At 51.7% G+C, this 144,179-nt stretch overlaps 3 protein-coding genes across 5 annotated transcripts in view; 1 reads left to right on the top strand and 2 right to left on the bottom strand.

Annotated features, from left to right (window-relative positions):
* Positions 1–14,913, bottom strand: part of DNAAF5 (dynein axonemal assembly factor 5) — a 15,163-nt gene extending 250 nt beyond the window's left edge. The window contains exons 1-13 of the mRNA XM_078857125.1: positions 14,244–14,913; positions 12,613–12,797; positions 11,693–11,817; positions 11,111–11,229; positions 9,166–9,398; positions 7,845–8,057; positions 7,461–7,604; positions 6,564–6,732; positions 6,123–6,270; positions 5,144–5,294; positions 4,537–4,696; positions 3,917–4,108; positions 1–1,089 (exon numbers count right to left, since the gene is read on the bottom strand). The exon at positions 1–1,089 is cut by the window's left edge and continues 250 nt beyond it. Coding sequence (XP_078713251.1) covers positions 956–1,089; positions 3,917–4,108; positions 4,537–4,696; positions 5,144–5,294; positions 6,123–6,270; positions 6,564–6,732; positions 7,461–7,604; positions 7,845–8,057; positions 9,166–9,398; positions 11,111–11,229; positions 11,693–11,817; positions 12,613–12,797; positions 14,244–14,895 — 2,625 coding nt within the window. The 5' untranslated portion in view covers positions 14,896–14,913 and the 3' untranslated portion in view covers positions 1–955. The remainder of the gene's footprint in view (positions 1,090–3,916; positions 4,109–4,536; positions 4,697–5,143; positions 5,295–6,122; positions 6,271–6,563; positions 6,733–7,460; positions 7,605–7,844; positions 8,058–9,165; positions 9,399–11,110; positions 11,230–11,692; positions 11,818–12,612; positions 12,798–14,243) is intronic.
* Positions 14,914–17,965: 3,052 nt separating this feature from the next.
* Positions 17,966–33,512, bottom strand: LENG8 (leukocyte receptor cluster member 8). Of its 3 annotated transcripts, XM_078857124.1 has the most exons (15): positions 33,382–33,512; positions 29,754–29,916; positions 28,585–28,746; positions 27,363–27,455; positions 26,242–26,632; positions 25,696–25,843; positions 25,014–25,196; positions 24,050–24,418; positions 23,505–23,633; positions 22,594–22,924; positions 21,893–21,994; positions 21,594–21,662; positions 20,756–20,885; positions 19,967–20,174; positions 17,966–19,398 (listed from the first exon to the last, which is right to left on the bottom strand). In XM_078857124.1, exons 1-15 carry the CDS (start codon positions 33,444–33,446, stop codon positions 19,236–19,238), a joined length of 2,706 nt encoding a protein of 901 aa, XP_078713250.1. In that variant the 5' UTR covers positions 33,447–33,512; the 3' UTR covers positions 17,966–19,235. The 3 variants fall into 3 exon arrangements, with proteins under 3 accessions (XP_078713250.1, XP_078713248.1, XP_078713249.1); XM_078857122.1 differs by having other exon boundaries at positions 17,966–20,174; XM_078857123.1 differs by having other exon boundaries at positions 17,966–20,174; positions 23,505–23,627.
* An 8,188-nt stretch (positions 33,513–41,700) lies between these two features.
* Positions 41,701–136,384, top strand: LOC144932731 (cAMP-dependent protein kinase type I-beta regulatory subunit-like). Its single transcript, XM_078857119.1, has 11 exons — positions 41,701–42,845; positions 52,338–52,496; positions 57,208–57,299; positions 75,199–75,260; positions 81,643–81,689; positions 94,748–94,906; positions 102,331–102,391; positions 109,789–109,910; positions 118,517–118,598; positions 124,280–124,479; positions 136,248–136,384. Exons 1-10 carry the CDS (start codon positions 42,675–42,677, stop codon positions 124,450–124,452), a joined length of 1,128 nt encoding a protein of 375 aa, XP_078713245.1. The 5' UTR covers positions 41,701–42,674; the 3' UTR covers positions 124,453–124,479; positions 136,248–136,384.
* The last annotated feature ends 7,795 nt before the right edge of the window (positions 136,385–144,179 follow it).

The following is a 144,179-nucleotide window of genomic DNA, read 5'->3' as shown; positions in this document are numbered from 1 at the left end:
AAAACGGAAAATAAGAGGCACGTATTTCTTTTTCATTCTTTAAAAATAATTTAGGATGGATTGGAGTGTTCACTACTGAACCAGGCTCTACACAGTTTAATTTCCATCTCAGGTGCACAGTACTATGTGGTTCCAATGCCAAAACTGTGAATAGGACATGAAGCAATTTGCGATGCCAATCACATGGGCATGTAATAGAATGAAATCACTACCAATTTATAAATTCACACACAAAACAACACTCTCAATATAACAATAAGAGTAAGTCCTCTTTATAAAATAAGCATATTAACGGACTCCAAACTGCTAAATTACAGGAAGTAGAATTGTTGACAACTGTTCTCATTCACTTGATATTCAAACGTATTGCATAAGGGGACATGGGCACAACAGAGCGATCAGCCACCAACGAGCAACCAACCTATGGAACTGATGCCAATGTGCGTACAAGTGTTTGGGGGTGAGGACCAGGTGTATGGGTGTGTTGGAAGGTGTTTGGGCAGCGGTAGTGCAGCGGTTAGCGCTCGGCGCTACGAACCCAATGTCTCGAGTTCAATTCCCGCTAGCGGCCACCACCAGTAACAATATGAACCGGTCCTGGGCCTCCTCCCCTAGGTAAACTCAGCCTCAAATGAGTACCTGGTACAGCGTGTAAACATCGCCACTGGGGAGACAAAGGCGGTCGGGCGTGGTGTTGGCCACCCACCGCCTCATGTACCGTGCCGGCCTTCATAGGTGCTCGCTAACAGCACTTTTCACAACAGTCTAAGGATATACCGGGGATCTGTCTATTTTGTGGGAAAGTGTGGATACGTAGGCGTATGAATATGCACGCATGCATACTGCTGTGCGATCAGATGTGTGTCGGCGTTTGGCTGTGCATGCAGGTGTAAAAGCAGTTGTGGGTCTGTGCAGAAACAAAGCAAGGTGTGCGAGTGAGGGGCGAACGGCGCCGTCACGTGGAAGTGAGGTGCTGCAGGTGTTGCACGAGGGCGTCACAGTGCAGCGGCGAGCGGTGCTTGTGCTTCACGGCCTCCACCTCCTGCTGCAGCAGCTCCGGGCTCACGCGGCCACCCTGCTTCAGCACGTCTGTGATCCACAAGCATGGCGGTCGTGAGAGGTCCACGGCCCAGCGTGGCGATGAGAAAGGCCCAACTCCGGACCACATACAGCATCATTATTGAGGGACTGTGTGTGGTTGTCTTACTGTGGTTTGGGACAGTTGTTGTTGTTTTGCTGCCTTGCCCAGGCTCGCATTTATTGTTGAAAAAACGGCAGGAATGAATATTCTGGCGAATTGCCCGATGATGCTGGATGCAATTACCAGCGAAACGTCGTACTCAAAAATTGTTAATGTTGTGGTTTCACGCTTCAACACACCGGTGGGCTAAAGCAGTGAACTATTTGTCTTTTGTCAACGTGACACTTTTTTGCTGATTGGCCGTGTCGGGTGGTGGAGGGTTACGAAACATTTATATACAATGCGATCTAACCCAAAGACGTTGATTATGAGGAATGAATATATTTTTTGCAATTTGTACTCATATATATATAGTACTCGACTTATTAACACAATTCATTCCTGAGACCCGTTCATAAGTCGAATGGTTCCGTAAGTCGGAACACAATAATGTACTGTTATTTAAATTCCACTTGCACACACTCACTCCAAGCATGAGGCCGACTCATTACATTTCGCGGAGGATTGCTCAGCTGAACAAAACAGTTCCGCGGTTCAATTTGCAAGCGAGAGTTCGCGTTTTAAGACAATATTTAAAATATATATTTCATGGAAGCTGGGTTGTATGGAGTGTTCGTAAGTCGGGTGCTCGTAAGTAAAGGACAACCCGAACTTTATTTATTCTTAGTGACCTGTTTACCTTCCCTATCGTGTTTTGTATTATTGTAGTAACTTTCTGACCCGCCCCGACTGGACATCTGTGAAAAAGAGCTTCATAGCTCATCGGATTCCTCCAGTCTAAATAAAGATCGGTCTCGCGCTACAACAATCCATCTAACTCCTGCACAGGAGCTCCATCTCGGCGGTGGATGATCTTTCAAGCGTTTACTCCTTTAGATGGCCATAATCCGTGTCCTGCCTAAGCTCACTTTTCTTTAGTCAATATTACTTCCAACATGTTCTCTAACTCAAGTGTTTCGCTAATGTCAGTGTGCATTGCATGTCAAGAGATGGAATTCTTGTCGGACATATTTTAAATATTGACTGATGTGTCATTTAAACCTACGAATCTTATTTAATTATGCCCTGAATGTGGCCGACTTATCTGCCGTGAAGCCTTATGTTCATGCATTACAGTGGATATGATCGAGTAACATAATTCATAGCTGTATTTTTTCACCTGAAGACGATTGCTTGTGTTGCGATCGAAACGTCGTGATATTTGTATTATTTTTCTATCTACGTGGCTTTACCGAAAGACCCATAGAATAAATGTTCAAAGTTCAGTTTACAATGAAGGCATCTGCATTTCTGACAGACTTATTCGAGTGATATTGAGGTTAATTTAGACAAAGCAGATTTTTCCACTCCATAGGACAATACTTAGTGTAATAATGAACAAAGAGTTAATGGTTATATCCACAATTATTGAAAAATATTAAATTCAAATTGCTCAACGTTCCTCTTAACGAGACACTGATGCTATAATGGCCAGCTGCCTGCTGTTGTAAAGCGAAGATTCATCTGTTGCAGACCTCTGTTCTGCGTGGTTGGCATCAATGGTTTTGCTGTGTTTATACTTACTCCCATATTGTGATTGTTGTTTTTTGCCAAAAATTCTGCGCATAAATTGCTAAATGGCAACACCAGCGTGAATGAATGTGTGCTTTGTTTTTCGGTGTTGAAAGCAGCTCATAATCTTTAGCGGCATTCCACGTTAAACCGCAGGACAGGCCAAAGCCTTAGACTAAACGCATATCGCAGTAATTCATGGTGAATGAATGAAGCTCCCTGTGCCAAGGCACAGATGAAAGTTGACAATCAATGGGAGGCTTTGTCGGGTCCCGACAAAAATCAAAACAGCCTGTTGTGTTTATGACTTTTCACTACCTCTTTACAAAAAGTGCAACACCAGCGACACAAAATCTTTCGCCATGAAACTTACCATGGGTTTGCACGACCTCTAAATGCAAGGATATGAACAAAAGTGTGTTTGGTGGGAAACTATTGGTCGCCAGCAGACGGCAGGACAGAAAATGTGTTTTGTCCAAGTACTCCAGAGGGAGTGGGAGAGTGGGAAAGTGAATAAATGAGTAAACGTGCAGATAATACGTGGGTGGGTTAGGGAATGAGTGAGTGCATGAGAAAGCTAGTGAGTGAAGCGAGCATTATTGAGCAAGGAAGTGAGAGAATGAGTAGGCAAGCGAGCATGTGAGGGAGCGAGCATGAGTACCAGTGAGCGAGTAAGGACATTAGTGAATGTGTGTGCATAATTGATTGAGCGAGGCGAGTACATGAGAGTGAGTGAACACCTGTGTGAGTGAGCAAGCGAGTGAGAAAACACATGAGAGTGAGTGATTAAGCGCCTGCGCAAGCGAGTGAGCACGTGAGAGTGAGCACAAGGGAGTGAGCAAGCAAATACGCGAGAGTGAGTGATTAACCCTTTCCCATTCGAATGGCGGAAGTTTACCGAAAGAAAAAATAAAATAACTTTATCGATACTGAGGTATATTTGGTGCCAGCTATAGTACAGTTGCGGAAATGTCACTATAGTTATCTGCGGTGGGTACAATGTCTTAAAAAAACGGCACACCTCTCTAAATAACATTAACGCTAAACGCGTGCACGTCCCGAGATTCAGAGGTGAACGGGACACCCATCCTGCAACTTGCACAAGTCTCGAAATGGGAAAGGGTTTCGTGCATGAGCAAGGGAGCGAGTAAACGAGTGTCTCACCGAGCACGGCGGCCTGGATGCCGGCATCGGGGTCGTCGAGGTGCACGAGGAGTCCACGGTAGAGGAACTCGAGGTGGGCGCGGTAGAGGCCCCGGTCGTAGTCGCCGCCCACGCAACCAAACCACGCCGAGAAGCAGCGCGCGGCTGCAATTCGCACCTCGTCCGAAGCGTCATCCAGGCGCTTCAGCACCTCTAAGTTGACAACACAGACGCAAAGATAACCCCCTCCCCTGTATAGTCTTGAATAGACAGTTGGGGCAGGTGCTGCGAAGCAAATCCAGGTCGCTGGGCATAGTGCGCAGTGTGCTAACCATTACACCACCACTATCCACGTAAACATATATTTACATGCTCACAAAACCTGGAGGGGAAAGTCAACCGTGGGGAAATGTGCCACATGTCTATTGGGAAGCATGCCACATGTAATTGTCATTCCCGTATCATGCAAGCAGCACCCCTTATTAATTTCCAACCCCAAGCTGTGGATTACAGGTGTGCACCTACAAAACACTGACCCACTTGATAGTAAACACATTTAGCGTCCCGCCCGAGCGGGGCTAGTTGGTTGGCGATCGCGCCAACCCATCCTTACTCCTCCGGCCAATCGTGGCCACGCCGACCTGGGTATATTTTGTTGAGGGCGTCAGCGTCGCAGCCCTTTTCGCTCAGCAGTTGCAGCACGATGCGCAGCGCGCGGCAAGCGAGCAGCCGCGACGTCTTGGAGTCCTCATCCAGCACCGCCACCGCCTGGGGCAGCAGCTCGCCACTAACGGCGCTCGCCTGCACGCGCACGGCAGACGAGGGGCGCACCTTCGTCGGCACCGTGCGGAAGTGCGTGCATGGAAGTGGGGGCATGGGGAAGTGGGTGGGCGGGGGAGTGGTTCGGTGAGTGACTGGGTAGGTGGGTGAGTGGATGAGCGAGTGGAGGTATCGGTTAGGATGACCTGGGTCCGGCGAGCCTGCTGGGCTGATATGACGGGACACAGTGAGCACTGCGCCAACACGGAGTCAATGTCATCTTGTCATAATCGATCATTCTCAACATCATCTTTCATCGCTTCATCCACCATCATCATTCATCAATAGTAGTAATAGCAGCAGCATCAGCTTCATCAGCAGCTGCTCCCTGCTTTGCCACTCACTCGCCTGCTTTGCCACCCACTCGGCCTGCCCTGCCACCCACTCGCCTGCCCTGCCACCCACACGCCTGCCCTGCCACCCACTCACCTGCTCTGGGGTGACCATGCCTCCATGCAGCAGGGCCCACAGGCAAGACACGGCCGTGGTGCGGATGGCCGCGGCCGTGCGGCCTGCGTGCCACACCAGGTTTGGAACTATCATCGCCTTGATGAGCTCCTGCAGGAACCCAGCGAACTGCCTGCAGCACATGAAGGAACTTGCATTAACAAATGGCATTAAAAACGCTTTCCAGCGAAGGGGCATGGCAGCTGCAATTGGAGGCTTCGTCATTAGTGATGCATAGTACCACAACAAAAAACACACACAATGATTGACTCATTGATTAAAATTACGTTTTCATATTCACGATACATGCATCAAATCACGCATGAAAATAACATGTGATTTTCAATTGGTACATGCTGTGAAGCTTGGAGTCACAAGAGGTGCTCCATTCGCTACAACAGAAAAATATGACAAATTCTTGAATCAAATCGTGATAATTAATCCAACTGAGGGGAGGGTGAATTGCTACATACCTGCCTGCTACCATACATGTCAACTGTTTACTGGCTTCACCCTTTTTTAAAACACTGCTTGATGAGGCTGCATCATACAGGCGCCAATTCAACAGCAGTTAGCACATTCCTGCGGAGGGAGCTGGTAGGAACGTTGGGTTGCTCGGTCAATGGCCAGGGTCAACGGCGGCGTGGTGTATTCCGCAAATATGGCCGACTGAGGGCGGGCACAATCCGGCGTGAGTAGGTTAAACGTTGAGTTTAATAAGCGCACCACGGGGTGACCAGCCCCTCCCCACCCCTCCCACCCCCTACCCAGCCCCACCCTCCCCTCCCCGCCCAGCCCCTCCCCACCCTCCCCTCTCCACCCAGCCCCACCCCTCCCATTTTTGGATGCACGACGGACGGACACAATAATCCCCTGTGGGCTGGTAGAAGCAGGTGGTTCCTACCAGTATTAAACCCTCTGCATATAGACTGTGTGCATAAGGAATTTTGTGCAAACTCACCCCTGTGAGTTCACAGTCTCCTGTGCATTCAGCAGCAGTTTCGAGAGGACAGCAAACACCTTCAGTCTCAGCTCTGGCTCCTTGTTGGGCTGCAGGAGGTCACGGAATATCGGCATTACCTCTGGCAGGAATTCACCGACCATAGGACCTGTTCAAAAAGACAGATGGCAAGTGGTAAAACTATTGGCAGGTCTTTGGGCTCTCACACCCTAAATTCTGTCTGATCTTAATATTTCTTCATAATTTGCTCGTGTGGCCCCCACTCCAAGTTGTCAATCCTCTTGTTCTCTTTCCAAATAACATCAAGAGGGTCATTTGGCCGACATGGCATGGCGAGGTCCTCATCCAGCAGGCGGATCGACAAAAGATCTGTAAGTCCACAATCATCACGATAATTTTAATTTCCGTCATCATCATCATCATCAGTCGTTTTCATCTCACCAGCTTGGAAGAGCAAGGTGTCAAAGATGAGCCGCTCCACAGCATGGCTCGTCCACTGCTGGCTCGAGCCACTGAGCCACGCGAGCAGCGGCCGCATGTGCGCACGTAGGAGCGCGGCAGGGCCCTCGAAGCCTGCAGCGGTCGTGAGGCCACGTGTCGCTTCCTGCACCTGCAGCGGGCAAGGAGGACCCGCCTCACCTGTGAACCACCACTCCCCCCCCCCCCCAACGTCTCGACGTCCATTCACTCCTTTGTTCACTCGTCCATTCATCCCACACCCTTATCTGGGGTGCCACGGTGGCGAGATGTTAACTACCTTGCCTGATGTACAGGAGGTCGCGGGTTCGATTCCGATCCTGACGCCTGCATATTTGTGGAGTTTGCGTGTCTCTCTCCCTGTGGTTGTGTGTATTTTTCTCCAGGTCCCCCAGGTTTTACCTCCGCATTTAAAAACATGCATCTCGAGTATTTCACTGTTATAAATGTACATGTGATAAGCCACTTCGTTGAGCTATCATTTGTGGCCAGGACGCTTCTGAAAAATATCTATACAGCTCAGTGGGCCTTACCTGGTAAAATAAAAATAGTTTAGTTGAAATAGTTTTAGTTTAATTTCTATGTTAGGGAAGACGTTACCAAAAACATAAATGGCTGTTAGATTATAGACGCATGCCTAGAGCGGTGTGGAGTGAATTTGATTTCCACCCATGGCTGACATTAGTGGCAAATGATATCTCAACTCGTCCTGGGTGCCCAACTACACCAACCTGCAATAACGAGCATAGTGACATTTTGTCAAATAGCCCCCATAGCCCCCATGATCTGGATGACATGGGGGGGGGGGGCTCTTATCCAGCAGTGTATTTTTGACCAAGGGATGTATACGAGAGTACACACCTGTGCTTGGAGGCTGGACTCCCCGCACAGAGCGGAGCTGCTGAGCAGTAGCTGCAGAAGCTGGAAGGTGACGTTGCGACACTGCTCCCCGCATGTGGACACCAGCGCCTGTACACACGTCACCAGCTCCTGGTGGTACACGACCTGTGGTGCAGTCAAGACAAAGACACAGATCCCTTGTGTAGCCTTGACAGACCGCACTCGATCCCACCCTTTCACAAACCAGCGTACGGTCAAACAACTCCCACGACCGACATGGTGACAGGAGACCTTCATCCAGCAGAGGGCCATAAATCATCACACTTATAAGTGTAATAATATAATTATTACGCATGACGAAAACCCAGCTGACGGCATGCGTCGGGGGGGGGGGGGCGAGCTCACCTTTTCGGATGCCTGCGCCACGTCAGGGTGCGCCAGGGCGTCTGCGATGGAGGCCACGTGTGGTGCCAGCAGCTCGGCAGAGGAGCCACGTATGAAGGCGGAGATCGGCGCAAGGTGGCTTGGCGAAGGCGAGCGGTGCAGCGCCGGTAGGGCGAGCTTGCAGAACACATCCGGGTTCACGAAAGCGCCCAGCAGCTCCGCCGAACGCACGGCCTGCATGCCCGCACCCAGCTCCCTTGCTTTATACGCTGAGCGTTTTTAAATCTGTACGAAGGGTTTTCATTTATATAAAAATTGTTATAAATAAGATTTATCCCTACATGTGATTATGGATATACATTTTTTTAAAGTGGTGTATTATTCTGCTGATGTAGTTTTCCTTTATTGGACTGATTAATGGCTGCAAATACTTGTTAATACAGTATTCCCTCGTTGTTCACGAACTTGCTATCCGCGATTTTGGCTCTCTGTGATTTGCATCTGGAATTCTACACGACTGCATCGAGAGAGAAACTCATGAGATAAATGTGATGCGAGAGAATGTGATGACAAAAAGTCATGAGGTAAAGATATAAGAAAAAGTGACGAGAGAGAAAGCTTAAACTTGATTTGGAGCTTTCGTGACTGCAGGAATTACTCTTTGGTTCTTTCAGCAAAGTCACGTCGACGTTTCGATTGTAACACAATCATCATTAGGTACAAATGAAAGAGAAAACACACCTAGTAAACTTAGAAATATTATGCAATACAACACAGAGAGTCGGCTAACATAACAGTCAACACCCTACCTGGTTGATTACGTTCTTCCAAAGATTGCTAAATTTGAGAGAGACAAAACACAGACACGGAGACACATAAGCAGAGAGAGATAACACAAATTTAGCAATCTTTGGAAGAACGTGATGATGCTTGTGTTGCAATAAAAATGTCGTATGCTATTATTTAATTTATTATTTTCTCTTTCTACGTGACTTTACCGAAAGAACCAAAGAGAGAAAGCTTAATTTTGTATTCAAGGTAATTCATTAGCTCCGGAACGTATCCCTCGCAAATAACGAGGGAATACTCTATTATATCAATATCAACGGTATGCACGTTGAACTTCTTTCGTACCATACGAAGACAACAGTGCTAATCGGAGGTGCGGCGGAAGAACAACAAACTAAATACAAAAAGGAATTGTAAAGAAATGAGTTTTAAATCTAGATGATTTAAAAGTGCCCAGCTCCAGTGGCTTCCTAATATTGAAAGAAAGAGCGTTCCAGATGGCCGCAGATGCGCATCTTGAAAGCACGTAACGCGGCGACCATCTTCGCCTTACGTTATTCACTACTTGCGGCTCGTCGTCGGCGCAGGCTCGGTGCAGCGTGGCGACCAGTAGCTCAGCGTGCTGAGTCGCGTGATCCTCGGCGTGCACCATCAGCCACACGAGGAGCTGCGACGCCTTGGTACGCGTGCCCACCACCCAGTCGCCGGCGTCGCGTGCCACCGCCGGCAGCACCCGCGACAGGTTGCGCTGCACCAGCTCTCGGCAGCCCAGGCACGGCCGCTCCACTTCAGAATCAGAATGGGAACGTTTATTTATCCTGGAGGAATCCGATGAGCTACAAAGCTCTTTTTCACAGATATTCAGTAGGGGCAGGTAACAACGTTACAACAACAACAAACCATGCAAAAAAACACAATAATAGTGATTTAAAGCTTTCGTGACTGCAGGGATTCATCTTCTTGGTTCTTTCGGTAAAGTCACGTAGAAGGGAAATAATAAAAATAAAACATAATAAAATAAAATTCTCACGACGTTTCGGCCACAATGCAAGCAGCCGTCCTCAGGTGAAGAATAGGGCTGTCGGAAAGACAGCGTCCGAATGAACACCACCAAGCTTGGCAGCGTATATTTAAGCTGGGTTAGAGGAGGAAGGTTCCTTGACAAAGGAATTTGCATATCAACAGAGGAATTTAGCATATTTATGGAAAATGCAGATATGGGATTAGTCACTACTTGTGGAATGTGTAGGTAATATGACTTTGAGACCCCCCCACTACCGAAAGAACCAAGAAGACAATAATAGTGCTAAGGACAGGAAAGGCAAACAAATCACCGAAAAACATACAAATAAAACGAAACCATACCCATCCTACCAGGCAAAGGCCACTGAAGTATTAACTTATTTTTCAAAAGCAACCTGGCCACAAATGACAGCTCGACCAAAAGACACGTTTGGTTGAGCGGAGTGAGGATATGATACAAAATGAACGAACTGCCCATTCTGTTAGTCTCTCTTTGCTGCTAGTCAACCTACATTCGATGGGGCGCTGGGTGGGGGTTGCTTTTTTTTGGGAGGAAATGATTGGTGGATTACACACCCCGCACCTTTGAATAGCACGGTTGGCTATGTACGGTGCGAAAGAAGTTCAACATATATACTCGTGACAGCCCCAAGCCCACCCAGACGATGAGGTGACCAGGAGAGAAAATACAGTCAGTCAGTGTATGACTCTTTATGTATTGACAATTGAGTGTTTTCCTTTTGCAGGTTTTTTTTCTTCCAAGGACACAAGTGCATCACAATATGCAATAGACTCCTTAAAAGTCTTCATATGAACTCAGGCTTTGTTTCCCAGGCTGTCCACCATGAGGCTGATGCTTTGTTTAAACTAAGTCAGGAGCATAAAAGCACCCAAGTCATGCCACTGTAGTGACATTCAATTTAAATGCACATAGAGGTATCAAAGTGACATGACTAGAGTGCTATAATCTAATCTTAAGGAAGCCTAACAAATGCTATTGAAGCTTTAAACTCGTGAACATACAGCATAGGCATGTCTCTGGAATTTCCTTCCCCCAGTCATTCGTGCTGTCAACTCCCTGTCCCTGTTCAAGTCCAGGCTTAAATCCTCTATCTCCCACTGCCTATGACTGACTGCATCTTTCTCTAAATAATTCCGTCCTTCTCCCACACCTCCGATTAGCACTGTTGGCAATGTACGGTGGGAAAGAAGTTCAAAATACATACATATACATAGAAATTTAACTATTCATTTTAATTATTTGTGTAATCTTTTCAAGGGCGATACAATTATGAGACCCTAACATGCTGAGAATAATTTGCCACTGTCATCAACAACTGGGTTAAGTGACTACCGGTATCCTTAAACCCAGAATCTCCGCCATTTCTCCTGGAATGGCACAAGCTATGAACTCTGCTTAACACTTAAGGCGTGTTGGATCACAACTCCTGTCAAAGACTGTGAGGAGCTCTAACCTCCTGCTGGGTAGAGGGATGATGGAGGTAGCTCAAAATCCATCTTGTCTTTGAGGTCCTCCTCATTCTCGTGCTCCCACTGCTGCCCGACTCTCTTCCAGTATTCGGTCGCAGAGTTTCTGTAAATATAACCGCAAGCAAACATGCAGGCGTGTCCAAAAAGCACACACGCGTATACACAAAAATCACTTTAAAGCCATGCAAACTGTTGTGGCAAAAGCTATTAGCAGGCACCTACGAAAGCCGGCACGGCAGCGGCCAAAACTACACCATTTGTCCCCCTAGTCTTGATGTGTACACGCTGCAACACGGACTCATTTAAGGCTGAGTTATCCTAGGGGAGGCCTAGTTCTGATATCAAGTCGCCGGGTTCATGCCGCAGCGTGCACTGCTCCTGCTGCTACTCATGATGGTGATTATGACAATGCTGATGATGATAATAATAATGATGATTAGCACAGTTCACATGAAATAATTCCAACATGCCCAACTGGTAAACCAAGGTTTTCCAATGGTTGTATTTTTGCAAGAAAAAAGCGGAACTGAACAAGGAAATCGAGAATTCGAATGAGCAGCACTAACCGTACATCAGGCATCTCGTCACTCAGGCTGCTCAGCAGCAGCGGGATTAGCTTGTGGAAGAATGAGTAGCGGTCAGGCAGCTCCAGCAACCAGGTCCCCACCACATCCGTCACCGCCTGGCGTACCTGTATGATTTGTCACAAGTATGTATGGCTAATGCAGACTTGATGCCTTGCAAAAGGTATCTATTTGGTGTTTAAACATCTTAACACCTGTTTTATTGGCAGAAAGGGTAAAACCTATTCTTATTTTTCTTCATCTTGAATACTGGCAAAAGGTCCCATAGATAAAACTAAACAAAACAAGCAGTTTTAAAGAAATGCGTTTTCAACCTAGATTTAAAAGTGCATAGCTTCGGTGGATTCCTAATATTGGAAGGAAGAGCGTTCCAGACGGCCGCAGAAGCGCATCTGAAAGCGTGTGATGCGGTGACCGTCTTTGTTCGATGGTTATCCAAAAGCCGCTTCGAGGATTACCAGAATTAACGTGATGGTTTATGCTTCTTGATGAGATCCGAAAGCTATTGTGATTAATTTGTGGCAAGCACTTTGTGTCCAATGAGTGCGACCTTATAATGTGTTCGTTCGGCAACCTATGACTGCAACACCATCCCCAAATCCTTGAGTGACAATCCTCTGACTTCACATCATTATCTGTCCTGAAGAACTGCCACTGCCCAAAACAATTCGGCTGCTTTACATTCCAGTCAATGTGTCCCCATGCCCAAACAATGAAGCGGCTGTGATCAAATGCGCTTGTGTTTTTTGCACCAGTCGTGGAAATTCCACAATCCTATAGCAGGATTAAATACAGGTAAATCCATACGGAAACCACCGTGTTATCTTGCCACACAGGCCGCCAAAGCTCAACACGTGTCCCGGTTGAGCCTCCCTAGAAACCGGTGGTAGCCATACACCTACCGTGGAGGCGTCGTCGAAGAGGCGCTGCGCGAGGTGGGGCAGTGCGTCGTTCACGGACTTGTTATTGCCGTAGCGCACAACGGCGCCCGTCGTGAGCACGGCGGCAACGCGCACGCGCGAGTGCTGGTGCGTCAGCGTCTGCATCAGCGGCTTGATCAGCTGCTCCGAGTACATGTGGAAGTGCTCTGCGTTGGGGAAGGCGGCAGCGAGGGAGGTTGGAGGAGGAGAGTGAGGAGGAGGCACAGGCATAGCAACTTAAGTGGTGAACATGACCCGTTTATCTTGATGCCGTGTATTAAGGTGGGCTAGATTCGGGCCGGAATGTAAGTGAGCTCATTGTTGAGCCAGTTAGTAAGTACTGCATAGATAGGGTTGACAGTTCGACTCGCATAACAATTCAATGTCTGTAGTTGAGTGACGTGCTTTGCAAAATTCTGCAAGCCACTGTACTCGCGTCACGCCACCAGACACAAATGTACATACAGCCCTTTTGCCAACCCAGAGCGAGAGATGGAGGTTGTGGTTAATGCAGGCTTGATTCCTTGCAAAAAGGTTTCTATATGGTGTTTGGACATCTTAACACCTGTTTTATTGACAGAAAGGGTAAAACCTATTCTTGTTTTTTCATACTTTGATACTGACAAAAAGGTCCCATTTTGCCTTCTTCACCAGTTGGTAGGTGCTGGTTGGTGAAGTCTGGCGGTTTAGACAGTACAGTACAATGGATTTTGTTGCACCGCCCTCTGCTGCCCATAACGTAGCTCTGCAGCATTTCACTTTTATGAACTGTATTGTGGTAACCGATTATAACACTATCCAGGCCTAAACCTGCTTAGCTGTCGAGATCTGACGAGATCGTGCGCATTCTGGGTGATTTTGTTAGAGGCCAAACTAAGAACCCTAAATTCCCTGTCATTATATGTCAGTGTCTCAGCCCCTCTCTCCGTGTCCGTCTCCCTGTATGTATCCTTGTGTGTCTCTATAGGCATGCCTCTCTTTCTCGCCGTCTGTCATTCTCGACCGCGTCAATGTTTCTGGCGTCGCCTCTTTCGCCACACTCACACCTGACCCACACCCCTACGATCCAAGTGTCGATACCATACCGAGTATGATGTACTGACAATCAATCCACCGCTCTCCACTCGTCACCTACCCAGGCCCGTGTCCCATGTCGGCGCTAGACGGCAGGGACACGAAGCCCCAAGCGACTAAAGGAGCCCCGAATTCATATAATCCTGACGAGCAATCCAATAAAAAGGTCTCAAAAGCGCCAATCAACTTTAAAACAAATGAATCTCCCATATTTAACTCGTCCGCAGCTCTCCTCTCACACCTCTGTCTCTAGTCTACATCTCTCCCTTTCCACGATATTTGTCTCACCGATTAGCACGACCGGCCCTCGTACGGTGCGCAAGAAGTTCAACAAACATACATCCGCATCTCATTTAAATGCACGCCGTCTATATCTTGTGTCCACATTTCTCTCATCACCACACTTCCGTCATAACCCCGATATCTTGCCAATATCTCTTCTGTCATCTCACGAGGGACTTTATAGAAAGGGAGGAGGAGGTAGATGGAGGAGGGGGTGGGGGGGGTGCCCAAATAGGCCGTTTCCCATCGCTCCATACCGGGCAGGCTCGCAGCGAGCTGGGAGGCGAAGCGGCAACTTTCCTTCTTGACTTCTGGGAAAGGGTCCACGATGCAGCTCCTCAGCGCCCGCACCAACTCCTCCCCGTGCGGCGTCACCGCCGCGGGATCGCAGCGGCTCACGGCGAGCGACAGCAGCCGTACCAGGGCCAGGCGCAGCTCCTCGGAGGGCTCCCCACCACCACCGCCATCACCACCGGCAGCCAATCGCCCAACCACCGCCGCGACCACGTAAGGCAGCGCTTCCTCGGGCCGCGAAGTGGCGCCCAGGCATCCGGCGAGGAGGCGCGCCGCCACCTCGCGACAGGACTCGGCCTGGTCCCGCACGAGGCAGCGGAGCGCGGGGCGCAGGAGCGAAGCGTCCAACGCCGCCCGCACGGCGCCGCCCGACAGCGGCCGCTCGCGTCCCAGGGTCTCACGCACGAGGGCATCGAGTGCGCGCCGCCTCGCCGGGCGGCTCTCGTCGCCGAGCGCGTTCAGGTGGCGAGCGAGGCTCCGCGAGAGGCTGGCGGCCACCGCCTCGTCGTCCTCCTCCGCTTCATCGTTGTTGTTGTGTTTGCTCTTGTTGTCGTTGTTGCTGTTGCTGATGTTGTTGATGTCCTCATGGCGTTGGGGTTCCACGGGCGCCGCCATTACTCGAGTGTGGCTGGGTGGGTGGGGGGGGTGTTGGTGGGGGGGGTCGTTGCCGTGGCGACCGAGGCACCAGGCCACGTGACCGCAACGTGAGCGCGCGCGCGATGAATGAGACGCGGGCGGGAGAAAAAAAGCGCCCCCCCCGCCCCTCATCTTGCGACACCCAGAGTCTGTTGCCCAACCACAGGGCGCCGTTGCGGTCACGTGGATGGTAGGCAGCCAACGGGACGAGTTTGGTGCGGGGGGGGGGCGTGGTAGTAAGATGGCGAGTTTATAACTCCCCCACCACCCCCAACAACAACAACCGCCATTCGCCACTAAGTGGCGGTGACGTCACCACGACGCTTGTGCCAGGCTAGGTGTACCTTGAGGCCACGTGAAGTGTCGAACGACCGCTGCTGTCAGGTCACGGGGCAGAACCAGGTGCCATTGGTTGCGGCTGACTGAGATGCAGAGGCGTAGCTAGGGGGGGGGCAGGGGGGTACATATGTCCCCGGGCGCCAAGGTAAAGGGGCGCCAAAATGAGGCTTACAACGTTACGGCAGCCTGAAACTACTTCACAAATCTACACCTCAACCTAAAAGTTATATATCCCGCCACGCACAGCCTACATGTCATGTAATTACATTTTGGTACGCGCGCCTATTAAGAACTTACATGGAAGAACGTCCCAAACAACAGACAGGCGCAGTCTTTCAGCCTTAGTCACTGGCCTGTTTTTTGGTGGCGGAAACTACGACGGCCTGAAACACGCTGGAGTGCACGATCAGAAGCTGTTAAAGCTATCTTTGAAGGACTGGATGAACTAGTAGGGCTGCTAGACAAATTATCGGAGGACGTAACTATGACGCCTGAAACCAGAAGTGATGCAGAACAGTTACAGGCATGCGTATTACATTTTTACTTCATAGTTTTATTACATTTCTGGAATGTCATTCTTGGAAAAATCTATCGTGTTCAGAAGCGCTTACTATGAATTTCAAGGAAGCAAGAACTGATCTTGAATTTTTGGGGCATGAATTTGTCAAGCTTCGTGATGATTTGAGCCAAGTTGCTGTAGAAAACGCCAAAACAAGATGCACAGCCTGGGGGATCGATGTGGACAGAAGAATTAGGCGACGTCGGAAGATGCCAGGAGAACTGGCAAGAGATGCAGGACTTTCAGCAGAAGAAATTGTGCGCGTTATGAAGAGCGTATTTTATCGACTTCAACAGGAGATGTCAACACGGTTTTTACGACTAAAAGACCTGAACACAAAATTTGGATTTCTGCTGGACGTCAAAACGCTTCTATCCGACACAGATGTCGATGCAATTCGTCGAAATTGCACAGATTTTAGAAATTTCTATGACACCGGCATCAATGGCCACAAACGTTTCACAGAAATTGGAGATTGCAAAATGCTGCTCAGTAACCGGAATGAAGTTCTACCAGAAACTCCTTTGGATCTTCTTGGTTTTATTGTTTTATGGAGACGACATATTTCCGAATTTGCGAATTTCACTGCAAATTTTATTAATAGCAGTTTCAATTGCAAGCTGTGAGCGGTCGTTCAGCAAATTGAAACTTATTTTGTCGTATTTGCGTGCTTCAATGGGACAAGATCGTCTCAGCGATCTTGCTCTTCTTAGCGTTGAAAGAGACACATTGGAAAACACAGATTTTGATTACGTGATTGACCAGTTTGTGAGAGTGAAATCAAGATAAATTAATCTTTTGTAGACTATGTCAAACAGTCTACGACAGTGACTGAGTGAGCCATGTAATATAATTTCTATAAATTTGCTTCTGTAAATACAATGTTTCATTAAAATTCTAATTGTTGTTCCTTATTCGATGTAATAGGAAAATGTGATTAAACGGGGGGGGGGGGGGGGGGCGCCAATTTTATAGTTCGTCCCCGGGCGCAAAATATCCTAGCTACGCCTCTGCTGAGATGAGTGGCTGATGCGCCACCTGTGCCCCCCCCCTACTGTGCCCCCCCATACCAGCCCTCATCATCCCCCCCCTCACTGCATGGAGCGGTGTTGCCATGGAGACTGGGCGCACCCCCACCAACCCCCCTCCCTCTCCACAAACGTGCGCTCGGGTGCCAATGAAGTTAGGGGTCGTCCATAAATGACGTCACGTGATTTGGACAATTTTTTACCCCCCCCCTTCGTCACAACAAGTCAGACCCCCCCCTCAAATACGCCCCCACCCCCCCAAAATAAAACATGCTTCAAATCGCTTTAAACTATTGTCATTGTAGTGCGTATTTAATGTGGCGCTGCACTGTTGTAGCAGAAAACATTTATTAAAGTATATTTAATTGAGCAGAACGTGTTGTCTATATTGATTTAAAGTTGCGCATTTTGATGTGACGTCACATTTCTCAAACCCCCCCCCCCCCTCGTCACAAATGTCTGACCCCCCCCCCCCAGGTGCATGTCATTTATGGACGGCTGGTCACCCCGTGGTGCCCTTATAAAGCTCAACGTTTAATCTACTCACGCCGGCTTGTGCCCGCCCCTCAGTTGGCTATTTTTGCGGAATACACCACGCCGCCGTTGACCCTGGCCATTGACCGAGCAACCCAACGACGTTCCTACCAGCTCCCTCCGCAGGAATGTGTTCCATCTCAAGATTTCTTAAGAGGGGGTTTTCTACCATTTTACTACAAGCATTGCGTCAGATACTGAACTGTCAAAACACTGGACCACCATACCTGCCTCATGAAAAGGCATTCGAGTCAATGAAGACCAATGCGGTAATACAAAACTAAAGCTTCATATAAATCAATTTCATTCTTGCGTACGAGAGCTAGATGCTAAAGTCGAGGTCTGATTGCCACGAGTGGGCTTGAGGAAGAATTCACAAATATGTAAAAGGCCATCACATGCATGCAACATTACACATGATTTTACGTGAAATGACTATGTATAGTTGACATCACTTATGGGAAATGAACACTGGGTTTCCTATGGAGGGACTCACCCCGCTACCACGGAAATGGGGAATGTCAATCGCTCAAAGGACTTAAGATAAACAGCCACATTAAGCACTTTTACGAAAAAAACTTGGACAATACACTGTTTAATGGTTTATTCACTACAACTAAAAAGTACAGTACATACATATATACATTCAGCACCCTGTAAAAACAAAAGTATTGAAGATAGCAAAGTTTTTTTGAAAGCAGAATTTGACTTTTACCTGGTCTTGACGGAACTTCATAACTTAACCGGAGACATCAAATAAGACAAAACTAATAAAATTTAAACAAAAATAATACAAACACGTGACTCCCATACCCTTGTCACCCACTTAAAAAATATCACCGATATCTATAATTATACAAAGTTAGAATCTATGTACATTCCTTAAGTTACAATTGGTGCAATAACCAGAAACTGTGCAATGAAGACTGGGACACCAAGCTCAAGTGCCCCTCAATTCTTCAAGAACCCCCCTCCTCCAACCACCACAGCAGACCTGGACTCTGGACCCAACACCTCTGCACCACCTCAGCCCAGAGCAAGCCCCAGGCAACACCTCAAGCAATGAGGCAACTTTACTGGATCCGCGGCAGGGCAGCTGGGCAGGCGACAGCCAAGACGACGTGTAGGAGGGAAACATTTCGGCACCGGCAGCAACTACGAAAGTTCTTAGGAGAAAGTCCATTGGGGTTGATGAAGCAGCTTGGTATTTGGGTTTGGTCGATGGCTTTACATCTCATTACATTTGCTGCAGGTGCTAGGCAGAGGCTGCAGGCCCAACAAACCCTGCTTCGGACAAGCTCACAACGCACAGACAGGTCAATAGCAGTGTTTACAAGCAGCATTAAAGAAGCGGGAAGAGCTGTACTTGATTTACTCATGAACTGCATTCTGGTTTCAAAAACACACCCACACACCAAATGCCTTTCCGGTAAGTCGACTCCAATTTACTAATGCTTGTTTTTGGCACAGCGAAGAGGCAAATATCTTGTCAAGAGATTCTGCCACCTTGCATTTGATTTAAATGGCTTTTGGGTACAGCCAATTACTAATTTTATAAAATGCTACTTTTTACAGTATTTGCAGATTATTTCATCATTGACCAGGAAGTAATTTTTCAATCACAACCATCAATTGCTCGGCCCTTGCACGGCAATAGCAGCCGACAATCCAGCCAGCACGCCAGCCACGGAAGGCTGACTGACGCAGTGCAGCAGAGCGGGAGATCCCCAAGACCGATGCGTTTTTCTAACATCAGCCTTTTCTTAATGCTCCCCTTGCTCGCAAACATTTGGAGGGTGGCATGACGGCATGCCACGGGGACAGGGGCGAGGTTAGGACAGCGTGCGGCTCGACGCTTGTCACGTGCTCTGCAAGACAGACATGCTCTGCTTGCAGTCGACCTTGCTCAGATCGTTGGCCAGGTAGCTCACTTCTAGGGAATCTAAGAAAGCGCGACAATCCTCTTCGCTATCGAATGCCAGCTCTGACTGCACAAACTGCACGGGGACTGTGGGGCGGAAACTATGGTGGGAAGAGAAACCAGGGAGAAAAGGCACAAAAACATGTTAGAAAACACAACAATTACAACTTCAAGCAACAAAGAAAATGCTGAACCCCTTCTACTGCATTTACACTCGACATCAGAAAACATTTACACCACGCAACACTCTTACCTTATTAAATTGTTCGCATCAACAAGAATGTGTGTGCAGAAAAATGTAAGGTGCGTGTGTGTGTGAATACTCACCTGGTGCAACAGCTACTTACCTGTGCAAAACCATTGCTACGAGAGGAAAAGTGCGTTATATTTAAAAGCTGACAAAGTCGTCGAAATGGAGAAATGAAAGATGCGAGGGCTGTTTGAAACTGGCATGCCAACGATATTGGGGGAAGTATGCGAAACGTTAGATTAATAATTAAGAGAAAACAATCTGATTGCCTGAAACTGTAGACACCTACCAGTTTCAAAACACACAAAGTGATAGAGGTGATGCGAGAGAAAAGAGAAATTAAATAAACGGAGAGACGAAAACAGCAGCAGAGCAATACTACTTGACGACAGGAAACATGAAGGCAGTGAAAGACATACGTTTTTATAATGGACTTGAGGGCTGCCTTGCGCTCCCTCTCCAGAAAGAGGTCCATGAGGTAGCTGGACATTAGCGGGGCAGTCCTGTACAGTCTGAAAAACCTGTGGTAGTTGTTCAGGGCCCAGGCGGCACGCAGAGATAGCGCATGCTCCACGCACGTATCGTCCCTCAGCTCTTTAGGCAGCTGCGCCAGCGCGGTGGTGAGATCTGAGCACACGCGTGATCCACGGCATTTGATTAGATTTCACGATGGCCAAAATCAAACATCTCCCCCAACACCAACAGCCCAAGGTCACAGCTGTGCTGCTGTTGGGAGCTTCCCTCTGGAGTAGCAAGGTGCTCTCTGCTGTTTACAATGGCCATGTTTACGTAACCCAACCAACCCGGGGGTCAGCTCTGCTGTGCCCTCTGGCTGATCCTCTGGGTATTGCATGCGGCACCGCGTCAAGCCAGGGCATCTCCAGTCCAACTCGCTCGCGCTATCCGCAGTTATTTAAGCTTGAAGCTTAATCTAGTGATTGTCTACTCGCACTGAGCAACGGTGATTCAACGCAGAGTTATCATGGCCATTACATTAAATCCTAATTTGCGCGCTATACCAAGATATGCAAGATGACACATTCAACCTGTGCAATAAAAATATAACTTTTTAAATTTTCACAAGTGAGACCCACCGTACTGTAACAACTGCTCATCGAATCCTATGGCACTTCTAAAATAAACGAGCGCGCTTAAAAAAAAAACACACCATGCAATGAAGATGAGCCCTCATGAGCCAGCCACCTTACCCCCAGAGTTCTTGGTGTAGATGTAGTAGAGGATGCGGTAGGCGGTGAACTCGCCCAGGTTTCCAGGCAGATTCTCGCTGTACAGGGACTTGAGCTGCGCTTGACACTGGTTGAACTCCTCGCGGTCTCCCTGCACAGGCAAGCAACAACCAAACGTGGTCCCCTCCATTCAGCCTCCTCTGTTTAACCCTTCAAAAAACGATGCCACACCTCACTTTCCAAAAATGCAATTTCGTTTATACAGTATTCCCTTGCTAGTCACGAACTTGCTATCTGAGATTTTTGGCTAACTGCGAATCGCATCACAAAGTCTACACAACTGCATCGAAAGTGATGAGATAAAGCGACGAAAGATGTGATGCAAGAAAGTGATTATATAAAGTGATAAGATCAAACTTGATTTGAAGCTTTCGTGACTGCAAGAATTACTCTTTGGTTCTTTCGGTAAAGTCACGTAGAGGCATTGGGTCTCTGTGTCTTATGTTGTGTGTCTGTGTGTCTGCGTTGTCTCTGCTTGTGTGTCTCCATGTCTGTTTTGTCTCTCAAATTGAGTTCTACCTGAGGACTGCGTGTGTTGCAATCGAAACGTCGTATTCTATTATTACATTTATTTATTTTCTACGTGACTTTTCCTGAAAGAACCAAAGAGTGATAAGATAATTTTCATGTATTCAACAGCTTATTTTTGTATTTATTTAATGTAATTCATTAAAGAGATAACTACGTGCGAAATTTGATGTTCACGAGCATCTCCGGAACGTATTCCTCGCGAATGAGGGAATATTGTACTAAACTCGTGTGTACCCAGAGGTGATGCCGCATGCATCGTGACGCTCACCTTCTCGAGCGCGATACGGGCGTGTGTCTCGTACACCTCCACCGTGAACTCCGTCCGCACCCCCTGGACCTGTTTAAAAAAAGAAAACGACACATTAGCATCCAGGGTCTCTCGTGTCCAATGCATATAACAGTACGCTTTGGTGCGGTGCAGGAGTCCACTATGTATGCAGAACTTATTTCGCACCGTACGTAGTGAACCGTGTCTAATCAGAGGTGTGTAACGTGGCCAAGGGGATCAAGCTTGACGAGGACATTTTTTATTTGTTCACGCGTAAGACAAAGTTTGATTTCACTGACCGTTAGGTCTTGCCGAATGGACTTCATCTGTTCACAGGCAAAGTGGTAATCCTGGTTCGCCTTCCAGTGTGCTTTCACCATCGTCAGAGATTTTCTCAGCACCTGCACCAATTAAAGTTCAAGATTACTAACATGCAAAATTCCACACCTACACATCGACAGACACCAACATCACCACACAAACTCACAAGACGAATAATGATAATGCCCTGTTTTTGCAATGGTAAGTCTCGCCGAGATAAGACTTTTTTCAAGAAGGTCCTACATTGAGATGTTTGGCATGTGGAAGTAAACTGGCGTATCCGGAGAAAACTCGCACGTATGGGAGGGAGGGGGTCACACTCAACTATGCGGATACACTGCAGTACTGCCATCTCATAACCAGCTTGCAACCATGTGTTTACACATAACCAGGTACTCGTATCAGGCTGAATCTTACGAGGAGAGACGCAGAAATCGTTCAGGTTGCCTCGCCACTGACGGAAGCCATGGCCAGGAATCAAACTGAGGTCACTGGGTTAATAGCGCATTGCGTTAACCAATGCACCATAACTCCAAACAATTTTGCGCAGAAAACGCATGCAATACGATGGGGCGGTCACACAAAATCACGCACGCATACATACACACAATCACACAATCAGGCACGCACACCATGACGAGGTGGTTACGCCCACGCATACACAACCACACGTACGTACCACGATGGGGCGCACTACAGAGGGGTCAGGCGCACAGGTGAGGCGCAGGTAGGGCTTGGTGATGTCGGAGCAGGTGCCCACGATCTTGAGCTCGTCCCAGTCAAGGGATTCGGGCACGCCGCTCTCCAGGCTGTTGATCTGCAGCACGAGCGGCTCAGAGCGCAGCCGCCTGGGAGTGGGGCCGCCCTGCCACTGGAAGCGCGCGGCACGGCGCTGGCGCTTGCCATCGCGGTCCGGGTCGTCCACCACAAACCGCATGCCGCTCAGGTCACCCTTGCGGTTGCGTTTCTTGCCGAACACGCCACCAAACTCCGCCGCTGCGGCCTTCTCCCTGCGAGGCGGCGCGGTGACAAAACGTTCAGTGTCGCGTGGTGATGCGCGTGGGCCGCGCGGCCGACATCGGCTCCATCCTCATTTTGCTCTATCGTCGTAGGTCACCGTTTTGGATTTAAAATACATCAAAGATTGCTATTCAGCTTGCACGTGCCGAGCAATTAAGCTTGGGTGTACAAATGCCTACGCGAACCATAGCTCACTGGGGTATAGTATGAATGTTGAACTTTTTCATACCGTACATAGCCAAGTGCTAAATTGGAGGTGGGGGAAAGGCAAACTAAAAACAAAAAGCGATTCTCAAGAAATGAGTTTATGCATTAAGGTTATTAAGTTAGGTTGGGGTCAGATTTAGGGTTTGGATTACGTGTTAGGGTTACCATACGTGTCCAGGTTATGACTCCTGTTAAGGCGAGCATGACGGTAAGCGCTAGCGTTACACGCAGCTTTTAAGGTGACGTTACAATTAGTGCCCGGCCTAACGTTAGATCAAGCAGTGGAAATAGGGCTTAACATTTTATAACAGGGTTAGTGCTTTAGGGCCAGCATGAGGTGGGGTGTTAGGGTTGTAGCATTACCTCCGCGCATTGCGCTGCATGCGCCCTCTGCCGCGGCTCCTGCCTCGGTTCATCTGTAGTTGCCGCTGCGGCAGGCGGCACTTCTCAGAGTGGCTGCTGCTGTTGGAGCGCGAGCTGCTCGAGCTGTCACTGCACAGGAGGCCGGGGGAGTGGTGGGGGGGGGGAAGAGGCAAAGAAGTATAAATGGATGCCATTAACAGATATGCTTGCAATGCAAACTGTGCACCAAATTAATGAAAATCGGAGATCCTAACATAACAAAACCACGATAGGCTGGGAACCTGCAGACAGAAACCTGGTTTAGTATCAGGTTACTGAAACAATAATCTTCAACGCAATTGTATGTATATCTATGAGACGTTGATTCCTTGTACAAGATATCCATTTGGTATTTGAACATCCTAACACTTGTTTTATTGCCAGAAAGGGTATGAATGCATGTTCAACTTCTTCCGCACCGTACATAGCCAACCATTGTCATCCGATGTGCGGGAAATGACACGGCCATTATGAGCCCGCTCGCGCGACTACCGCGCGCCCTTCACCTGCGCCGACGCCGGCGTTGCGGTGTGCGTGACCGTGAGCGTGACTTGGAGCCCGAGCTCGAAGAGGAGCTGCAGCGCGAGCGGAACACGTTGCGGTAGCCGAATTTGTTGCGGTATCCGTTGGCCGCCGCCGCAGCCGCCGCCATCGCCGGGGAGGAGCTGGTGGTGGATGCCATCACCGTGCGGCTACGGCTGTTGGCGCCTGGCGTGGATGGGCTAGCGGTTGGCACGGTCTGAGAGGAGGTTGATGGCGTCGGAACCCGTGGCGTCATCGCCGCCATCAACGACGGCGTGCCCGAGGACGCTGGCACGGAGTCCATCCAGCGCGATGCCTTGCGTGGCGACCGCTCGCTCGCCTCTCTGTTGTGGCTGTAGTCGGTAAGGTCAGGTGTATATAATTAGCAGTGCTGCAACTTTCGCCCGTTGAAATGGTTGCCTAATCTATTAATTATTGCTTTGATTAAATCAAATCGATAAAAAATATTACCGTACAACATGCATTGTCATATGCATGCGTAAATAATATTTTCACCGCGATGCTTAAAATTACTATGGTACACAAATACGATCGAAGTATAAATCCTAACACTATACTATTGGTGCTGAACCACAAATTGGAAAAAACAGGGTTAGTTGCCAGCACTAAGATAACTTACAGTATCACGAGTTAATGACCAAGCTCTAGAACAGGCTATGGCAAGAAGTCAAATTAAAACAATTCATAAAAGAAGAACGATGTGGCTTTTAGCACATTCTCAGGAGGTGAAACATGAAGTTATAGAAGTATATTAGGAAAGACTAAGAGGTGGCAAGAGAAAGCTACTACTTGAAGGGGGACTTGGTGAACGGATGGAAAGCTCAAGATCGGACAGGATTTGGAGGGAGGCCGAGTCAAGGACCTGTCATTGGCCAGGGGAGTAAAAAGTAGAGGAGTTAAGTGTTCAGTATAAGGAGGCATCGTTACTTGGGCAGCGCCTCCTTGGTCCAGTCGATGGTGTACGCCGAGCCATCGTTGAGCCGCGCCGTGAGCAGCTCCTTCAGCAGCCGCTCTGTGCCATCTTTGTCCTCCTCGGTCTCGCACGTGGCAAAGCAGCGCTCCACGTAGGCCTTCATGGCCTTGGGCCAGTCGCCCGGCCTCGGCAGGGCCCTGCGAGCACACGGCCAAACAATTATCACCTCGGTGGTTTCTCTAACATATTTGGAATGGCAGCCCCCACAAATCAAGATGACCGTCTCAATCACTCACTCTGGTGATGTCACTCTGGAATCACTTTGTTTTAAAGTGTCAATGGCGTGATAGCATTACATCGTTACGATGGGAGTGCCTGATCATAAGTTGTTAATTCTCGCAAAGTTCTCAACTTGTTGGTAAGCCTGGGACATACATTCTATTCGTGTATATATAAATATTAAAAAGGCCAGGATCAAGGTTTTCCACTTTGCCAAGGAATGAACATTGCCATTTATACAAATGTTTAATTAGAAGGCCAACTTTGTTCCTAATTTCCCACTTCACAAGGAATCCATTTCTCCTCTTCCCCACCATCTCATACTGTGTACGTCTTCAATTTGGTTGTACGCAATGTAGTTCATTTAGATGCTTTATAAAGTCAAACTGTTGTCGTGTTATCATTTTCCCAACTCACTTGGGAGTCTCGGTCGGCATCGGTTGTTGTGCAGGACTTGGTTTTGGTGGCTCTGCAGTCGGCTGGGGCCCCGGGTTGAACTGACTGTTGCTGGTGACGAGCGGTCGCTTGGGGATGTTAAACTTGAGATTCCCTGCGCCAGGAGCCTCTGAGATTCACAATACAAAATTCGCCAAGAAATGATTCACTACCCACAAGATGATAAAAAAGTGCCGCAATTCAGGGTCATGAATTCACAAAAATAAAATGCTTCATGCTGATATTGTCTCACGAATATCTCCACTATATGGTTTGTCGTTAATGGTCTCATTTGTACAGTTATGTTCCATAAATTTGCCCGAGTGCAACATCAGCATATACGGTGAATAATATATTTGTGCAAGGATGACCCCTATGCATATCGTCAAGGTGCATCCACTCTGCTTTTTGGATGATGAAAATCATTAGCAGTGGTATACCGAGATCCATTGTTTAAGGGCACCTTATAAATCTATGTTATAACTAATTGCAAATACTCATGATTCACCCAAACAAAGCTCCACTCACGTTTTTTCTGCCACAGTTGCGGCCCCTTGCTTTTAATAACTTCTGTATAGGGCATCCTTGGCTGCTGATGTTGCTGTTGTTGCTGCTGATGCTGTTGTTGCATGCTCTGCTGCTGCCGTTGCTGCATGCTCTGCTGTTGTTGATGCTGCATGCTCTGCTGTTGTTGATGCTGCATGTTCTGCTGTTGATGTATGTTCTGCTGTTGTTGATGCTGCATGGCCTGCTGCTGCATTAGCTGCTGGTGCGACTGTATTGCCGGATGCGTCTGCACATGCGGCTGCACATGCGGCTGCATGGGCTTGGGAGGCTGGGGAGGGGGCGGTAGCGGTGGAGGCTGTGGCTGGTGGGGTTGGCCCAGGATGGTGCCACTCGCCGGCTCCTGACCGGGCGCCTGTCGGGAACGCCGACGCCCGGTGCACATCGCAATCGTCACAAACAATCCGTGACAACGGCCTCCCAAGTAACCACGCAAAGCACACTCCAGAGGATTCTCAGCCTTCTTCATTATTGTCTTCCCACTCGTAAGTGGGGGGAAATATGCAATGTTCAGAATAAAAATCCAGAATTATACGTTTTAATAACTCAATTTCTGATGACCAAATCACTAGAGCTTGTCAGACCTCAAAAGCTATGCAGGACTCAGCCAGGATAGCATTTTAATGGGCCAACACCATAAGTTTTTACTACGCCGAGTCTCATAACTCTTTTTCGGAGCGTCCTGCTAAATTTGTGGTTGCTGTCGGCTACTGCACGGCGATGCTGTCAGCACTAATCAGTGTAGAGAACTACGGTCAAATAACTACCAGGATCCGCACCGTGTGCAGAGGCTCCCATCGAGCTTGCACAACATTTTATCTGTCCATCGAGTGTACCGATTAAAAGGCTTGTACATATACAAAATGCCATCAAACTATGTTAACTCCAGATGTGGTTCGGACAAGATTCTCCAGGGCTATTCTCAAACTATGTTTTGCCACATGACTCACTCCAGTATCCAAATGGAAACGTCTTTATCTCATGAAACGGCAATGATTGGCAGCACAGATGAAACGTACACAAGGGGTAAAAAGCAAAACCAAACGCCTTTAAATCTCTGCCGGCCAAAAGCGTATCGTCATTACCTGAATCTGATCCTCCGTCTGTAGAGGCTGCTGATGGTAGCCTGGTTGCATCATGTACTGCCCAGATGACTGGGGGTACATCCCGTACATGCCCTGCAGGAAAAGTAAGGCGCCATAACTGCTACTACTGCGTAGGTTCTCGTGGTAGTGCTGTATGTAGAACTTCTTTCGCACCATACATAGTGAACCGATGTGTTTCCAGGTTGTATCATGGTGATGCACATACCAGAAGCAGCTCCCCATCGCAAGAGAAAAAGTTGGACATGGTGCTAAACACGTAACCCAAATATTTTAAAAATAGTCACTTTCACTTTAGCCCATACCAGTGGCACAGGCAGCTAAAAATGACAGTGGGCAATTTTTTTCCACTGCTATAGATTCACTAATTCCAAGAAGTAAACTTTAGTGAGTAAAGAAATGCAGTTTTTATAATACTCTTATAAGTGCACAACTTTATCTCTGATGAGCGCTGCACTTTCCGTCGTTTTCATGCAGGGGGTGCTGTAAACCTACGTGCCCCTCTACATGAACGACGGAGGCGCAGGGACAGACGTTCGATTACGTTTGAATCGATTTGCAGACGGCGGTCTTCTCGTACGGCTAGCTCTATGTCGCCTTATCGCAATCCCGCAATCCCAAACAGGTGAAAGTCTGCATCGAACCCCCAGCAAGGCATCTACTTAACGACGAGAGAAAATTCATACGAAATGTCGTTTTCAATTAAGTCTTCCAGATGTAAAATGATAAGCTTTTAATGAGGAAATAAAATTAACTAATTCAAAACATAATACAAAGCAAAGACGTATCATTTTAAAACATCAAAACGGAGCATCGAGTGCTTGCGTGAATGTGACGTTCGTGTGCAATTTTTGAGACTTTCTTCGTTCTTGGCCGAAGGCCGTAAATGGTTGAGGCGCCCCTATGGCGCCCCCGAACAACCCCTAGTATCTATTAATTTCGTAAAAATTTATGTACATTATTAACAATTAATTACACATTTTCCCCATGTGTACAGGCACCATGCCTGGATGTGTGTGCATTATTGGACAGCCCTTTGTCAATCCAGTGCTGGATGAAGGCCTCGCCAGAACATATCAGTTGTTTGACCATACTTAACAAAGCTGGTCAGTGTAGGCTAGAGTGAGAGGGTGGCCCACAAGCCAATACAAATATTACTTTTCATTCACATAGCAGGCTTACAATAATTTAGTAGTCACCTTACCATTTGGTATTGGTTGTAGTAGTTGTACGCAGGTGGTACACCGTATCCATAGCCGTACGAATACCACGGATACATCTGCTGGTTGTTGGCTGCAGCAGCTGCTGTTGGGTCATCGTGTTGTTGCTGCTGCTGCGGTTGCTGCTGCGGAGTGGAAATATTTTTCTGAAGAGGAGCACAAGGACAGCATCCGGTTTTAATTGAAACTCACACTTCACAAGGCATCACAAATGCCATCACTATCATAAACCATGATCAATCCAATGTTAGATAAATGTCCTTCCCTGAACCATACATCTCTCACTCCTGCAATGTAACAATCCATTTCGCATCTGCACACATTATTGTATTGCTACTACAAGTGTTACACCTCAAGGGTTTTGAGAGCAACTGCCATGCAGTACATACATTATGGTAGCAGTTGTAGGCTAATCAGTATGAAAAAGTCAATGGTTCATTAGTGCATGCACTAGTTTGGGATGTTTTAGCATTTCATATTTGAACAGACAGGGATGCTGTATTGGATCAGTCTCTGTTACTCCAGGGAAAAGAAGACTATTTAATTGTATTTGATTTGCTTGTAATTTTGGAGACACAGGTCCCTCTTGCAAATCATACTACGGTATTCTCTTTCATTATACTAAACTTAAAACTTCACTGCCAATGAACATTTTTACCGCAAATGTTTATCTTGGTGTCAATAATCTAAACTGGCCGGCCTACCCTGGTGAAATAAAAAGTGGTCGTTTATTTCGGCCAACTTAAACATTACTCCCGTTTCCCATGGACAGGTAACTTAGTCTGCCCGATTTCTCCTGGAGCACAATTTGGACAACTAGAGTTGGTTCAAAAAGTTGTATTTCCACGACTAGCCGATTTTACTCCAGTAATAATGTGAATTGGACCTTTACAAAATTAATACTTCAACTCGGCCCTAATTCTGACAGAGAATTCAGCCCAGCCGCAGAACCCAACTAATCTGAGAGAATTTGGACTCGTGTTCAAACTAGCAGCCAACTCAAGTCATCTACAACGTGAAAGAGGGACGTGGGGCCCATCTTTAAGTTGCCGTTAATAGAATCAGTGTACGCGAGGCTAATAATCAAAACATAGAAAATGTTGACTCGCACCACTGTACAGTAGCAAAAACAAAAACACCAAAGCAATCGAACCTGCTGGCTCTTCTTGCCAGATGACACCGGAGAGGAGATCTCCTTCTGGATGCTCGCCAACGCCTGTCTCGCCTTCTCCCACTCTGGTGTCTCCTTGGGAGGCTGTGGGCCCTGTGAGCCCATGCCCTCCACGTGGGATCCTGCTGCGTTGTATTGCTGCGCCCTACGACACACAACCGTCACCACCGCCACCCCTCGTTAAGCCTTGGTGGCAACGGTGCAAGTTAAGGCTCTAAAGCACCAATGCCCGGTCTAATTATACATCGCAGGCAGCAGTGGCAAAGGTCAACGGATGCCAGACAATCCACTTAGGGGCTATCCATTAAGTACGCACGCAAAAATCTTGAGCCCTCCCCGCCCTCCCTGTACGCACGCATACTTTTTACCCCCCCCGCCCACCTGCGTACGTACGCTTGACGTACCCCCACCCAGAATCCTATAGAACGGCCGATATTTAATCCACACAGAAACAATCAAGGATTAATAATATTAACGAGGCCCCCCCCCCCACCCCGTTTCCTATGCGTAGGTACATTGTCAGTAGACCCCCCCATACCCCCCATCGATGCGTACGTACTAAATGGATGACCCCTTATGGGTAGACTGGTTTAGGAGGCAATGCCTTCCAGTCTCGGCGCTCTGTGCGGACTTTTTAAGGCTATGGTTCCATTTCTGTAATTAAAGCTCCCAATTTGTGTATGAAACAGTTCACGGTTGTGTTCAGTGTTACAAAGTATATAGATAAATATTAAGAAACCATTGAAAATATGTATTATAGGAGGTAGAGTTTGGAACAAAAAGAAACGAGCACTGCAGTTTCATAAGCAGCTGCACTTAGCATTCCCATGAATCCAAACCGCACTGAATTTATTGTATTAATCTTGATTATTGTATTAGATCCAGTTATTAGGATCCGAAACCAAATAAGTCATTTTACAAACTTGTATGCCCTGTATGTGGGAAATACCCGACGTGTTTTTTTTTATTTACGGCACTCTAGAGTGAACTGAAAACTGGATGAGAATTTGTTATCAGCAAGGTGTAAATATTTGTGCAATGTGTTTACGTTAAAAATATTGTATGTCAGCTAAGAAGCAGCAAAGGGGATTCACAGACGTCACAATAACAAGCTACATCCTTCTCTAAAACAAACCAATTAACAACATATTAACACCAACATTATCACAATATAATACTAAATTGTAAATCGAACTTCAGTAACAAAAAAACGAACCATGACCCTACACACTAATCACTATCCCAACAGGCAGTAACAATCATGTACAAAACACTATCGACAAAGTGTACTTCGTATACAAAATGTTGTTACGGTTACAAGCTGTGACCAGAAGGCTTAAAAAGATTATCTCAAGACATTTTCATATAAACAAACATAAATAGCACCCTATTTGGTTGAAGTGAAGATTAGCATTCGCCTAAAAGAGTATTCAGAATGTGAACCGTGTTTGGTGGAACGGCCGCATTAAATTGCATTTATAGCAGCCCGTAATTGGTTGGTTATGTTTTACATTTCAGAAATATGAACGTCAACGTGTATTCTTTAAGCAGATTGCACGAAACCAGTTTGTTTTCCTTCACGTAAAAGGGCTGAGTTTTATGACCACGGATTAGAATACAATCCAGTCGGTGAAACGCAAATTTTATTTTTAATGAAAAAAAACGAAGTTTGATTTAAAGCTTTCGTGACTGCAGGGATTCATATTCTTGGTTCATCGGTAAAGTCACGTAGAAGGGAAATAATAAAATACTAATATAAAACAATAATTATTTCACGACGTTTCTTCACGACGTTGCTACACAAGCAATCATCATCAGGTGTGAAATCCACAGCAATACTTTTTTTCATATACAAAACAGACATTTTTTTCAAATTTTCTTGCTGTGGATTTCACACCTGATGATGATTGCTTGTGTTGCAGTCGAAACGTCGTGAGAAATTGTATTGTTTTATATTTGTATTATTTCCCTTCTACGTGATGACTTTACCGAAAGAACCAAGAATATAAAACCGAAGTTTGTCAACTGGACTGACTCCTGCCTGGAATCAGTTGCCTGGCACGTGGCCCCAGCGTGCCCTGCGATGACATCACGACGCACGTCTGCGTAATGACGTCACGCGCATTCCGCAACGTGCGAAGTACGAGGCCGTGTTCGTGCGTGATGACGTCACAAATCCCCCTAACCTTGCCCATGACGTTCCTGTACTGTACACAGATTCTAGATTTGAAGCTTTCGTGACTGCAAGGAATCATATTCTTAGGTTTTTTCGGTAAAGTCACGTAGGTAAAACATCAAAATTAATGAAAATAAAATAAAAATCATGAAATAAAAATCATGATTTTTGTTTTATTTTCATTAATTTTGATGTTTTACCTACGTGACTTTACCGGAAAAAAACCTAAGAATATGTACACAGATTATAATTTTTTTTACACAGACGTTGACAAAACGTTATCCCGGGAGACACTCGCAAGTTATTGATTACTATCGCCACCTTGAAACAAGTCCAAATCCGCCTGCGTGCGTTCTTCATAAAAAGGAACTGTATTAATTCTCACGACACGTTAAAGTTTATCATCTTCGAGGCTATGGGGGGGGGGGGGTTGACAAGCGTTCTTAGGCGTGGCGCTATGGCTGATGACAGCGTTGTTGGGAATTATTTAACGTGCTGAATTGTCACTCACTCCTCGTTTGGGTGCCACGGTGGCAAAGATGTTAACTCCCTCGCCAGATATACAGGAGGTCGTTGCTTCGATCCAGACTCTGACGCCTGCTGTATTTTCGAAGTTTGCATGCATCGCTCTCCCCGTGATGTGGATTTTCTCCTGATTTCCACTCTACGTTTACAGTATTTGGTTGCTGTACATTTCCACAAGTCAATTCGTTGAGTTATCATTTTTGTGGCCAGGTAGCTTCTGAAAAAAAACATATCTGTGGGCCCTACCTGGTAAAATAAAGTTTATGTGGCGAGTTTTCTCCAGATATTCCCAATTTCCTTCCACGCCAAGCCATTTACCGTAGTAATTGAGAGTTGGGGGGCAAACATGACAAAGCCGGACCCTCCTGAAACTCAGGGAAGGCTCCTGGGTTAAGGGAATCATTGTTTATTAGCCGTCACCGAAACGATTAACTTAAACCGCAGGGTCCAATGTGGTTTTTATATCTTGGGCACGACGATGAATATAACTAAACTATGATTATATGTGTGTAGACGTCCTCACAGTTTGTTGATTTGAGAATACTAAAAACGGGGGGGGGGGGGGGGCCTGTCCATCCACAGGCCTCAACGCATCCAATAATATTAGCATTAGCGAGCATTTAACTGGCGAGAGCGAGGGTTAAAAACACCGTCTAACACACTCAATAAGCGATCCCACCCATGGAAAGACACACGGTTTGAAAATAAACTTAAAATTAACCAAAACGACAACGCCGATTTCGATGATGACGACGAAGACGACGCCTCCATTTGCCGCGGCCGCCATTACGGCCGCTCCTATCCGGCCCATTGCCGTCATCCTCTGCAGCCTTTCAAAGTTGATCTTATCGTTCGCGAGCGGAATATACAAAAGAGAGTGGTGGTGGTGGGGACGCCGAGGGGAATTACCACTGCGCTGCTTGCGCCGCTTGGTTGCCGACGTTCCAGTGCTGTGGTTGCTGCATGGCCGCCATCGCGTCGCTTCTGTAACGACGAACGCCGTTGGGTTCAGTGAAGGAGGAGTGGACGAGTCCACTCTGACACGGAGAGAGGGGGGTAATGAATAACTGGGCGAAACCAACTGTCTCGAAGTGGCGGGGAGGAGTGGGGCGGGTGTTGATATGTTTCTAGATATTCTTGGTTCTTTCGGTAAAGTAACGTAGAAAGGAAAAAATAATGTAAATATGAAACAATAAAAATTCTCACGACGTTTCGACTGCAACATAAGCAATCATCATCAGGTGTGAAATCCACAGCAATACATTTTTCTTGCTGTGGAATTCACAGCAAGAAAATCCACAGCAAGAAAATGTTCTAGCTGTGAATTTCACACCTGATGATGATTGCTTGTGTTGCAGTCGAAACGTCGTGAAAATTTTTATTGTTTTATATTTTTATTATTTTATTATTTCCCTTCCACGTGACTTTACCGAAAGAACCAAGAATATGAATCCCTGCAGTCACGAAAACTTCAAATCTCGATTGTGATTTTCTCGTAAACGAATTGGCATGTTCTGTTTACGTGGCACGACTTTTATACTTTAAAAACAGACTATACTTTAGTGCTCAGATTGTACAACGTTGTGGATTTACTCTCCAACACACCGGTGAGCTGTACTATGAACACATTGATTGACATGTTCTGTTTACGTAACACAATCTTACTAATTGGCTGTGTCGTGTGGTGGCGGGTTTAACGACGCATTTCTATTTACGCAATATAACCTAAAATAACCCCTCTATTATGGATAATATTTGTCGCGAAGCCAACTTGTTAAACCCGACACAGCCAATTAGTAAGGTTTGTCACGTAAACAAAACGTGCCAATTAGTTGCTACCTTCAGCACACCGGTGTGTTGGGGAGTAAACCCACATCATTTACAATTCGAGTAGTGTACGACGTTTCGTTGGTGATTACAATCAGCTTCATCAGGCAAACAAACAGAATTGTGAAGAGGTCCTGTTACGGTCTTAATGAGAGGAGTAAAGGTGATGTCATCATTGTGAGCCATTTAGGTGACGTTTCAAAATCAGAATATTTATTCATACAGGAGGAATCCGATGATCTATAAAGCTCTTTTTCACAGACGTCCAGTCGGGGAAAGTCAGAACATTACAACATAAACAATCCAAAAACACGATAGGAGTGCAAAGTATAGGAAAGGTAAACAAATCACTTTCAAAAATATACAAATAAACCTAAACGATATTCTTAGGTTGTTTCGGTACGTGACTTTACCGAAAAAACCTAAGAATATGAATCCTTGCAGTCACGAAAGCTTCAAATCTAAAACCTAAACGAGTTTTTTTTTAATCTCATCGGGTAGAACCCACTGAGCCAATAATCACTTATTTTTCAGAAACGACCTGGCCACAAATGATAGCTCAACGAAGTGGCTTATCAAGTGGAAATATAAAGCCACAAAATTATCTAAATGACCTAGACGAAAAAATAATCCACGCAACCACGGGGAGAGAACATGCCAACTCCAAATATTCAACAGGCGTCAGGGTTGGAATCGAACCACAAACCTCCGACCTCCTGCATACAAGGCGAGGTAGTTAACATCAACACCACCGTGGCACGCCCCTTAAATAAATATGGACGAGACCAACAGACGTGAAGTCCCCCTTGAAGGGGATGTTTACAAGAGAAACAGATGAGGTCAGCGAAGAAGGATGACGTTTGGCTACAGATTGGGTGATCCCAAAACGTAGGGGGGGGGTAGTTTGCACAGCATGGACGCAACCAAAAGAGACGGCCCCGTGGATGATCGTAACGGTGTTGATGGGGAAGTGGGGGGTGGGGCTTGGGGAAGTGGGGGGCGGGCGGAGGTGGGATGCAAGACGACCGGTGGGCGACACGAAGAGGTCTCGCGGGGGGGGGGGGAGAAAACAATGCCGTCAATTCCCTCGATGCAATAGTAACAAAAGATTACTGTTGTGTTAAATAATTAATATTTGTTTCTGTTTGTAGCCCGTCTCATTCGTTGCAACCGTTAGTTTGAAATAGGAATGAGTAGACATTTCACATATTCTTAGGTTTTTTCGGTAAAGTCACGTAGGTAAAACATTAAAATTAATGAAAGTAAAATAAAACAAAACAAAAAAATAAAATTCACGACGTTTCGGAGGCTGCATCGATGCAGCTGCATCGATGCAGCTAATTCGGCTGTGACGGTCCCACCTGATGACGGAGACTTGTGTTGCCTCCGAAACGTCGTGAATTTTATTTTTTTGTTTTGTTTTATTTTACTTTCATTAATTTTAATGTTTTACCTACGTGACTTTACCGAAAAAACCTAAGAATATGAATCATTGCAGTCACGAAAGCTTCAAATCTAGAAATACATTTCACATAATTCTAAAACACAAGAATGTATTTTGATCTATAAATCCACGTTCGTGGCTGATTGTCAATCACGTAGGTAATTTAGATTTTTTTTTACCTACGTGACTTTACCGAAAAACGTAAGAATATGAATCCTTGCAGTCACGAAAGCTTCAAATCTAGAATGATTGTCAATCCTTCACATTCATAACATATAACGGACGAGACCAAGAGGTCTGGCTGCGGGGGGGAGGGAGTTACGACATCGGATGAGACCAAGAGGGACGTTTTTGCGGCAGGAATCACAATAGAAGGACGAGACCAAGACGCTTGACATCGAGGGGGTAACAGCTTTACCAACCATACAAAACAAATCCCAGTCAAATAATCCTCATGGAACAGATGCGGGGTACGAATATAGATTTTAGTCACTACGGATATCGTCATCTTTTGCCACGGCATTAGAAATAGGGAATTTGAGCAGGGAGACCCTTTGGTATTTATTCATGTTTAACAATAATAATGTAAAGTCATCTCTGGACCCAAATGCTATCGTAAACATTTAAAATGAACAAACTACGCACGTCAAATTACATTGAATACAACGTCTAAATGCAACCCGCATCTCGGGACACTTTACAAAAAACGAAGACTTACGACATTCGGGTAGAAGGGGTGGTGAATGGCACGGAGGAGAGGAGAGAACGACACAGCCATTAAAAAGTTGTAGATGGCGTGAGCTGAGATACATAATAAGATAAATGTGAGGTCAACGTAGACACAAATGAGATCATGTACAGTGCTGTGGTGAGATAAGAGCAGAGAGTTGTACACAGCATTGAGATGAGATTAAGGCATGTCATTGGCTTTCGTGAGAATTAGCTTAAGTTTAAGAGTTGAATTGTCCAGATATCTTTGATACATTGCTATTCTTTGAGTTTCTTAGGGCCCTTAAGCTTTTTCTTAGTTTGCTTATGCCTTAGGGTTCCCACGGAGACACCCACGTAAAAATTACCAGTTTAAAAAGTCCATTAATCCAGTTGAACCCACGACCCTAAAACCGTCATCCACTGCCCTCAGATACCGGAAGGGTCAATTTATTAATTTGCGATCTTCACGCGATCGTTAAACATTGTTTGTTTGTACGTGGATGTGCTGGTGGCTATTACCGTATTCCTCAGATTATTGGCCGCACCGGAAAGTGAGACGCACCCCTGCCAGCTTGTGTTTTAAAATACTGAACGTACAGGGGAAAATGATACATCTTATATTCCAGAAAAGACGGTAACAGTGTTGCGATGAATGGACTTATTGATTATTTTCCGTTTTTAAACTCAGGTTACAGGCATCGAGTCGCTTGTATGCGAAGTTTAGATTGTTCGATTCTTGTATATGTCGCATATAATTATGTTTCAGATGTGCCCGACAGACACTAGAGGGCGCTACATTTACCTAAATGTCAATACGGTAAACGATTGTGGAATTTAATCGCGACATTGTGGCTATAACACATTCCTGCGGAGGGAGCTGGTAGAAACGTTGGGTTGCTCGGCCAATGGCCAGGGTCAACGGCGGCGTGGTGTATTCCGCAAATATGCCCGACTGTGAGGGCGGTCACAAGCCGGCGTGAGTAGGTTAAACCTTGAGTTTTATAAGGGCACCACGGGGTGACCAGCCCCTCCCCACCCAGCCCCACCTCTCCCACCGCCCACCCAGCCCCAACCTCCACATCTAGCACCCCCCCACCCTCCGCACCCAGCCCCTCCCCACCCTCCCCACCCAGCCCCTCCCCACCCTCCTCACCCAGCCCCTCCCCACCCTCCCCTCTCCACCCAGCCCCTCCCCATCCTCCCCTCCCCACCCAGCCCCTCCCTCCCTCCCCAACCAGCCCCTCCCTGCACGACGGACGGACAGAATAATCCCCTATGGGCTGGTGTAACCAGGAGGTTCCTACCAGTAAGAACGCTAATATATACCAACAATAAAATCCGCCTGCATCAATACGACCTGTCAAAGCAAAGCAAAACTCAGCCTAGCTAGTGCTTGGATGGGTGACCACCTCGGCTTACCAGGTTGTTGTAGGCGTGGGGCCATTAAGGTGGCCCAGATATGGTAGTACTGATGGAGCTGTACTATTGAATCCACCTGTGCGGAGCCTTGAGCGTCACCCTCCCTTCGGATGCGTGGTGGGGTTTTCTCCCAGGCACCCCGGTTTCGTCTCGAGCCGAACTAGACTCTCGGCAATGGAATTGGTTAAATTTCCCAAGGTGACAAACCCTCTTGAACATCAGCCATGAGACTCCGTGATATTTTTTTTTTCGGGGGGGGGGGTAAATGTTGGAATTTCTTGTGAAACTCCCCACCAGCATATATCAAATACAGGTATATCTCTTGCTAACACGACTGCTGATGTATGTACTGTATGTTCAACTTCTTTTGCACCGTACATAAGGCAACCGTGCTAATCGGGGAGCGGGAGAAGGACAACAAACTAAACACAAAAATAAGTTCTAAAGAAATTAGTTTTTGATAGTAGGCCGTCCACTTCAGGGAGCTCTAGAGAGCCCATCTGGATGATACTTTGACCTACTCACCCACGATGGCCAGGCGTCTTGGAAGATCGGGGAGTCCCCACACTTTACTCCATTTATACTGCTTGCTAGACCGGGGCATAAACGTGCCCACTATTTAATCTGCCGCGCCGGGAGGTCGAAACCGGTGTACTTTGGATTGCAAGTCCAGTTTGATCGCCACTACACATCGGTGGCATCATAGCTGAGAGAACACGCACGAAATATTATCGTCTAATAAGCCCGTGGTGTCACGGTAGGGTTATGTACTTTTATCAAGTGGCCCCTTGAAAACGTGGCTCAAGTAACCAATGGCTGGTGAAAATACATCCTCGTGAGCATATTATCATACTGTACGCTTGTGTGACATTTCTTACTCTCGAACTAAGCTGTTAACTAAGCTGTTGCTTTTTGTGTTGAGTTTGTTGACCTTCCCCGCATCTCCGATGAGCACGTTTGGCTACGTAAGGTGCGAAAGAAGTTCAACATAACAACTAATTTCAAATTATGTTTTATTTGACCATTTGAGGCCCACTGCACAACATACATACACAGAGCAGAGGTAGAAGAGAATACACAAGAAACAATACAGACGAGACGAGACAAAGACGACAAATCTACTGCATTAGATTATTGAATCGAATCGAAATCCCGAATCTTCACGTTTCCGTCACATCGCCGGTAAGTAGAGGACTCCACGCAGGCTGAACAAACAATGTTCGGTAAACAAAAAAACACTTTGAAAATAAACACCGTGATGATCAACTAACGGAGACTGGAGCCTTGAGCATGTGTGTGTGAGGAGGGCGTTCTCATTGAAGTTCAAGGTTCGTGATTGAGCCCTCTCATCTCTGCTGATCACGGGGGGGCTGGCTCATCGATAACACCAACTGTGCTTTGGAACTCCCAATCAGTATTTCTCCCGTTTCCTTTTAGACGTGATACAATTTACTGCATGTGTACATTTTTGTATTTTCAAGGGTTGTCCGTTGCTTAATATCTCATTTTTGGGCAGATATGCCAATTCAAACATTCACTTGTTCTGGTAGGAACCTCCTGGTTACACCAGCCCACAGGGGATTATTGTGTCCGTCGTGCAGGGAGGGGCTGGGTGGGGAGGAAGGGGCTGGGTGGGGAGGGGAGGGTGGGAAGGGGCTGGGTGGGGAGGGTGGGGCTGGGTGGGGAGGGGAGGGTGCGGAGGGGCTGGGTGGGGCTGGGTGGGGAGGGTGACGCTGGGTGGGGGGTGGGAGGGGTGGGGCTGGGTGGGGAGGGGCTGGTCACCCCATGGTGCCCTTATAAAACTCAACGTTTAACCTACTCACGCCGGCTTGTGCCCGCCCTCACAGTCGGGCATATTTGCGGAATACACCACGCCGCCGTTGATCCTGGCCATTGGCCGAGCAACCCAACGTTCCTACCAGCTCCCTCCGCAGGAGGAATGTGTTTTTTTTTATATCAGGTAGTGAATGCAGTCTCTCAAATGTTATCCACTCGAACTTCCTGGCCTCTCTTTCTCTGCTATGACGAAGAGTCGTTGCCCAAAACGTCGCCTATTATATTTGTTCCCGTTTGACGAATGTGTTGAGTTTTTCTGTGTGTCTGTGCGTGTGTACTATGTATATGTACGTGTTATATGTACGGTACTGTTTATAATTGCATGTGTGTGTGTGCACTGGGTATACGGGGATATCTTTACTGTGTACGTGTATGTGTGTTTATTACCATGGGGAGCGGTAGTGTAGCTGTTAACGAGCTACACTACGAACCTGGCCACCCGAGTTTGATGCCCGCTCACAGCCAACACCAGTGACGATTATATGAACCGGTCCCGGGCCTCTGCTAGGTCGAGTCAGCCTCATATAAGTATCTGGTGTGGTGTGTAAACATCGCCACGAGGGAGACAAAGGCGACCGGGCGCGGTGTTGGCCACCGACCCCCTCGTGTGTCGTGCCGGCCTTCATAGGTGCTCGCTAACAGCACTTGCCCCAACAATCTGTTAAGGCTATAGGGGGCCATTTGCCTTTGCTTTGTGTATACGGGGGATATCTTTACTGTGTACGTGTATGCGTGTGAATTACCTTGCGCACGTGTACATCATTGTGCGTGTACTATGTATACTAGCTAACATTTACCCATGGAGCACCACGGGAAGAGGAGCAGAGTCAAGGTTATAGTGCATGGAGAGAAAGAGAAAAGAGTGGGGGAAACAATAACATGATGGAAAAGGGAACGGAGGACACGGGAGCAAAGGTCAGGAGAGATGAGGATGCGGAGGAAGAGGCTGCATTAAGAGCATCATCGCTGCTCCACGGGGGGGGGAAGGCAGCAGCGTCTGTTTTCGTAGGGGGCGGAGGGAGTGGTTCAGAGTGGGCGTGGCCACACAAGTCACGTGATGTACGGGAGGCTTGCTCTGACTTCGATATACCGCACTGAATTGGAGTGTGTGTGTTTACTATTGCGTGTATGTACTTGTGGTCGTTTATACAATATATAATTAATTGTCTTCGGATGTAAATTTTGTTTGTGTGTGTGTATAAATGTGGCGTAACTGCGGTTGTGTGTGTGATTGTGTTTGTGTGCGCATGATTATGTGTGAACAGTATTTAACTGAGTGTGTATGTGATTGCGTATGTATCCGAGGTGTGTGTAATTGTGTATGTGATTTTGTGTAATTGCGTGCGTGCATGTAACGGTGTGTGTATGTTATCGTGTACAATTGTGTGCTGCGTGTATGTAAATTAGTGTGGATGCGAGTGTGTGTAATTGTGTGTATGTAACTGAGTGTGTATGTGATTGTGTATGTATCCGAGTGTGTGTGTAATTGTGTATGTAACGGTGTATGGGATTGTGTGTATGTAGTTGAGTGTGTATGCCATTGCGTATAATTGTGTGTGTATAACTGCGTGTGTGATTGTGTATGTAACCGAGTGCGTATGTGTGTATATGAGTGTGTGTGTATGTGCGTAGTGGAGAGCGGTGCTGTAGCGGTTAGCGCGCTGCGCTACGAACCCGGCGACACGGATTCGATTCCCGCTCACGGCCAACACCAGTGACGTTTATCTGAACCGGTCCCGGGCCTCCCCTAGGTCGACTCAGCCTCAAATGAGTACCTTGTGCGCTGTGTAAACATCGCCACTAGGGAGACAAAGGCGGTCGGGCGTGGCGCTGGTCACCCACCACCCACCCCATCGTGCACCGTTCCGACCTTCATAGGTGCTCGCTAACAGCACTTGCCCCTCCACTCTGTGAAGGCTACACGGGGGATCTTTGTCTTTGTGCGTGCGTGCGTCACCCTCCCCATCATCACGAGCTCCCTCGCATCATTATTCCGACTTACAGTTCCAGCTACAGTGCGCGTGTGTGCAGAGAGTGCGTCACGGGCGGAGCGAGGGAGCGACACGCGGACGAAGGGAGAGGAAGAGAGCGGAGAGAGATCGGGGAGAGAGTGGAGAGAGAGCGGAGAGAGAGAGAGAGACGGAGACACACAGCGGCGGAACGAGGGAGCGACACGCGGACGAAGGGAGAGGAGTGGGGAAGAGATCGGGAAGAGATCGGGAAGAGAGAGAGGAGGGAGCAGGAGAGAGAGAGAGACGGAGACACACAGCGTGACGGAGCGAGAGAGACACACAAATACGGACAGACACACACCGGCGTGCACGTGGGTCGAGACGGGAGTGATTTATAGAACACAGCAGAGAGAATACGCGGAGGAGGAGATCGAGACGAGGGGGAGAAACAGACCACAGGGACAATACCTGCATGTGTGTATACACGCACAGAGATATATTGTACACTGACAGTATACAGGAGCGATACAAAGGCGGCTCGGGATCGGGGGAGATCGAGATACGTGAGTGGACGCTGTCAATCAAGAGACGCACGGATACATAGCGAGCGGATGACCATCACGCACACAAGACTGACATAGACATAGCATACATCCACGTCGACATACAACAGACGAGCACACTGACAAAGAACAATACACTAAATATCCTTAGAGACTGTATGCATAATAGGCGCTCGCTAACGGCGCACTGATATACACACACACCCATCCATACAATAGAAACAGACATCCTGACACACGTAAGACAGACACGTAGGTGACATACACATCGACATACGCACATCGACACAAAGCTTACACAAGGAGGCGAGGGGGGTGGGGAGTGAACGAGAGAGCCGAGAAGGAGCTAGAGTAGGGGATAGAGTTAGCGAGTGTTTGTGGTGGTGGTGGTGAGTGTGAGTGAGTGATAGAGAGAGAGAGGGGAGATAGAGAGAGGAGCTGATCACACAAATGGCCTCCTCCATCCTCTCTGCGGAGGAGCAAGCCCTGCGCGAGTGCGAGGCGTACGTGCAGAAGCATCGCGTGCAGCAGATGCTGAAGGACTGCATCGTGACGATGTGCATCGCCAAACCTGAACGGCCGCTCCGCTTCCTCAAGGAGTACTTCGAGAAACTCGATAAGGTGCGTGTGTGTGTGTATGTGTGTATGTATGTGTGTGTATGTATGTGTGTGCGTGTGTATGTGTGCGTGTGTATGTGTGTGCGTGTACGTGTGTGTACGTGTGTGTATGTGTGTGTACGTGTGTGTACGTGTGTGTGTGTATGTGTGTGTGTATGTGTGTATGTATGTGTGTGTGTATGTGTGTGTGCATGTGTGTATGCGCTGACACACATGTGCTGACATGCTGACATGGAACCCACACTACATGATGTATGTATGTATATTGTGGGGGGCGGTATTGTAGCGGTTCGCTGCGCTGCGCTACGAACCTGGCACCCGGGTTCGATTCCCGCTCACGGCTAACACCAGTGACGATTATCTGAACCGGTCCGGGGCCTCCCCTAGGTCGACTCAGCCTCAAATGAGTACCTGGTGCGATGTGTAAACATCGCCACTAGGGAGACAAAGGCGTCCGGGCGTGGTGTTGGCCACCCACCCCCTCGTGTGCCGTGCCGGCCTTTATAGGTGCTAGCTAACAGCACTTGCCCCAATAAATCTGCTCAGGCTATCTAAACCGGTCCCGGTCCTGGGCCTCCCCTAGGTCGACTCGGCCTCAAATGAGTACCTGGTGCGGTGTGCAGTAAACGTCGCCACTGGGGGAGACAAAGGCGGCCGGGCGTGGTGCTGGCCACCCCCTCGCGTGCCGTTCCGGCCTTCGTAGGTGCTGCTCGCTAACGCGGGGAGATGTTTGTCTTTGTGTGCGAGATGACTGGTGAGTGATTGGTGGTGGGTAGCGGTGGCGCAAGTGGTTAGCGCACGCACTCGCGCTGACATCGAACCCTTGGCCACACAACATCGGTTACCAATATTGTGTCTGAACCGGTCCCCGGGCCTCCGCTAGGTCGACTCAGCCTCAGATGAGTCCGGTGTGTAAGCGTCAGCACTGGGGAGACAAAGGCGGCCGGGCGTGGTTATGGCCACCCGCCCCCCCCGTATTGGCTTTCATTAGGTGTTCGCTAACAGCGCTTGCCTTAACAATCTATTAAATCTATATGGGCTTTGAGATGAGTGATGACGGTTGCTGGGTGATACAGTAGGTGAGTGATAGGTGTGTAACGAGATGGGCGATGGGGGTTATATCATGATGGGTGTGTGTTGTAGTGGGTGCCATAGGTGAGTGATGTTGATGGGTGACAGGTGTGGTTGGTGTTGTGATGGTCAATTGGATTGGGTGTGTGATGGGTGTGTGATGGGTACGTTGTGTGATGTGTTGGGTGCCATAGGACAGTGATGGGTGTGTGATATGTGGTTGGTTTTGTGATCTGATGAACGATGGGGGGTGTGATAGATGTGTGATATGATGGGCGTGTGGTGTGTGTTGATGTATGTGGGTGATGGGTGTCATAGGTGAGTGGGGAGGTTACGAACCCGGCCACCTGAGTTCGATTCCCGCTCACGAACCGATCCCGGACCTCTGCTAGGTCGACTCAGCCTCAATGAGTACCTGGTGCGGTGTGTAGCAATCATCGCCACTAGGAAGACAAAGGCGGCCGGGCGTGGTTCTGACCACCCACCCCCTCGTGCGCCGTGCCGGCCTTCATAGGTGCTCGCTAAAAGCACTTGCCCCAATAAATTTGTTAAAGCTACACGGGGGATCTTTGTCTTTGTCATAGGTGAGTGTGACCGATGTGTGATGGGTGATATCAGTGTGTCCATGAGAGGGGTGTGGGTGGGCAGTGTGCGATGTGATGGGTGTCATAGGTGAGTGATGTGTTTGTGATGAGTGCGATTGGATTGATGGGTGTGTGGTGTGGTGTGTGTGGTGTGTGTGTGCGGATGGGGTTGTGTTTAGTGTCTGCGTTTGGGGTGGGTAACGAGGGGCGGATGACGCATGTTTGTGGGATGGGTGTGTTGTTCGTGATGGGTATGTGTGATATAATTTTGTTTAGTGCTATGGGTCAAACGATTTAATGGGTTGTGTTTGGGGTGTATTTTATTGCTGATGGGTGTGTGATGTGTGTGTGAAGTGTTATGTGTGTTATGGGTATGTCGCGTGATATTTATCAGTGTGTGTGATGAGAAATTCACATATCCATCAACACATGCATGCATACACATGCACCACCATCGACTCAGCCTCAAATGAGCACTTGGTGTATGGTGTCTAAACACCGCCACTAGGGAGACAAAGGCGGCCGGGCGTGGTGCTGGCCACCCACCCCCTCGTGTGCCACAGTGCCGGCCTTCACAGGTGCTCGCTAACAGCACTTGCCCCAAGAGTCTGTTGAGGCTATACGGGGGATCTTTGTCTTTGTTTTGGGTATGTCATGTGATATTTATCAGTGTGTGTGTGATGAGTAATTAACACATCCATCAACACATGCATGCATACACATGCACCACCATCATCCATCATTTTAGTCAGCCACAGATGCATGTACAGTACACATGTCTACATATAATTCTATACATAAATATACCTACACAAACATACGGACATATTTTACACACAGGAATGCATCTACGAATCCGGTCTCATGAGTAGGGATATTAATAACATCATCATCGTCGTAAGCAGCAGCAGCACAAAAACATCAGCAGCATCATCAGCGTCGTAATAATCATTAGCAGCAGCACAATCATCGCGCATCATCGCGCATCATCATCATAATTAATATAATCAGCAAATGTGTCCATACAACCCTGTGTGTCCTAAACCATCATGGTCATTTTTAACAACAGCAACCTTTACCCCCGTCATCATCATCGTCATCACTACCAGCAGCATCATTATGGCAAACAGAACATGCGTCTTTCCACGGCATTACTACTATTTATCTACGTAACTTTACCGAAAGAGAGAGTATCACTACTATAATGAGCCAAGAATGTCTGTTTGTGTGTAACGCGCGTGACGTCACTCCACATGCCGCACCTCTCTCATTAATATACATGAGCAGGTAGATTTTTACACTCACGCAGAAGGTGGAGCAGAAATATTTTTTTTCGCAAATTCGCTTTAAGTTTCACGTTTCTTTATTGAAAGTTATTTAAATAAATAATTCTACGCAGCAACAAAGTGGATTTAGTGTCTTGATTTATTTCTTCAGCACTTGAGACAAAAGGTAAGTCTAATTTATGCTTCTACATTATGCTAAAATAGACATTCCTCGGTGATTTTCCAGGTATTGTATCGATTTCCAATTTATTTCAACCCCAGTGACCGAAAGCAGAACAGAATAAAGTATCAGAGCAGTGAATTTAAACAAATTAAAGGTCAGTTATATACAGTGCTACAGTGACATGAAGTTAGGTGTTTGATGACATCGTTTGGTGCCAGATTCACTGTCATTAATACAGCGCTACAGTGAAATGCCGTGAAGTGTTTGACATACTTTCGTGCAAGATTCACTGCCATTAAATTTACACAAGATACAATTATACTCTGCTCAAAATTTTCGTAAATATTACAGCTTGCGTCCTAGGACGGGCAAATAATCTAGTAGTATATAACATTATAACAAAGTATGCAATCGTGAAGTCTATGACTTAAGCATTGTATGTACATGCGTGTGCATATGAGTGGCAGAGCGTCATCATATGTTGAATGTTATTGGTGTATGTGGAGTGGCGAGTGTGCATGTGCGTAGTCCATACACGGGGGTGGGTGTTTGCCATCATTGGTGTTTGTGTGCAGAGTAAGGAAGGCTTGGTGTGTATGTGTTAATGGGTGTGTTAATGGGTGTGATGCGTCTAGTATTTACGTGGTGTGAGTGGTGTGGTGTGAGTGGTGTGTGAAGTGAATGGTGTGCTGTCTACGTGTGCGGTGTGTGTGTATTTATGTGTGGTGTATTTATGAGTGTTAATAGTTAAGTGTACGGATGGTGTGCCGTGTACGTGTGTGGTGTGTTTGGCATTATGCCTATGAAGGAGTATACAGTATTTATGTGGGGTGTGTATCGTCATAGATAATATAATCTTAATAGCTAAGGTATCAATGGTGTGCGCGGAGTGTACAGTCTGGTGTGTGTACCGCCTGTGTAGTGTACAGCACATGACAGCATACAACAGATACGTACACGTATGTATACATGTCAGTAGGTGAATGTATGGGCACGACTAATCGCGCATGTTGGCGATAACAAAGTGGCTGATTTACAGCCCCATGTGAACCCACTGCTGGATGAATGCCTCAACATGCCGTGTGAGCCGTGGGAATCGTATTGACCATACTTCACAGCGTGGGTTGGTGGAGTGGGTGGTTGTTGAAAGGGAGCGGTGGCGTAGCGGTTAGCGCACTGCGCTAAGAACCCGGCCACCCGAGTTCGATTCCCAGGTGAAGGGCCAACCAACAACCGGTGACGACTATCTGAACCGGTCTTGGGCCTCCCCTAGGTCGACTCAGCCTCAAATGAGTATCTGGTGCGGTGTGTGTAAACATCGCCACTAGGTAGACAAAGGCGGGTCCGGCGTGGTGCTGGCCACCTACCCCCTCGTGTGTCGTTCTGGCCTTCATAGGTGCTGCTCGCTAACAGCACTTGGCCTAACAGTTTGTTAAGACTATGCGGGAGATCTTTTTATTTTTTTGTCAATCGGATCGTTTCAGACATCAGTCGTCGCTCGCGTTATTTTGTGACCGAAGGTTTCTCTAGAGCTCACTCTGAAGTGTAGGCCCTTCCATCAGCAAGTAATTGCAGGGCTGCACCTGTACCTTGTATCTGAATCAGAATCTTTATTTATACTGGAGGAATCCGATGAGCTATAGTGAGGGAAAAAAGTATTTGATGCCCTGCTGATTTTGTACGTTTGCCCACTGACAAAGAAATGATCAGTCTATAATTTTAATGGTAGGTTTATTTGAACAGTGAGAGACAGAATAGCAACAAAAAAATCCAGAAAAACGCATTTCCCTCATTAAAATGCAAATCAATTTATAACATTTTTGACATGCGTTTTTCTGGATTTTTGTTGTTGTTATTCTGTCTCTCACTGTTCAAATAAATATACCATTACAATTATAGACTGATCATTTGTTTGTCAGTGGGCAAACGTACAAAATCAGCAGGGCATCAAATACTTTTTTCCCTCACTGTATAAAGCTCCTTTTCACGGATGTCCATTACAGCGTACGGTATATTTGACGTGAGCCACGAAACTTCACAGTTCAGACCCCCCTCACTTCCATGCAGTGCATTGTATTGCAGCACAGTATAGTGCATGGGAGTGTGGAGCGGTGGCGCAACGGTTAGCACGGTGCAGCATTGAGCCAGCGACCAGAAGTAGTTTAATTCCCGGCCACGGCAAAACATCATTGGCGAGCGATACCTGAACTGGTTCTGCATTGATAATTGGTTCTTTACCCTTCTATCTGGCAACAAAACTGACACCTTGTTGCCAGATAGAAGGGTAAAGAACCAATTATCATATTTTTACTGGCAAATGAGGTTCCCATAGTGGTTCTGCATTGTGTCACTTCATGAATCCCGCGATGGCCAGAGTGGTGAAGTATAGCGACTCACGCAGAGTTGGTAGGACATCATCCAGCAGTAGATTGACAAATTACTTTTAAATGGTTACGCAATTACTTATGCAGAATCAGAATCTTTATTTAGACTGGAGGACTACTTTATGGAACTCCTCATTCCAAAACAGTCATGCACTTATATGGCTGCTTCAGGTCTGCACATTTAAGCGTGACTTTTTGGTTAGGAATGTCAGATGGAAGGGTGGGCTTAGGGAGCAGGGATCTAAGGTATTGCATCTCTTCTCGTACCTAACCTCGGTTCACGCGTGGGATTACATTGAGACAGCAAGAGGAACATATGGATTAGGGAATAGTTTAACAGGGTAATCTAGCTCATTCTGTTTAACCAGAGGTGAGAACTCAAGAGAGACCAGGATGTGCTGATTTTCAAGATATGTGACCCGGGCAAATAATTCAAACGCGTCCAAGGAGTAAGAGAGAGAGAGTAAACTAGGAGATGGAGCAGTGACATCAATTTCACGTGCAGGTGCTGGTCACATTGTTAACATTGCAGAATCGTGAGAGGTGGCAACCAGGTGAGACAAACCACCCAACAGTTGATCGACCACGGCTCATGATGATGATGATGATAACGATCACATTGGTTGACATTTGTTTTATGGTGAGCACTTACACTTAGCGAGGTGGCAGTGGCGTGGATATGGAGTGGACAGGCGGTGAAACGGCACCCGGGCCCTCTGGCGAGAAGAGGCGCTCGAGGTTCAGATCTGCACGAATAGGGGAGGACATTTGGAACGGGCTGGCTCGCATGTCACTCCTCGCACCACAGCCCGCGCCAACCACGCGAGGACCACTGGCGATGCGAGGATGTTTTGCAGGCTGCGTAATATCCCGATGTCCTTTCTCGACGATATCTCTGCGCACACTGTGTTGCGTATTTGCGAGTGCGTCGTCTTTACATTGTTAAGGTGCCTTCCAGATCTCTCTTGCACGAGAGAGGAGCCGCTGGTGTGCGAGTGTTCGTCTGCAAGACGCCCATGGCTGTTCCTTAGCCACGATCATGCGCTGAGACGTGACAGTAATGTGTGTGCATGTCAGTGTGTGTGCGTTCGGCTTAAACGAGTGCCTGTTGCGGTGTGTAGAAATCGCCACTGGCATACAAAGGCGACCGGGCCTGATGCTGGACACCCACCCCCCCTCGTGTGTGTTGTTGTCGGCCTTCATAGGTGCTACTCGCTAACAGGACTTGGTCCAACATTCTGTGGAGGCTGTAAGGGGGATATTTGTCTGTGTTGGTGTGCACGTGGCTATGATTGCGTGTACGTTTGTCTTTGTGCCTGCGATTGTTGTCTGTCTGCCCGACGCGTGCCACCTGCGTGTGTGCCTCCGTGTGCCAGTGCGAGTGAATGCCACTGGGTGAGCGTACTCGGCGAGGCATTGGGCGCAGTGTGTTGGCTCACAAAGCTCCAAACACGACCGCCACCTGGGTTTGATTCCCGATCCTTCGTACGTGCCTTTATAGACGCGTTCACTCCGAATGATTTATTCAATGGCTGTCGTAAAAAAAATATAAGATGGCAATGGCTCGGGGAAGCCTTCATCCAGCAGTGGGTAGATACTAGTTGATATGAACACCGAATAAGTGTGTATGTGTATATATATACATGCTGTGTATATATGTGTGTACGTGTGTGTCCCAGTGTATAAATGTGTGTATTTGCATCACTGTGTATATATACATGCATCAAAGGCAAAGATCCCCCGATAGCCTTAATAGACTGCAGGGGCAAGTGCTGTTAGCGAGCACCTATGAAGGCCAGCACGGCACACGAGGGGGTGGGTGGCCAGCACCACGCCCGGCCGCCTTTGTCTCCCGAGTGACGATGTTTACTGCACACCGCACCAGATGTGTGTACGTCTCTGCATATGGTTTGTATGTGTCTGTCTATCGTTGATTTAGTTTTATTTGCTTTTATATTACAGATACACGTATGTGTGTGTATTTGTATACAGGATATGTCTTACATATGCCTGTCCCTGCATACGTACGCATACGAGTCATTGTGTGTGTGTGTATCGTGGGGAGCGGTAGCGTATCGGTTAGCGCGCTGCGCTACGAACCCAGCAATCCGGCTTTGATTCCCGCAATCTCGGCCACCAAAACCGGTGACGATTATCTGCACCGGTGCTGGGCCTCCCCTAGGTCGACTCAGCCTCAATTGAGTACCTCGTGTGGTGTAAAAAAAAAACATTGTCAATGGGGAGACAAAGGCGGCCGGGCGTGGTGCCGGCCGCCTATCACCACCTCGAGTGCCGTGCCGGCCTTCATCGGTGCTACTCGCTTACAGCACTTGCCCCCAACAGTCTGTGCAGGCTATACGGGAGATGGAGTTTTGTCTTTGTATTTTTCTCTCCCCTCTCATTACGCGCCACCCTGCAGTGTTGCCATGGCTCCGAAAGGCGTCATTTGACGCTCAAGCGCACGTCACAGGCCACCGAGGGGGGGGTCTCTCTCTCTCTCCCACACAGATTGTCCACATTGGTGGGGGGGGGGGGTTAGGAAGAGGGGGGGGGGTGTAGGGAGGAGGGGGGGGGATCCCCTTCAGTTCATCACACAGAGCCCCCTTTATTGAACCTAACTCGGGGTTAGCCCACTGAGAAATCCAGTTTCCTTTCCACATCCAACTCAACCAGGTCAAAGCCAAAAACCGCTCCCTCTTCCCGAGCTCAATCGTGCCATTGGGGGCCGTTAGTCGTGCCTGTCGCAAGCCCTGAGAATTAAACCGGCAGTGGAAATTCCACATTCGTTGTGTGGGAGGAGGATGGGGGGGGGACGGCCCCTTGATAGCGGTAACTTCCATTGACTCAAGGTGGCGTCTGTTTTGATTGCTTGTTGACAATTTTCCACGATTTTAGCTTCCCATTGTGCTGGTGTTCAAAGTTCAAAGTTCATTTATTAGGTATAGCCCTGTGAGCCATTCGGCTCTTGAATCGGGTGCAACCGCAACAAACAAAAAGCAAAAACATGAACAATGAAACATCTTAAAGTGAATATGTGCAAACAGAAAATCTAAGAAAAGACAGCAAAATATTGCAGAAAAATCACCGTACACCAACCCTGTGCAAATATCCCAATGGGATGCAAGTGTAAACAACAGCAACCACAAGACAACTTAAGGCCATCAGTCTAACTCTGTACTACAACAAACAAACATGGCCAAACCAAAAAACTTTTCGAAAATCACCAAAATAATGCCATAAAAGCAATGAAACAGTGGTCATATGAACTGTGACAGAATTTTGGTGTAGCGTCGTGAGACGGCTCCATTTGGAACTCTCTCTCGCAGCATCGTAACATCCCGTGAGAAGAAAGTATCAAAAGCATACTTCCCGAGTAGTTAAGTGGGTTCATTTTATCCACACGCTCCTGAAGAGAAATGTTTTGTTTTGAAAGGCAGTCAAACCCGCTTTTGTTATTATTCTCAGAGTTGGGATTTTTTCCCGTTTGAGTGCTGATCCAAATTTAATGCGGCGTTTTAATTTTTGGCATGGCCATTGGTGACCGGACTGAGACCATCACACCGCTATGCCCTGTTGTGTGTCCCTTAGCTGTGATTCTTAAATATGTTATTATTTAACGGTACGTCAGAAACACTTAATCCATGATCTGCAGTTGCCTGGGTGATAAGTGGGCTAAGTTTTGGCCAATCCTGGCCAGCTAGATCAAATACTTATTCAACATACAACACACTTCAGCTTTAATCACGGCTGCTGAAATCCGGATTCAAAGTCCAGCAACTCGACCGTTCTGGCTCGGCCTCTCTTACTCCGCATGCCACTCTAGCACCTTGTGGTACTCAGTTCACCATCCCCAAGCAGAACGATCGATTGGCTGACTCAGCCGATGCCCTACAGCCAGGATTGGAAGCTACGTTTAAAAAAAATTGCGATTGAAATGTTACCGAGCTAACGTAACTCGGTCATTTGTCGTCGTCGTCGTCGGTGGTGGTGGCGTTGACCTTTGGCAGGAGGAGGCACGGCAGAGAGGCGGCTCGTCGCAGTGGGACTCGCGCGAGGACGAGATCTCTCCTCCGCCGCCCAACCCCGTGGTGCAGAGGCTGATGCGACGCGGAGCGGTGAGCGCCGAGGTCTACACCGAGGAGGACGCCGCCTCGTATGTGCGCAAGGTGAGCGTAACTCTCCATGGTAGGGTGAGTGAGCAGGTGCTGCTACCACCCCCCCCCCCCGACTGTGTCCACCAGCGAGGTCACTGCACGCAGGAGGAGGTACGTGGGTAAAGTGAGTATGACTCTCCGTGGCAGCGTGGGCAGGTGCTGCCCTCTGTGTGCAAGGTGAGCGTTAGTCTGAGTTGCGGGGCACGTGGGCAGGTGCTGCCCTCTGTGTGCAAGGTGAGCGTTAGTCTGAGTTGCGTGACGCGTGGGCAGGTGCTGCCCTCTGTGTGCAAGGTGAGCGTTAGTCTGAGTTGCGGGGCACGTGGGCAGGTGATACCCTCTCTGCGCAAGGTGAGCGTTAGTCTGAGTTGAGGGGCACGTGGGCAGGTGCTGCCCTCTCTGTGCAAGGTGAGCGTTAGTCTGAGTTGTGGGGCACGTGGGCAGGTGATACCCTCTCTGCGCAAGGTGAGCGTTAGTCTGAGTTGAGGGGCACGTGGGCAGGTGCTGCCCTCTCTGTGCAAGGTGAGCGTTAGTCTGAGTTGTGGGGCACGTGGGCAGGTGATACCCTCTCTGCGCAAGGTGAGCGTTAGTCTGAGTTGAGTGGCACGTGGGCAGGTGCTGCCCTCTCTGTGCAAGGTGAGCGTTAGTCTGAGTTGTGGGGCACGTGGGCAGGTGATACCCTCTCTGCGCAAGGTGAGCGTTAGTCTGAGTTGAGGGGCACGTGGGCAGGTGCTGCCCTCTCTGTGCAAGGTGAGCGTTAGTCTGAGTTGTGGGGCACGTGGGCAGGTGATACCCTCTCTGCGCAAGGTGAGCGTTAGTCTGAGTTGAGTGGCACGTGGGCAGGTGCTGCCCTCTCTGTGCAAGGTGAGCGTTAGTCTGAGTTGCGGGGCACGTGGGCAGGTGATACCCTCTCTGTGCAAGGTGAGCGTTAGTCTGAGTTGTGTGACAGCGTGGGCAGGCGCTGCCCTCTGTGCGCAAGGTGAGCGTTAGTCTGAGTTGTGGGGCGTGTGGGCAGGTGATACCCTCTGTGTGCAAGGTGAGCGTTAGTCTGAGTTGTGGGGCGCGTGGGCAGGTGCTGCCCTCTGTGTGCAAGGTAAGCGTTAGTCTGAGTTGTGGGGCACGTGGGCAGGTGCTGCCCTCTGTGTGCAAGGTGAGCGTTAGTCTGAGTTGTGGGGCACGTGGGCAGGTGCTGCCCTCTGTGTGCAAGGTGAGCGTTAGTCTGAGTTGAGGGGCACGTGGGCAGGTGCTGCCCTCTGTGTGCAAGGTGAGCGTTAGTCTGAGTTGTGGGGCGCGTGGGCAGGTGATACCCTCTCTGCGCAAGGTGAGCGTTAGTCTGAGTTGTGGGGCACGTGGGCAGGTGCTGCCCTCTGTGTGCAAGGTGAGCGTTAGTCTGAGTTGTGGGGCACGTGGGCAGTCGCTGCTCTCTGTGTGCAAGGTGAGCGTTAGTCTGAGTTGTGGGGCACGTGGGCAGGTGCTGCCCTCTGTGTGCAAGGTGAGCGTTAGTCTGAGTTGTGGGGCACGTGGGCAGTCGCTGCTCTCTGTGTGCAAGGTGAGCGTTAGTCTGAGTTGTGGGGCACGTGGGCAGGTGCTGCCCTCTGTGTGCAAGGTGAGCGTTAGTCTGAGTTAAGGGGCACGTGGGCAGGTGTTGCCCTCTGTGTGCAAGGTGAGCATTAGTCTGAGTTGTGAGGCACGTGGGCAGGTGCTGCCCTCTGTGTGCAAGGTGAGCGTTAGTCTGAGTTGTGGGGCACGTGGGCAGGTGCTGCCCTCTGTGTGCAAGGTGAGCGTTAGTCTGAGTTGTGGGGCGCGTGGGCAGGTGCTGCCCTCTGTGTGCAAGGTGAGCGTTAGTCTGAGTTGAGGAGCGCGTGGGCAGGTGCTGCCCTCTGTGTGCAAGGTGAGTGTTAGTCTGAGTTGTGGGGCGCGTGGGCAGGTGCTGCCCTCTGTGGGCAAGGTGAGCGTTAGTCTGAGTTGTGGGGCGCGTGGGCAGGTGCTGCCCTCTGTGTGCAAGGTGAGCGTTAGTCTGAGTTGTGGGGCGCGTGGGCAGGGTCTGCCCTCTGTGCGCAAGGTGAGCGTTAGTCTGAGTTGTGTGACAGCGTGGGCAGGTGCTGCCCTCTGTGTGCAAAGTGAGCGTTAGTCTGAGTTGTGGGACGCGTGGGCAGGTGATACCCTCTCTGCGCAAGGTGAGCGTTAGTCTGAGTTGTGGGGCACGTGGGCAGTCGCTGCTCTCTGTGTGCAGGGTGAGCGTTAGTCTGCGTTGTGGGGCACGTGGGTAGGTGCTGCCCTCTGTGTGCAAGGTGAGCGTTAGTCTGAGTTAAGGGGCACGCGGGCAGGTGTTGCCCTCTGTGTGCAAGGTGAGCGTTAGTCTGAGTTGTGGGGCGCGTGGGCAGGTGCTGCCCTCTGTGTGCAAGGTGAGCGTTAGTCTGAGTTGTAGGGCGCGTGGGCAGGTGCTGCCCTCTGTGTGCAAGGTGAGCGTTAGTCTGAGTTAAGGGGCACGTGGGCAGGTGTTGCCCTCTGTGTGCAAGGTGAGCGTTAGTCTGAGTTGTGGGGCGCGTGGGCAGGTGCTGCCCTCTGTGTGCAAGGTGAGCATTAGTCTTAGTTGTGGGGCACATGGGCAGGTGCTGCCCTCTGTGGGCAAGGTGAGCGTTAGTCTGAGTTGAGGAGCGCATGGGCAGGTGCTGCCCTCTGTGTGGAAGGTGAGCGTTAGTCTGAGTTGCGGGGTGCCAGTGGTAGGTGCTGCCCTCTGCTGTGTGAACGCGGGGCTAACCGCGCACAGAGGAGGAGGCGGCGAGTGTCTCGTACGTCAGAATCAGAATCTTGTATTATTCATACCGGGGGAATCCGATGAGCTGTGCAGCTGTTTTACACAGATGTCCAGTCGGGGCACGGGGGTGAGCAAGTTACAACGGCAAACAAGACCAAAACACGATAGCGGCGCAAAGTAGAGAAGATGTGTGGTCTGGGCAAGTGGCGTCGCTGTGGAGTGCGCACCGGGGGCCAAGGACTGGGGGGGGGGGGGGGGCGGGGGCTAGGTGACGGGGCTACAGTGGCAAAAAACAACCACCCCCTCCCCCACCATCAACAACAACAAAAACACGTGTTGTTATGTCTAACTGCCTCGGTAATATTTGTATGAGTTCACTAAAGCGGCAACTTTCTCTCAAGGTATCCGATGAGGCTCATCATCCCAGCCTCGTTGAGCTATCATCTGTGATGGCCAGGTGGCTTCTGAAAAAGAAGCTAACTAGCTCAGTGGGCTCTACCTGGTAAAATAAAAGAAAGTTTAATGATTTCATTTGAGTGATTTGTCCACCTTTTAGACACTTTACACTCCTATCGTGTTTTTGTATTGTTTGACGTTGTAACTTTATGACCCGCCCCTACTGGTCATCTGTGAAAAAGGAGTTTTATATCTCATTGTATTCCTCCCACTATAAATAAAGATTCTAATTCCAGTTCCAGGTAGTCAGTCGGTCACAAACGAAGAGGGGGGTGGGGGGGGGCAATGTTGGCCTTGAGCAGGACTTTTAATCAGGGGACACAGCGACACGGATAACACGAGGGGGAGAATTTCCAAACAACAGGAGCGGCAGAGAAGAATGAGCAACCCTCCTCCCCCCCGCCCCTACTTCACGGAGGAGGAGAGGTCGAATGCAGGTGCGATAAGAAGGTCGAGGTTAGTGGAATGCTCGGCATGCTGGGTACAAGGACGAAAGGCGAGGAGAGATAAGCGGAGGGGAGGGGGAGATGTGGGTGAGACCACGAAGGATTGATGACCACGTCAACGTGATAACATCTTTATGCTCATCACCACCATCATCATCGTTGTCGTCCGTGATATATCCACTGCGGGATGTAGGCCACCCCAGGCTGTCATCATCTCCCGCGGTCCTGCGATGTGGCAATCCATCTCGCTCATGCAACACGAGCTCAGCTCGTCGCTTCGTTCCCAATGTGACCTCACTCTTGGGCATGCTCCTTCATTATTTTGGCTGCCATTCCATCTTTAGTCTCGACCAGCGGTCATCCCTCCGAGTGACATGTCCTGCACAGCCCTCTTACCCGACTTAAAGGTTATGATGATTTCTCTCACGATCCATGACATCTTGAACTTGCGGATGCTCTCTTACCCGTGCCGCTCCTCTCCCCGTCTGTCAGCGTGAATTGCAGAATGTGCCTCTCCGAAGCTTCTTTGCACACTTTTCAGCTTTTGTTCCATTTTCTCCACTCATGTCTGTCCCTCGTGCAGTTATTGAAGGTGGACCGGGATCTAAACGATGAAATCACGAGGCGGAAGATAGCGGCTTTGAGCGTTTGTTGTTGTAAAACTGAAGTCCGTTATTCAGAATATTTTTTTTAATGCCACCTATTAATCTGCGCAAGCGTGTGTGAGTGTGTCGTTTAAGGCACTCGGCCACCCGGCACAGCTAAACAAAGTAAAACAGTCACGTGTAAGAAGGAAGCGTTCAACACGCCCAATCATCGTTTCGGTTGAAAAAGAAATGTTACGAATCGTAAAATTGCCCGTGAGAATCCATGCGTTGAGTGAACTTTAAATTCAGAAATCAACGTCCCCCCCCGGCCCCTGCCCCCCCTCCCCCGACGTTCCTGCAGAGGGCAAGGTTTCAGTGGTTCATTTCCGACGGCGAGCGTTCACTTAGGGGTGTTCGCCCTCTTATTTTGTCTGCCGTGCTCTCTCCCCCGGCGCCCCCCCCCCCTCCCCGGCCACCAGGTGATCCCCAAGGACTACAAGACAATGCAGGCCCTGTCCAAGGCCATCGCCAAGAACGTGCTTTTCTCACACCTCGACGACAACGAGCGCAGGTGAACGGCGGCGGCTGTGTCATCTGTGTGTATGTCTTTGTGCTTGAACCCGTCCTGGAGCCCTGGCCCTACGTCGACTCAGCCTCAAATGAGCACCTGACATGGGGTGTAGTAAACACCGCCACTGGGGAGACAAAGGCGGTCGGGCTTGCTGCTGCCTGCCCACCCCCTAGTGCATAGTTCCGCCCTGCATAGCTTTTCGCTAACAGCACTTACCCTAAGAGTCTGTGAATGGTTTATGGGGAATCTTTGTCTTTGTGTCTTCTGTGAGTGTGTGTTTCTGCTCATGGTGGGGAGCGGTAGAACTCGGAAACCCGAGTTCGATTCCCGCTCACGGGCAACATCAGTGATGATTATCTGAACCGGTCCTGGGCCTCCCCTAGGTCGACTCAGCCTCAAATGAGTACCTGGTGCGGTGTGTAAACATCACCACTGGGGAGACAAAGGCGGCCAGGCGTGGTGTTGGCCACCCCCCCCCCCCCCTCGTGTGCTGTGCTGGCCTTCATAGGTGCTCGCCAACAGCACTTGCCCCGACAGTCTGGTTAGGCAATACGGGCGATCTTTATCTTTCTTGTAGCCGTTGTGCAGTGGTGTGAAGCACCGCGTGACGAACCAGTACTGGCCATGGCCAACGCCACTGGACGGCAGGGATGTATTCCCCGCTCGCTCGGTACTCTTCCGAAACGCGCGACGTCGCATACGCCCCGTTAGTTTGACGTCACGGCCATTCGTGTGTAACCATTACGGTCGGCTTGCCTTAAGGACGAGGAAGTGAAATGTACGTCCTGTCCTTGTGGACATCTGGTGACGGTAAGCACACAAAATATGGCCCGTGCCAAAACAATCCCCAGGAGAGTGGTCCGGGCGATTTGCGGAGCCGGTACTAAAACACCGTAGGCCTTGGACACCCACAACCCCTTCACCAATCCGCATTGACCAGCATGGCGAAGTAAGGGTCGGATAATTATCTACGTGACCGACGTGCCGTGAGGAGGCCTGCATCCAGCTGTGGATAGACCATTGCTGCTGCTGCTTCTGCTGATGCACATGGCGATGCGTCGTGGGCCGGCGCCAGCATCCTCTCATTGTTCGGGAGGCGGCGTGCGGTTTTAACGGCCGAGCGGAGTAGCGGTGGCGTCTGCGATGCCGATGGAGCGGTGGCGATGGAGGGCGATGGAGGGCGATGGGCAGCGGAGCGCGTGGGGTCGCGCCGGTGGGCGCCACCTCGAGCTCCGTCTGGAATTTTTAGTGCTTGCGCGCAGCCCCCCGTCACATTTTGGCACGGGCTCAAGGAAACGGCACGGGCTTCAAAGAGGGCGCGGCTCTTTTTTCTCGGCCGTGCGCAACGCTCTTATTTCATTTCAAAAGCAACCGATAATGGAGGGAGGCGGCAGGGTTGTTCGCGCGAAAGTAAAAAAAACATCTAAATCAAATCGAGTTTAAAAAGAGAAGGAAAGAATGATACATCGCCTCCCCCCCATCACCTCTCGCTTCCCGCCTTGTCATCAATTTGTTGACGAGTCGTCGCAATTTAGGGTTGAAAGTGTAACCCAAGAATCAATCGTCGGTTTTACGAATTCTAAGCAGTCGATTCTGACGCGCGTGATTCCATGCATGTGCCGTGAGCCGACACTGCTGGCGAACTCAGTCATACACGGCTGCAATATAGCCCTTATAATTATTATCGTCATGATCGTCATCATCAGCCATGCTTTGTCCTCCCCCGCCCAGACCCAAGCCCTTTCCATCTCTCACCGTCTCGCGATGTAATGATCTGTCCCCTTCCTGCACATGAGTTGACATCATCTCAGAATCAGATTCTTTGTTTAGTCCGGAGGAATCCGATTATCTACGAAGCTTTCTTTCACAGATGTCCAGTAGCGGCGGGTCAAGCGAGCCACATCAACAAAAATTATACAAAAGACGATATTATTATAAGAGCAACATATAGAGAAAATGTTAGCAGGTCTCTAAAAATAATTAAATATAAATGAAGTATACTAGTACAAATAGCACAGGTACATCAATGCCTTCCGATTATCCAACAGTAACATTAAAAATGTTAAACAAAGTAGACTAAACTATTTGTATTTTACTAGGTAAAGCCCACCGAGCTATGTAGCTCTTTTTAAGAAGCAACCTGCCCACAAATGATAGCTCAACGAAGTGGCTTATCGCGTGGAAATTTTTAGCACAGAAATCATTCTAAACGCGTGATGTTGACTCTGAATGTAGGTGGGAAACACCGGAGGACCCGGAGAAAAATACACGCGACCACGGGGTCAGGATCGACCTCGCAACTTGCAGTATATCAGGCGAGGTAGTTAACATCTCGCCACCATGGCACGATCCCTTTCTTTGGCTGTCGCCATGCCACGTCGTTACATTCCGAGCGAATGTGGCAGGGGAGATCATCATTGTCATCGTCGTCATCGCCATCGGAGGAGGACCTGGAGAAAAATCCACTCGAGCACGAGGACAGAGAAAGAAAACGCAAACTCCAAATATACAGCATGCGTCAGGGTCGGGATTGAACCCGCGACCTCCTGTAGACCAGGCAACGGCCCATGTGACGGCGGCGATAGCGACGATAACGACGATAACGACGATAACGACGATAACGCGCATTCCGTTCGTTGGGCAGAAGCGAGCCCCCACAATGAGAACTGCGTGGCGCCGCGATCCCCTAAAACCCTCGCGCTGAAACCCACCGACGACGGAGCAGACACGCGCGCAAACCAATACCGCTCAGATGAAACAGAGAATTCCTTTGTGGAATTGCTCGGGGATTTGCGGGTTGCGCACGGCGCAGGAGATAAGGCACCTGAAATCCCCCCCACACCACCCCTCACAACCCCCCGGGGGTGTGGGGGGAGACTTGCGACGGCTGATCCCGGCTCAACCGCCCCTTGGATGTTGTCTCGGTTTCGTAAAACCCTCTGCCGCCTCCGCCGCCAACGCCACCTCGGTCGCCGTTTTGGTTGCCACAGCCAAAGGGCCCGAGGGGGGGGGGACGCCTTTGTCTTGGCACCACCCCGGCCCATCAACCTGTGATGGTTGAGCCGGCCGGATAATCGGCATCTCTGTAATCGGCCGAAATGCCCGCGCTGTCGGTGGTCGTGCTGACTTAAGGAAGTAAAATCACTTTGGGGGCTCTGCGAGGGAGAGGGACCACAAAGGTGAGGTCGTGGATGTAGCTCAGTGCGGGCGCACCCAGTGGATGCGATTTCATGGCTCCCGTCGCTACGTTGTCCACCGCCCGCTCCTCCGATTAGCACGGTCGGATGCGTACGATGCGAAGGAAGTTCAACGTAGACACATACAAGTCGCATCTCAAGGGCACATCTCTCATTGCACTTTCGTACAGCAAGTAAATCACGGCCACAACTTGCTTTTTTGTTTATATTATGAAGAGATGCAAATAGTACGATTGTTTTTATTCTCTCTCACTGTGTACAATTGCCTACGTTTACGGGTGTATTCATGTGTCGATGGCACTTTGGGTGGAAGATTTATGCCAAAAAGGCACCACGTGTTTTAAGCAAAATGAAAATAGAATTGAGTTGACTTGATTCAGATACCACGCCTCTTTGTGACGGTCACCCTTGACAGCAGACAAACGCAGTCGTCTCTGATGGCTCTGACAATAAGAGATGGGCGCATACGAATGACCGATTACAGTAAAACCTTGGATTGGGAGTAACTTGGTCTGCGAGTGTTTTGCAAGACGAGCAAAATTTTAAAATAAATATTAATTTGATAAACGAGCGAGGTCTTGCAATACGAGTAGTACGTGTTTACGCTTTGTCTGCCGAGCGTCACGTGATCACAACTGATGTACGAGTGCTTTGGATTACAAACACGTTTCCGGAACGAATTATGCTCGCAATCCAAGGTTTTACCGATTACTTTGAAGAGTTTAGGTACCAATGACCAATTCCAAATCTAATGCAATTAGATACTTAAATTGTATGTCATTTGGATTCTTCCCATTACTGGAACGGAGACGATAGGCAACAGACTGACAGAGCAGTCTCACCTGGTGTCTCTAGGCAATGATCGATTTGACGGAAACCAGTTTTTGGTGGGGGGTCTCTAGTCAATGACAGACAGACAGACCAGTGTCTGATGGGGTATCTCGTCAATGACGGACAGACCGGTGTTGGAGATGGGATCTTTAGACTAGTGGTCCTGTGGATCATTGGAGGCGCTGCAAGGCCATGGCAAAGTGGTCATCGGGAACTTTTGCAGTTACATTTGAACTCACAAAACCCATCCACCATGTGGTTATATTTACTATACTCTTTGGTTCTTTCGGTAAAGTCATAAAATGTCCCACCTGATGACGGACGCTTGTGTTGCGCCCGAAACGTCGTGATTTATTTTATTTTATACCCACGTGACAGAACCAAAGAGTATGGATTCCTGCAGTCACGAAAGCTTCAAATCAAGATGGTTATATCGGTGCGCTGTTGTCTGTGAAAAGTGTGTCGACAGTCGTCTGCGGGTCCGCAGTGTTCTGGGCCCCGCTGCTGCTCTGGAGCGCAGACAACGAGAGAGACACCGACGGGCGGTCTCTGAGGTCTTCGGAGGGAAAAAAAAAACCCCACGGCCGACAGAACCGGTCTGTCAGAGCCCCACATTACGTGCGAACCGTGACAAATGTAGCACGGGCCGCCGCACTCCACTTAGCCGCACTGCTGTCGATAGCCTCTAGGTGACAGCACACTCTGTCGTCGGGGGGGGGGGGAGGAAATGCATAGGGGAACTACGCTTTGTTGACTGCGATGACGAGCCGAGTGCGTTGGTTTGGTTTTTTTTTACGTTTCCAACCACCCGGGTGACAAGGGTCACAGAATTCCGGGCGTTTGTCTGCGGACGGATGTGCGAGTGTCGGCTACAAGCTGCCTTGTTGGCTTCACTGATGGACAGGCAGGCAGACAAAGTACACACCGGTCGAGAGATGGAAAGACGGACGGAGAGAGAGAGCGTTGGGCGATGGGAGTGAGCGCTGTCAAACCGTCGCGTCACATCGAGGCCGAGTGTCTCCTCGCATTCAGCGGCGCTCATGGCCATTGGCAGCCCTACGCCGCCATCATCATCATCGTCATTGTTAGCTAAGATCAATCCACTGCTGGATGGAGGCCTCCATCACTCGAAGGGTGACAGAGTCAGGTCAGATGGAGGCCTCCATCACTCGAAGGGTGACAGAGTCAGGTCAGATGGAGGCCTCCATCCAGCAGACGGAGAGTGCATTCCGGAACGCTCTTCCTTCCGATATTAGGAAGCCACTGGAGTTGTGCAGTTTTAAGTCATCTCGATTGACAAACTAATTTCTTTAGAACTGCTTTTTGTGTTTGGTTTGTTATCCTTCTCCCGCACCTCTGATTAGCATGGTTGGTTACGTATGGTATTCCGAAAGAAGTTCAACACACACGCACATACATACGTACATATCTCCCAAAGCCATTGCAGTCCCGCATGCCAAGGGAGAGGGAACGTGCTCCAGGAGAAGCGTGCTTCTATGCCCACGCGCCCTTCCACCTTCACCGGCGCACCTAGACCGCTGTGGTCATGAATACATAAGGTGACGTCTGGGAAGACCCAAATGCAGCAGCGGATTGGCTAAGCAATGTACAGCAGCAGGTCCTCGTTTAATGCGCTAGTCGTAGACACGCTCCCCCGAAAAGTGCCGCACGAAGCGAAAAACATGTTAAGCGAAAACAATTTCACCCCCCCACCCGTAAATAATGCGGTTACGATAAAGTTCGGCGAGGCACGATGTACTACGCACTCGCGCAGCCGGATGGCGGGACAAATAATTGTGCTGCCTGCTGCTGTGGCCACCACGTTGGTGTCACGTGCACGTGGAGATCTCCGTGTTTCAGTTTTCAGTTTAATTTATTTGGTTTAGCCCTGTGAGCCATTCGGCTCTTGAATCGGGTGCAACCGCAACAAACAAAAAACTAAAACATGAACAAGAAAACATCTACAAGTGACTATGCGCAAACAGAAAAATCCAGGAAAAAACAGCAAAATATTCCTGAAAAAGCACCGTACACCAACGCTGTGTGCAAAAATCCCAGTGAGATGCAAGTCAAACAACAACAAGCATAAGACAACTTATATTAAAGCCATCAATCTAACTCTGTACTACAACAAACAAACATGTCCAAACCAAAAAACAAATAAAGCCATAAAAGCAATGTAACAGTGATCATAGGAACTGTGACCGAAATTTCACAATAAACGACATAATCCCGAAACTCCCACAACGGCAGAATGGTGCAGTGGCCAGTAGATGGCAGTAGAGCAAGTGGGTATCTGACCTGACGTTGTCACTCATATTAGGCCCTCTTACACATGGGATTTCCTCGCGGCACACTACACACGCTTCAGAATCTTTATGCTGCAGGAGGAATCCGATGAGCTATGAAGCTCTTTTTCCACAGATGTCCAGTAGGGACACGGGGTCAGAAAGTTCCAACAGCAAACAAATAGGTAAACACGACAGGAGTGTAAAGTATAGGAGAGGAAAGGTAAGTGAATCACTCAACTTGTGGAATTAGCCAAACATCCAGACGCAGGACCCTCCTGAACAACAACAACAAAACCCAACTCGTGAGACTCATTGAGACTTCTCATGCCTACTAACCGACTCAAGGGCAAGAGTTCATAACAGCCAATGCCATGATGACCTCTTGACCTTAACTCATCCGCCGCTTCCTCCGTTGGCAGCTGTTGCAAAAAAAAGTCAATAACTGACCTCTAGGATCGCCCGTGCAATCTCATCACCGCTAGCATCTGGCTTCAACGCCGGTGTCGGTGACCTGCCTGCCTGCCTGCCTTCCCTACTCCATTCTGCTCAACGTTGCCCAGCCCTCACCACCTACGCTCAATCTGGTTACAGCTATTATTCTTTCATCATCCTCGCCATCATTATCATCATCAGCCGTGATCTCTGTGCACTGCTGGATGAAGGTGATCCTCAAGCCTCCGGCATCTCTCGTGGTCTCGTGTCGTCGACGATCCAAGCCTAGCTCCGGTTCCGTCGCTCCGTCTCCGTGGCGGATCCAACTTTACCTACAAACGAAACAATGTTTTTATTTTACCAGATAAGACCCACTGAGCTATGTAGCTCTTTTTCAGAAGCGACCTGGCGATCACAAATTATGGCTCAATGAAGTGGCTTATTATCACGTGGAAAATTATAGCAGCCAAATACTCTAAATGTGTGATGTTGATTCTAAATATGGGAGGGAAACACCAGAGGACCCAGAGAAAAACCCACGTGACCACGGGGTCAGGATCGACCCCGTGACCTGCAGTATATACGGCAAGGTAGTTAACATCTTTTTAGGTTTTATCGGTAAAGTCACGTCTTCAAGTAGAACACGGTTCCACCTGAAGATGGTAGCTTGTGTTGCCTCCGAAACGTCGTGATTTTTATTTTATTTTAATTTTACTTTTATAAATTTTATTTTTTATTTTTTATCTACGTGACTTTACCGAAAAAACCTAAGAATATGAATCCTTGCAGTCACGAAAGCTTCAAATATAGAATTAGTTAACATCTCACCACCGTGGCGCGATCCCTCCCTTTGACTGTCGCCGTGCGCTGCGTAAACTTTCCCTTGCCGCGTCGTTACATTCCGAGCGAACGTGGCAGGGAGCTCTTATTTCATTATCATCATCGTCGCCGTCGTCTTTTTTCTCGGTGTACTCACCCTCGGGAGCTCGGGCGTCCCGTGACACGTGCTGCCCAAGAGCGCGACTCACCCAGAGCCCAGCGCTCATCCTGCATTCTCTTCGCAAATCCCGGCTCTTATCTCCTTTGTGCATTGTTTGACAGGTGCATTCTCTCTGCACAGCCCCGACGCAAGCCCCGCTCGCGTTTCATTTCATTCGCGTTTGTGGATATATATATTTTATTATTATTTTACGCTCTCGTTTTCTTTCCATATATTTCTCACGCGCCTCCCTCCACCCCCCCTTTCCCTCCCCGACCTCCACCCTCGCCGCGGCCCCGCCGCTCCCGTTTGTCCTTGAGGTTTCCCGACGACCGCGAGGCCGTCCGTCGTTGTCCGTCGATGTCCATCGTCGTGTCCGCGTCTGCACTATAGCCCTCATCATTATCATCGTCATCATCGTCATCATGATCGTCATCATCAGCCATGCTCCATCCTCCCCCGCCCACACTCAAGCCCTTGCCATCTCCCAGCATCTCGCGATGTAATCTTCTGTCCCCTTGTTGCGCACGAGTTGGCGTCATCTCAGAATCAGATTCTTCGTTTAGTCCGGAGGAATCCGATGATCTACGAAGCTCTCTTTCACAGATGTCTCCTCTTGTCCCCGCGCGAGCCTCCCGCCGCGTCGCGCGTCCCGAACACAACAACTTTGTCGGCGTGGATTTACGCCCAAGTGTTCTTCGCTAATTTTCAGAGGGGGTGTGGGGTGTGTGGGGGGTGGGCACTTTCGCCGATAAGACATCATCAGTGCGAGGGGCCGCCGCGCCATTTGAATCCATTGGGGTTTGACAGCGCGAAGGAATGCATCGACGAATCTGGTCTCATGAGTAGGGACATTAATAACATCATTATAGTTGTCGGCGTCAGCAGCAGCGGTGCAAGGAACATCAGCAGCAATATCAGCATCATAATCCATCAAAGGCAACGACAGCAGCATCATCATCAGCAGCAGGATCATAATCATCATTAGTAGCAGCAGCACAATCACCATCATCATCATAGTTAATATAATCGGCAAATCTATACATACGACCTGTGTATCCTAAACCATCATGGGCTGACCTTTAACCTCGTCATCATCGCCGTCGTCACTACCATCAGCATCATTGTCACGAATGATACATGCCTCTTCCCGTGACACAGTACACAAGTGTTCTTAACAAATTTTCAGAGGCAGGGCCCACTTTCGCCGATAAGACATCATCAGTGTGAGGGTCCGCTACATATTTGAAACCATTGGGGTTTGACAGCAGCACGATGATGGTGCTGATGATGGGGGGGGGGGTGTTTTCACAATTTGGTTTGTTTTGTCAGGGGGCCGCACGTCAGGCGCCGCACTAAATGCATCCAGGGGGCCGCCAGTGGCCCCGTGGGCCTTGCAAATAAGAACACCGCTTTAGGCGGCAGGTACAGCGGGCGGCCTATAGACTGTTGGGGCTAGTGCGGGAGGCACCGCGCACGAGCGGGTCACGTGACTAGCATCACACCCGGCCGCCTTTGTCTCCCCAGTGCCTGTGTTTACGCACCGCACCAGGTACTCATTTTAAGACCAGGTTGAGTTGTCCTTGGGGAGGCCCAGGATTAATTCAAATATCACTCGCCGCTGTAATCGACCTTGGCCCTGAATTGAACTCAGGTTGCCGGCTTTGTCGTCGTTGCGCCGCCGCTCCACTCGTACGCACGCACGCACACACACACGCACGCACACACACACGCACACACGCACGCACGCACGCACACACACGCGCGCACCGGTTTAGTCTCACAGAATGGTGAGCCGAGAGCTGTTGGTCAGCACGTACTCGGCGCGTGAATCTTTCACGCACACAAAGACAAAGATCCCCCGTATAGCCTAAATAGACTGTAGGGGCAAGTGTTGTTTCCGAGCACCTACGAAGGCCGGAAGGGTACACACAAGGGGTGGGTGGCCAGCACCACGACCGACCGCCTTTGTCTCCCCAGTGGCAATGTTTACACACTGCACCAGGTACTCATTTGAGGCTGAATCGACCTAGGGGAGGCCCCACACACGCGCACACACTCCGTATATGCACCTCCAAATTTGTGTGTGTGTTTCTCTCCGTCATCCCATCATCCCCCCACCCCACCTCTCCATCCCTCTCTCCCTTTCTCTCGCTGTCGAGTCGTTTTGGCTTGGACTTTTGCAAATTCCACGCTTAGGGGCCGCGGGCGAGAGAGAGAAAGAGAGCCAGGCGATGGAGAGGAATGGGAGGGGATGGAATGGGAATGCAGGGGAAGGGATGCGAGGGAGGGAGGGGGGCGCAGGTAGACTTGGCTCTGTGGTCGCGGGGGGAAAGTCGCTGCCTTTGATTACCGCCCCGTGTCTTTCTCCACCGGGTGCCTTCATTAGGCCCTCTCTTACCCGGTTTACGGTTAACGACGCGGAGCCCAAGGGGCTGCTGTGGGCAGCACCGCAGTGAGCCGGGTGGTCTGTTTGGGAAATGTGTTTTTTTAATTTGTCAAACTCGGTGAAGCGAAAAATAATTGAGACGCAAGTGGGTCGGTTCGGCGCGGTGGAAGTCCTAATTGGTGAGGTCGTGAGTTCAAATCCCAGCCAGGGTCGGCTTGGCTCAGTCGTCATTGTCGTCATCATCATCATCATCATCAATCATCGTTGTCGTGTTGTCATTGGCATCATCATCAGCAGAAGCAGTTGCAGTAGCAGCAGTAAGGGGAGCTGTAGCGGCAGGATCATCATCAGCAGCAGCAGTTGTGGTAGCAGCAGTAAGGGGAGCTGTAGCAGCAAGATCATCATCATCTTCAGCAGTTACGGTAGCAGCAGTAAGGGGAGCTGTAGCAGCAGGATCATCATCATCTTCAGCAGTTACGATAGCAGCAGTAACGGGAGCTGTAGCAGCAGGATCATCATCGGCAGCAGCAGCAGCAGTTACGGTAGCAGCAGTAAGAGGGGCTGTAGCTTTTTCAAAATCATCATCGTGAAACGACAGTCGCTGAAAGAGTAGCGCCTACAGCAGCATTCGTCATCATCATCAGCAGCAGCTGCCGCCAGTTATTTTCCCAGGACGTCCTCTCACTCTCTAGTAGTCTCAATATTTTTTTGGGGGTGGAGGGCCTGCATCGCGATGTTTTGCCAACTCCATTCTTAACGGGTGTTTGGCTTCACGTGGCAGGACGCCGGAGAACTCGGAGAAAACCCCCACTAGGCAAGCCACCCTCATGCTCGCCCATCGAAGCACCAGCCGGGCTGAAGCCTGCTTAGCTTCTGAAATGTAACGCGACTGGGCACATTGAGGACGAAGTATGTACGTTGAACTTCTTTCGCGCCGTGTGTAGCCCAATCGTGCTAATCGTAGCAACGCGGAGCGGCACACACCGTGATCACTCGGAACGAGCCACATTGCAAGGCGCACGGTTATCACTCGGAACGAGCTCGATTGCAACGCGTAGCGCGCGCACACCGTGATCACGCGGAACGAGCCCCATTGCAACTCGGAATGCGTGCACCGTTATAAAGTGGAACGCGTCCCGTTGTAAGGCGGAATGCGTGTACCGTTATAACGCGGAACGCGTCCCGTTGTAAGGCGGAACACGTGCACCGTTATGACGCGGTTTCTGAGCGGTCCACGACGACGAACTACTTTCTTGAAATGCGCGGCTGAGCGGTAAAGTGATACGGTGCGCGGAACGATACAGTAGCGCAGTGGCGGCGTACCCTCATCTCGGTTATTTGTCCCGCCATGGGATGTCTGCACGCTGATTTCACAGTGCAAATGTGATTCGGTGACAGTAATTCCTCACTTTGCGTGCTTAACGCAAAGCGTGAGTGAACACGTTTCTACGAGAGAGACGCGGGCGACGTGAGTGAACACGTCTCTACATGAGGGACGTGAGTGAACACGTCTCTACGTGAGCGACGTGAATGAACACGTCTCTAGGAGGGAGACGTGAGTGAACTCGTCTCTACGAGAGTATGCGGCTGTTGATTGGAGCCCTCCCCTCCTTTAGTCGGGCACCATCGGCGCGTTCCCGCTGGCGCCACATCACTCGGTCTCCTGCGAGGGCAGCGTGTCCGGGACCGGTGCCCGCAGCCAGTCCTGGCACCACCACTCCACAGGCACTCGCACGTGTGTGCGTGCGTGGGTGTGCGTGCGTGGGTGTGCGTGTGTGTGCGTGTGTGCGTGTGTGTGCGTGTGTGGGGGGAGCGGTGGTATAGCGGTTGGCGCACTGCGCTACGAACCTGGGTACTCCAGTTCGATTCCCACTCCTGGCCAACACCAGTGACGATTATCTGAAGCGGTCCTGGGCCTCCCCTAAGTCGGCTCAGCCTCAAATGAGTACCTGGTGCGGTATGTAAACATCGGCACTGGGGAGACAAATGCGGTCGGGCGTGGTGCTGGCCACTCACCCCCTCTTGTGCCGTGTCGGCCTTCATAGGTGCTACTCGCTGACAGCACTTGTTCTTTAAGTCCATTAAGGTTATATGGGGGATCTTTGTCTTTGTTGCGTGGAATACCTTCACGCAGGCATGGCAAGTGGAGGCCGTCAGAGGTTTGTGTTAGGGTTACACCGGTTATCGTTGGGATTATAGAAAGTGATCGGGTTGGTTATAGGCTTTTAGTTATTATTAGGGTTCGGGGTTAGGTTGAGGATTAGACATGAGGTAAGGATTATTGTTCGGGCTAGGGTTAGGTTTATAGGGTTAATATTCCGCGTGAGAGTCGGGTTATGCATTGGTAAGGGTTACAGATAGCCTCGTGGTTGTATATAGGATTAAGCTTAGCGTCGTAGATTGCGTTCAGGTTAGAGCTACAATTGATGTAAGTGGGAATGCATTGGGAGAGTTATGAGGAGTGTTGATGTTAGGGGGGATAGGAAGAGTGGCAAAGGGGGGTAGGGCTGCAAGTTATAGCTCAAAGTGTCCTCCCGTTCAAACGAGATCAACTCCATTGGGTGGCCCTCAGCCCAGTAGTGTCAATCTGCACACTCCTCCAGAGGGGACCCGTGAGGGCTGGGATTCGAAGGCAACTGACAAGCGAGGGTTGACGACAAGGACGAAGTCAGGGTTACGGTGACGATCGTGGCCACTGGAACCAAAGTGGCACTTTCGAGTGGAGCAAACCGTCGCGTGGGCTGAGCGAGCGTCAATTCCCCCCCCCCCCGACGCTTGGTACACGGGGGCTGCGACGTCGCTCGGCGGGGGCATCGCCCCCGTCCAGTTGCCCGGTGCCCATTCCTGCGCCCGTCGTCCCGCGTCGCATTCTGGGCATTTTTTTTGTCGCCAGTCACTCCGTTTGTTTCTCTTTCTCGTTGCAGACTCCCCGCGGCGACGAGCGCTCGCTCGCTCGCTCGCTCTCCCTCGCTCTCTCTCACCGCCCCCGACTGTTTTGTTTCGTGTTCCGCTCCACTCCTTCGTTTTTTTTCTCCCCCCCCCCCTTCACTGCCTCAAAGGACTGTCGGGTGCCTCGCCTTGCCGCTCTCCCGCAGAAGTCCCCCCACCATCCCCCCTCCACCCCCCCCACCCCCTCCACCCCCCCGCTGCTCGTGGGCACAGCTGACGGTTTGAGAGGTCTGGATGCCAGCCCCCCTCCCCCCCACGACTGTGTCAGCGATCGGTTAATGAACATATGTATGTTAGACTTCTTTCGCACGTACGTGCGTGGGGGGTGAGAGGTGGTAGGACAACAATCGAAACGCAAAAAGTTGTCGAGAAGGAATGAGTTTTCATTCTAGATGATTTAAATGCTCCGCCCAATGCCGGCCGGTCATTAACCTGCGTGGTTTATTTTAGGTGGGGGAGGGGGGGGCCCATTCTCACTTACAAAACCAGGGAGAGGGGGAAATCCAACCCCCCCCCCGGGTTTTTAGCCGCCTCACCGAGGAGACCCTCTAAAACGGAGCTTCCCTGCGAGTGGCATTTTAATTCGAGGAGGATGAGAAGGGTGGTCGTGGGAGTGGAGGTGGCGGGTGGGTAGGGGGGGGGAGATGGAGACCCTTTAATCGAGCACCGGGGTGATCTGGGTCGGTTCTTTTTCCCCTCTGCTGCCGATTGCCGAGCAGTGGCGGTGGCGGTGAAGGTCAAGTGACGGCCACGCTGGTGTCACGGCCGCTCCTCCTCCTCCTCGTGACTTTTGGCGCGAGCGTCACCTCCGTGTTTTTTGTGGGCTGGCCTCATTTGCGCGATTCCTGCTGACGGTGGCGCAGATGTTAACTCCCTCGCCTGGTAAACAGGAGGTCGTGGGTTCGACCCCTGACCTTTGATGCCCGCTGTATATTTGGAGTTTGTGTGTCTTTCTCCCCGTGGTCGCGTTGATTTTTCTCCGGGTCCTCCAGTTTTTCCCTCCACATTTTGAAACATGTGTTAGGAGTATTTGGCTACTGCTGTACATTTCCACGTGATAAGTCACTGCGTTGAGCTATCATTTGTGGCCAGGTCACTTCTGAAAAAGCGCTACATAGCTCAGTGAGCCTTACCTGGTAAAATAACAATAGTAAAATAAATGTTTATTATCCAGTGTGCCCGTGGCCAGACCTGGCACCACCACCCCGCATACACACACACACGCACACACGCACACGCACACATGCGCGTGTGTGTGTGTGCGGGAGTGCAGCGGTTAGCACGCTGTGCTACGAACCTGCCGACCCAAGTTCGACTCCCGCTGACGGCCAACATGGGTAAAGATGATCTGAACTGGTCCTGGGCCTCCCTTAGGTCGACTCGGCCTCAAAAAAGTATGTGGTGCAGTGTGTAAACATCGCCAATGGGGAGACAAATGCGGTCCGGCCGTGGTTCTGGCCACGCACCCCCGTTGTGTGCCATGCCGGCCTGTCTGTAAAGGCTCGATGCGTGAGCTCTCTCTCCGAGGCCCCACTGCAGACGTGGGCCCTCGAGCGGACTCAATAAATCGGCTGAGGAATCGCGGCGATTTTCACTTTTAATGCCCCAGCTGCTATGTGCAATATTTATATTCGGGATAAAAACATTTTTCGTTTGAGGAACACGTTTAATTTAGGTTAGGGGTTGGCTCGTGAATTTTAGCATTTACCCGCGGTTTTTGATGGCCGTTTTTGATGACTCAATGGGACTCGTCCGTCTGTGTGTGTCCGTGTGTGTCACCCCGTGTGTCCACGTTTCCGCGTGTGTGTTTCCACCTGTGTTCGTGTGCCTGTGTGTCTCCCCGTGTGTGTGTTCGTGTGTGTGTCTCCCTGTGTGTCCGCGTCCGTTGCGCAGTCGCGCCTGCCGGCTCAGCAGATCACCTTGCCCGGACATCGCACGCATTTTATTTTATATTTATTTAACCCCCCCCCCCCACGACTTTGCTCTCTCTTCTTCACCCGCTCCAACCCCTCGGAATGTTTCATTAGTGCCGCGACGAGCTGTTTGGCCGGATGCCTGCCTCAAAGCCGCCCGGGGGTTTGTTGCGAGTGAGCGACAGGACACTCGGAGGCTGCCGCTACCACTTGCGCTGCCGACGCGTCTGCGTGTGTCTGTCTGTGCGTGTGTCTGTCTGTGCGTGTGTCTGTCTGTGCGTGTGTGTGCGTTGCGGTGAGTGCTTGTGTAGCGGTTATCACGCCACTTTACGAACCTGGCAGAGGCCCGAGTTCGATTCCCGCTCGCTCACGGCCAACACCAGTGACGATGATCTGAACCGGTCCTGGGCCTCCCCTAGGTCGACTCAGCCTCAAAAGAGCACCTGGTGCAGTGTGTAAACATCACCACTGGGAGACAAAGGTGGCCGGGCGTGGTGCTGGCTACCCACCCCCTCGTGTACCGTGCCGGCCTTTATCAGTGCTCGCTTCCAGAACTTTTGTGTGTTTGCCCGCGCTTGACTTTGTACCCGAGTCGGACCGGAGTAGTGGCGGTTTGTCGCACTGCGCTGAAGTTTCAGGACCACAGGTTCGATTCCCAGTCGTGGCGTGCGTCGAGATTGAAATCTGACCCTGACACTCAAAGCATGTGCACACTCGCGTACACACGCACGCACGCACGCACGTGCACAGACGCACGCCTACTTGCGTGCACACGCAGAAGATGGGAAGCGAAATCGCAGGTTGTTTGCACACGCCGCTGCAATCCCAAGAAACGTGGGGTTCCGTTGACGGCCACGCACAACGTAGTGGCCGGTGATATCCGAAGCTTGTTTGGACCTCGTTTAGATCAACCTTAGATCAACCTTGAGTGAGCCACTGGTGCCGAGTGTGAACATCAGCACTGGGCAGACAAAGAGACACGAGGCATCAATGCCTACCTCGAACTGCCGTGCCAAGCCGGCATTCATCGCAGTAGACAAAGGTCCCCTGTATAGCATTAACAGACTGTTGGGGCAAGTGCTGTTTGCACCTATGAAGGCAGGCATGGCACACGAGGAGGTGGGTGACCAGCACCACGCCCGACCACTTTTGTCTCCTCAGTGACATTGTTTACACATCACACCATTTGAGGCAGAGTCGACCTAGGGGAGGCCCAAGACTGGTTCAGATAATCGTCACTGGTGTTTGGTGACCGTGAGCTGGTATCGAACTCGAGTCGCCGGATTCGTAGCGCAGTGAGCTAACCGCTGCCCCACCGCTCCCCACAGCAGGTGCTGCCTATGACAACATGCGGTGTGCAGGTTCATTGGGTTTCCAGGTTTCACTGCACGTGCAGGAGACCGCAAGGGTATGTGCCTGTCAATGTGTGTGTGCATCCGTCAATGCAATGTTTGTGCAGATGCGTATGGAAGCGTGTGTGTGTGTGTGTGTGCGCATACGCACGTAGCGGTTAGCGTGTGTGTGCTATGAGCCCGACAGAGACCTGAGTTCGGTTCCTGCTCATTACCAACACCGGTGACGATTATGTGAACCGGTCCTGGACCTCCCCTAAATTGACTCAGCCTCAAATGAGTACCTGGTGCGGTGTGTAAACATCGGCAATGGGGAGACAAAGGCGGCCGGGCGTGGTGCTGGCCACCCACCCCCTCGTGTGTCGTGCCGGCCTTCATAGGTGCTACTCGCTAACAGCACTTGCCTGAACAGTCATGTAAGGCTATACGGGGGATCTTTGTCTTCGTCTTGTCTGCACGCGTGTGTTTGAGTCTGTGGGGAGCAGAAGTGTCGCGGTTAGCGCGCTGCGCTACGAACCTGGTCACCTGAGTTTGATTCCCGCTCACGGCCAACACCGGTGACGATTATCTGAACCGGTCCTGGGCCTCCCCCAGGTCGACTCAGCCTCAAATGAGTTCCTGGTGTGGTGTGGACACATCACCACTGGGAAGAAAAAGGCCGGCCGGGCGTGGTGCTGGTCACCCACCCCCTCGTGTAATATGCCGGCCTTCATAGGTGCTACTCGCTAACAGCACTTGCCCCAACAGTCTGTTCAGGCTACACTGAGGATCTTTGTCTTTGACGCACTGCGGAGAGACCAGTGGGTGGGGGTGAGTGACAGTTTGTGCCCAGGCACCGCAGGCAGTCGTCACTCTTCCCGCTGTTTAAACTCTGACCAGGCGGGCAAGGTGGGGGGGGGGGGTGTCCGTGCCTCTCGCAGTGGGGTTCTTGATGGCCATGCCGGAGACACTGAACCAGTGCCGGATTAAGCTAGTTCGGGTCCTGTAGCATGTGTTGTTATAAAGGAGCCCTAAATAAAAAAAAACAGATTAACACACGTACATTTTTTACTTGCATAGTAAAGTAATTGTATTTTTTCATTTTCTATACATCCAGATAATACGACACATCGCCAACCTTAAACACCCAGTCGTTCATAAAAGTTGAAGGCGGTATAGTACTATAGCAATAGAGCAAGTGCAGAATCACTGAACCAGGATTGATAGCTTGAAAGCATTTAGTGCGGGGCCCTTGAAAGTGCGGGGCCTGTAGCATTATGTAGATACTTTTGCTACGAAGATAATTCGGCACTGCACTGAACCACAGCGCCTGCACTGACTATCCGCCAGCGCACAATGTCTACATCTCTCTTCCCCATTCCACTTATTTTCCCCCCTCCGTTGAGATTCGGGGATGATGTCATCAAAGGACGAAGCATCCAGCAGGGAAGGCGTTTGGGACCAACGGAACATTTGGGTGGCGGGGTGGCGGTGGGATATTCAAACGGTGACATTTCACGTGCGTTGTTTTTTGTCGTTAACGAGTGTGTGCGTCTGGCTGTCGTTTCTCTGTCTCCTCCTTCGCAGTGACATCTTCGACGCGATGTTCCCTGTGACCCACATCGCCGGCGAGACGGTCATACGGCAAGGTAACGACCGCACACGCGTGTTTTTCACTTCACCCCCTTTCTTTTCATCTCCTTCCATCCCGACTATCGTCATCAAACTTGCTTCTGCGGCGGCCGTATCGCTCTCTCTTCCTCTCTCCGCCACGGCTGCATCCTTGATCCGCGTGCTGCTCTCTGTTTCTCGCGTTGACAATGGAGACGACGGACAAATCCAAAACTTTTGATTGAAAGCTTTCGTGACTGCAGGGATTCATATTCTTGGTTCTTTCGGTAAAGTCACGTAGAAGGGAAATAATAAAATAATATACATATAAAACAATACAAATTCTCACGACGTTTCGACTGCAACACAAGCAATCATCATCAGGTGTGAAATCCACAGCAAAAAAATTTGAAAAAGTGGCGGTTTCTTCGCCACTTTTTTCAAATTTGTGGCGGCTTTTCCGCCACTTTTTTCAAATGTTCTTGATGTGGATTTCACACCTGATGATGATTGCTTGTGTTGCAGTCGAAACGTCGTGAGAATTTGTATTGTTTTATATTTGTATTATTTTATTATGTCCCTTCTACGTGACTTTACCAAAAGAACCAAGAATATAAACCCAAAACTCTGATGTGGCGGTTCTCACGGTTCGACGGGACGAGAGATGCTCTCGATAAGCTCCTTCCTTGGGGACGGCTGCGGCGATGTTGCGAAGGAGAGAGGAGCAGCACTCGCCATGTCTCGTCAAGGAGCGTAAACCGTTATCACGTGAACTCTGGTCACTCTCGCAGCGGTGGCTTTTGGCTAACCACCGAACAAAAGCGGTCACCACATTGCGCGCATGCAGATGCGCTTCTCTCTCTGTCCCTCCTCCTGGTGCCCAATCTCGTTTTCGGTTCTTCTCCCTCCTTGCACCCCTCCACTGGAATCAACTTCCCTTGTACATTGAGCAGCACTGCCCATAGACTCAACACTGCCCATTGACTCAGCACTGCCCATAGACTCAGCACTGCCCATAGACTCCACACTGCACCATAGACTCACCACTCCCCATAGACTCCACACTGCACCATAGACTCAACACTGTCCATAGACTCAGCACTGTCCATAGACTCAGCACTGTCCATAGACTCCACACTGCACCATAGACTCACCACTCCCCATAGATACCACACTGCACCATGAGACTCAACACTGCCTCTGTACATGGAGCAGTCCCCCTCCTTAACCTTCCGGTCCTCTATTAAAGCCTCGCCTCTTCTCTATCGCCCATTCCCTTCCTCTTCCCTCCCCTCGCCCCTCCACTCCTTCCCGTCCCTCCCCCCCCCCCCTTTCCGTGATCCCTAAGTACCCCTCTATCTCTGTCGCCGATTCCTCAATCCTTGTAGCACGCCCCTGGCATCTACACCATTCCATTCTGTCTCACCGTTTTGTAAGCTCCGTCACAGAGCGCCTTGAGTGACGGCGCTCTATGTAAGTTATATAAATGTCATTTATATAAATTACATTAAAATTAAGGGTCCACCGTCTTGGCTTTGGCGCGGGAGCTGCGTAGACCCCGAGTAGGCCCCGAGTAGCCGTCCCCGTGCCAGGGAAGTACTCGGCAAGAAGCCAAACAAATCGTGCCCCCCCCCCCTCCCCCCCCATTCAACCCACACTGACCGGTGTGGTGCAGAATCAGAATCAGAATATTTATTCAGACTGGAAGAATCCGATGAGCTATGAAGCTCTTTTTCACAGATGTCCAGTATGCAGTGCTGTGGTCAAACAACCGTTCCCACCCCGCCCCCCCCACTCCCCCACTCCCTCGCCCCCCCCCTTCATGAACACACATGCCGTGAGAAATGGCGACAGGGGCTTGAGGAGGCCTTTATCCAGCAGTGGATCGATGATGGTGATTCAAAAATAAAATGTGTCATTGTGTCATTGCGTGTCTCCAGTGGGCGACTGGCACCAGCCAATCACTGCCATTGGATGATTTTGCTCGCTGTCCAGCTCAGATCGTGGAATTTTGTTGTTGGTTACCGAATTTTTGTTCTATGAGACCTCCTTTACCAGTGGCAAAATATAGTAATAGGTTTTTACCCTTTCAACTGGTAAAAAGGTGTCAGTTTTTGTACCAGTTGAAAGGGTAAAAACCTATTATTACGAATTTTGTTGTTGATTAATTGCTCATGCTTGTACTAAGTTCTGATCGCAGTCACAACCATCTATCAAGAAACGAGCCGACGAAACGAGCGCGCTTTGGGCACCGTTGCGTGCGGACGCAGGAACCGCCGCCGCACGCGCCGTGGGAGCGCGAGAGAAAATATAATTTGACCGACGAATCGCCGCAACCGCTACAAACCGATTTAATGCCCAGCTAATAATTATTACCTAATTCACACCCGTGTACTCATCGTCACGCACTGGCCAAGCAGCTGCTGGATCTGGCAGAGGGTAGAAAGCCTGACAGATCAAAGTGTGTCATGGCATCAACAGCCACGTGGCCATGATGACGTCTCGATCTTGACCTCAATCAACACGAAGGGAAGGAGGCGATGGCGGCATCATCGGATTTGCCCGCTGAAAACAGCTTGACTCGAGCCGCTCACGGCAAAAAACCGCGATCTACAAAACGGCAGGGTCCTGGCACCGAGGATGCAAAACTGCAGCTCGGAACAGCAGCGACACTCCGCCGGCGCGCAGCAGGAACGCAGCAGGAACGCAGCAGGAACACGCGCTTTCAGACGCAAGGGGCAGCCCGGTTGTTGGGAGGAGCCTCGAGTGCTGCGCAGAGGCTCAGGAGCTGCGTTCTTGATTCTGCCGTCTCCGAGGGGGGCCACAGATGCAAACAGAGGCAGTGTCTCACTCATCGCCCATTCGCCTGCCCGCCCGCCCGCCCGCTGGGCATTCAGCGCAAATTGAAAGGGAATTTAAGGAAAGTAAACACTGCTCCCAAACGAGACGCTTAGGACGAGGACATCGGTTGGATCCCTGCCGCGGTCGCGTGGCCGATTTGAATCCCTCGGCTTGGCATCCTCATTGCTCAAAGACGAAGTCTGCAGTGCCCCTCTGCACGGTTCGTCTAAGTTGGCAGTCCCAGGCTAGTGATGGAAATTCCACATTTCTCAGGCGCGGTGATAGGCTGCCTATAGGATTACCACTGGTGACCCTTTCATACAAAAATTACATCCATTTGCAAATCTACTGCTGGATGATGGCCTCCGCTGTATGTAATGTTAGTTCAAGGGGATTGTTTGACCATACTTCACCATGTTGGTCAATATGGTTTCGATGAAAGTGGGGGGGGGGGGGGGGGAGGTCGGGGCATGCCCCCCAGAACCGGTTAACATATCACTTGCCACTGATGTTAACCGTGAATATATAGATACAAAGATCCCCCGTATAGCCTTAACAGACTGTAGGGGCAAGTGCTGTTAGCGAGAACCTATGAAGGCCGGAACGGTACACGAAGGGGTGGGTGGCCAGCACCACGCCCGACCTCCTTGTTCTCCCCAGTGGCGATGTTTACACACCGCACCAGGTACTAATTTCAGGCTGAGTCGACCTAGGAGAGGCCCAGGACCGGTTCAGATAATCGTCACTGGTGTTGGCCGTGAGCGGGAATCGAACCCGGGTCGCCAGGTTCATAGCGCAGCGCGCTAACCGCTACACTACCGTTCCCCACATTGTTTGACCATACTTTTTCTACGTATAATACACACACACACTCACACATACTTGCTGCCTCTCAGTCCGACCCCGGCTGGGAGATCTCTCTTAGCCGCGTGCGGGTTACCCACACGGGACCTGCGCGACTCCCAACACGGCCGCTAAAAGCCCCGCTAAGAGTGGCGCTGGATCGACGCGCATGGGGGTGAGGGTCGGGGTTAGCGCCGGGGCCGGGGGTTGGGAGGCGAGGGCGGGTGGAGGGGGGGTCGTGGGGGGGGGGGTAACGAGCGATTGAGAGCGCACGCCCGGCGGCTGTTGTTTTGAGAGCCCCCCTGGGTGGACTGAATTTGAGATGTAAATGACCCGGGCCCTTGGTGGTGGTGCCGTGCGGAGGCAGTTGGGGGAGGCAGTTGTCGTTGTGGTTTGGGTGGGGTGGGGTGGGGTGGGAGGGGGGGCAGTTGGGGGGCAGTTGGGGGGCAGTTGGGGGGCAGTTGGGGGGCAGTTGTGGTTGTGGTGTGGTTTGGGTGGGGTGGGAGTGGGGGGCAGTTGGGGGGCAGTTGTGGTGTGCTTTAGGGGGGCAGTTGGAAGGCATTTGTGGTTAGGTGGTGGAGACAGTTGGGGCCAGTGGTGTGATGGGGATAGGAGGTCAGGAGGGTGAGCAGGCCGAAGGAGCAAATCAAGATGCATTCATACAGATATCGTGAGTCACGATATATCCACTGCTGGATGAACATCTCCCGAACCCATCGTCATGCCTCGCGGACCTACACACGATCCATCCGGCGGCCCGCTCGCACGAGCTCATTCTGTTGCTCCATCTCCGCAGTGGAGCGTCCTTTTCTAGTGCGTTTCCCTCCTTCGGCTGCCACTCTGCGGTCAGTAACGACCGCCGGGCCAGCGTCCTGCCCCAAGCCCCACTTGCGTCCTCAGTCTCACGTTGCCACGATAAATCTCCACCGGGAAGTTTTGACAGTGAGTGGCGCACCACCCCGCCCGTGTCAGGTGTCAGAGAATATCCCCCGTGGACATTTGAAATCAATTCGATAGCCTCTCATTAAACGCTGGGGTTGGGGGGGGGTTATACCTTTTGCGTCATCCGCAGAGTCACTTGTCAATCAAACGTGTTGCCAGTGCAGGAATTTAACCAAACAGGTCGCGCGTTCAAATCCTGGCTAGGGATTGACTCGGCCCATTATCCCTCTGGGGTCGGTAAAACGAGTACCGCTTTGCAGTGAAGTCAACAACGGTTCCCGACGACGGATCTGTTGTCTCGCAACGCCTCGGGGAGAAGTTTTATTTCCCCAGTAAAACCCCATCGAGCTAACAAGTCATTTTCTTTGTTGTAATGGAGAAAATCATTTAACAACCAAATTTGACAAGCCAGCCAGCATTGACCAGGCTTGAGATGCAAAGATACGGATGGGAGTGAGGGGGCGGGGGGGTCTGAGTGAAGGGAAGGGGGTGGGGGGAGGGGGTTAGTGGGTGGGTGGGAGTGGAGGGGGGTGGTGTAAGAGATGCATTTTTGACCGAGTAGGGAGACTCTGTCCTTAACAATGGTGGCCTCTGTCACCCGGCACGAGGGGGGGGGGGGCGTGCCTATGGCCATCGCACACTGGGAGGTTTCACTGCCGACTGAGCACCTGCCAAGTGGCATTGGGGGGGAGGCGGAGGGGGGTGATAGCGGCAGTGGTGGTGAAGTTGCTGCCTGTAGGGAAACATTTACAGGTGCTCCACAACAGAACGATGCCGGCTATACTGGTCATCTTTATTTTTGGTGGTGGTGGTGGTGGCGGTGGCGTTGTTGGTAATGGTGGCCGTAGTCGTGCTTGCGGTAGATGTCCAGTCGTAGTTTTTTTGTGGCTGTGGTGGTGGCATTGGCGATGGTGGTGGTGGCAATGATTGCCATGGTAGAACGAACCAGTGGCTGTGATGGTAACTGTGATCGAGGTGGCGCAATGACTGATGGTAACAATGGTGGTGGTGCCAGTGGTGGTGGTTGCGGTCGTGTTGCCAGCGGTCGTGGTGGCGGTAGTGGCGGTAGGGGAGCGGTAGTGTAGTGGTTAGCGCGCTGTGCTACGAACACGGCGACCCGAGTTCAATTCCTGCTCGCGGCCAACGCCAGTGAGGATTACCTAAACCGGTCCTGGACATCTTATAGGTCGACTCAGCCTCAAATGAGTACCTGTTGCGATATGTACATGTCGCAACTCTTCATGCGACTCCCGCTTAGTGCTGGCCACCAAACCCCCTCGTGTGTCCTGCCGGCCTTCACAGGTGCTACTCGCGAACAGCACTTGCCCCAACAGTCTGTTAAGGCTATACGGGGGACATTTGTCTTTTGGGGGTGGTAGGGAGTGGCGCTGGTAGTGGGGGGGGCTGGTGGGTGTAATGATGGAGATGTTTGAGCTGGGAGGGGGAGAGCGGGGGTGGGTGGGAGAGGGGGGGGGGCTGGGATGTTCGATGGCCCCTTTGTGCGCTCCCCGCCGCCAACACAACGATATCTTTGTGCAATGTTTATGGGGCAGTGGTGCGTTCCGCCGTTTGTCCGGCTTTACGTTCCGGCGCGTGTGACCGTGCGCGAGTCGGCTCATTCAACCCCCCCCCCCACCGCTCCCCGCTGTCTACTGCCCCCCCCCCCGACCTCTCCCTACCAACAGCCCCCACCCTCCCCCAAGTCGTCCTCCTTAGCCCCAACCCCCGGCTGCCATCGCGGCGGCCATCCCTTGATTAATTTTTTCGTCCCTTGTCTTTTTCTTTCTTCCGCAGACGACGAAGGGGACAACTTTTACGTCATCGATCACGGCGAGGTTGACGTGAGTCCACTCGGGGGGGGCGGGTCGCGCCGGGGTCGACTATCCCCCCCAACCCCTGACCTTTGACCCCTGACCCCTGACCCGAACTATCGTCCCAACTCTAACCCTAACCTCAACCCTAAACCTAACCCTAACCCCTGACCCTGATCGTAATCCTAAATCTAACCCTCACCTCAGCGATAACCCTAATTACATTCCTAATTATGTAACCCTAACCAGAACCCTCACTCTAACCCTGACCCTAATCTCAACCCGAACCCTAAACATTCATTCGACTCGGCGTAACCCGATCGCTAACTCTGACCTTAATCAGTATCGTCGTCGTCAGCAGCAGCAGCAGCCAAGGCCTATCCACTGCTGGATAATGCCTCTGCACGTTGTCGCTATCCCACACGGCCCTGCGATGCCACGATCCATCTCGCTGCCACGCGTGAGCCGAGCTCGTCGCTCCATCCCTCGGTGACCGTCTCCTGGCGTGCGCGCCTCCCTGCTTTCACTGCCATTCCGTCACTGGTCTCGTCCGTCCATGAACGAGATGGACACAGCGTCTCTGTTGTAAGCAAAAAAAAAACGAAGACTCTATCTCACACTAGCTCCTAGCGTAAATCCTCGGGTTCTTATCGTGAGGGTTTGTGTTGGAGAGAGAATTAATGTTCAGGGTCTTGAGGGAGGTTTGGGGTTGGTGTTCGCGTAAACAGGCTGCAAGTTGGGTTTGAGAGCAGTCACAAAGTAATTGGAGGTTAGAGTTGGGTTTATTGTGCGTGTCGGAGCTGATGATTGTGAATTGAGGGTCGGGTCGGGTTTGTGCTGGAATTCAAGTCCACGATTGCATTGGGGTTAGAGTCGGATTCATGTTTAGGGTTACAGTCAGGGGTGAGGCTTTCATTGTGTTCGTATGAAGCTGATGATCGCGCTTCGAGTTTCGGGTTGGCTTTGTCCTAGAATTGAAGTCGTGGCCTAGCCCAGGTGTCGACAACCAAACCACCACCACCACCAACAACAAGAAGAGCCATTTTTTTCCCGAAACACACCCTCAACATTTGAAGAGCCGCAACGCAACGTGGTGAATACGACACGGTGGGTCCTCAATAAATAACGGTGACGAAGCGGGAGTCGCTAGAAGAGCCACACGCGGCTCCGGAGCCGCAGGTTGCCGGACTGTGACGGACTTGCGATTAGAGTGCGTCTGCTGTGGCAGAACGAAGTGAGTCATTGTGATGTGAGCTAACGGGGTACCCAGTCGTGCCAAGAAATCTCCAGGACGGGGGCGGGAGATAGGATTGAATCGAACGCGGCGGAGTGAGTGTGAGAGACGCAGAGAGAGTGAGAGCGAGTGAGACCCGACCTTGGCCAAGGCGGTGGGTGGAAGGTGATGGGGGGGAGAGGCGGAGGGGGGAGAGAGAAATGAGGAGGAGGTGTGGGTTGGGGGGCATTGGAATGGAGGAGGAGTTTGAGACGCGAGATCCAAGCTGCTGCCCGCGATACGGACGCCGTTATCGGAATTCGGGCCTGGGAGTCTGGGATCGCATCACGTGTCCCACACTGTACCTGGCCTGCCAGTCTGGGGCCTAGGGGGATAGACCCTTTGCTATTGGAAGGCCCGTTTGTTTTACGTCAATTTACTAGCGGTGCGAACTCGGAGGGAGAGAGATATATTCACCACGGATAGCTTTCCATTGCGCGCACTCGCACGCACGCGCACGCACGCGCATGCACGCATCCATTAATGCCAAAAAGACAAAGGCCCCCCACCCCCCAACACTGTATAGCCTTAACAGACTGTTGGGGAAAGTGCCGTTAGTTAGTGTGAATGCCGGCACGGCACCAGGCCCCCATCGTCTCTCCCCAGTGGAAATATTTACACGCAGCGGCAGATATTCGATTTGGGCCGAGTCGACGATTCAGATATTCATCGGTGCTGGTACTGAGCGGTACCAACAGCGGTGCGCTAACCACCGTGCCACCACTCCCATCAACCTGTTGCGCTTGGTGGTCGCCCATGCAAGGGCTATCCACTCTCAACTCTGATTAGCTTTGGAGATCTGATGAGGTCCTAGATGATTTGGTCATTGGCTGAGAATGATGATAATGATGACAATTGGGATGAGTTAACCCTGGCTGGGATTCAAACTCATGACCTCACGATTGGAATGCGCTGCTTCTCTCTGTATAATTTTTGAAAGTGCAATAATTTTAAACTAATTACCTCTTCACTACGCTCATAACAGTCCACCAGGTGTCCCGTGAAGATGCATTAATGCAGGGTAGCAGCAGAACACATAGCCTGCTGCGACGGACCGAGCGAGTGAGCGAGAGGGTGAGGGGGTGAATGAGCAAGCGAGTCAGTCGGTGAATGAGTGGCCGAGCGAACGAATGAACGAGTGAGCGAGCGAACCTTTGAACAAGTGTGTGAGTGAGATGGTGAGTGAGCGAGCAAACGAATGAACAAGCGAGTCTTAGAACGAGTAAGTGAGTGAGCAAACGAGTGGGTGAGTGAGTGCGTGAGTGAGTGGGTGGGTGAGTGAATGAGCTAACGAGTAGGTGGGTGAGTGAATGAATGAGCGAACGAGTGAGTGAGTGAACGAGTGGGTGAGTGCGTGAGCGAGCTAATGATCTAACGAGTGAGTGAACGAGTGAGTTAGCGAGCTAATGAGCTAACGAGTGGGTGAGCGAGTAAGTGAGTGGGCGGGTGAGTGAATGAGTGAATGAGCTAACGAGTAGGTGAGTGAGTGAGCGAGCCCTGCGCTGTTCGTCTCGCGCTGGAGTTGCTCCTCTGGCAGCCGAAATCCGAACTTTGCCAGGAATGCCTTTTTTTTATATCCACCGCAGTTTTCCCACTGCTTCCACTCTGAGCAGCACGGCAGGGCATAGCAACTCATACCGCATCCCATCATCACTGCGTCCCAGCACCACATCCCATCGTCACTGCGTCCCATCGTCACCGCGTCCCATGGTCACTGCGTCCCAGCACCACATCCCATCATCACCGCGTCCCATCATCGCCGCGTCCCATCATCGCGAATAGACGCACAACAACGTGGGCCCACACCTCAGCGAGAGGGCCACGGTGGCCAGGTTTTCATTACTTCGCCGGGTATACAGGAGGTCGTGGGTTTGATCCCGACGATGACGTCTGCTGTGTATTTGGAGTTTGTACGTTCTCTCTCCCCGTGGTCGCGTGGATTTTTCTCCAGGTCCTCCGGTTTTTTTCCCCTCCCACGTTTAGAATCAACATCACGCATTTAGAGTATTTGGCTACTGCTATACATTTGCACGTGATGATCGGCCACTTGGTTGCGCTGTCATTCGTGGCCGGGGCGGTTGTCGAAGAAAAGAGCTACATATCTCAGTGGGCCTTACCTGCTAAAATAAAAAATAGTTTTATTTTTGCTTTTCTCTGTTGGCCAGCACTGCAAATTCCTCGTTCTTATGAGGGAGGTGGGGCGAGGGTTAGACGGGCTATTAGACCGGGGGTGGAGGCGGGGAGGAGGTGGTAGTCTCTCCGTAGTGCATCCACTGTTGTCACCCGCATCAGGGGCGGGCCGACAACGACGGCGGCGGTGGTGGCGTGGCAGCCGCGGTCAGCGCAAACAAAACAGAAAGCCCCGAGAACGGAACGGTGTCATCACAAAAGGGGTGAACGACGCAAATAAGGTGGGGGCGGGGGTGCGGTGGGTGGGGAGGGGTAAGAATAGGAAGACATTTTGCTAATTACAGATTCATGAGCTGATAAGATTATGCAAGAGGTGGCAGGGGTGACTGATGGGGTGCTCATGCTAATGCCCATCGGTCGGAGCCAGCGAGCCACCACCGCTTGCTGGGATCGGGGCTCGGGCCCTGGGGACAGAGTGTCTCCCTCCCTCTCCCTCCTCTCTCTCGTCTCTCTCTCCTCGCTCTCTCTCTTTCCTCTCTCCCTTTCAACCTCAGGGGGCTCGTAATGGCTGTGTTATGGCGCCGAGCCAGCGCCTCTGATATCCCGACTTCAAATCCCAGACTTCCTCCGTCACACTAAGACAAAGATCCCCCCGTATCGCCTTCAACAGATTGTAGGGGCAAGTGCTGTTAGCGAGCAACAATGAAGGCTGGCACGGCACACGAGGGGGTCGGTGGCCAAAACCACGCCCGGCCGCCTTTGTATCTCCAGTGGCAATGTTTACACACTGCACCAGGTCCTCATTTGAGGCTAGGGGAGGCCCATGACCGGTTCGGATAATCATCACCGGTGTTGGCCGTGAACGGGAATCGAACTCGGGTCGCCAAGCCCCCTTTTTCTCAGTCCGCTGTTGGATGAGGGCCTCACCCTGCCCCCTCGCCCCCCCTCGCTGTGATGGTTGCGAACGGTTTATTTGACCATACTTCACCGTGCTGGTCAATGTGGGTTGGTGGAGGTGGGAAGCGTTCCACGTGAGATGAACCTGAGTGTAGCGAGTGTGGTGGTCTTGTGGCCTAGTCAATGATGACTGTCGCTGAGAAAGGCATGACGCTCTTTATTTTGCAAAGAAGGGTGCCCGCGGTGGCGAGATGTTAACTTCCTCGCCCAGTATGCAGGAGGTCGTGAGTTCGATCCCAACCCTGATGCCTGGTTATAGCTCAGTGGGCTTTATCTGGTAAAACAACGTAACGACGTTACGACACGGTTGAAAGCGACGATCGGAGCGGCAGCCAAAGAGATGGATCGCGGCACGGTGGCTAGGAGATGTTAAATACCTCGCCCGGTATGCACGAGGTCGTGGGTTCGATCCCGACCCTGACGCCTGCTGTATATTTGGAGTTCACATGTTCTCGCCGTGGTCGCGTGGATTTTTCTTCGTGTCTTCCCGTTTTTCTCCTCCACATTTAAAATCGACGTGCATTCAGAGTATTTGACTTCTGCTATAGATTTGCGCACGATAAGCCACTTCGTTGATCTATCGTATTTGGCCAGGTCGCTTCTGAAAAGAGCTATATAGTTTAGTGGGCCTTACCTCGCAAAATAAAAAAAGTTGAGTTTAAGTCGGTAAGCAGGGCGGAGAGAGAGATCGAATTCTGCCAAACGCGACGTACGTCTACTCCTCCGACGATTGTGCGCATGCACGTGCGTGTGTTGTGCAAGCGGGGCGATCGGGGCTGGAATGCGAGCGATTGTGTGACGTGACGCCGTGTGGCTGCTGCTGCTGCCGCTGCCAAAGCCGTGTGCGCGCGTAAACTTTTCATTCGCGTTATTGATGTCTGTGCAGATTTGATTTTCTTGGGCTCTGACCCAGGTGCGAGTCGGTGCCAGCCGTGGTGGAGGTCGTGGCAGTGGTTATGAGTGGATGGGTTGGTATGTTTTTGAAGGCTCTTTGCTGCGGATATTTTATTTTTCATCGATGGCACAAAGAGGGAGGTGATGACGATGACGACGATGAGAGTGGTCAATTTCGATGGGCTCATGAAAATCGGAATCTTACCTGCCCAAAAAAAGTACCGTGCGTGGTAATTGATCAATATTGATTCATTGATTAATATTGGTTCTTAAGGTTACGCTGTATACATGGATTCGCGTGTCTACAAATCTGGGGTGGAGCTCATCGCTAATCGTGGCTCTGCGTTCACCAGCGGTGGGAGGTCCGCATTGTGATGGTGGAAACCAGTCCTATCAACACAACGAGCATTTTTATATTATTTTACCAATGGCATGTTCACCCACTGAGTCTCGTGACTCTCTTTTAGGAGGGGCCCGATACACCACCTGTGCCCCTTACTGTGCCGCCTTGCGGGATTTAAGCTGGCCGGCGCTCTGCTCGTTGTTGTGAGCGTCGCTCCTCTGCTCTCCGCTGTTATTGCTGGAGGGCGACTGCCTCCAACTGCCCAGAAGCGTCCTTCATGAGCCTCCTCCACAGAGGCGTGACAGGGATGTCTTTTAGGCCCTACACTACAACACATTGTTGTCTCCAGGTAGTGCGGTGAAGGGATAGCTCCCTACCGGTCAACTGTGTTATGTATGCTATTGATCTTGTAATTGCTACTCACTCTTGAGTTGGAGGCCCTGTTGCTAAATCTGGAGCCTGCCACTAAGAGGTGGGGCTTCATCATCAGCCCCACCAAAACACCTAGCTGGGTATTTTATCTCATTAAACACTCCACCCTTTCAACTCTCGATGGAACGAGTTGTGGAGAGAGTGCAAGAGTTGCCATACTTTGGCAGTGGCTCGTTACCAGCTGCAGTTTGGCAACGGGGATCTCACTCGAGATCAATCGAGCGGCATTATATTTTCATCGGCCGCGTAACGCTCCGTGAAAGTTTCTTGGCCTGTTGTTCTGTACGGAGCTCCGGGTCTTCTCGGCCACGGTTATTCCCTCCCTTCTCTACGCTAGTGGAACGTGGACCCCCTTTTCAGGGACACCTGCGCCAGCTTCAAACATTCAGGCTGGCCCTGCCTACGATCCATTTTGAGTTTAACCAGACTGGATTGTGTGAGGAGCTCACACAAACAAAGATTACCCGTATCGCCTTTGCCAGACTGTTGGAGCAAGTGCTGTTAGTGAGTAGCACCTATGAAAGCTGGCATGGCGCATGAGGGGGTGGGTGGGCAGCACCACACTCGGCCGCCTTTGTCTCCCTAGTGGCGATGTTTACTATGCACTGCACCAGGTACTCCTTTGAGGCTGCATCGATCTAGGGGAGGCCCATGAACGGTTCAGATAATCGTCACTGGTGTTGGCCGTCAGCGGGAATCGAACTCGGGTTAGCGCGCTACGAACCACAGCACCACCGCTCTACATACGCATACACACACATAAACACGCGCGTACTCACACACACACAGGAATGAGGTCACACGGACCGTGTCAAGACCCAGATGGGGGCTGCTAGTTCTGAGTGACCGTGAGCAAGCGAGCGAGCGCGCGAAACCATTGCTGGGCGAGCGGTACAGCGGGCGAGCGAGTGAGCGAAGTTCGGCAAACGGGGAGTGGATGCCCGGGCAGTTTTTGGCGAGCGGGCATGCTGGCAGGCAAGCGTCCGGGCGAGCGGGCGAGCGGGCGAGCACGCCACCGTGACCGCCAGGCCCCCGGCGGTCATCGTGGGTCGCGGGATTCCATGACGAGACGTGGCGATGGAAAAGTGTGGTGTGTGTCTGTGTCTGTGTGTGTTAGCGCGGGTAATGCGGTGCCTCTTTTTCTGTGCGTGTTTTACGCAGACAGTGTTTAATGCGCCGCCTCTATCATCGCGTATGTTGCTGCCAGGAGCTGCGTGCCTCTCGATCCGGCCCAGATTTTTTGTTATTCTGCACGATGGGACACGTTTCCCTGTCGCCGTCTCCTCCTTGGCTCAGTCCTCTCCTCCTCGCACGACCCTACGGTGGAATTCCGCTCCTTCACCTGTCGCTCCATCCTCATGCGAACCGACCCAAAGTTGCGAGTTGAAGGATCCGTCACAGCCCAACTCTGGCCATCAACATCGTCATCATAAACATCATCATCATCGTCATAAGCATCATCATCAGCACCCATTATCATCATCATCATTAACAACTTCATTACCATCATCGTCATGAACAACATCATCGTCATAAACAACATCATCATCCCTATCATCATCCCTATCATCATCCCTTAATGTATCAGTATATATCCCTCTTGTCAATCCACTGCTGGATGAAGGCCTCGCCACGTCACGTTGACGTGGGGGTTGTGTGACCATACTTCACCAGGCTGATCGGTGCCGGTTGGCGAAGGTGGGAGGGTGCCCAGGGCTGCTTCAGATATTTGCCACGGCTGGGAATCAAACTCCGGCCGCCGTGTTCTCACAGCAGAGCCACAATCCACTGTGCCACCACTCCCCTCGTTATTATTCTTAACGCTTTCCAACTCGGGTTGCAAGCGTTCATGCAACAGCTGATCCCCGCCCATCCTTTAAAGGGGGGCGGGGGCGGGTGGGTTACGACGACGCTCGTAACGACCATCCAGAACTAATGACACTTTGGCGTAAAGTTGTGTCGTTTTTCGGGACTCGCCCTTTCAATTGCCAGAAGTCCTGGCCCCGGGCATTCCACGGCTGCTCTCCGAGCCTCGCGGTCTCATCGTGGCCGACGGTCGGATTAGGGGGTTCGGTGTGGGGAGGAGGCGAGCGGTGGTGGTGGGGGGGCCTAACGAACGCTCGCGGTGTCGAGCGCGCCTCGGAAGAGCCGCGTCGCTTAATCAGCGAGTGTGCGTCGTCGTCGTCTTTCTGTCTCGTCAAGCCATGGCCGTGAACCAAACGCCGCGAACTCGGCGAGTTCTTTTGGCAGACCACAAACCACTGTGGGCACGATTGATCTTTCTCTCACCTGGTGCTGCCGCTGCGATCTTCACCACCGAACACCCCCGCCCACGCCCCCCCGTTCTTGTTCTGCGGCTGGCTGCTTTGGCGTCACAGGCCGCAAGAGGCTCTTCTTAGAAACCGCGATGGGGCGGAGGGGCAGGGGAGGGGGTGATCATTATTTATTTATTTCCGTTGTTGTAGCTATCGGGTGACACGGTCCGGGTTCCCCTCTTGACAGCTGGGCGCGCTCCGCTGGGCGTGCTCCCAGTGGCGTCTGTGTTTCCATCGCAGCGTCCTGACAGGCGGGGGGACGGACGGGGCGCAAACCTCACTTTCGCGAGACGGCTCCATGCTGCCGCTGCCGCCGCCGCCACTACCGCCGCCGTTGCTATCTGCTGCTGATGCCGTTTTTGATGCCGTCGCCTCTGATGCTTGCTGGGTCAAATGCGCTGCGAGTGATCGCGCTTTGCGCTTCGTGATAATGTGGGCTGCAGAATGGGTGCGAGTCTGTGGCGTGTCGTTATATTTCAGGGGAGCGGTAGCGTGGCGGTTAGCGCGCCGCACCACGAACCTGGAGACCCGAGTTCGATTCCCGCTCACGGCCGACACCAAGTGACGATTATCTGAACCGGTCATGGGCCTCTTCTAGGTCGACTCAGCCTCAAATGAGTAACTGGTGTTCTGTGCAAACATCGCCACTTGGGAGACAAAGGCGGCCGGGCGTGGTTCTGGCCACACCACCCCCTCGCGTGGCACGCTGGCCTTCATGGGTGTTCGCTAACAGCACTTGCCCCAACAGGGGATTTTTGTGCGTGCCTGTGCTTGCATCCGTCCGTCGGTCACTTTAAGCCGGTGTTCCTCACTAATTTCCAGAAGGGGAGCCAATTTCGCCAACTCTCAATGGTCGTATTGTCGGGGGAGGGCCGCACTACAGGCCACCAGAGGCCGCCGGTGGCCCCGCGGGCCTTGCAATGTAAGAACACTGCTTTAAGCATCGCACAATTGGGGAAAGCCACAGCCTTAATTCCAACTTTCCAGTGCACGCCTGGATAGTTGGAAAAAACAAAACGAGGTAACTCCCCCCCCCCTCCCCCGGTCCAGCTGAGAAGGGGGGGTCGGGGGTCCAAACGCTCGCGCGCTCCACACGCACACGAATTATAATCACTCCCGATGAAAAGAAAAACCACACAACAACAACAACAATCCACTGAGTGACGAGAAAAAAGGGAAATTCAGACGCAGAATGCCTTTCCGTAATTATCATCTCGGGTTTCCTCGCGCCTCCACTACCCCCACCCCACCTGCCCCCCCCCCCAATGGGATAGTGATCGCGGCGGCAGACCACTTTGCACCTCACTTTGCGTAGCTTAAATGAGCCCGGGTGTCGAGCAATCTGAGTGAGCGCCGTCACGGACGCGGTTGGGGGTGGGGGGGGGCAGGTGGAGGGGGTTACGCAGAGGGAAACTTCTGTTGTGGCCACAGGCGCAGCAGAGTAACGGCAGTGACCCCCCCCCCCACAACCGCCGGCCCGACGGATTCTCTCACCTCTCGATCTCCTCGCTCGACCTGGCCACGCGTGAGCGCGCCTCCCGAGCGCCGCGCAGAATTACACCGCGGCCGACGGACAAGCAGGAGGAGAGGAGGAGACGCCACGGATCCGAGCGCGTGGGCTGGTTTAGAGACGTCGTCGCGTTGCCTGTTTGGCGCGTCGCAGAGCGGCGGCGGCGGTGTGGGGCAAGTGCTGTTAGCGAGCAGCACCTGTGAAGGCCGGTACGGCACACGAGGGGGTGGGTGGCCAGCACCACGCCCGGCCGCCTTTGTCTCCCTCGTGGCGATGTTTACACATCGCACCGGGTACTGAGTCGACCTAGGAGAGGCTCGGGACCGGTTCATATAATCGTCACTAGTGTTGGCTGTGAGTGGGAATCGAACGATAACCGCTACACTACACGCACACGTGCACACACACACGTGAGCCGCGGCCGTAATGCGGAGCTTCAAGGAGGGGTCTGGGCTATTCCGCTCCGCGTTGCTGCCCCTCTGCTCTGCCCTTCTAAAGCTTTTCAGACAATTCCATGGAGCTCACCGGGCATGCGACCTCTCACCCCGAGACCTGGGGTTAAACATGCAGCGCAACCTCACCCTAACCCTAGCTCTAACCCTAAATATGCATTGCAGCCTTACCCTGACCCTAGCTCAAACCCTAACTCTAACCCTAACTCTAACCCTAACTAACCCTAGCTCTAACCTTAACCCTAGCTCAAACCCTAACTCTAACCCTAACTAACCCTAACTCTAACCCTAACCCGAGTTCTAACCCGAACCCTAGCTCTAACCCTAGCTCTAACCCTAGCTCTAACCCTAGCTCTAACCCTAGCTCTAACCCTAGCTTTAACCCTAGCTCTAACCCTAGCTCTAACCCTAGCTCTAACCCTAGCTCTAACCCTAGCTCTAACCCTAGCTCTAACCCTAGCTCTAACCCTAGCTCTAACCCTAGCTCTAACCCTAGCTCTAACCCTAGCTCTAACCCTAGCTCTAACCCTAGCTCTAACCCTAACTAACCCTAGCTCTAACCCTAGCTCTAACCCTAGCTCTAACCCTAACCCTAGCTCTAACCCTAGCTCTAACCCTAACTCTAACTCTAACCCTAACTAACCCTAGCTCTAACCCTAGCTCAAACCCTAACTCTAACCCTAACTAACCCTAACTCTAACCCTAACCCGAGCTCTAACCCGAACCCTAGCTCTAACCCTAGCTCTAACCCTAGCTCTAACCCTAGCTCTAACCCTAGCTCTAACCCTAGCTCTAACCCTAGCTCTAACCCTAGCTCTAACCCTAGCTCTAACCCTAACTAACCCTAGCTCTAACCCTAGCTCTAACCCTAGCTCTAACCCTAGCTCTAACCCTAGCTCTAACCCTAGCTCTAACCCTAACTAACCCTAACTCTAACTCTAACCCTAACTAACCCTAGCTCTAACCCTAGCTCTAACCCTAGCTCTAACCCTAGCTCTAACCCTAGCTCTAACCCTAGCTCTAACCCTAGCTCTAACCCTAACTAACCCTAGCTCTAACCCTAGCTCTAACCCTAGCTCTAACCCTAGCTCTAGCCCTAGCTCGAACCCTAGCTCTAACCCTAACTAACCCTAGCTCTAACCCTAGCTCTAACCCTAGCTCTAACCCTAGCTCTAGCCCTAGCTCTAACCCTAGCTCTAACCCTAGCTCTAACCCTAGCTCTAACCCTAGCTCTAACCCTAGCTCTAACCCTAGCTCTAGCCCTAGCTCTAACCCTAGCTCTAACCCTAGCTCTAACCCTAGCTCTAACCCTAGCTCTAACCCTAGCTCTAGCCCTAGCTCTAACCCTAGCTCTAACCCTAGCTCTAACCCTAGCTCTAACCCTAGCTCTAACCCTAACTAACCCTAACTCTAACTCTAACCCTAACTAACCCTAGCTCTAACCCTAGCTCTAACCCTAACTCTAACCCTAACTAACCCTAGCTCTAACCCTAACTAACCCTAGCTCTAACCCTGACACCAATGTCAACTGCTTGCTTCAGCGTGGGTGCGCAAACCAATCCTGTGCGTTCTAGCAGCGTCCACCCTGTGACGCCAACCACGAGGGTTCCTCTCTCGGCCCCAAGTCTCCAAACGAGAGCTCCATTACTCTTTGGTTCCTTCATAGATCACGACGTTTCGATCGCAACACAAGCGACCGTCTTCTCACCTGTGTTGCGATTTATTAATTTTCTATCTACGTGACTTTACCGAAAGAACCAAAAAGTATGGATTCCTGCAGTCACGAAAGCTTCAAATCAAGACTGAGAGCCCCCCTTCTTCGGGGTCACTCCTGGTTGAAGCCGCTCCCTTCACCCCTCCCCCAAGCGAGCCCCCTTCCTACCCCCCAAGTCTCTGCCGTCACGGTCAAACTTCAATTCGGCCACGAGGCCTGGGGCCAGCGCCGCCTCCCCCACCGGACCGGCGAGGCTCCATCGTTTAGAGACCCTAGTGGTGGGCAGCGGCAATCACGGGGGATACGAGGAAGTGGGGGGGGGGGGAGATGTCCGCTGATCACGATGAAAGGGGGCAGGTGTACCTCTGATCGTGGGATAGGATGGTGGGGTATGTAGCATTGATAATTGTTTTTTTTACCCTTTTATTTGGCAACAAAACTGACACCTTTTTTTACGAGGAGTCATGTTTGCATAGACCACAATACCTGCAGTCATACTGCAAGTAAAACACACAACTCTGATAATGTATGCACCGTCCTTGAAGTTGATTGGTCCACACCCGAGACAGCTTTCCTTAGAGCCTAGTCTCACATGGTGTTGGACCAGATGACGGCAAAAGGCGCACAACTCAAAGACAATGCACCATCAGAGTATGAGAGCTCGGGTAAGCATTTACACCATTGGTACCTCATTTGCCAGTAAAAAATATGATAATTGGTTTTTTACCCTATTATCTGGCAACAAAACTGACACCTTTTTTTTGTTTGCATTATGACTGCAGGTATTGTGGTCTATGCAAACATGACTCATCGTAAAAAGGTGTCAGTTTTGTTGCCAGATAAAAGGGTAAAAAAACAATTATCATATTTTTTACTGGCAAATGAGGTACCAATGGTGTATGTAGCATTGTCGGTAGCGAAGAGCCCATTGGCACAGCGAGGGCTCCGCTAACCTGTCAGCTGAAACCACCTCTCCGCTTGTTTTTGTCAAAGCTTGCGTAAAACAAAAATCCCGGCGAGTTTCACGGCCGCTGCTGCTGCTATTCCTGCTGCCTGCCGCCTCCACAGGTGTACGTGAAGAACGAGTGGGTGACCAACATCAGCGAGGGCGGCAGCTTCGGCGAGCTGGCGCTCATCTACGGCACGCCACGCGCCGCCACCGTCAAGGCCAAGACAGACCTCAAGCTGTGGGGCATCGACCGCGACAGCTACCGCCGCATCCTCATGGTGGGTCGCTCTGCTCGTCCGCGCAGTCATTGGGCCGGTCATCGGGTCAGCTATTGGACAGTTAATCGGCCAGTTGTAGAGTCGGTGATCATTAATTTGGTCCTTTATAGGGGCAGTTATAGGGGGGGCTGTTATCGGATTGGTAATCGGGGTCAGTTATTCGGTCTGTTATGGGTTGATTTATTTGATCAGTGCTAGGGTCAGTTATCGGATCAGTTATTGTATTGGTTACTTGGTTGGTTCTAGGGCTGGTTATCTGGTGATTCGCTGTGATGGGCCGCTCGGTGAGTGGGTCCAAAAAAAAGACAAAGATCCCCCGTATAGCCTAAACAGACTTTTGGGGCAAATGCTGTTAGCGAGTAGCACCTATGAAGGCCGGCAGGGCACACGTGGGGACGGGTGGCCAGCACCACGCCCGACCCCCTTTGTCTCCCCAGTGGCGATGTTTTAAACACACCGCACCAGGTACTCATTGGAGCCTGAGTCGACCTAGCGGAGGCCCAGGACCGGTTCATGTAATCGTCACCGGTGTTGGTGGCCGTGACAGCGGGAATCGAACTCGGGCCGTCGGGTTCGTAACGCGGCGCGCTGACCGCTGCGCCACCGCTCCCCACTGGGTGTTAGTTCATTCCCTCGGTTGTGCTCGGCTGCCGTCGATGATGACACAGCAGTCAAGATCACAAAACAACGCCGCATCCTTTACACAGACACACACGCACACACCCTGTCTCTCCACGTCAACACTCAAGCTGTGCGTTACACATCCTGTCAGCCACACAGCCTTCTGGGTCGGAGTTCATACAGCGGCATTGGTTCAGCACAAGCAAAACCCCCGACCGGTTTAGACATCCACTGTCTCATCAGCAGCCTCGTTGGATGCAAAACTACGTCATAGCTGAGGGCCCATTGTAAGGTAAGAGATCCTTGAAGGCAAAGACCTGTTTTTTTGACTGGATACCTGTGAAAAAGAGCTTCACAGCCCATCGGATTCCTCCAGCATGAATAAAAAAGATGATGCTCTCCTGTCGAGAGGGAGATGGGAGGAGGTGGAGGAGGAGGAGGGGAGGGGGGAGAGGTGGTGGATCTGGAATCGAGAGAAAACAATTTCAACCTGTGTCATACACTTGATGAAGACAAAAATTGTAATGTCGTTTCAAAGACAACCACAAAAATATAAATCAATAAAACGGGGGAGAACATGAAGGCCACGTCAAGTTGAGCCCTCGTTCTGGTAGTACGAGTTTGGTGCGAAATTCGACAACCCAGGGGGCACGGGGAGTGCGTGCATGGAGTGTGTATGTGTGTGTGTAGGAGGTGTGTGTAGGGTGTGTGTGTAGGATGTGTGTGTATCGAGGTGTGTGTGGGGTGAGTCCGGAAAAAACAACCCCCTACCTCCTTGTCGGTGTCGGACGGCAACGCTGTGGTGGGCAGTGCCGTGGGTGGGAGGGCCAATTTAGATTGGCCTTTCCCCTCATGGCGTTTGTAACCACCACAACGGCCAAATGGGGGCTCTGGATGGGTGCGAAGGGCTGGTAACCCCTCCACCTTCAATTAATTACCACCAAACCACGTTTGAAAAATTTAATTAAGCTTGTGCCGGAGGCTCCGGGGGGATAGGCGCTGATGACATCTCCTCGCCAAACCCCATTTGACGGAGCCAGGAGACTGAATCCTTACCATCGGGGTTCCTCCAGAAACAACATAAAACCACTGCGGATGGCCACGTGGAATGTTCAAACGCTCACTGCGGAGACTAGGCTGCAACTCCTCTGTCGGGAGCTGGACCGATACCGCCTTGATCTCTGTGGTATTCAGGAGGTCCGGTGGTCCGGCTCTGGCTCCTGCCACCATGAGGGGTGGACAGTCCTCTACTCGGGGCAGGAGATTGCCAAAAAACACGGAGTGGCTCTTCCTCGGAAAAAAAGAATGAAGGGGGTGTGGGAGCGTGGCGGTTAGGTGTGGGAAGCGGTAAGCCCCAGGCTACTTTGGGCTCACCTTCCCATCAACCGGAGGCGAGGACGAACATCCGTGGAGGGATGCAGGCAAGGCCGATGAGTCAGATGCCTTCTACGACCTCCTTTCACTTAAATGCCCGAGTTGGTCATGATGCTGGCACCTGGTCTGGAGTAATTGGAAGGCATGGACCAGATCAGCTCAATAACAATGGTAGTAGGCTGCTAGATTTTTGTGCAGCCCATGGGCTTGTGATTACCAACACGCTGTTCCAGCATCAGCGCATCCACACAACATCATGGTTGCATTCCGGGTCCAAGAAAGAACATCTGCTGGACTACATAGTGACGGAACAGCGGATGCAGGACCTGGCGTGGAGCTTATCTGCCCACTGACCATCGACTTGTCATTTGTAAGATGCGCCTGCCATTCTTCCACTCTGGTGGTGGGTGTACACCCAGGACCCATTCAAACCCATAGTGGCATGGTCTCAGCTAGCTGATGAAAGTTTCAAGCGAGAATTTCATCATCGCTTGCGGCTGGGATTGGCATCATCCCCCACTCCTCCAGATGTCGAGGGGAAATGGGCGAGGTTTAGGACTATGGCTCATGCATCTTCAATGGCTGCCTTGGGTACATGATCCAGGCCTCCCCAGAGACCCTGGCTGACAGAAGAGGTATTCAGGCTGGCTGAGAAAAAGCGACAGGCCCACTCTCATCGTTTACAGCATCCCACATCAGAGAATGAGGAGGCTTACCGCAGCCTTCGCTCGGAGGTTCGGAGAGCCGTGAGGCGCTGCAAGGATGGGTGGTGGTCACGGGTTGCTGAGGAGATGGAGTCTGCCTCAATGGCCCGCGATCACAAATCGCTTTTAAACTCATCAAAAAAGTAACCTTGTAATCCCTGTCACCTTGGGGTGCGACAGGGATATCCTCTGGCTCCCACATTATTTAACATTCTTCTTTGGTTCTTTTGGTAAAGTCACGTATAAAGATAAAATAATAAATTAAATAATAGCATACTACGACGTTTCGATTGCAACACAAGCAATCATCATGCAGTCACGAAAGCTCCAAAATTAAGATTGAACCACTTCTACGGGGAAATTTTAAGCTTATCTTTTTTCTCTCTCTCTGGTTTTTTGTTTTCTCTCTCTGCCTGGGTCCTCTCTTTGGAATTTTCACACTTAAATTCTAACTTAGAAATCTTTGAAATACGTAATCAACCGGGCTATGCGTTAATTGTGTGTTGACCGACTCTCTGTGTTGCATTACATTACATTTCGATATTTTACTAGGTTATTTAATTTTAGTGTGTCTTTCTCCTAATTTTCAAGCTTGCGTACCGTACCACGTCGTTGTCCACTCATTGACATGCTAATTTTTTCTCTGCCCCCTCCCTCTCTCCGCTCCCGCCCCCTCTCTATATTTAAAGCCCCGTCACAGAGACGACCTCTCTCTTTGTGCCGATACGTGTTCTCTCTCTGTGTATCTTTATGATGTCTGTCTGCTTATATGTCTGTCTATAGTTTTCTGGTTAGATTTTTGTTGCTATTTCTTTTATACCTGATGATGATTGCTTGTGTTGCAATCGAAACGTCGTAGTATGCTATTATTTAATTTATTATTTTATCTTTATACGTGACTTTACGGAAAGAACCAAAGAATAATTCCTGAAGTCACGAAAGCTCCAAAATTAAGATTATTTAACATCTTTTTCGACCACGTAGTACCGGAGGAATTTCCATCTGGTCCAGATACAATGGGAGGCTGATCGATGCCCGGGTGCGGTCAAGGGATGGCTCCCTATTGGTCTACCACGTTATGTATGCCAATGATCTGGTAATTGCTGCTCACTCAGAGGAGGAGTTGGAGGCGCTGCTGCTGAACCTGCAGCTTGCCACTGAGAGGGAGTGGCCTTGCCGTCGGCCCCACTAGGGCCTAAGCACCTGCCTGGGTGTTTTGTGCCATCGGACACTCCACCCCCACAACTCCCAATCAGTGATGGGGCAGTTGTGGAGAGAGTGGAGAGTTTCCCATACCTGGGCAGTGTGCTCATGACCGGCTCCGGTTTGACAGCAGAGGTCGCACTCCGAATCAGTCGAGCAGCATTATCTTTTCATCGGCTGCGTAATGCTGTGTGGAAGTTACCTGGTCTGTCGCTCCGCACGAAGCTTCAGGTCTTCTCGGCCACGGTTATTCCCTTCCTCTCTACACTTGCGAAACGTGGACCCCCTAATAGAGCATCTTCAACGGTTAAAAACATTTAGGCTTGCCGGCTTACGATTCATCCTGGGTTTAACCAGGCTGGATTGTGTGAGGAGCTCACAAATCCTTTAAAGATCTGGACAAAGTCCCATCGGTGAGCTCCTCCGGCATGCAAGGCTGCGTTGGCTGGGTCATATAGCCCGCATGCCCAGTCACCGCATGCCTAAACAGCTTTTGTTCGGCCAGATAGAGGGGGCTAAACGGGCGCGGCTTTGGCTGGAGAAAAGATGGAGTGATGTGTTACAGAAGGACGTGGAGCTGAGTGGACTTGCCGATGACTGGTACCAGCGGTGTCAAGATCGGCCTCTGTGGAGGAGGCTCGTAAAGGACGCTACTGGGTAGTTGGAGGCAGTCGCCCTCCAACAACAACGGAGGGTGGAGGAGCGACGCTCACAACAACGAGCAGAGCGCCGGGTGGCTAAAGCACAGCAAGTTGGCAGAGTAGGGGGCACAGGTGGTGCATCAGCCAGTCATCTCAGTCGATCGACCCGTGGCATCTGGGTCTGCCCTGTGACCTCCTGCCAGCGGGCGTTCGAAGCTTCACGTGGCCTCAACGTGCACATAGCCTGGCACAAGCGTCGTGGTGACATCACCGCCACTTAGTGGCGAATGGCGGTTGTTGTTGTGGGGTGAGTGTGTGGGGAATGTGTGGGGAGTTGGGGATGTGATTGTGGGGGTGTGAGTGTGTGGAGTGTGAGTATAAGGGTTGTGTGTGTGGAGAACGATTCCTGCTCACAGCCAACACCAGTGGCGGATATCTGCACTCTAATGAGTACCTGGTGCAATTCGTAAACATCAGCACTGGGGAGACAAAGGCAGCTGAGCATGATTTTGGTCACCTACCGTTTACCATTACGACCTTCGCAGGTGTTCGCTAACAGCACTTGCCCCAACAGCTTGTTAAATGCAATATGTCGTTTCTTTGCGTAGCTGTATATATTTGCGTATGTATGTGGGTGTGGCAGTGTGATTTGTACACGTGTACCCGTGTACCTGTGTGTGTGTCCATGTGGCACAGTCAGTGCATGTGTGCGTTTGAAACTGTGTACATATGCATGAGTTTCACGCTCACAACCACCACCAGTGACGAATACCTGAACCGGTCCTGGGCATTCCCTAGGTCGACTCAGCCTCAAATGAGTACCTGGTGCAGTGTGTCAACAAGGCCACGAGGGAGACAAAGGAGGCCGGGCGTGGTGCTGGCCACCCAACCCATCATGTGCCGTGCCCGCCTTCATAGGTGCTACTCGCTAACAGCACTTGCCCCAAAAGTCTATTAAGGCTATGCGGGGGTGGGGGGGGATTTTTGTCTTTGTACGCATAAGTGATACACGTGTGTTGCTGTATGTTCTTGTACATTTGCGTGCGCGCGCGTGCGTGCTTGCGTGGTATATATCTTTACAAGCCTGCACGCACGTGTGGTCACGCGAGGCGTTGGGTGTCCCTGAACCTTCATTGCGGCCCGCACAACCCCACCCAGTGGCGAGACAGACGCCATGGTGGCTAGGAGATGTTAACTACCTCGCCTGGTCTATAGGAGGTCGTGGGTTCGATTCTGACCCTGACGCCTGCTGCTGTATATTTGGAGTTTGCGTGTCTCTCTCTCTCATCATCATGGTGGCTAGGAGATGTTAACTACCTCGCTTGGTCTACAGGAGGTCGTGGGTTCTATCCCGACCCTAACACCTGCTGTATATTTGGAGTTTGCGTGTCTCTCTCTCTCATCATCACGGTGGCTAGGAGATGTTAACTACCTCGCCTGGTCTACAGGAGGTCGTGGGTTCTATCCAGACTGACGCCTGCTGCTATATATTTGGAGTTTGTGCGTCTCTCTCCCCGTGATCGCGTGGATTTTTCTCCAGGTTCCTCCGGGTTTCCCCCTTCCACATTTATAATTAATCGGCATTATGCGTTTGGAGTATTTGGCTGCTCCAAATGTCCGCATGATGATGAGCCGCTTCATTGAGCTGACATTTGTGTAAACAATCAGTTTAGTTTTTCAAATAGTGTTACGTGCACTCTCCAGCAATCACTCCCTCGCTGGGCCCCATCACCCAGTGGCCCACCAACCCCTCGCCTCCGGGTCATGCTGCCACTTACACATCTCAGACCGCGGGCAATTAATCAAATGATTTGCTGCCTGTGATAGTGCCGCCGTGTCGTGCGCCAAACTCGGGTGAATAATTGAGCGGAGTCAAGCAAAGCCCTGGGGAGACTTGCTGCTACTGTCGCTGCTGCTGCCCCGACTGGTTCAGCCACACAGCGAGAAGGCGACGGTGGGGGGGGGGGCAATGATTGCTATCACCATACTTCACCGCGCTGGTCAGTGCGTGTTGGTAAAGGGTGATATATTTAAGAAACTGATATCGACCTTTTTTGTGGTTGGAAACGCTTCTCTTTGGAGTTGAAAGATGAAAGTTCTGCGAAAGGGCATTCAACGTTTGTGCAATGTAGTAACGCAGTTAATTTATTTTCTATTCGTTAGGTGGCCGAGTTGTTTTACTTCGCTTGCAGAGGGTTCATCATGGCCGTGTTGGGGCATTCAGCCAGCAGAGCTGCGTCGAAATTGTGGGCTCCCATCCCACGAAACCCAATGCATTAGTCCAGCACAATTAATGAATTTATCCAACAACAACAGCCCAATAGGCTGATGGTCCCAAACTACGATTTTGTGTCACGTTTCCGTGGAGTTAGCAAACGACGATTGCCGTCTGCCCGTCGTATTTTGCGAGTACGGCGGAACGGCACGGCACGGACAATTTTGTCCATCCGCTGCTGGATGGGGGCCTTGCCCACGCCGTTGTTTGACCATACTTCACCGCGCCACGCTGCGCTGACCATCGTGGGCTTTGTGAATGGTGGGAGCACAGGAGGTGCAGTGCGCCACCAAACAAGGAACGTTGCACCCGCCGTTAATTCTCAACACCGAGCCGAGTGAGTTTCAGGAGAGCCTCAGGTGGCAGTGCCGATGGGGAGATCCGTGCGCCATCGGGTGACTCCGAACCCGGCCTCTGCCGTGGGCCTCCGCCGTGGGCCTCCGCCGTGAGCCTCTGCCGTGAGCCTCCGCCGTGGGCCTCCGCCGTGAGCCTCCGCCGTGAGCCTCTGCCATGAGCCTCCGCCGTGGGCCTCCGCCGTGAGCCACGCTCCCACTTCCACGCTAACACTGGCTGCGTTATCTCTCTCTCTCTTTCTCTCCGTGACAGGGGAGCACGCTTCGCAAGAGGAAGATGTACGCGGAGTTCCTGAGCAAAGTCTCCATCTTAGGTGAGTGTGTGTGTTGACTCAGCCTCAAATGAGTAGCGAGCACAACGGGTCGGCCACCTACAGAGCCGCGTGCGGTTCTTCGCGGACTGCTTCGTGACGCAGTGTCATGTTTGGATGCATTCACATGCATTGCGGCTCTTGAAATGTTGAGGTTTTTTTTTGGTACAGAATTTGCAAAAGAAATGGCTCTCACTGTTAGTTTGGTTGCTGACCACTAACCCAGTGCGATGTGTAAAAAATATAAATAAACATCGCCACTGGGGAGACAAAGGCGGCCAGGCGTGGTGCTGACCACCCACCCCCTCGTGTGCCCCAACAGCACTGTGTAGGCTACACAGTGATCTGTATTTCTTGTACATCTCCGATTAGCATGGTTGGTTACGTACGGTGCGAAAAAAGTGCAACATGCGTACGTGTCCTCTGCGTGCATGTGCTCCTGTGTGTACGTCTGTATATTCACATGTGCTTGTGTGCCTTTGTGTATATATGTACATGTGTGCATGTGTTCGTGTGTGCGTGTGCGAGTGCATGTATGCACTCGCACACACACATACATACACGCACACACACGCGTGAACACATGTATGCGCGTGCACGCGTGTGCGAGTGAAATGTCCACATACGTAGTATGTGTGCACGTATGTGTGCGCATGGGCAATCCCCCACGTGTGTGTGTTCGGAGTTTTGCAGGCTCTCTATTCTCGTGAACTCCCTCGTCTAACGTGAATTACCTGTTCCACTTCAAACAGGTTCCTGCAGAGAGCGACACGGGGCGGGTGGGGGGGAGCGAGAAAACAGAGAGAGAGGGGGGGAGATGGGAGAAAATTTGCCGTTGAATCTCAATTTAATTGCTTACAAGAAACAACACAAATCCATAATGTAGCTGTACAAAGTGGAACACTGAATATTACAGAGGTGCATTTCTTCTTCTTCTTCGAAATATGTGAAGCATCATGAGGACGGGGAGAGAGAAAGAGAGATGGGAAGAGATGGAGAGACAGGAGGATGGAGAGACAGGGAGATGGGGAGTCCAGAGAGAGAGAGAGGCACAGAAACTGGATTCGCATCTGGAATCAACCAACCCTCACCACGGCCTCAACTCTTGTTTACGAATCGTGTTCACGAGCCTGCTTTACAAGAAGTCTTGTTTACAAATCTTGCTTGCGTCCATTGATTAGCACTGAACGGTAGCGGCGTTCGAGCTGTCGTCGCCGTGAGTATCCACGGCAGCGATGGTGCTCGCCGTGTCTCCTGAGACCACATGGTAGGAGGAGCCCATTGAGGCTCCGAGGCAAGGCAGGGGGGGGGGCACCTGGAAGGGTAACGCGGAGGTGCAGGAAACAGGTCCCGTGAATTCCAGCGCGCAGAAAAGAACAAATTGTGCCATGCGGAACTTAAGCTTGCCCCTCTCGCAGCGTGCTAATGCACACGCGCCGCGATTTGATTGACGCAGGTATAAACCTTGCACGGGGTGTCCGCGTGTGCGTGTGTGTCCGCGTGTGTATGTGTCTGTGTGTGTGTCCGCGTGTGTGCATCCGCGTCTGCAAGCACCTATGAAGGCCGGCACGGCACACGTGGGTGCTCGCTAGCAGCACTTGCCCCAACAATCTGTTAAGGCTATACGGGGATCTTTGTCTTTGTGTACATGCGCATCTGCTTGCATGTGTATTTGTGCATGAACGTGTGAGTGTGGGGAGCGGTGGTGTAGTGGTTAGGGCGCCGTGCTACGAACCCGGCGTCCCGAGTTTGATTCCTGCTCACGGCCAACACCAGTGACGATTATCTGAATCTGCTTCTGGGCCTCCTCTAGGTCGACTCGGCCTCACATGAGTACCTGGTGCAGTGTGTAAACATCGCCACCGGGAAGACAAAGGCGGTCGGGCGTGGTGCTGGCCACCCACCCCCTCGTGTGCCGTGCCGGCCGTCATAGCTGCTACTCGCCAGCTGCACTTGCCCCAAAAGTCTGTTAAAGGCTATACGGGGGATCTTTGTCCTTGTGCGTGATCGTAAGGCGATGCTGAGCTGCCCGCCTGCAAGCCCCACGCGCGTAACCGGCGCTCGATTGGGAGCCGTCATTCCAGCCGAGGCTTCAGTGACTCTGAATGAACGAATGGGACCAGCATAGTCATCTCATCCCCACCACCACCACCGCCATCCAACTCCCTCCCGAGTCAAAGACAACGATCCCCCATATCGCCAAAATAGAGTGTTAGGGAAAGTGCTGTTCGCAAAGACCTGTGAAGGCTGGAATGGCACACTAGGGGCTGTGTGGCCAGCACCACGCCCGACCGTCTTCGTCTCTCCAGTGGCGATGTTTACACGTCATACCAGGTACTCATTATGAGGTACATACACAACAACAACAACGGCCATCGCCACTAGGTGGCAGGTGACATCACCACGGTGCTTGTGCAAGTCTATGTGCACTTTGAGGCCACGCGAAGTGTCGAAAGGGTGCTCGCAGGAGGTCACGGGATAGACCCAGGTGCCATGGGTTGACTGACTGAGAAGACTGGCAAAAGACAAAGATCCCCCGTATTGCCTGAACAGTCTGTTGGGGCAAGTGCTGTGAGCGAGCACCTATGAAGGCCGGCACGGCACACGAGGGGGTGGGTGGCCAACACCGTGTTCACGCATATATATACACACACCGGCAATCTTCCATCGCCACGTTTTTTTCCCGTGCCCGGAGAAATTCGAGAGAATCTTGTAGCGCGCTTTCTGAGTTCGTCATCAGGGCCTCTCTCTGGCAGCCTTGGGGTAACAAAACAAATGCGCAGACTTCCACGCCTCCCACGCCCCACGTCTCTCTCCCTCTCTCTCTCGACACAATTCATTGCTCGATTGTTTCTTTGCACGTCATCCACGTCTTTAATTTATCATGCGGAGGGAGAGTTACGGAAAGAAAGGGCGAATTGCCTCCCAATGTATGCCGTTACTTGTTCTAGCACTGCCCGTGCCTTTTCCGTGGGACACACGGCCGGGATGCGGGGGACGTCACCGCGCAAGTGTGCATGGTGACGTCACTACCGCGCACTTTCCCGCGCACCAGGCAGGAAGACAGCCAGCCAGCAAAACTTTTTTTTCTTCCTGCTATCGTATACGATACGATTCTGCACAACGACCGCTGATGGCTCTGTCGCGTGACGTCCCGTGGCGGGAAAAGAATCATGCCGCAGCCGTGGCCCTCGGTGTGCAGAGCTGTGAAAAGAGCTTCGTAGACTCACCGGATTCCTCCAGTATAGATACATATTCTGATTCTGTCCAACCAACACGGTTAACAGAGCCCATACCATGCTGATGATCAGTAATACAAATGAATCCAGTACTAACATTCGTGATGCAGGCGAGTAGAGCCACTGCACTGATGAGGAGTCTTAATGAGGATTAATATCGCACCACCATGCAGAGCATCAGAGCTACACGGCACTGACGATCTCTAATGTAGACGAAACTGGGCCACGTTAAATGAAGTGAACAGAAATCCGGCCATTGGAACTCCTTCCGCGGATTTCTCGACGCGGCTTCCGCGTATTTCTACGAGGTTATCGCAACGTGGACAGACGGTGATGATGCCCCCCCCCCTCACGCCAGCAACATTCCCCCCCTCCAGACTTTGGTGCCCCCAACCCCCCACACATATTGGGTGTTCGGCAGAGACGGGGCCTCTCGCTCACCCGATCGCCCGCCCGCATCCTCGTCCACCATCTGATAGGCGCTGCTCTGCCTCCACGCACAGCCGCCTTTGCCAAAACAAGAGCCGCAGACTCGGCACGGTCGGCTGGTCGCCGCATAAACCTGTACCCCCGCCACCACCACCACCGCCGCCACCACCACCACCACCGCCACCACCACGGCGGCGCTCGCGCCGGGCTCCAGTTACTCGGCGGCGCGACGCTCGGAACTCGGGAGGGGGGGAGGGGGGGGGGCGGTTTTCACTCTCCTCTCGCAATTTTGCTTCACTGGCCCGGTGCCTCTCGCTTGACACGACCATTATGAGTCTCCTGAGATGGACAGAGAGAGAAGAGAGAGAGAAAGAGAGAGCACGCCTGTCTCCAGCCAGGGCTCGAGTCGAGGATTCTCAGAGCCACTGATGGATCGGTGGCACTGACACGGCTGCCGCTATGGACACCCTGAGAGAGACGGAGAGAGAGAGAGATTAAAGAGATGCGGCCAAAGCTTAGTCTCTCGCGGGTACATTGACTAGGTCCATGAGAGTGCTGTTTACCGTGGGAGTCCAGTTTACCATGGGAGTGCAGTTTACCGTGGGAGTCCAGTTTACCATGGGAGTGCAGTTTACCGTGGGAGTCCAGTTTAACATGGGAGTGCAGTTTAACATGAGAGTCCAGTTTAACATGGGAGTGCAGTTTACCATGGGAGTGCAGTTTAACATGGGAGTGCAGTTTACCATGGGAGTGCAGTTTAACATGGGAGTGCAGTTTAACATGGGAGTGCAGTTTACCATGGGAGTCCAGTTTAACATGGGAGTGCAGTTTAACATGAGAGTCCAGTTTAACATGGGAGTGCAGTTTACCATGGGAGTGCAGTTTAACATGGGAGTGCAGTTTACCATGGGAGTGCAGTTTAACATGGGAGTCCAGTTTAACATGGGAGTGCAGTTTACCATGGGAGTGCAGTTTAACATGGGAGTGCAGTTTAACATGGGAGTGCAGTTTAACATGGGAGTGCAGTTTACCATGGGAGTGCAGTTTAACATGGGAGTGCAGTTTACCATGGGAGTGCAGTTTAACATGGGAGTGCAGTTTACCATGGGAGTGCAGTTTAACATGGGAGTGCAGTTTACCATGGGAGTCCAGTTTAACATGGGAGTGCAGTTTAACATGAGAGTCCAGTTTAACATGGGAGTGCAGTTTACCATGGGAGTGCAGTTTAACATGGGAGTGCAGTTTACCATGGGAGTGCAGTTTAACATGGGAGTCCAGTTTAACATGGGAGTGCAGTTTACCATGGGAGTGCAGTTTAACATGGGAGTGCAGTTTAACATGGGAGTGCAGTTTAACATGGGAGTGCAGTTTACCATGGGAGTGCAGTTTAACATGGGAGTGCAGTTTACCATGGGAGTGCAGTTTAACATGGGAGTGCAGTTTACCATGGGAGTGCAGTTTAACATGGGAGTGCAGTTTAACATGGGAGTGCAGTTTACCATGGGAGTCCAGTTTAACATGGGAGTGCAGTTTAACATGAGAGTGCAGTTTACCATGGGAGTGCAGTTTAACATGGGAGTGCAGTTTACCATGGGAGTGCAGTTTAACATGGGAGTCCAGTTTAACATGGGAGTGCAGTTTACCATGGGAGTGCAGTTTAACATGGGAGTGCAGTTTAACATGGGAGTGCAGTTTAACATGGGAGTGCAGTTTACCATGGGAGTGCAGTTTAACATGGGAGTGCAGTTTACCATGGGAGTGCAGTTTAACATGGGAGTGCAGTTTAACATGGGAGTGCAGTTTAACATGGGAGTGCAGTTTACCATGGGAGTGCAGTTTACCATGGGAGTGCAGTTTAACATGGGAGTGCAGTTTACCATGGGAGTGCAGTTTAACATGGGAGTGCAGTTTACCATGGGAGTGCAGTTTAACATGGGAGTGCAGTTTACCATGGGAGTCCAGTTGCCGACCCCTGGGCGAAGGCTATAGGCCGTTATTAACCCACTGAGAGAGGGAGAGAGAAAAAAACCCAGTCCTCGGGCTCGAACCCAGGATTTCTATCTCTCAAACACAGCCATTATGAACTAAAAAACCCAGTCCTAGGAAGAGATACACGGGGAGAGACGCACGGGGAGAGATACACGGGAAGAGACGCACGGGGAGAGACGCACGGGGAGAGACGCACGGAAGAGAAAGATGCACGGAGAGATTCACGGGAGAGAAAAAATGCACGGAGGGACACACACGAAGGAGAGAGACGCGTGGGAGCAACACAGGGAGAGAGAGATGCATAGGTGAGACGTCGGGGGAGAGACGCACGGGAGAGACATGAGGTGTGTGTGTGGGGGGGGGGGGTGTTTATGGCGGCGAGGGTTTTTGGGGGATTTGAGGCGCGGTGCCCGAAGCGGCCCGGCTCGCCTCGCGCCGCCAAAGTGTGCCGGGATTTCGCGTCCCGGCCACCCGATCGGCGTGTGAACACAATCCGGGTTCGTGGCCTCGGCCAAATCCATTTCCGTTTTTTTTTCTCTCTCTCGGTTTTTTTTCTTTCCGTTTCGCCCGTCACCTCCCTAACCCTGCCGCCGCTGCCTCCACCACACCCAGGATTTAGGTGCATCCGAAGTGGTGACCGGGTGGGGGGTGGGGGGGGTTCATAATGGCCGAGTTGGAGTTACTGAGTCGGCACCGACAAGATCCTGGGTTCAAGCCCTTGGGAGCCGTGTTACTCAGCAGTACAGGGGGCTCATGATGTACGTATGTTGAATTTCTTTCGCACCGTACGTAGCTGATCGGAGGTAGCCATGTCGGAGTCACTGAACCCACTGGGTTGTGGGTCCCCTCCGGTTTTTCCCCCAACGTTTAGAATCAACGCGCGCTTTTTTTTTTTTGCTGCTGTTTATTTCCACGTGATGAAAAGCCACTTCGTTGAGCTATCATTTGCGTGTGGCCAGGTCGCTTCTGAAAAAGAGCTACATAGCTCAGTGGGTCTTACCTAGTAAAATATATATTTTTTAATATATATAGTTTAGTTGAATATAAGGACTGATAATAATGCAATTTATAACGCGCGCAAATTTGCGGACGTAACGGCCGCAACTCAGAGGCGCGGAGCCAAGCTCAGAGTCGCTCGAAAGCACGTGGTTATAGAGGTGAGTTCTTAAGTGTCTCTTGAAGGAGGCGATTGAGGTGATGCTGCGAATGTGCAGAGGGATGATAGCGTTCCAGACTGTTGGGGCTGCCACCTTTCATTGAGCCTGAAGTCTCATGGGGATTCACAATGGCCGTGTCGACCTGTGTGTGTGTGCGCGCGGGTGCATTAGAAGGATGTGCAAGTCGTGTTTCATGCACGGTGCTACGAAGCCGGTGGTGACATAAGTTCGCTTCCAGGCCACGGTGTACATCGGTGGCAGGTCGTGTAGCATAGGTCAACTCGGCTTCAAGCGAGTATAGTACCTGGTGGAGCATAGGAAAACAAATATCAGCCAACTTTGTTGGCGAAAATCTAAACCGGTGCTGGGCTCCTCCGAGGTCGACCCAACCTCAAATGATTACCTGGTGGAGCTAAGGAAAAAAAACACATCGGCACTGGGGAGACAAAGGCGGCCAGGCGTGGTTCCAGCCCGCACCACTTTCCCTGTCGCTGTTCGTACGCAGCACTTGCCCCCCCCTCCGCTGCTTTTCAACAGTCTCGTGCGTAAGGCTACATGGGGGACCTTTGTCTTTGTGTTGTTGCAGAATCGCTGGAGCACTGGGAGCGGCTGACGGTGGCCGATGCGCTGGAGCCGGTGCAGTTCGAGGACGCGGAGAAGATCGTGGTCCAGGGAGACCCCGGCGACGACTTCTTCCTCATCACCGAGGTGCCGATTATGTCCCCCCCGGGGACTGAGAGAAAGGAGATAGAGGGCGAGAGGCAAGGAGAGAGGCAGGGAGAGAGGCAGGGAGAGAGAGAGAGAGCGAGGGAAAGACCCAGATCTAGGGCCCGTCCACAGAGAGGTTGTGGGGCTCGGGGCAAATCTAAACTAAAACTTAACTATTTTTAATTTGGCCAGGTAAGGCCCACTGAGCTAAAGAGCTGTTTTTCAGAAGCGACCTGGCCACATGCGATGATAGCTCAACGAAGTGGCTTATCATCTGGACATTTACAGCGGCCAAATCCTCTTGAACGTGTCGATGTTGATCATAAATGTGGAGGGAAAAGCTGGATAGAAATTCACGCAACCACGGGGAGAGAGAGAGAGAAAGCCACGCAAACTCCAAATATACAGCAGGTGTCAGGGTCAGAATGGAAACCATGACTTCCTGCATACCAGGTGAGATAACATCTCACACCATGTGGATCCCCCCCCCCCGCCGACGCCTTCAAACTAAACTGGTGGTATTACATCTGACGCCGCGACGTTGAAGCGCGGGATGCCCCTCAAAGCGCGGGGCACGGGGCAGTCGCCCCCCCCCCCCCCCAATTCGCCATAGCTTAGCGGTGGCTCTGCCCGGACCCCAGGGTTTGAGCCCAGGTTGTCATCTCGAGCGGTGTGCCTCCGAACCGGCCATGATGAGCCCCCAGTGGGTGACCGATTGGGAGTTTGTTTCGAATCGGATGTGTGGGGATCTTTGGCCCCAGCGAAGTGGGGTGAGGGTGGTAGTGGGTGGGTGGGTGGGGGTGGTTGTGGGTAAGGGGGGGGGTAGGTGGGGGGCGGGGTGGATTGGGTTCAGGGGGGAGGTGGAGGAGGGACGTGGAAGAAGAAAGAGTTCCCTTCTTCGCTGCCCACGACTGTAAATTCTCTACGATGGAGGAGGATGAGGGAGGGGCGGGGGCAGGATGGGGATGTCGGGTGGGGGGTGATGGTCATGGAGGAACACGGGGGGAGGGGGGGGGACATGGGAATCCATGCTGCTCCTCCTGCTTGTGGGGAACAAAGGTGGCTTTGCAGAAGAAGACTTGCTGCGGATTGTGTGTCTTATTGGTGTGCATTTGTGTGTGTACCTGTGTGTGCGTGCGTGTACCTGTGTGTGCATGTGTGTACATGTGTGTATGTACCTGTGTGTATGTACCTGTGTGTGCGTGTGTATACCTGTGAATCAGTGTGTGTGTGTGTATGTACCTGTGTGTGTACCTATGTGTGCGTGTGTGTACCTGTGTGTGTATGTACCTGTGTGTGCGTGTGTGTATCTGTGAATCAGTGTGTGTGGGTGTGTATCTGTGTGTGGATGTACCTGTGTGTGCGTGTATGTACCTGTGTGTGCGTGTGTGTACCTGTGAATCAGTGTGTGTCGGTGTGTACCTGTGTGTATGTACCTGTGTGTGTCGGTCTGTCCGTCTGCTACAGCAGAGGTGTAGGGAATTCCAAAAAGACCTACATCTCTGCTTTATTGACCTGGTCAAGGCCTATGATACCATCAGTAGGACTGGGCTCTGGGTTGTTCTTCGTGCTTTCGGAGTCCCTGACCCTCTGCTCATGATCATTAAGGACCTTCATGATGGTGAGCGGGCCCGGGTAAAACTACGTGGCCGGGAGTCGGAGCCTTTCCCTGTACACCTTGGGGTGCGACAGGGATGTCCTCTGGCTCCCACATTATTTAACATCTATTTCGACTGCGTAGTTCGTGAAGCCTTCAATAGCTGTACCGGGGGAATTTCCATTTGGTACAGATATAATGGGAGGCTGATCGACGCCCAGGTGCGATCAAGGGATGGCTCCCTATTGGTCAACCACGTTATGTATGCCGATGATTTGGTAATAGCTGCTCATTCAGAAGAGGAGTTGGAGACGCTGCTGCTGAGACTGGAGCATGCCACTAAGAGGTGGGGCCTTACCATCAGCCCCACCAAAACTAAGCACCTGCCTGGGTATTTTGTACCATCGGACACTCCACCCCCACAACTCCCAATTGGTGATGGGGCAGTTGTGGAGAGAGTGGAGAGTTTCCCATACCTGGGCAGTGTGCTTATGACCGGCTCCAGTTTATCAGCAGAGGTCTCACTCCGAATCAGTCGAGCGGCAATATCTTTTCATCGGTTGCGTAACACTGTGTCGAAGCTACCTGGTCTGTCGCTCCGCACGAAGCTTCAGGTCTTCTCGGCCACGGTCATTCCCTCCCTTCTCTACGCTTGCGAAACGTGGACCCCCCTAGTGGAGCATCTTCGCCGGTTGGAAACATTTAGGCTGGCCTGCCTACGATCCATTCTGGGTTTAACCAGGCTGGATTGTGTGAGGAGCTCACAAGTCCTTGAAAGATCTGGGCAAAGTCCCATCAGTGAGCTCCTCCGGCAGGCAAGGCTGCGTTGGCTGGGTCATGTAGCCCGCATGCCCAGCCACCGCATGCCTAAACAGCTTTGGTTCGGCCGGATCGAGGGGGCTAAACGGGCGCGGCACGGGCTAGAGAAGAGATGGAGTGATGTGGTACAGGAGGATGTGGAGCTGAGTGGACTTGCCGATGACTGGTACCAGCGGTGTCAAGATCGGCCTCAGTGGAGGAGGCTCGTGAAGGACGCTACTGGGCAGTTGGAGGCAGTCGCCCTCCAACAACAACGGAGGGCGGAGGAGCAACGCTCACAACAACGAGCGGAGCGCCGGGTGGCTAAAGCACAGCAAGTTGGTACAGTAGGGGGCACAGGTGGTGCATCAGCCAGTTATCACGGTCATCTTGGTCAGTCGACCCGTGGCACCTGGGTCTGCCCCGTGACCTCCTGCCAGCAGGCGTTCGACACTTCACGTGGCCTCAAGGTGCACATGGCCTGGCACAAGCGTCGTGGTGACGTCACCGCCACTTAGTGGCGAATGGCGGTTGTTGTTGTTGTTGTTGTGTCGGTGTGTACCTGTGAATCAGTGTGTGTTGGTGTGTACCTGTGTGTGTATGTACCTGTGTGTATGTACCTGTGTGTGCGTGTACCTGTGAATCAGTGTGTGTCGGTGTGTACCTGTGTGTCTGTACCTGTGTGTGCGTGTACCTGTGAATCAGTGTGTCGGTGTGTACCTGTGTGTGTATGTACCTGTGTGTGCGTGTGTGTACCTGTAAATCAGTGTGTGTTGGTGTGTACCTGTGTGTGTATATACCTGTGTGTGCGTGTGTGTACTTGTGAATCAGTGTGTGTTGGTGTGTACCTGTGTGTGTATGTACCTGTGTGTGCGTGTGTGTACCTGTAAATCAGTGTGTGTTGGAGTGTACCTGTGTGTGTATGTACCTGTGTGTGCGTGTGTGTACCTGTGAATCAGTGTGTGTTGGTGTGTACCTGTGTATGTATGCACCTGTGTATGTATGCACCTGTGTGTGTGTGTATGTACCTGTGTGTGCGTGTGTGTACCTGTGAATCAGTGTGTCGGTGTGTACCTGTGTGTGTATGTACCTGTGTGTGTATGTACCTGTGTGTGCGTGTGTGTACCTGTGTGTACATGTGTCGGGGTGTACCTGTGTGTGTATGCACCTGTGTGTGCGTGTGTGTACCTGTGAATCGGTGTGTGTTGGTGTGTACCGGGGTGTCAGGGGAGCGGTAGTGCGGCAGTTAGCGCGGCGACCCGAGTTCGATTCCCGCTCACGGCGAACACCAGTGACGATTATCTGAACCGGTCCTGGGCCTCCTCTTGGTCGACTCAGTGTTAAATGAGTACCTGGTGCAGTGTGTAAACATCGCGACTAGGGAGACAAAGGCGGCCGGGTGTGGTGCTGGCCACCCAGCTCCATGCATGCTGTTCCGGCCTTCATAGGTGCTCACTAACAGCACTTGCCCCAATAGTTTGTTAAGGCTATCCGGGGGATCTTTGCCTTTGTATGTATGTGGGGTGAAGCACACTGCGCCAAGAACCCAGCGATGTCTGAGCCAATCCTGGGCCTGCACTAGGTCGACTCAGCCTTAAATTAGTACCTGGTGCATTATGTAAATATCAGCACTGGGGAGACAAAGTGAGCCGGGCGTGTTGCTGTGTAGACCTTAACACAGACACACACACACCTATACACACCTACACACACACCTACACACACACACCTACACACACACACCTACACACACACCTACACACACACCGACAAACACACCGACAAACACACCGATGCTCACACAATGAAACATACACACACATCCACATTGACACACACATTCACACACAGACACAATCAGAAACAAAGATCACCCATATAGCCTGTAGGGGCAAGTGCTGTTAGCGAGTAGCACCTATGAAGGCCAGCACGGCACACGAGGGGTGGGTGGCCAGCATCACGGCCGGCCACCATTGACTCCCCAGGTGCAGATGTTTATACGCCGCGCCAGGCACTCATTTGAGGCTGAGTCAACCTAGGGGAGGCCCACGACGGGTTCGCCGATGTTGACCGTGAGCAGGAACCAAAGTCGAGCTGGCGGGTTTGTCGCGCAGAGCGCTAACCACTGCACTGCCACTACAAAGGCAACGACACACGCACAAAGAGACATACACACACACACAACACTCAGGGCACAGCCGCTGTATATTTTGGATCTGAGGTCAAAACAGAGCTCAGCGTTGATTCCGCTGTGAGGCAACCGTGAAGCGTTGTGTTGATACAAACACGACTCTGCACTCAAGGACGTGTGTGTGTGTGATGTGTTTTCACTCTTCGGTTTCTGTACTATATATTTTATTATGTTTTCAAGTTTGAGCACTGTATCCGCTCTTGTCAAAACTACAAGATAAAGTTCCATCGTCGTGATCGTCGCCGTTGTTATGATCGACGTCATCGCGATCGTGCAGATTAGCGCCGCAATAATTACCATCGTCCTCGCAATCGTCATCATCGTCACTGTCACTGTGAACTTAGATGATGATGATGAGACTACTGCGTTGGTTTTCTCACGGTAGCGCTGGTTCATTACATTCGCAATTATTATTACCATTATTATTATTATTTTATCGTTACGATTGTCTCTCTGGGAAAGTCTCTCCGAGTTTCAGGGCTCTTTTTCACGGAGGCGCCTGCCAAGGCGGTAGAGTGGCGCGACTTTGCCACGCGCGTGTGTAACCCAAATTAGATTTATTTTACGGGTACATTTTTCGGCATCGGGATATTACTTGGCCACTACCGGTTACATTGTACGTACGTTTGTATGTTTTTTGTTTTGTTTTGTTATGGGAGTAAAACCCGGAAAACCCGGAGGAAACTCGTGCAGAAAAATGGACACACACGCAAACTCCACAGCGAGAGGTTCCCGCGTCAGGGATCAAACCCAGGCCCGTGCTGCCACTTGCGCCGCTTTGGCCAACACGACAACGGCCCCACTGTCACTGCCAGTGTTGGTAGCCATCCCCTCCACCCCCCCCCCCAACTTGGCCGTGAATCTCAACGCCAGGTCTGCTCGGGGTTCCGCGTGCCCGGCGACAGCACCACCACCACTCACCTCCCCCGGAGTAATGCGTTCGCATCGGCACTGTCTCTTCATTTGATTTATATGGTGCCCTAAGCAAGGCGCTGAGCAGAGAATTATCAATTTGACATTGTACATACAGTACATATGTACGTTGAACTACTTTTGCCCGGCGTGTAGCCACCAGCCATGCAAACCGGGGGGTGTGTGGGGGACGTCGTGAAAGCAGTTCTAAAGAAACGAGTTTCAGTTTTAAGGTGCGTAGACGGTGTGGTGAGGTGAGATGAGGCGATGAAAGGGGACGACGGTGCGCGGTGAGTGGTGACGATTGCGCTGAAGTCAACGACGATGACAGCGAGACAGCGAGCGGTTGACGACGAAAGCGAGTGCGATGGGTGGTGCGTATGGGGTGGTTGGGCCAGAGGGATGGACGATGGGGTTGTCACTGACGGCGATGGCAGGAGGGGGGAAGGTCGGTGAGCTTTAGTGCACCGCGTTGAAAATCCGCGAAGTCTGCATTCGGTACTTGGGCGGCTGTACCGTCGAGGTACGTTGGAGCGCTGCCTTCCACCCCGCTTCGTCTCTTATATTTCTGACAGTGATTCATTGAAAAATGTTCTCCCCCCGCCAACATCCGATACTCGAATAAAATATATATCTCAGTGTTTCATAAGTTTGGCGTGCTGCAGTCGTCACTGGCCGTTGTGTTTGCGGCTTATGCAACACGAATCTTGGTGGGTCTCAAGACAAAGGTCCCCCGCGTAGCCTCAACAGAATTTTTGGGACAAGTGCTGTTGGCGAAAAGCACCTGTGAAGGCCGGCACGGCACACGAGGGGGTGGGTGGCCAGCAACCACGCCCGGCCGCCTTTGTCACTCTAGTGGCGATGTTTACTACACCGGGTACTCATTTGAGGCTTAGTCGACCTAGGGGGAGGCCCAGCACCGGTGCGGATTAATCGTCACCGGTGTTGTCGGTGACCGTGATCAGGAATCGAACATCGGGTCGTGGGGTCACATTGAGCTCCCGTCTCGCAGTGCGTGGTCGAAATGGGTTTGCCACGCACGCTCTCGACCCGACACGGGATACGGCCCACGCGCTCAACAATAAAGACAGAAACTCGCGCGCACTCAATGCCCCCAACCCCACTGCAATCGACCCTCCACCCGCCCACCCCACCCACACCCATCCACCCTTCATCTCGCCACATCAAAGGCCCCCATTGTGATGGTGATGCTGATGATGGTGGTGGTTGGAGGTGAGTTGATGGCGCTGCTATTCCGGTCACTCAAACCACGACGCTATTTTCATTCCGATCACCTCCTACACCGGACCTCCTCTCAACGCCCAACCACTGGCAATAAAAGTTGGGCGCGGGTCGGAGTGGGAAGGGTCGAGGTGGGGGGGCGCTGTTTGATGGTTGATGGGGGGGTAGGGGTATTAATTGGAATTTCAATTGGTCGGCTTTCATCTGGTTAATTTGCGCCGGGATTGTGTTTGAGCAATGGAGCAGGGCGGCAGGAAGTGCGTGTAAGTGTCTGTGTGTGTGTCTGTGTGTGTGTCTGTGTGTGTGTCTGTGTGCGTGTAAGTGTCTGTGTGTGTGTGTCTGTGTGTGTGTCTGTGTGCGTGTAAGTGTCTGTGTGTGTTTGTGTGTGTGTCTGTGTGCGTGTAAGTGTCTCTGTGTGTGTCTGTGTGTGTCTGTGTGTGTGTCTGTGTGCGTGTAAGTGTCTCTGTGTGTGTGTCTGTGTGCGTGTAAGTGTCTGTGTGTGTGTCTGTGTGCGTGTAAGTGTCTGTGTGTGTGTCTGTGTGCGTGGAAGTGCCTGGGTGCGTGGAAGTGTCTGTGTGTGTATGTGTGCGTGTAAGTGTCTCTGTGTGTGTCTGTGTGCGTGTAAGTGTCTCTGTGTGTGTCTGTGTGCGTGGAAGTGTCTGTGTGCGTGTAAGTGTCTCTGTGTGTGTCTGTGTGCGTGTTAGTGTCTCTGTGTGTGTCTGTGTGCGTGTGTAGTGTTGGCCACCCACCCCTTCCTTCGTAAGTGTGCCGTGCCGGCCTTCATAGGTGCTACTCGCAAACACCACTTGCCCCAACAATCTGTTCAGGCAAAACGGGGGATCTTTGTGCTTTGCATATGGGGAGCGGTAGTGCAATGGTTAGCGCGCTGCGCTACGAATCTGGCTCACGGCCAACACCAGCGACGATTATCACGAGTACCTTGTACAGTCTGTAAACATCGCCACTGGGGAGACAAAAGTGGCCAAAGGTGGTGCTGGCCCTCCACACCCTCTTGTGCCGTGCCGGCCTTCATAGGTGCTAATCACTATCAGCACTTGCCCCAACAGTCCGTTAAAGGCGACACGGGGGTTCTTTGTCTTTGTTTGAGTATGTGGCACAGTGGGGAGCACAGGTGATGCATCTGTAAGTCATCTCAGTAAATGAACCCATAACACCTGGGTCTATCCCGTGACCTGCCAGCAAGCGTTCCTCACTTCACGTGGCCTCAAGGTGTATCTAGCCTGGCACAAGCATCGTGGTGACGTCACCACCACTTCGTGGCTAATTACACTGGTCAACAACAAAAAAATTTTTCTGGCCTGGACTTTTGCAGTTGTTTTAGACTAATTTCAGGGTGCTGATTCCAGATCTGATCTCAGATTTGCTCTATCACATCTCATTTTTACGCTATCGGCATACCCCATTTTCATTGATTTTACCCGAAATTAACTCTGTCACTTATGATTGCAAGTTGTTGCGAGTCAGTGACTGCTTTAGTGCTAAAATATGGTGCTGTATTTTTAGGATAGTGTGTTTATAATATCATTTTATGTAGATATCCACATTTATTTAATATTTTTCTTTTGCAGTTTTGATTGAAAATGCAATATTTGATATCTCAAAAACCTGATGTGATAGACAAAAAGTGATGCCAGATTTGGAATCAGCATCCCAAAATTACCTTAAAACCGTTGGAATACCTTATGCCAGAAAAAGTGTGTTGACCAGTGTTATGTAATAGCAGTGTGATAATGTGATGATGGTGATGCGATGATGTGATCGTGGTGAAGATTTGATGATGATGATGATGTGACGATGATGGTGATGATGATGGTGGTGATGATGTTGTTGTTGTTGTGTGCTCAGGGCACCGCCGCCGTCCTTCAGCGCCGCTCTGAGAGGGAGGAGTTCGTGGAAGTCGGGCGCCTGGGTCCCTCCGACTACTTCGGTAAACACACATGTGCACACACACACACGTGCACACACACACGTACACACACACACTCACACACGTGCACACACACACACGTGTACACACGTGCACACACACACACACGTGCACACACACACACATACGTGCACACACACACACACGTGCATACACACACGTGCACACACACACACGTGCACACACACACACGTACACACACATACACGTGCACACACACGTGCACACACACACACACACGTGCACACACACAGTGCACACACACGTGCACACACACACGTGCACACACACACACGTGCACACACACACACACGTACACACACACGTTCCCGCACACACGTGCACACACACACACGTGCACACACAACAACAACCGCCATTCGCCACTAAGTGGCGGTGACGTCACCACGACGCTTGTGCCAGGCCATGTGCACCCTGAGGCCACGTGAAGTGTCGAACGCCCGCTGGCAGGAGGTCACGGGGCAGACCCAGGTGCCACGGGTCGACTGACCGAGATGACCGAGATGACTGAGATGACTGGCTGATGCACCACCTGTGCCCCCTACTGTGCCAACTTGCTGTGCTTTAGCCACCCGGCGCTCCGCTCGTTGTTGTGAGCGTCGCTCCTCCGCCCTCCGTTGTTGTTGGAGGGCGACTGCCTCCAACTGCCCAGTAGCGTCCTTCACGAGCCTCCTCCACTGAGGCCGATCTTGACACCGCTGGTACCAGTCATCGGCAAGTCCACTCAGCTCCACGTCCTCCTGTACCACATCACTCCATCTCTTCTCTAGCCCGTGCCGCGCCCGTTTAGCCCCCTCGATCCGGCCGAACAGAAGCTGTTTAGGCATGCGGTGGCTGGGCATGCGGGCTACATGACCCAGCCAACGCAGCCTTGCCTGCCGGAGGAGCTCACTGATGGGACTTTGCCCAGATCTTTCAAGGACTTGTGAGCTCCTCACACAATCCAGCCAGGTTAAACCCAGGATGGATCGTAGGCAGGCCAGCCTAAATGTTTCCAACCGGCGAAGATGCTCCACTAGGGGGGGTCCACGTTTCGCAAGCGTAGAGAAGGGAGGGAATGACCGTGGCCGAGAAGACCTGAAGCTTCGTGCGGAGCGACAGACCAGGTAGCTTCCACACAGCGTTACGCAACCGATGAAAAGATATTGCCGCTCGACTGATTCGGAGTGAGACCTCTGCTGATAAATTGGAGCCGGTCATGAGCACACTGCCCAGGTATGGGAAACTCTCTACTCTCTCCACAACTGCCCCATCACCGATTGGGAGTTGTGGGGGTGGAGTGCCCGATGGTACAAAATACCCAGGCAGGTGCTTAGTTTTGGTGGGGCTGATGGTAAGGCCCCACCTCTTAGTGGCACACTCCAGTCTCAGCAGCAGCGTCTCCAACTCCTCTTCTGAATGAGCAGCTATTACCAAATCATCGGCATACATAACGTGGTTGACCAATAGGGAGCCATCCCTTGATCGCACCCGGGCGTCGATCAGCCTCCCATTATATCTGTACCAAATGGTAATTCCCCCGGTACAGCTATTGAAGGCTTCACGAACTACGCAGTCGAAATAGATGTTAAATAATGTGGGAGCCAGAGGACATCCCTGTCGCACCCCAAGGTGTACAGGGAAAGGCTCCGACTCCCGGCCACGTAGTTTTACCCGGGCCCGCTCACCATCATGAAGGTCCTTAATGATCGTGAGCAGAGGGTCAGGGACTCCGAAAGCACGAAGAACAACCCAAAGCCCAGTCCTACTGATGGTATCATAGGCCTTGACCAGGTCAATAAAGCAGAGATGTAGGTCTTTTTGGAATTCCCTACACCTCTGCTGTAGCAGACGGACAGAAAATATGGCATCTGTGCAGGACCGCCCTTTCCTGAAACCGCATTGGGGCTCCGCAAGCCTCTCCTCAGCATGCCTAGCAAGGCGATGTTGAATAATCCTTGCCAGGACCTTACCCGGCACACTGAGGAGTGAGATGCCCCTGTAGTTGTTACAGTCGGTACGGTCCCCCTTCTTAAAGAGGGGGACCACCAGGGCATCCTTCCAGTCCTGCGGAACCCGTCCAGTGGTCCAGACTGTTGTTATGATGTCATATAGAGCAGTCTGTGCACAAACGCCACCCTCCCTCAGCATTTCGCCTGGGAGATCATCTCTGCCCGGTGCCTTCCCTGGTCTCAGACTCCGGATCGCCCTCAGTACTTCCTCAACAGCTGGAACCTCAGCCAGCCACTCACAGGGGTGACCTCTTCCAATATTTGAGGCACCGCAGCCTCAGCAGGGTTATCCCCACTTTGTGCCATGATGTTTTCCTGGCTGAGAGATTTTCCCTCCCCCAGGACCTCACAGAAATGCTCAGCAAATCTGCAAACCTGTTCCTGGGGGTCGGAGATTGGATCACCGTTTTTTCCTCTAATGATGGTAATAGGTGTGGCGCTGCAGGTTACTTTTTTGATGGAGTTAAATAGTGATTTGTGATCGCGGGCTACTGAGGCAGACTCCATCTCCTCAGCAACCCGCGACCACCACCCATCCTTGCAGCGCCTCACGGCTCTCCGAACCTCCGAGCGAAGACTGCGGTAAACCTCCTTATTCTCTGACGTGGGACGCTGTAGGCGATGAGAGTGGGCCTGTCGCTTTTTCTCAATTAACCTGAACACCTCCTCCGTCAGCCAGGGTTCCCGGGGAGGTCTGGACCGCGTACCCAAAGCAGCCATTGCAGCTGCATGAGTCACAGTCTTAAACCTCGCCCATTTACCCTCGACATCAGGTGGAGTGGGGGACGATGCCAACCCCAGCTGCAAGCGATGATGAAATTCTCGCTTGCAACTTTCATCAGCTAACTTAGACCAGGCCACTTTTGGTTGGAATGGGATCCTGGGTGTACACCCACCACCGGAGTGGAAGAATGGCAGGCGCATCTTACAGATGACTAGTCGATGGTCAGAGGGCAGATCAGCTCCACGGTAGGTCCTGGTGTCAAGGACATGGGCTCGCATCCGCTGGTCCGTCACTACGTAGTCCAGCAGATGTTCTTGCTTGGACCCGGCATGCATCCATGATGTTGTGTGGATGCGCCGATGCCGGAAGAGCGTGTTGGTAATTACAAGCCCATGGGCTGCACAGAAATCTAGCAGCCTCCTACCGTTATTATTGAGCTGATCTGGCCCATGCCTTCCAATCACTCCAGACCAGGTGCCAGCATCATGACCAACTCGGGCATTGAAGTCACCCAACAAGATGACTCTGTCCCGAGTGGCCACTTTAGCCAGCACCTGTGACAGGAGGTCATAGAAAGCGTCCGACTCATCGGCTTTGCCTGCATCCCTCCATGGATGTTCGTCTTCGGTGGGGGCATAAGTAACCACGACCACCACTCCTCGCCTCTGGTTGATGGGAAGGCGAGCCCAAAGTATCCTGGGGCTTACAGCTTCCCACACCTCACCGCCACGCTCCCACGCCCCCTTCATTCTTTTGTTCAGAAGAAGAGCCACACCCTGTTGTTTGGCAGTCTCCTGCCCCGAGTAGAGGACTGTCCACCCCTCATGGTGGCAGGAGCCAGAACCGGTCCACCGGACCTCCTGAATGCCACAGAGATCCAGGCGGTACCGGTCCAGCTCCCGACAGAGGAGTGGCAGCCTCTCCTCCGCAGTGAGCGTTCGAACATTCCACGTGGCCATCCGCAATGGTTTTTCGTTGTTTCTGGAGGAGCCCCGAGGGTTAAAATTCAATCTCCTGGCTCCGCCAAATGGGGTTTGGCCAGGAGACACACACGTGCACACACACACACGTAGATACGATACACACAAACACACCCACGTACACACACACACGTACACACACACACGTGTACACACACACGTGCACACACACGTGCACACACACGTGCACACACACAAACACACGTGCACACACACACACGTGCACACACACACACGTAGATACGATACACACAAACACACACCCACGTGCACACACACACACACGTGCACACACACACACGTACACACACACACGTACCCACACATGTACGCACGCACACATGTACGCACACACACACACGTAGGCACACGTAGACACATGTACACACACACACACACGTAAACACACGTGCACACACACGTACACACACGTACACACACACACGTACACACACGTAGACACACGTGCACACACATAGACACACACACGTACACACACGCACATGTACGCACACTCACACGTACACACACTCACATGTATACACACTCGGACTCTTCACTCACACATGTATACAACATACACACGTATGCACATTCACGTGTACACACACTCGCACACCTACACACACACATACACACGCATGAATACACACGTGTATGCACACACGTGTCCGCACACACAAGTGTATGTACACACACACACACGTACACGCACCCACACACATGCACGCGCTCACACGTACGGGCACACAGGCGCACACATCCACCTACACACACTCACAAGCTCTCCCCTCACTCTCCCCCTCACCGGCCCCCTCACTCTCCCTCTCACCTGTCCCCTCCCACTCACCTGCCCCCTCCCACTCACCTGCTCCCCCCCTCCCTCTCACCTGCCCCCTCCATCTCCCTCTCACCTGCTCCCTCCCCTGCCCACTCACCTGCTCCCCCCCCCTCCCTCTCACCTGCCCCCTCCCTCTCACATGCTCCCCCCCCTCCCCCTCCCTCTCACCTGCCCCCTCCCTCTCACCTGCCCCCCCCTCCCTCTCACCTGCCCCCCCCTCCCTCTCACCTGCCCCCTCCATCTCCCTCTCACCTGCTCCCTCCCCCGCCCACTCACCTGCTCCCCCCCTCCCTCTCACCTGCCCCCTCCATCTACCTCTCACCTGCCCTCTTCCCCTCCCTCTCACCTGCCCCCTCCATCTCCCTCTCACCTGCTCTCCCCCCTCCCTCTCCCACTCACCTGCCCCCTCCCCCTCCCTCTAACCTGCCCCCTCCATCTCCCTCTCACCTGCTCCCCCCCCCCCTCCCTCTCACCTGCCCCCTCCCCCTCCCTCTAACCTGCCCCCTCCATCTCCCTCTCACCTGCTCCTCCCCCTCCCTCTCACCTGCCCCCTCCTTCTCCCTCTCACCTGCCCCCTTCCCCTCCCTCTCACCTGCCCCCTCCCCCTCCCTCTCACCTGCCCCCTCCCTCCCCCCCTCACCTGCCCCCTCCCTCTCACCTGCCCCCTCCTCCTCCCTCTCACCTGCCCCCTCCCCCTCCCTCTCACCTGCCCCCTCCCCCTCACCTGCCCCCTCCCTCTCACCTGCCCCCTCACTCTCCCTCTCACCTGCCCCCTCCCCCTCACCTGCCCCCTCCCCCTCCCTCTCCCTCTCACCTGCCCCCTCACTCTCACCTACCCCTCCCTCTCCCTCTCACCTGCCCCCTCCCCCTCCCTCTCACCTGCCCCCTCCCTCCCCCTCTCACCTGCCCCCTCCCTCTCCCTCTCACCTGCCCCCTCACTCTCCCTCTCACCCGTCCCCTTACCTACAACTTTGTTGTTTCTTCTACAATTTTATATTTCCGTCTTTTTCTGTGCTCTCTTCCTCTATCACTCTCTCTCTCTCCCTTTCCCTCTCTCCCCCTCCCTCTCAAACGAACTCGCGCGCTGACTGTGCCCGTGTACCCCCCCCGCCCCACCCCCCCAGGGGAGATTGCGCTCATGTTGGACCGCCCGCGCGCCGCCACCGTGGTGGCCCGCGGGCCGCTCAAGTGCGTCAAGCTGGACCGGCCGCGGTTCGAGCGCGTCCTCGGGCCCTGCTCCGACATCCTCAAGCGCAACATCCAGCGATACAACAGCTTCGTGTCCATCTCCGTCTGACGCTCGCCCGCGGATATACGCCCACAGGTAGGCCACGCGGTGGGGATGGCGGAGGCGGTGGTGGTGATGGTGGTGATGACGGTGGTGGTGGTGGTGGTGATGGTGATGGTGGCGTTGGTTGAGGTGGTGGTGATAGTGGTGATAGCGGTGGTGGTGATGGTCATGTTTGCTTGAGGTGGTGGGTGATGGTTGTGATTGTGATAGTGGTGGTGATGATGGTGGTGATGGTGATGGTGGCGTTGGTTGAGGTGGCGGTGATAGTGGTGATAGCGGTGCTGGTGATGGTCATGTTTGCTTGAAGTGGTGGGTGGTGGTTGTGATTGTGATAGCGGTGGTGGTGATGGTGGCATTGATTGAGGTGGTGGCTATGGTGATGGTGGCGTTGGCTGAAAGTGGTGGTTATGGTGATAGTAACAATGGCAGCCTCTGTGGTTGAAGTGGAATGGTAGTTCTTTCATGGTGCTCGCTAACATCCCCATCCTACCAGGCAAAGCCCAGTGAGGTTCTAACTTATTTTTCAAAAGCAACCTGGCCACAAATGATTGTTCTAACAAATTGGCCTATCATTGGGACATTTATAGTCGCAAAATAATCAAAATAATCTCAATGCATGTTTCTAAATGTGAATCTCAACGGACTCGCAGCTCTGCCGTCACCGCGGGTGGCAATGCATCTCAATGGGGGTCGTGCTGAGGTCACGTGGTGGGGGGCGGTGGGTGTGGTCACGGAACTCACTGGAACTCACATCCAGGTCAGTCCCAGTGGCGGTGAATTTCAGCGCGCCCACAAGCTGGCGAGTCACTGCAGTGACGGACATAATGGAAATCTTTCTTTCTTGAGCGAGCTCGGTGGAGCTGCCTGGCCATCTTCTTGGTGTCATATCTCCAGGACGTGAAGCCCATCGAGCCAAGAGGCTCGTTTTCGAGGGTGACTCGGACGGCGGGCAACATTCTTTGCAACAAATTCTCGTTTGGAACTCCCCTTCCCATCAGAGCCTCGCCCACCACCCATCAGGCGGGCAGTGGGGGGGGGGGGAATGTCCGTGCCTCTCGCAGTGGGGTTCACAATGGTCAACATGGGATAATAATAATAATAGTTGTTAAGAGTATTTGGCTGCTATAAATGTCCACGTGTGATAAGCCACTTCGTTGAGCTATCGTTTGTGGCCAGGTTCCTTCTGAAAAAGAGCTCCATAGCTCGGTGGGCCTTAGCTGGTAAAATTGTAAATAGTTTAGTTTTAGTTTATCATTGATGTTGCCGTACAAGCAGAGAAACAGGAATCAGGATGAAGGTGGAGATCTTCTTGGTTCTTTCGGTAAAGTCACGTAGAAGGGAAATAATAAAATAATAAAAATAAAAACATAATAAAATAATTCTCACGACGTTTCGGCCACAACGCAAGCAGCCGTCCTGACTTTACCGAAAGAACCAAGAAGATGAATCCCTGCAGTCACGAAAGCTTTGAATCGAAAATTGAAGGTGGAGATGTTATAGTGGGCAAAACCACCACCACAACCACCATGACAACCACCACCACAACCACCGCCACCACCACCACAACCACCACCGCAATGCCCCGACAGTTCTCCCACCATCTGTCTGGACTCACATCTTCCCCCCTTGTGCCGCCGGTCTTCTGGGGAGATGGATTACCAAAGGCGCAGAGGGCACCACAATGTGGGGATGGAGCTGCGGAATCGGAAAGTGTTCAGAAGGCATCGGCTGGAAACATCAGGCTGATGTTTCAGGCAATGGCTCTTCTGCAGAGCAGAGAGAGGGAGAGGGCAGAGAGGTTGGCCGACTTCTTGGTAACGATGACGTTGTCCACTGTGGGGCCTTGAAAGGTTTGAAATTTGACGCGAGAAGAGGTGCGAAATGAGGCACGAGCAGTCGTTGCTTTACCCCTTGACAGACCCTGAGCAGCCAACGACATCTCAACAGACGGGGATTTTAGAACCCACGTGACTAAAATAAATAAATAAGTCGAAATATAAAACGCCTGCCACCCTGAGGCCATAGAACTGTGGTCGTGGAAGGAAGTTGGCTGATGCATTATGGGAGAGGAAACAGTGTTTTTGGGAAGTGTAGTCAGAGTGGAGTCGTCAACCGGCCGGGTGGTTCAGCGGCAGAGCGAGCGGCCCGCAAATCATGAAGTTCGCGAGTTCAACTCCCGGTTTGTGGGGGACGGGGGGAGTTGACTCAACCCATCATCCATCTGGGGGGGGGGTCGATACAACCAGTACCAGTTTGTGAGGAAGTCAACAGTGGTCTTTTTACAGAGTGACTCACTGCTGCCATAGGAAATTTGGAATGTCCACCACTGGCTCTCAGAGGCTGTGGTAAGCGGGAGACGGGCAGGGCTGTCAGTGCAAGCAAATTGCGCGGGAGATGACTTTGTGACTTTGAAGGAGTGGGATGCCACCGTTACGTGAAGCCCCATTGTTGTGCGGAGCAGCCCACCTCGGCTCAGGTGAGACGACTATTCCCGCTCAATGTAATCACTGCTTCCCCATTTCCTCCTTCCTTCCTCCATCATTGCTACCTTGCCCATCCCACCCCCTCCACGGCTGGATGGGGCCGCGGTGGGGGGTGGGGGGTTAACAACTCGGAAGCTGAGAATGTTTAACACGTAGGCTTTCGCGGGCAATATCATCCATAATAGAGTTTTTTTTTTGATTAGATCGCGTAAATATCGAAATGTGTCGTTAAAACGTGACAACCCTTACTAGTTGGCTGTGTTGGGTGGTGGCGGGTTTTAACGACACACTTATATATTTACGCGATCTAACCCAAAAAAAACCCCCTCTATTTTGTAATCTGAGAATTGTGTGCGGCAGGAGAGCGTTTTATTTTAGACGCGGGCGGCTACTTCGAGGTCGAGAGACCGGGGTAGAATATTATTGGAACCAGTAACCTGGGGCCATGAGTCAGCCTGTAGGGGTGGGGTGGGGGGGGGGCGATGATTGCCGTGCGTCTGCCCAGTTGGGCAACCCGCGGGCGTCATTTTGGAACGCGGCGAAAGATTTTGGACCCCGCCACCAACGGGCCTGGCATGCGCGGTGGGCTACCCTCTCGCGGATGACGTCACGGGCACCCGCAACGTCCACCCTGAAGCGGCAGGCAGTGTGCCGCCGAGCGATCGTTGCCGGCCGGTGAGGGACAGGGAGGCGAGAGCGGCTACGGCCGTCGTCAGGCCACCGGAGGTCCAATGGGTGGAGGAGGGAAGGTCGTCAGGGGTTGGAAATGGAAGCGGTCAGGGGATTGGGAGGAAGGCGTCCGTCCAGTGTGTGTGAGGATGCGATGAGGACCACCGTCCTTGTGCGGAGTCTGCAACCTGGGGGGGGGGGGGGGGGAGGTGGGGTGGAAGCCCCGGGAGGTGTAGTGACGGTGGCCGATGGACACGTACGGGCGGCCACTCGAAGGTCACGTGGTCAACTAACAACTAATTCTGCCAGAGCTGTGGCCATCTGGCAGGAGGAAGGGAGCGACGGCGACGCCGCGTGGTGCCGTTACTGCGCGGTGTGGTCAGTCGCCCGTCCTGGGTCCAAGGCCCCCCCCCCCCACCCCCTCCCCCCCCCCGGGCTCAGTGACCACAAAAGAAGTGGCGAGATAATGAATCTCAATAAAGTCGCATCCTTGCCACCCCCATGGCCGTGAATCTCTATGGGCTCCACACCCACGGCGGGGGCCTGTGAAGGAGGCAGTGAATCTGTGTGGGCTCTGCTCGCGCCAAAGTGAGGCTCGTGAAAGAGGTCACGAATCTCAATGGGATCGCACCTGGGGGAATAAAAGCCATTCAGGCATTGTTCCTCCTTGCTGCTTAGTGGTGGTGGTTGTGGTGGTGTTGGCGATAATGATTGGAATGGCACTGATGAAGATGTTGGTGGTGGTGGTGGTGCTGATGGTGTTAATGATGATGATGGTGGCGGTGTTGATGACCTGAATGATGATGACGATGATGCTCATCATGGCGATCGTGGTGGTGATGGTAGTGATGGTATTGATGATGATTTTAATGGGAGTGATTGTGATAGTAACTGCAATGATTGTGATAATGACGGTCGTGATGATGATGATGATGATATTGGTATTGCTGATTACTGCAATATTTGTTGCGGTTAGTGCACTGCGCTAACCGGTACACTACCGCTCACTACCCACAATACATCAATACAAAGACAAAAATCCCCAATATAGCCTTGTTGGACTGTTTGGGCAAGTGCTGTTAGCGAGCACCTATGAAAGCCGGCACGACACAAGAGGGGGTGGGTGGCCAACACTGTAGTGGCGATGTTTACACAGCACACGAGGTATTCATTTGAGGCTGAGCCGACCTAGGAAGGCCCAGGACCAATTTAGATAATCGTGACTGGTGTTGGTCGTAAGTGGGAATCGAACTCAGGGCGCCGGATTCGTAGCACAGCGCACTAACTGCTAAAAACATCAATACACACACATACACACCAACACAAACATAAATGCAGAACACAAATAAAGACATCAGTACACACACATACACACCAACAACACACACAAAGACATCAACACACACATACCCATCCACACACTTGCTCACACACCAACACAAATTCCTTCCTCCCCCCCGCCTCCCACCGTTTCACCCTCGGAGAAGACCGCTGGGGCAAATTCCATTGGTGAGCACCTATTAAGGCCTGCACGACGCACACACTCCCGCACGCACGCAAGGGGGAACAAACAAACGCACAGATGGACGCACGCTCCCCAGACCAATCAATCCATCAGTGTGGACCTATGTTTAGACGCGCGTTAGGGTCCTCCGAGAACCGGGCGGTCTTCGCCGCGAGACGGAGCGAGAGCCGGGAGACTCACCCTCTGCCACGCGCCAACAAAATTAGGATCTGCTCATCAATCAGATCCATCAACAGGCGGTGGCCTCCGCTAACGAGAATAGGGATCTCTGACAGCAGCAGCAGAGGCCCAAGCCGTTTGGGAGAGGATTATTATGTTTGTCCAAACTTCCAAAGCGCGCGGCGCACGCACGCGCAAGTACGTGTGCGCACACACGCGCACCGTACGTACGTGTGCACACGCACGCACGCGCACAAGCACGTACGTGTGCGCACGCACGCGCACCGTACGTCCCACGTGTGTGTGCGGCGTCCCTGGGAGTTCGTGTGGGTGCGGATTATCTGAACCGGTTCTGGGCCTCCCCTAGATCGACTCGGCCTCAAATGCGTAGCCGGTGCGATGTGTAAACCTCGCCGCTTGGGGAAACAAAGGCGGCCGGGCGTGGTGCTGGTCACCCACCCACACACCGCCTTGTGTGCCCTACTGCTAGCGAGCAACACTTGGGGTTAGTACAAAGATGTAATATTAATTGATTGATTTACAAACCGTAATGCTTCACCACAGTGTGTGATGGATTGTGGTCACGGTTTAATTGACGCTTTTCCAGGTCACCGAGAGTCTCGAGTAGGTGGCACGTGAGTCGTAGGCGCAGCCACAGTGAGAGATACTCTGGATGTCGTGTGTCGGGGGCAGACATGTGTATGTTTTTATTTTGCCAGGTAAGGCCCCACTGAGCTATGTAGCTCTTTGTCAAAAGTGACCTGGCGATCACAAAGGATATTTTCGATTTAAAGCTTTCGTGACTGCAGGGACTCATCTTCTTGGTTATTTCGGTAAAGTCACGTTGAAGGGAAATAATAAAAGAAAAAAAATTATGATTATTATTTTATGATGGTTTTATTATTATTATTTTATTATTTCCCTTCTACGTGACTTGACCGAAAGAACCAAGAACACAAAGGATATCTCAATTAGGTGGATTTTAACGCGGACATTTATAGCAGCCATATACTCGAAACGCGTGATGTTGATTCTCTTCGTGGGAAAGGAAACACCGGAGGACTCGGAGAAAAAAATCCACGCGACCACGGGGAGAGGGAACACGTAAACTCCAAAAATGAAACCGTCGGGTTGATGATTGAACCCACGCCCTCCTGTATACCAAGCGAGGTAGTTAACATCTGGCCATCGTGGTATCTCATGGGTTGGCAAGCAGGTCAGACCCGGCTGAATTGAGCGTTGGTCAGTTTAAGGTGTAGTAGGCTTTTACGACCAATATTATATGTAAAGTTTTGTTGTTGTCTTAGGTCACGTAACTGTAAATGTGTCGTAAACCCACCTCCAACCGACAGGGCCAATTAGGTTTGTGACGTGGAACAAAACGTGGCAATTAGTTACTACTTCCGCACCACCGGTTGTGTGTTGGAGAGCAAACTCACATTGTCGTGACAAACCTTACTCATTGGCTGTGTCGGGTGGAGGTGGGTTTATCCCAAAGAAAAAACTTTCTTATGAGCTTCGGGTCGTTGCCCAGAACAGTGCTGGTGATGATGGTCTGCTCTCGCCCGTAACATCTATCGGTATTTGTTTAACAGCACCTGACTCTGCTGACGGGATGTTGACTACCTCGCCTGGTACACAGGAGGTCATGGTTTTGATGCCGACCCTGTGACGCCAGTTGTATATTTGTAGTTTGCGATGTATCTTTCCCTGTGGTCCGGTGGATTATTCTCCGGGTCCTCCCACAAATTAGAATCAACAATATGTGTTCAGAGTATTTGGCTGCTATAAATGTCCACATGCTAAGCCACTTCATTGAGATATCATTTGTGGCCAGGTCGTTTGTGAAAATAACTAAATAGCTCAGAACTAGACCTGGTACAAATTGTGCTTGAACAATTTAATCATGTTTTACGGCGCCTTTGCCAGATGAAGACCTTTTCGTGCCGCTATCATCGTCATGGGTTGTTTGACCATACTTCACCACACTGGTCAGTGCGTATTGGTGGAGGCGGTACTAGACATCAGTCGCCGCTGATGAAGGCCGTGGGCGGGAATCGAACTCGGGTCGGCGAGTTCACGGCGCAGTGCCCTAACCGCTCCGCCGCAGTGTTCTATAATCGGTACGTTTTACACTGATTGGCACGTGTACCCGGCTGGGTGATGCAGTGGTGATAGCGCGCGACTCGCACACTCAGAAGGGTTGCGGGTTCTAATCCTGGTCTGAGGTTGACTAAATCCCTTAATCGTCGTCGCCGTCGTCGTCCTCATCGAATCCTGGGTCCACACGGTGTGGCAAGTCACCAGGGGGTTCTAAATATCAAGAAGAGCCGTTTGTTATTTTTTTCTTCTTCAAATTCGGTCAAAAAAGAAAACCACTCGATATTTCAAGAGCCGCCAAATGCACACGGTGGCGACGAGAACGCGGGTTCTTATTCAATGACCTCACGAAGCAGCGGCCCTTTAAAAGAGCCCCGCAGGTTGACGACCCCCCCCCCCCCTGTGTTGTGAGCAGAGACTGGTACCATAGCAATGTGGAATTGCCACCACTGGGCCCAAGGCCCTTGGCGAAGACGCGGGGTATAAGACGGGCAGGCAACGTCGGTGCTATCTGGTAGCGGCGCACCTGCCTCACTAAGGACCTGGCGCGCACACCGGTTGGATTCCTGGTCGCGATGCCGCCCCCCACCCCCCCCGCCGTCCCCCGCCCCCCCGCCGCAGCAGTCTGAACGCATCCCCAGGGGCACTCCCTAGGTGGACTCGGCCGAAAATAAACAGCGCCTGTTGCATCTGTGGTCAGCGCCGTCACGCAGCAGACAGGCAGACAGACAGGCAGACAGACAAGCAGGCAGGCAGGCAGACAGACAGGCAGGCAAGCAGACAGACAGGCAGGCAGGCAAGCAGGCAGACAGACAGGCAGGTAGGGAGACAGGCAAGCAGGTAGACAGGCAGACAGACAAGCAAGCAGGCAGGCAGACAGACAGACAGACGGAGCCTTTATTGAAGCCAGGTGAGGACCCGCTCAGACCCAAACGTTCTGCTCTCCGCAGCGAGGGGCCGCTTTGACACGAGCCGACGACGACGACGCTGCAGAGCAGCTGCGGCGCGCGCCGGGGCGGCGCTTGCGAAACACCGCGCGACAGATCCGTCCGCACCAAGTCATCGACGTTGGATGCGGGGATACGGCAACGGATGAAACGTTTACAGAGGGGGGTGAATGTTTACGCCGAATCGAGGGGTTGTACCAGATGGATGGCAGTGATCCGAAGATTATCCGGGCACTGGGTTGCGTTTATTTTTAGAATTCGTAGAAAACCGATTGTAGAAAACGAACATTGGCTGAAACGTCGCAGCGTTATAGACTTGTGTGCGTTTTTTTAAGGCAGTGTTATTGATGATTGTGTTGAGGTTTTTGCCGCTTTGTGCTTGTGCACCACGACGTCGTTTGTTTAGTATTAAGCGTCGATCTGTCCGGCGATTGGTCGTCACAGGACGCGGTGTCATTTCCTCGTTGCGCGACTGATCCAATGGAGAAGGCCCCAGGACCGGTTCACATAATCGTCACTGGTGTTAGTGGCCGTGAGCGGCAATTGAACTCAGGTCACCGGATTCGGAGTGCAGCGCGCTAACCGCTGCGCCACCGCTCCCCACACCACCCCCACCTGCCTCCCCCACACCGCTCACTCGTGTGTCGTGCTGACCCTACTAGGCACTCGCTAAGAGCACGCGCCTCGAGGCGTCTGTCCGCGCTGAGCGAGGGGAATTCGCGGTGGAACGCACAATGGAGAGGCGGCGGGGGAGACGTCCTCACCAGGAGATGCAGCGACCGCCGAGATCAGATCCCCCGGTGCAAGAGTCGCCGGGTGGATTGTGGCTTAGCAGGACTTTTGATAGATGAGGGGGCAGGGGGAGGGCGGGTGGTGGGCATTCATCTAGCAGTTGATAGGTCATGGCAAATTTGTGAAACTGCACTGACTCTGAAACCCTCCAACCAACGCCGTAGCCAAGCCAGTCCACCTCCGCTGGGCAGCGTTGGCTACGTACGGCGCGAAAGAAGTTCAGCATGCGTACAAAAGCTGAAGGCGCAGCCCCTGCAATCGCTGGGGCTCGCATCACTGCCGGGGCTGAAAGGGTGAGGGGGAAGGGGAGGTCCCCCTCCGCTAGAGGAGAGAGCTCCCGAGGAGCCTCTTCTCGGAGGCAATTTCACGCCTCTGAATCTCCTTCCACGCTGGTCAAGCACAGACGTCTTGGAAGAGGTGGCAGTACTCCACCCCATGCGACCTGCCAGTGGACACAGCGGGGTGGACAGAGGCATTCGTGGAGGGGAGGGGGTGGAACTTCGCCCCCCCCTCCCCATCCTTTCAATTTTTTTTCTTCCAATATTAGGAAGCCAACGGAGCGTTCAAACTTAAAAATTATCTCGATTGAAAACTCATTTCTTTAGGACTGCTTTTTTGCGTTTCGTTTGTTGCCCTTTACCCGCACCTCCGATTATCACGGCTGGCTACGTACGGTGCGGAAGAAGTTCAACATAGAATTGCGCAATTGCCGCTGTGCCAGGAGACGCAATCGAACCCCTGCAACCCTCTGGATCGCAAACCACCGGCGTGGTGCTGGCCACTAACCCCACCACCACGGAAGCGTCCCCCCACACAGACAGTAGCAGCACTGGAGTCAGTCGTGACACGGTGACGAGATGTGAACTCCATCGGCTGGTCTACAGGAGGCCGTGGGTTTGATCCCGACCCTTGACGCCTGCTGTGCATTTGGGGTCTGGGGTGTCTCTCTCCCCGTGGTCGTGTGGATTTTTCTGCAGGTCCTCCGTGTTTTTTCCCCATCCACGTTTAGAATCGGCGTCGCGTTTAGAGTATTTGATTGACGCAAATTTCCACACGGCCATGATAAGCTTCTTCGTTGAACTATCATTCGTGAATAGCCAAGTCGCTCCTGAAAGAAATAGCTACATATAGCACATTGGGCCTTACCTGCTAAAATCAAAATAGTAACACGAACAAAAATAATAATTTGCCATCGCGATACCTTTACTCTTTCTGCTTATATGACACTAGCTTTACTACCCGACTTCGCCCGAGACTTGGATTCTTCTTGGATTAACACACGCCCTACGCGGAGGGTTGGGGGGGGGGATGCGTGACGTCAGCAGGCACACTGCGTGACGCTGCCGCATGCGGGTGACATCACAGATGTGACGTCACCGCTCACTTGCCGTGCGAAAGATATCCACTTCTTGGTTCTTTCGGTAAAGTCACGTAGAAGGGAAATAATAAAATAATTAAAATAAAATATAATAAAGTAAAAAATACAATTATTTTTTTGTTTGTAATTTTATTTTTTATTTGTATTTGTATTATTTTATTATTTCCCTTCTACGTGACTTTACCGAAAGAACCAAGAAGATGAATCCCTGCAGTCACGAAAGCTTTAAATCGAAATGTAATATATTCACTATTGCGCCCCCCCCCCCCCAAATACTAAAGTCTATTTTATACGTTTTGCATTGTGTACAGTCTGGAAACTACCCACATGCCAAATTAAAAGTTTGTTGCATGTTGGGAAGTTTGCTAAACAGTTCGAACAGACACACATTTTCACAAAATAGATCGAGCGTGAATCCAGCGACGGCTCTTTGAGGCTGGCGCGTGGCCTCGCGTGGCCACGTGCCCCGGCGCCACGGATGCACGGAGCTGCATCTTTGTCGCATTAACCGCCGAGTGATCGCGCATTCCACCGTGGCTTACGGGCCCCGGACAACCACCCCACCACCACTCCCCCCCCCACCCTCTCTCTCACTTTGCTTCACTCAGGTGCAGCTCCTTTCATTTCGAAATCCAAAATGAGAAGAAGATGTGGCTCGCAACCTCGCCCGCTCGCTCGCTCGCTCGCCCCACCACCCCACCACCACTGCCAAGCACCACCAGCCAACAACAATCAAAAACCACCATCAACAGCCAACAACAACCACCACCAATCAAAAACCCCTGCAACAACGACCACCACCAACCAAAAATCACCAACCACCACGAACCAACAACAACAATCACTACCAACCACCACCACCAACTACCAACCACCACCAACAACTACCACCACCAACTACCACCACCAACCATCACCAACAACTACAACCACCACCAACCACCACCAATCAACAACAACCACCACTGCCGCTGCTGCTGGTCTTACCCAGCCCTAGCAGTCAAAAGGAGGCAGCTGCGGCAGGTGGCACCATCTGGATGATAATGATGGTGATGATGGTGATGATGATTGATGGTGATGATGATGGTGGTGATGATGTTGGTGATGATGATGGTGATGATGATGGTGATGATGGTGATGATGATGATGGTGATGATAGGGAGGATGATGGTGATTGTGGTCACCATAATAACTACAATGATCATTGCGATCATGGTGCTTATGATCATGATGGTTATGGTGATATTGTGGTGATGATGATGTGGTTTATTGTGATTGTAATGATGATTGCATTTATTGTGGTTGTGACGATGATGGTGATGGTGTGTTTGGTTGTGGTAAGAACACCTGGGTCTTCACATGGCCTCAGTGTGCACCTAGCCGGCATAAGCGCTGCTGTGATGTTCACCGTTACTCAGTGGTGAACGGAGGCTGTGTTTGTGTTAACGCGTGCGTTGATGCGTACCTGGGCGACCTGAGTTCGATTCCCGCTCACGACAAATAACAGTGGTGAATATTTTAACCGGCCCGGGGCCTCCTCTAGGTCGCCTCAGCCTCAAGAGAGTACCTGGCGCGGTGTGTAACACACTAGCACTGGAGAGACAAAGGCGCCCGGGCGTGGTGCTGGCCACCCACCCCCTCGTGTCCCGTGCCGGGCTTCATAGGTGCTACTCGCCAACAGCACTTGCCCCTGCAGTCTGTTAAGGCTACACGGTGGACCTTTGTCTGTGTCTGTGTGTGTGTCGCAGGGCGGTGTCAGTGGAGCGGCGGAGTCGCGGATCTTGAGTTTCGTGTCCTGGCGCTCGCTCAGACAGCACCCGTGGTGTCCAAGTCACCATCACCCAGCCCCATCACCCAGCCCCATCACCCAGCCCCATCACCCAGCCCCATCACCCAGCACCATCGCCCAGCCCCATCACCCAGCACCATCACCCAGCACCATCACCCAGCCCCATCACCATCACCCAGCCCCATCACCCAGCCCCATCACCCAGCCCCATCACCCAGCACCATCACCCAGCCCCATCACCCAGCCCCATCACCATCACCCAGCCCCATCACCCAGCCCCATCACCCAGCCCCATCACCCAGCCCCATCACCCAGCCCCATCACCCAACACCATCACCCAGCCCCATCACCCAGCCCCATCACCCAGCCCCATCACCCAGCCCCATCACCATCACCCAGCCCCATCATCATCACCCAGCCCCATCACCCAGCCCCATCACCATCACCATCACCCAGCCCCATCACCCAGCACCATCACCCAGCCCCATCACCCAGCCCCATCACCCAGCCCCATCACCCAGCCCCATCACCCAGCCCCATCACCCAGCCCCATCACCCAGCACCATCACCCAGCCCCATCACCCAGCCCCATCACCCAGCACCATCACCCAGCCCCATCACCCAACACTATCTCCCAGCACCATCACCCAGCCCCATCACCCAGCACCATCACCCAGCCCCATCACCCAGCCCCATCACCCAGCCCCATCACCCAGCCCCATCACCCAGCACCATCACCCAGCCCCATCACCCAGCCGCATCACCCAGCACCATCACCCAGCCCCATCACCCAACACCATCACCCAGCCCCATCACCCAGCCCCATCACCCAGCACCATCACCCAGCCCCATCACCCAGCCCCATCACCCAGCCCCATCACCCAGCACCATCACCCAGCCCCATCACCCAGCCCCATCACCCAGCACCATCACCCAGCCCCATCACCCAGCACCATCACCCAGCTCCATCACCCAGCACCATCTCCCAGCACCATCACCCAGCCCCATCACCATCACCCAGCCCCATCACCCAGCCCCATCACCCAGCCCCATCACCATCACCCATCACCATCACCCAGCACCATCACCCACTCCATCACCCAGCACCATCACCCAGCCCCATCACCCAGCCCCATCACCATCACCCAGCCCCATCACCATCACCCAGCCCCATCACCCAGCCCCATCACCATCACCCAGCCCCATCACCATCACCCAGCCCCATCACCCAGCCCCATCACCATCACCCAGCCCCATCACCCAGCCCCATCACCATCACCCAGCCCATCACCCAGCACCATCACCCAGCCCCATCACCCAGCCCCATCACCCAGCCCCATCACCATCACCATCACCCAGCCCCATCACCATCACCCAGCCCCATCACCCAGCCCCATCACCATCACCCAGCCCCATCACCCAGCTCCATCACCAAACACCATCACCCAGCCCCATCACCCAGCCCCATCACCCAGCACCATCACCCATCACCATCACCCAGCTCCATCACCCAGCCCCATCACCCAGCCCCATCACCATCACCCAGCCCCATCACCCAGCCCCATCACCCAGCCCCAGCCCCATCACCCAGCCCCATCACCCAGCCCCATCACCATCACCCAGCCCCATCACCCAGCCCCATCACCCAGCACCATCACCCAGCCCCATCACCCAACACCATCACCCAGCCCCATCACCCAGCCCCATCACCCAGCCCCATCACCCAGCCCCATCACCAGCCCCATCACCCAGCCCCACCACCCAACACCATCACCCAACCCCATCACCCAGCCCCATCACCATCACCCAGCACCATCACCCAGCCCCATCACCCAGCCCCATCACCCAGCCCCATCACCCAGCCCCATCACCCAGCACACCCTCACACCCAGCACCGTCACACCCAGCACTCACACCCATCACACGAACATCATGTCACCATCACACCGAGCACCAACACCTTCATCACACCGTCTGTACAGCGCACACCCCCCCCCCCGCAATCACCACTCCCTCCACTCGCCCCCCCCTCCACCTCACTCACTCCTGCACCCATCGCCATCATCGTCGTCGTCGTGGTCAACGTCTCTGCTTGCCGTGCGCCTGTGGTGATGTGACGGCGCTGTAACCCTCACCCCGACGCGAACCCGTCAACCCTCCACTCGCCCCGCCACCCACAGCCACTGACCCCACGGAGTACCGCGTCACTGCGTGTGAAAGTGTGTGCGAGTGCGTGTGTGTGTGTGTCAGTGTGTGTATTTGTGGGTGTGTGTCAGTGTGTGTATTTGTGAGTGTGTGTATTTGTGTTTGTGTGTCAGTGTGTGTATTTGTGAGTGCGTATGTCAGTGTGTGTATTTGTGGGTGTGTGTCAGTGTGTGTATTTGTGGGTGTGTGTCAGTGTGTGTCAGTGTGTGTATTTGTGAGTGTGTGTGTAAGTGTGTGTATTTGTGAGTGTGTGGATATGTATATGTATATGTAGGCGTGTGTGTATATGTAGGCGTGTGTGTATTTGTGAGGGTGTATGTATTTGCCAGCGTGTATCTGTATATGTGTATTTGTGTGTGTGTATTTGTGAGTGTGTGTATTTGTGTGTGTGTATATGTAGGTGTATTTATGTAGGTGTATGAGTGCGTGGAAGTATGTGTATCTATGACATGTATGTGTCATTGTGCTTATATTTATTTATGAATACGCTTGTTTACGTCTACATGTGTGTCTAAATGTATGTGGGTATGCTTGTGTGTATATGTGAGTACATATGTGTACTCGTGTATGTATGAGGAGCGGTGGCACAGCGGTTAGCGCGCTGCACTACGAACCCAGCGACCCGAATCACACTCACGGCCAACCCCAGTGACGATTATCTCAACCGGTCATGGGCCTCCACTAGGTCGACTCAGCCTCAAATGAGTACCTGGTGCGGTGTGTAAAACATCGCAAACGATGGAGACAAAGGCGGGCCTGGCTTATGGCTGGCCACCCACCACCGCCCTCATAGGTGCTACTCGCTGACAGCACTTGCCCCAACAGTCTGTCGAAGGCGAACATGGGGGATCTTTATCTTTGTCTCTCGTGTCGCCCCGCTCCCTCACTAAGTTGTCAAAAAGCACTTTCCATTCAGACGTGCAGGCCTCGGTGTTTGGATGAAGCTGTCCGCGTTACTGGGGGACGATCGGGAAAAAAAACGGAAAACACCAAATAACAAAAAAACACGAACATCCCCAGGGATCACCAAAGTCACGTGGGTCATGAGCGTGTGTGAGTGCGTGCGTGGGGAGCGGTGGTGTAGCGGTTAGCGCTACGAACCCGGCGAGCCGAGTTCGATTCACGCTCACGGCCAACGACTCAGCCTCAAATGAGTACCTGGTGCGGTGTGTAAAACACCAGCACTGGGGAGACAAAGGCGGTCGGGCGTGGTGTTGGTCACCCCCCCCCCCCTCCATCCCCCTCGTGTACCGTGCCAGCCTTCATACGAGGGATCTTTGTCTTTGTGCGTCAGGGTCTCGTCGATGATGATGATGTCGAATGTTTAAAATTACGTTAGAAACGAATTGTGCATTCCTGGCAAAGTCCGTAAATCATTGCCTCCATGAACAATCATTATGACCTGCGGCCCCATCATCATCATCACCACCGCATCCATAATTGGTTTTCCTGGCCCCCCTCTAGGTCCACTCGGCATACAATGTAAAGTGGCTCGTGCCAGTCGCAGCAGCAACAGTGAAACCAGGTCAATGGGAGGTTGTGGGAGGACATTACAAAGGCGGTGAGACACGTGTGGTGTTACTGGCCTGGGTCTCCTCTAGGTCCACTCGGCGTAGTAAATTCGCAGCGCCTGTTGCAACGTCGCGTGCTAGGGGGGGGGGGCGGAAGACAAAGGCGGCCGGGTGTGGGTTTACTGTATGGTTTAAATGAATTGCAAATTGTCGTGGCCAAAGTTTCGATTTCGTGCAGATGTTGACAGAGTGACAATCGGTAGTAGCAGCGGCCCCAGCTGCCGTGTTTTGTGTTGTTGTTGTTGCTGCTGCCAGGTTTCATAGAGAACGCGGGGCGTTGCATAAACCAATTAATTTACGTGCACACAACCGTTGTAGTGCAAATCTTGTCCGCTCGGTGTATGCTGCACGCATTCGGGTGTGCATACTGTTTGTGCATTTGTATGTGCGTTGCGTGCATATGCGCATTTGAATGTTCACGCGTGTGCACGTGCAGCATGCGTGGATTACACGTGCGCTGCACCTACGTGAGTGTGTACGCACGACCGTGTGTGTATTTATTTGTCTGTTAGTGTGTGTGTGTGTGTCTTATGTAGGTGGATGTCCATGTGAGTGTGAGTGTCCGAGCGCAATTGTGTACGTTTCGTGTGTCCATTGTGTGTGTCTCTCTGACATTTGCCTGCCAAGGGGGTGTGCGCAGGGAGCGGTCAACGCTACGAACCCGGCGACCCGAGTTTGAATCCCGCTCACGGCCTCAAATGAGAGTACCTGGTGCGGTGCGGTGTAAACATCGCGCACTGGGGAGACAAAGGCGGTCCGGGCGTGGTGCCGTGCCGGCCTTCATCGGTGCCGGCTAACGGCACTTGCCCCAGCAGTCTGTTACAGGCTACACGGGGGATCTTTGTCTTTGTATGTCTTCATGTGTAAGGGTGCGATGCGCATGTGTGCATGGGTCTGTGTGTATGCGTGTGAATGTAAGTCTGTTTGTGTATGTCCATGCATGTGTCTATTCTAGGAAGCATGTGCGTGTGTGTATGTGCCTGTATTGACAAAGACAAAGATCCCCCGTATAGCCATCACAGACTTTTGGGGCAAGTGCTGTTCGCGGGGAGCGTTAGTGCAGTGGTTACAAACCAGGCGACCCCAGTTCGAATCCCGCTCACGGCCACCAACACCGGTGACGAATCGGTTCTGGGACCTCCCCTAGGTCGACTCGGCCTCAAAGGAATATCTGGTGCGGTGTGTAAACATCGCCACGAGGGAGACAAAGGCGGTCGGGTATTGTGTTGGCCACCCACCTCGTCTGCCGTGCCGGCCTTCGTAGGTGCTCGCTAACAGCACTTGCTCCAAACAGGCTATACGGGGGATCTTTGTAGGTGAGTTTGTTTTGTCTGTGCACGTGTGTGGCTGTACACGTGTGTGTGTCTGTACACGTGTGCGTGTGTGGGTGTACACGTGTGCGTGTGTGGGTGTACACGTGTGTGTGGCTGTACACGTGTGTGTGGCTGTACACGTGTGTGTGTTTTTGTCTGTACACGTGTGTGTGTGTTGCTGTACACGTGTGTGTGGCTGTACACGTGTGTGTCTGTACATGTGTGTGTGTCTGTACACGTGTGTGTGTGTCTGTACACGTGTGTGGGTGTACACGTGTGTATGTGTGTCTGTACACGTGTGTGTGTGGCTGTACACGTGTGTGTGTCTGTACATGTGTGTGTGTACAATCATCCTCGCCACTCGCTCTGTGCCAATAGGAGATGTGCATGCTGTGGTCTGTGGTGTTGGTCAATGCGTAGACAACCCGATGTGGTCTGTAATGAATAGCGCATGCATTTGATGTACAGTTCCTTATCCAGTATCTGTAAGTTTCACATGTGTGCGTGTCTGTGTGTTGGTGTGGGGAGCGGTGGTGTAGTGGTTAGCGCGCTGCGCTATGAACCCGGCGACCCGAGTTCGATTCCCGCTCACGGCCAACACCCAGTGGTGACGATTATCTGAACCGGTCCTGGGCCTCCCCTAGGTCGACTCAGCCCTCAAATGAGTACCTGGTGCGATGTGTAGTGAGCATCGCCACTCGGGGAGACAAAGGCGGCCGGGCGTGGTGTTGGCCACCCACCCCCCTCGTGCGCCGTGCCGGCCTTCACAGGTGCTCGCTAACAGCACTTGCCCCAACAGTCTGTCCAGGCTATACGGGGGATCTTTGTCTTTGTCTCGCGTTGGTCTGCGCACTGCGCTAAGGAGGGGCTCCCAACCGCTCAGAGTTCGATTCCCGACCACGGCGCACAAAATCAGTGGCCAAGTGGCGTCTGAACCTGTTTTGGGCCTCCCCTCGGTCGACTCAGACGTAAATTAGGTGCTGGTTGTGTGAGCAACACGAGCGCCTGCTTCGGATCTACGGCAGTCGTGGACATTCCACATTTCTTGGGCCAGAGCCACAGACCATTCCCGCTTGGCAACCCCAGTTAATCTCCCACAAAGTGGTTGTTATTTTAGCGACCCCCATGCAAATTACAATAGCGATGGGTCGAGCCGTAAGCACCCGGTTGTTAATCGCGTGCCACGTCAGCATTGGGGAGACAAAAGCGGCCGGGCGTGCCGTGGTTCCCCCCCCCCCCCCGGGGTCCCTCCGACTCGGTCGACTCGGTCCAGTGATCCGCGCGCGAGTACCTCGTGCGGTGTGCAAACATCGGCACTGGGGGAGGGACAAAGGTGGTCGCGGGGGGGGGGAGCCATGGTTCTGGCCAACACCACGCCCCCATTGGAGGAGCTCCGTGTCAGGCCTCAACGGGTGCCCTCTACCAGTAGCGCACTTGGCTGCCGCAGGCTAAGAGACTATCCGTGGGGGGGGGAGATCTTTGTCTTTGTACTGTACCTGTGCGCGTGCGTAACATCGATTTGCGTGCGTTGTGTGACGGTGATTGAAGACTGCGGTGTGAAATCCGCCTTTTTATTTAAGAGCCTAATTAAGGAGTTAATTGGGTGTCGTGTTTTTCTCTCTCTCTCTCGGCTTGGTCCATCGTTGTGGTCACGTGGTGGTTGATTTTAAGTTATTGCTGCTTCAGCGAAAATAAACAAAATGTAAACAAACAAATCCACCCCCCCCCACAAAAAAAAGTTTCAATGTGAATGTTGTTTTTTTGTTGTCTTTGAAATGGCTACTTGGGTATGCTCCGGATTAACGTGACGCACCGGAAAGTAAGACGCACCCCCCCCAAACACTCCTCCAAACCCCCCCTTCCAAACACCCCCCCCTTCCAAACACCCCGCCCCCTTCCAAACACCCCCCCCTTCCAAACACTCCTCCAAACCCCCCCTCCCAAACCGCCCCCCCTCCCAAACACGCCCTCCCCCTCTCAAACACCACCTCGTCATCCACCTTCACCTCCTCATCCACTTTCTCATCCACCACCTCCACCACCATCTCCTCCACCACCACCTCATCCACCTCCAACACGGCCTTCACCACCTCCTCCTCATCCACCTCTTCCACCTCCTCTTCATTGTAAATGCTGTGGGTTTACTCTCCAACACGCCGGTGTGTTGAAGGTAGTAACTAATTGGCACGTTCTGTTTACGTGACAACCCTCACTAATTGGCTGTGTCGGGTTGTGGTGGCGCGTTTAAAGCCTCCGTGTTAAACTGACACATTTGTATTTACGCGATCAAACTCATAATAACCTTTGTCATAGCTGTCATCCACTCTTGTCCATCATTCATTCCGCTTTGGCTGTCACCCCGCGTGTAACGAGGTACATGGGCAGCGGTAGCGATCATATGAACCGGTTCTGGGCCTCCCCTAGATCGACTTAGCCTCAAATGAGTTCCGGGTACAATGTGTAAACATCGCCATTGGGGAGACAAAGGCGGCCGGCCGTGGTGCTGGCCACCCACCCTGTCGTTGTGCAGTGCCGGCCTTCATAGGTGCTCGCTAACAGCACTTGCCCTAAACGTTTGGTAAGTAAGCTCGACAAAGATCCCCGTCTTTGTTTTTGCATGAGGTGAGGTTGTCACGAATTGTACCCATTGTCCACACCATCATCGTCATCATCGCGAGTATACTCACCATCATCACTAACATCCTGACCACCATCACCACTGACATCCTCACCACCGTTAACATCATCACCACCGTTACCATCATCACGAACACCATCATCATCACTGACATCCTCACCACC

This window comes from Lampetra fluviatilis, chromosome 5, assembly GCF_964198595.1.
Source record: "Lampetra fluviatilis chromosome 5, kcLamFluv1.1, whole genome shotgun sequence".
Classification (NCBI taxonomy): Eukaryota; Metazoa; Chordata; class Hyperoartia; order Petromyzontiformes; family Petromyzontidae; genus Lampetra; species Lampetra fluviatilis.
Note: the sequence above shows the minus strand (reverse complement) of the source record. Positions and strands in the feature narration are given on the sequence as shown.

Excerpts from the sequence above, each read along its gene's own strand:
- LENG8 (XM_078857122.1), bottom strand. The coding sequence starts at position 33,446 with ATGGCGGCCATGCAGCAACCACAGCACTGGAACGTCGGCAACCAAGCG. Across the intron at positions 27,456-28,584 it reads ACTACAACCAATACCAAATG|GGCATGTACGGGATGTACCC; the intron begins GTAAGGTGACTA and ends CTTTTCCTGCAG. Across the intron at positions 25,844-26,241 it reads GCAACTGTGGCAGAAAAAAC|AGGCTCCTGGCGCAGGGAAT; the intron begins GTGAGTGGAGCT and ends TGTGAATCTCAG.
- LOC144932731 (XM_078857119.1), top strand. The coding sequence starts at position 42,675 with ATGGCCTCCTCCATCCTCTCTGCGGAGGAGCAAGCCCTGCGCGAGTGC. Across the intron at positions 52,497-57,207 it reads CCGCCTCGTATGTGCGCAAG|GTGATCCCCAAGGACTACAA; the intron begins GTGAGCGTAACT and ends CCCGGCCACCAG. Across the intron at positions 81,690-94,747 it reads TCGATCACGGCGAGGTTGAC|GTGTACGTGAAGAACGAGTG; the intron begins GTGAGTCCACTC and ends CCGCCTCCACAG.